Source organism: Cicer arietinum, chromosome 6 (genome assembly GCF_000331145.2).
Source record: "Cicer arietinum cultivar CDC Frontier isolate Library 1 chromosome 6, Cicar.CDCFrontier_v2.0, whole genome shotgun sequence".
In the NCBI taxonomy this organism is placed as follows: Eukaryota; Viridiplantae; Streptophyta; class Magnoliopsida; order Fabales; family Fabaceae; genus Cicer; species Cicer arietinum.
Window position 1 is genome coordinate 29523204 of NC_021165.2, and position 105823 is coordinate 29629026.

At 29.6% G+C, this 105823-nt stretch overlaps 5 protein-coding genes, 1 long non-coding RNA gene and 1 pseudogene across 16 annotated transcripts in view; 4 read left to right on the forward strand and 3 right to left on the reverse strand.

Moving 5' to 3' along the window:
• Positions 1-3415: 3415 nt before the first annotated feature.
• On the forward strand, positions 3416-13312 carry LOC101500993 (pentatricopeptide repeat-containing protein At2g13600-like). Of its 6 annotated transcripts, none has more exons than XM_012717548.3 (5): positions 3416-3556; positions 4093-6935; positions 7013-7111; positions 7699-7770; positions 12834-13312. In XM_012717548.3, the coding sequence occupies exon 2, from the start codon at positions 4122-4124 to the stop codon at positions 6750-6752; it is 2631 nt and encodes an 876-aa protein (XP_012573002.1). In that variant the 5' UTR covers positions 3416-3556; positions 4093-4121; the 3' UTR covers positions 6753-6935; positions 7013-7111; positions 7699-7770; positions 12834-13312. The 6 variants fall into 6 exon arrangements, with proteins under 6 accessions (XP_012573002.1, XP_004506736.1, XP_012573004.1 ...); XM_004506679.4 differs by having other exon boundaries at positions 13079-13312; XM_012717550.3 differs by lacking the exon at positions 12834-13312 and adding an exon at positions 12164-12623.
• Positions 13313-14108: 796 nt separating this feature from the next.
• LOC101511367 (putative pentatricopeptide repeat-containing protein At1g68930) lies at positions 14109-14786 on the reverse strand. Its single transcript, XM_073369488.1, has one exon. It carries the CDS (start codon positions 14784-14786, stop codon positions 14109-14111), a length of 678 nt encoding a protein of 225 aa, XP_073225589.1.
• Positions 14787-23601: 8815 nt separating this feature from the next.
• Positions 23602-24763, forward strand: LOC101500678 (protein SLE3). The gene is made up of 2 exons (XM_004506672.4): positions 23602-23810; positions 24339-24763. Exons 1-2 carry the CDS (start codon positions 23696-23698, stop codon positions 24518-24520), a joined length of 297 nt encoding a protein of 98 aa, XP_004506729.1. The 5' UTR covers positions 23602-23695; the 3' UTR covers positions 24521-24763.
• Positions 24764-25626: 863 nt separating this feature from the next.
• On the reverse strand, positions 25627-39072 carry LOC101500140 (AMP deaminase). 2 transcript variants are annotated; one of them, XM_004506671.4, is made up of 20 exons: positions 38599-39072; positions 37276-37448; positions 36783-36990; positions 36435-36613; positions 36292-36343; positions 36079-36206; positions 35808-35987; positions 35373-35440; positions 35129-35271; positions 31243-31304; positions 30414-30527; positions 29913-30053; positions 29287-29439; positions 28867-28920; positions 28685-28795; positions 28424-28597; positions 28258-28338; positions 26740-26838; positions 26186-26303; positions 25627-25922 (listed from the first exon to the last, which is right to left on the reverse strand). In XM_004506671.4, the coding sequence occupies exons 1-19, from the start codon at positions 38930-38932 to the stop codon at positions 26235-26237; spliced, it is 2523 nt and encodes an 840-aa protein (XP_004506728.1). In that variant the 5' UTR covers positions 38933-39072; the 3' UTR covers positions 25627-25922; positions 26186-26234. The 2 variants fall into 2 exon arrangements, with proteins under 2 accessions (XP_004506728.1, XP_073226180.1); XM_073370079.1 differs by having other exon boundaries at positions 25627-26303; positions 38599-39071.
• Positions 39073-76418: 37346 nt separating this feature from the next.
• On the forward strand, positions 76419-79947 carry LOC101510737 (uncharacterized; annotated as a pseudogene).
• A 2734-nt stretch (positions 79948-82681) lies between these two features.
• Positions 82682-86212, forward strand: LOC101499918 (uncharacterized). 5 transcript variants are annotated; one of them, XR_003473231.2, is made up of 5 exons: positions 82683-83484; positions 83611-83831; positions 83909-85092; positions 85229-85296; positions 85911-86212. It is a non-coding gene; the product is annotated as an uncharacterized lncRNA (long non-coding RNA). The 5 variants fall into 5 exon arrangements; XR_001144226.3 differs by having other exon boundaries at positions 82682-83484; positions 83909-85296; XR_001144227.3 differs by having other exon boundaries at positions 82684-83484; positions 85229-86212.
• A 13845-nt stretch (positions 86213-100057) lies between these two features.
• Positions 100058-105823, reverse strand: part of LOC113787261 (transcription factor RF2a-like) — a 6750-nt gene continuing 984 nt past the window's right edge. Inside the window, exons 3-5 of the mRNA XM_027336259.2 lie at positions 103985-104120; positions 101127-101211; positions 100058-100443 (exon numbers count right to left, since the gene is read on the reverse strand). Coding sequence (XP_027192060.1) covers positions 100238-100443; positions 101127-101211; positions 103985-104120 — 427 coding nt within the window. The 3' untranslated portion in view covers positions 100058-100237. The remainder of the gene's footprint in view (positions 100444-101126; positions 101212-103984; positions 104121-105823) is intronic.

Here is a 105823-nt window from a genome sequence, read left to right on the forward strand (position 1 = left end):
TGTCCAACCACCTCCTGCGATTGTTGATCCTCCTCGTTACCCCTCTCGTCATCATCTTCAGCATAGAATCATTACTCTACCGTTTGTCTCTTCTTCTTTACAGATTGCTGATTTGTTCACAAAGATGCATTCCATTAAACGTTTTCGTTTTTTTTTAGTTGACAAACTCTCGATGCTCCATGTTAATGCATCGTGAGTTTGAGGGGAGATGTTAGATAATATTATTATATATTAGTAGTAAGGGTATTTTAGACAATTCTAGACAATTCTATTCTTTTATATATATACTCATTGTAACCCTATTAACTAGTGGTTTTGGTTCATTATATGATATGAAACCCTAGAGTGGTTGTTTTCTCTTCTTCCTCTTTTCATTGTTAACATAATTCACCTCGGCAAATATACATGACCAAAGTTAAATGAAAGTCACAAAATGGAGAATATAATATTATAGGATGAAATCTAATTTCTTTTTTACATATACTATCATAAGAATTCGCTAATATTACAAAGACTAAAATAAGAATTAACCTTAACCTAAAATCATTAATTATTCAACCGTTAAAAAATTAACGACATAACACAATAGGGATTAAAACAAATTTTTTATATTTTATAGGGTATCCCCATCAACTTAACCTAAAACTTTTATTTTGAAGGGACAAAAATCAAATTTCTTATATTTTATAGTAAATAATTGCATATTTAACTAAAAAAAAATATCACAAACCAACTAGACTTATTTATGTGCTAATTTTTAAATTTAAAGAATTAACCGGTTAAGAGATAGACCTTAATTTTTTCTAATTGGAATCAACAAAGACTCTGCCTTAAAAGAATCAAAATTTGGAAGGTACCAACACAATAACAATCAACAATGATATGTTCAAATTGGAATATTTAAAATATTTGTCATACTTTTATTTCTTCATATTTTCAGCCATTTCACTATGCTTTCATCTCTAGAATGACACATTTTGTTCATCTTGTTATATGGCTCCAAAGATCATTAGATTTAGAGAAATACAAAAATTGTGTTTAGATTAAACGATCTCTACAATTGTTGTACAATTCATCCATCTTTATAGGAATTCCATACAAAAATATATATTAGGAGCTAGAGATGTGATTATAAGTACTATCATTGAAGTTTTTTTAAATATGGAACTCATTTATGTATAATCTTAATTTGAATAGGTAGAGAAATAAGGTTGGCCCATGGTCAAACAGCCAAAGTAGAGTTTTAGTTCAAACAACTATTGTTTTTTCTAAAGATAAAAAACCTCAGATGTAGCCTATTTGATTTTTTTTTTAATGTATCAATTTGGACTCCAAACCTATCTTTTAATTATTTTGATTCTCTCTTATCATTTTTTATTTATTTTGTTTCGTGAGCTTAAACTACAATTTACATTTTTTAGAGTTTGATTTGGTTTAATCCATTTTACTTTTGTATAAACATAATATATTATTTAAACTCTCTTGTCATTCAAACTTTATTTTCTTATCTTCTGTTACAGTTGTTGAATTTAATTGCTTTTTTTTTTCCTTCTAATTTCATAGCCTTTTTATACTCTATTTTATTTGAAATATATATTGGTTGATTTTTCTTGATTTATAGTCTCCTTAGTCTTAAGTTTTGATATTAATTGTTTTCATTGTTGTCTAAGATTAAAAAATGTCTCAACAAATATTAAATGATTTGGCTTTATTATAAAATTAAAAAATAAATATTAAATGGAATTGATTACAATTATTTAGTAAATTATTTTGCATATCAAAATATCAAAGATAAAATTTAAATTAAAAATATATTAGTAATTTTAACAAAATATTATTATTGTTAAATTATAAAAAACCTTGTTTTTGAAACTCGCTTTAGACCTCATTTAGTGATGAGTTCACCTAGAGAAAGACTCTTCTTCATTCAACTTCTTCAACTGTCTTTTGATGTTTCAAATCAATCTTTAACATTAGATATGTATAAGTCAAATTTTATCTAGATTCACCAACTGTGCAACCAAATTAAAAAATTGTATTGATTGTTCACGTTTTCTACAAATGCTTTGAACTTTTTTTTATTTAAGAGGGGAAGACATAACATAATTCACTGCAACATGAATTCCAAAAGGAGAATCATCCATCTTTTAAATATATTTATTCACAATTAGATCTAAAATATGTAGTCACAACAACTTATTATATGAATGTAATATCCCCAAAACCAATTAAGTTGTTCAAACACATATATTAGTCTCTTTTGCAAATTTTATGTATTCCATTATCATTGGACGAGGAACTATCAGCAATCAAACTCAAATGCCACACTTAGACACTAAATGTTCAAGCACAATTCAATCATCTTAATTAGATATAACATTTCATGTGTAGCTTGTGACTTTATACAAAATTTGTTAGACTTTTGGCGGAGATGTAGCAACGACTTAAATAATTAAGAGGAAGATGAAAATGATAATAACCGAGCTTGTGAAATTTTTTTTAAGTATATGTATCACATTAAATCTTAAGTTTGATTTGTATCACAAATATATGATTATTAGTTAATTAGATGTAAATGGAAATGTTGACGACTCTTCTATGTAATATTTTGTAAATTTTGAAGTGAGTGATAGATTTACTTAAAATATATTAATCAATGATAATTTACAAAATAAAATTACTTCAATCACTCTTGTCTACTAAAAAATAAACTAAATAATTTTTGCAACATTTTAGAACATTAATCATCCAAAGTAGTGTCTCCTTTTCTTTCTCAAAATGTCTTTATTTATATAGAAATTTGTGTCACAATATTTTATTATGGCCTAAATGAACAAATATATAAGATTAACGTTCAGAAAGTGACAAAAATAACTTATCTTCGTGATGGCTCATGCTGGTATGTACCCTGTCAACCAAATAATCCATGGAAAATATTTGGTAAACACTTCATATGAGTGTATATACTTTAAAAGAGAAAGAGTTAAAAAAGTGATGTCATAAATATGATAAATTAAAAATATGATACAAATAGAATGAGTATTTGTTTAATAATAAAAGATATACATATATTGTTGTTGATATGTCGTTGCACCAATATGACTATCCAGGGGCGGAGCTTCATAGGGACGGAGCCGCAACCACCCCAAGAAAAAAATAAATAAATTTTTTTATAGGTAAAATGACTAAACTGCCCTTATTAAAACTAAACAATTACAACAATACCTAAATCTAATTCAGTTTTCTCTTTCTTCCTCTCTCTTCCATCCAGCCTTCCTCAGTTCCTCTATCCATCTCTGATCTCTCCCTTTTGCTTACAAGTTACAGCCTTCCTCTCTCCCTCTTCCATAATCAGATTCACGAATCAATCACGACAAATGCGCAACCGCCTCTGCTCGTCTGCCAAGTCACGAATCACGGATCACTCCTCTGCTCGCTGCGGGCCTGCGGCCGCCGCTGCCTGACTGCCTCCGTGGCCGTTCGTCGCTCTCGCCTCTCTGTTCGCCGCAACCTCTCCTCATCTGTCTCCAGACCGCGTTGCTGCTTTGTTCAAAAGGTTCGAATTTCTATTTTATTATTGCTGATTTTTGTTAGTTAGTGCTGATTTTTGTTAGCATGAAATTTAAAGCTTATATTGTTAGTGTTGAGTTTGGAGCTTTGATTTGGAGTTTGGAATTTTGATTTGGAGTTTCAATTAGAAGTTAGTGCTGATTTTTCTTTAGAGTTTTTGTGTTGCACATAAGGTGTTTGATTTTATGTTAATATAAAGTGTTTGAGTATTTTTTCGCACATAGGATGTTTGATTTTATGTCCATATAAAATGTTTGAGTTTTTTATGTTTCTTAAATTGATTGATTTAGATAAGTTTGTGAGAATGAAGAAGAGTAAAAAAATTGATTCTTTTTTTTGAGTCTATTATTGATGATTTCAAGTTAATTAAAGAACGTATAACATAACTTTAAGGTATTTTTAAGTCATGTAGTTAAATTATTTGATACTTCACTTTGTGTTTATTACAACTTAATTTTTTGCTATATAATGTTATTTATATATTTAATTTATATATTATATTTTTATGTCGGCCACCCCAAGCTCTTCAATCAAGCTCTGCCACTGCATAAATGTCTTCTTACATGCAAATTTCTCAGAAATTTTACGATGCTTTCAAGCATTGTGGCTTCTCTCTCAAATCTCCACACATTGCTCGCAAACTTCATGCTCAACTTATTCTCTCCGGTTTAGACACTTCCCTTTTCTTACTCAACAATCTTCTCCACATGTACTCCAACTGTGCCTTATTACACGATGCTTTTCAAGTTTTTCAAGAGACCAATCATCGTAACATATTCACTTGGAATACAATGATACATGCTTTAGTTGATTCTGGTCGAATGAGTCAAGCAGAGAAACTGTTTGATGAAATGCCTGTCAGAGTTAGAGATTCTGTTTCTTGGACTACTATGTTATCTGGTTATGTTCAAAATGGCATTTATGCTCGTAGCGTTGAAACTTTTAGTTTAATGCTTCGCGAATCGAATGATCGAGGTGAGAATTATGACCCGTTTTCGTTTACTAGTGTAATGAAAGCTTGTGGCTCTCTTGGGTATACTCGGTTGGGTGTTCAGTTACATGCCTTGGTTGTTAAGTTAGGTTTTGGAATGCAAACTTGTATACAAAATTCGCTTGTTGGTATGTATGTTAAGTGTGGAGATATCGGTTTGGCCAAGAGTGTTTTCTTTGAAATTGAAAGACCAAGTTTGTTTTGTTGGAATAGTATGATTTATGGTTATTCACAAACGTATGGACCTTATAAAGCTTTTCAGATATTTAGCCGAATGCCTGAACGTGACGAGGTTTCTTGGAACACAATGATCTCAATTTTCTCTCAACATGGTTTTGGGGTTCAATGTCTTGCCATGTTTGTCGAGATGTGTAATCAGGGTTTTAGTCCGAATTTCATGACTTATGGCAGTGTGCTCAGTGCATGTGCCGGAATTTCTGATCTGGAATGGGGTGCCCATTTACATGCTCGGATTATTCGGACAGAACATGGCTTGGATTTGGTTTTGGGAAATGGTCTTATAGATATGTATGCCAAATGTGGATGCTTAGGATTGGCGAAGCGTGTGTTTAACAGTTTAAGGGAACACGATCACGTTTCGTGGAATAGTTTGATCGCTGGGGTGGCAAATTTTGGCCTTGATGAAGATGCTTTGATATTGTTTAACCAAATGAGACAGAGTTCTACGGTGTTGGATGAATTTATTCTTCCCACCGTTCTTGGTGTTTGTTCAGGTCAAAATTATGCTGCTACTGGGGAACTACTTCATGGATATACAATCAAAAGTGGGATGGATTCCTCTGTTCCTGTAGGGAATGCAATCATTACAATGTATGCAAAGTGTGGAGATACCGACAAAGCTAACCTTGTGTTTAGGTCAATGCCACTAAGAAATACCATATCATGGACCGCCATGATCACTGCATTCTCTCGGAGTGGAGACATTGACAAAGCTCAAGAGTATTTTGATACGATGCCTGAGCGGAACACGGTAACTTGGAACTCGATGTTAAGCACATATGTTCAAAATGGTTTCTCTGAAGAAGGTCTCAAACTGTATGTTTCCATGAGGAACTATGGAGTCCAACCGGATTGGATCACTTTCACAACTTCAATTCGGGCCTGCGCTGACTTGGCTATAGTTAAACTTGGGACGCAGGTTGTATCTCATGCTACAAAGTTTGGACTCAGTTCGAATGTTTCAGTTGCAAACAGTATCGTTACTATGTATTCAAGATGTGGACTAATCAAAGAAGCAAAGAATGCTTTCGGCTCAATAGATGCCAAAGATTTGATTTCCTGGAATGCTATGCTTGCAGCATTTGCTCAAAATGGTTTAGGTAGGAAAGTAATTGAAACTTTCGAGGATATGTTGAGGACGAAGTGTAAACCTGATCATATAAGCTATGTTTCTGTTTTATCTGGGTGCAGCCACATGGGGCTTGTCGTCGAAGGGAAACATTACTTTGATTCCATGACTCAAGTTTTCGGCATTTCTCCAACAAATGAACACTTCGCTTGTATGGTAGATCTGCTCGGACGAGCAGGGTTACTAGAACAAGCCAAGAATTTGATAGAAGGAATGCCTTTTAAACCAAATGCGATCGTTTGGGGTTCTCTGCTAGGTGCATGCCGAATCCATCGTGATCTGAGACTAGCAGAAACTGCTGCAAAGAAGTTGATGGAATTAGATGTTGAAGATTCTGGAGGCTATGTCCTTTTAGCAAATATATATGGTGAAACTGGTGAGTTAGAAAATGTTGCTGATATGAGAAAACTTATGAAAGCGAAAGGAATTCGAAAGAGTCCAGGTTGTAGTTGGATAGAGGTTGATAATAGAGTACATGTTTTCACTGTAGATGATACTGATCATCCACAGATAAAAGAAGTTTATATAAAACTTGAGGAGATGATGAAGAAGATAGAAGATACAGGAAAATATATTAGTGTAGACTCTTCTGTTCATAGGAATCAGAAATACCACAGTGAAAAGCTGGCCTTTGCTTTTGGGTTGCTTAATCTGCCACCTTGGATGCCAATACATGTAATGAAGAATCTCCGCGTATGCGATGATTGTCACTTGGTAATAAAGCTGTTTTCTTTAGTCACCTCAAGGGAACTTATAATGAGAGATGGATATAGATTTCATCATTTTAAGGATGGGGTTTGCTCTTGTAAGGACTATTGGTAATATGTGGTGTGCATTCAATCAATATCCATTGCTTTTGCAATCAAGATGTTGGGAAAAAAATTCAAGGGTTATGACTATCCAGAGGGTTCTCAAACACATGAATGGTAGCTCAGTTTTTTCAAGCTTGATTGTTCCAGCTTGATTTGGAAGTTGTAATAACATTTATCGCGGGTTACAACTGAGGTAATGTAATGAATTGTTGCTTATTGAAATGAATGAACATTATGTGTGGATTTTATGGACACATTCTTTTCATGCAGTTCAATCACATAAACAACCTTGATCTTGTTTGTCGAGCACATCAACTTGTACAAGAAGGGCTTAAGTACATGTTCCACGATAAAGAAGGCCTTGTGACTGTAAGTATCTGAATCTCTTAAAAGTTTAAGAAGACTTTGATGTTTCATTTTTTGATTAAACTGGTCTTTTGAGTTGGTTTGGTCGGTCACGTGAAAAGACCTATATAAGCTCTAGTCTAAATTAGTCCAATTAATAGAGGTAACAAGAACCAACAAGCGGTGTTTCAAGAAGCAAGCTTGAGATTAGTGGTTGGCGGGCATCTGCAATGTCCTGGGTTCAAACTTGCACACTGCACTTATTGGGAGCAGCAGTATAAGATTTTCAGTTATTGAGATAGTTGGGGGAGCATTGTAGGGAAGAATCAAGCCACTACAGCTTCTGACTTGCCGAGTATTTTGGAGAAGCCGGAGTTGTGGCCGCTATCCCTCAATCTTATCCCATAATAGTATCCAAGGGTCAATACACCCTTGCTCAATTTACAGACCAAATCATTTGAGATAAGCTTTTTCCCATTATTTAATCCATTTAGCTGACTCCACCTTGTGGGATAACTTGCATTGTAGCTGTTGTTGCCTTTAATTTTATGAAATTATTAATTTCATTTGAAAATATTGAAGTAGAAAAGTAATTCTTTTGAAATTTGCAGGTATGGTCTGCACCTAATTACTGTTACCGTTGTGGAAATGTAGCTTCTATTCTTAGTTTCAATGAAAATATGGTGAGTAACCCAAAGCTTTTTTATTCATTTTAAGTATATTTTCAGGACCATCTTGATTGTTGCATCATTTGTTCTCATGATGTATGTGGTGCCTTTGATTTTCTCATATCACATATGAGAAGAACTTTTTCATTCATGCCGCCTTTCTTTATAGCATCCAATAGTATTTCTTTCTTGTATGGCCTTAAACATTAAAAACATCAAGAGACAGAGGAGAATACATGTCTCTTGACTCCTATAGTTGTTGGAAGTAAGATGCCTTTATTCATAAAATTTGGATGGAGGTTCTATTCAGCAAAAAATGACTTCTTGGGGATAGTTGGTGAGTCCAATACCGTTGGAACTAGGAACACAGATGTATGTATAATATTTCAGTCACATATAGGGTGTCACAGGAAGTACTTTTGAATGACTGTTACCAATACTTATCAAGTACTGGCGACATCAGCAATTTGGATGCTTACCATTATTTCTTCTTGATTCAAAATGATTGCTTTAATGTTAAGAGGATTTTCTCTTGTAATTGAATGGTGAAAGAAAGATCATTAGGGAAGAAAAAAAGAGGGGAATATGGTAACTATGTTTTTCCTTCAAGCTGCTCCTTGCTTACATCAGTCTAAAATATGAATATAGTCATGACGTGGAGGCTGGACAGTGTTTCTCTAACAGGATTCACACTTCTCCTGATTCAGATTGTAGTTTGTTGTGGCTATTTTTAACTTGCATGGCCTTGGGGTTGTGCTTGCACATGGGTTTTTGTGTGGATGGATTAAATAGGAAAGTTAAACATGGCTTTAATCTTTGAACAAACTGAAATCCTAAAACTATTTACGAAGAAACCATATTAAATATCAATAAGTTTACATAGGAAGTTACACATTTTCATGTAGATGTTGAAATTTATGCGATTAGATGGAAAAGGAAAGAAATGAGATGTAGAGGGAATGCATGAACATATATATTTCATACACTAATGAGGCTATGATTAATTGTGAGCCTATGATTGAAGGAGTTAGAGGAGTTAACTAGTGAAGGATAAATACTTACATACTAATATACTAACATTTGTCAATCGAAACCAAATTGTGATATAAATTATAATACATATAAAACATACTATTTTTTATGCTAACTATGACTTTACAGACCTAGTGTATTTGATTTTCCAAACAAAATGAAGGATTGGACTGCATGAGGTGAAAATCATTTCTTTTAGATTAAAAATCATAAAATAGTTGTAACATATGGAACTACGTTTTTTTCCTCACATAAACATGATTCAAAGTAAAAAAGTATCCAATTTTTTCTACTTTTTAATAACTCTTTCCTGATCCTACTCTTTGTTAACCCTTCTTCCTTGTCCTTTCTTCCTCCTTTTCTCCCTGAAACTTCTTCTGTGCATCAATGACCAAAGAGTTGACAGAATGAAAAACTTTTACTGTAACTCCGCTACTTGTACTGAAATGTTTTGCATGTACTGTATCTCAATGTGCATCAAACAGTCCTTAACTCTTTATTTTGGTTGCACTACAAAACACAAACTAAAAACTTTTGTATTTATCAGTGTATTCCCTCAGGCTGAAGTAAGTCGCGCTTATTATTATATATAAACAACTTAACATAAGAAGCATCAAACTTAACAGGAAAATTGGTGAATTAACAAGCTCCACAAATTGTAACTTCATTAAGTTTCACAGATGTGTAGAAACACTGCATGAAAATGGTTAAAATGGCTCACAGATGAAGGATAGGTTGGCTTGAATGATATAGGGCCGACTGCCAAGGAAAGAGAACTGAAAGAACAAACAGCTAGACTAGGAAGTGACTTTGGGAAATTGATCTTGTGGAAAAGAGATTTCAACCAAATACCACTATTGAATGTCAAATCATTATTTTCCTTCCATATAATCTATAAGCATGCTCAGATATGAACTAGAGGCCAAAAAATGTTGAAAAAGGTCTTTAGGACACTAGAAACTATAGTAGGGCAGAAATGGCTCGCTCAGACTGGAAAGTTGCACGATTTGCCACTGGCGTTGCATGGGAAGGTTTTCAGCTATGAGCTTCTGGTTTCTCAGTGATCAAAACTTCCTAATTCTGATGACAGGATCTATTTCACAAGATAATAGTCTGAGATAAGTGGAACAGATATGGTTGTTTTAGTAGGATTTTGGGCAATTGAATGGTACAACACCAACAAGGTTAGTCAACAGAGAGCTTGGAAAGGCTGGTCAAGATAGGGTTGCAGCCTTCTCAAAGCATTGACAGAAATGGGGTATTGTGAGTCTGTGACAATGTTTGAGGCAGCCGGTAGGATAGACCAAAGTTCAATAAGGAATTCATCTGACCTAAAAACATAATGAAAATAGTGGGCAGCTAATGTAGTCCAGATTTTGGAGATTTTGCTGCAGAAATTGAGCCAGAGGTCACATCCCCAATGTGTTAATAATTGAAAGATATATGGAGGGAGTATGAACATATATTTTTCTTGTGAGACTGAATAATTGTGATGCCATACACCGACCTGTGATTCATTTAATACACAAATTTATGACTATGAAAAGACATTCCCTTTATTTTGGTTTGCACAATAAGTAGTGCTTTACTGTTACATTATTTTAATTTGGTTTGCATTTTTGGTATCAAACTCTATAAATACTTCCAAGTTGCAGTTTTAACCTATAGCTACCTTTGTCAAGTCGCACAACTGCTGTTTGAATTTGGCTGTATGTTGGTCCAAGTCAATAATTAAATGAAGCCACTTTATAAAATAGGAAGGGGTCAGAAAATACACTTCCTTAGTTACAGAAGCATGTATTTTTGAACTCATTTGCAAGTTTTGGTGTTAGTGATAGTTAAGCCTACGGCTGCTACAAGCCATGAAGGTCACAATTATCTGGATTTGTCAATTGAATTTTGTCTTTAAATCCAGCATACCCACTATTTATTTGATATGATCTTAAGGTGGTAAATCACATAATTCACTGACAGGCCTAATGAAAATGACTGCATTGTAACATATGCATGTTTGAGTGTTGCAACATTTATTGGTGTTAGTCATGTATCGAAGGTTTTAATGAATTTATTGTAAAATTAATGTTTCACTTGCCAATTTGCTAAATCGCTCCCATTCCTTCAACTTTCGAAGTTCAAACCTGTGTTTCCACTTGTTGAAACGAAGTAGATGAAAATAAATTGGGTTAGTTGTATCTGTAGTTTGTTAAATAGGTGATTTTGGTCTCCAAAAGTTTTGATAATTGATGACTTACTGGTATGAAAAAGCCAAGAATGGGGATGGAAAGAGAATATGACTGGCACTAGTTGGTTTGAGGATGGAGATCAGGATGAATGTATGGCGATTGTAGATCAGTGGTGCTAAACTACATCTGGAATAAAGGGAAGGGGTCACACTCACACCAGGTCTAGGACAAAGGTCAGTATGGGCATATTCTATTTGGGACATAAGTGACATTAGATCACATTTAGGACAAAGGTGTTGAAGAAATCACTGGCATTAGAGGCATTATAGATGCAGCTTGGAAGGTGAATGCTGGCTGGCTTAATGGTGGATACTAACATCCAGAATTAAGCAAAATTTGTTGGAAGGGGGTGGGGTCGATATGCAGAGAGGACAATGAGGTGAGATGCCAGTGGTTGGTGGCTATACACGCCCTTACTCAATGTTAAATAGAAAGACATCTTTACAGGCTTTAGTGTTGTGTTGACACTAGTGGCATTGTATCTTGGATGACCAAAGGTTGCCAAAGATGATGGTTTGGTTTCCCATTTTTTAAGTCTTAGACAATAGAAGATCTAAACAAACAATGGTGCCGAGGAAAGATAAAAGGAAATACACATGAGTGCACTTGGAAGGTTGTCGTTGGTTTGTTCATTTGCTGGAAAGCTTCTTAAATAGTTGTTGCATGATTGTCGATGGTAAAATAGTTGTGAAATAGCACATTTGGGAGCGTAAAGCAAGGACGAGGATGGGGGCAGTGATGTCAAAAAAGCCGCTGACATGAACCAGGAAGTGAGGGTTTCAAAAGGAAAACAAGAGAGATGGTTAATCTGAATGAAGATAATAATCATGGAATTGATGTTGATCTCTTAATTTCAGGGAACTCACAAAGGATGGTACCAATTTGATATTATATTTTATGAATTATATTGCTAATTTTCATCAATTATATTATATATTTACAACTACGACAAATAGATAAAATTATACAATTAAAAAAATAGTTAACTTTAGTGATTATCATGTTCTAAAAGTTCCCAAATATGCTCCACAAAGTATGTTATATATATTTTTTGTAGAAGCCTCTTTCCTCAATAGGTACTCTCTTTGTTCACTCGCCATTGGGGGTAGCTTACACGTTTTACTCCTTAATAGGTAAAGCATTCCCCATTTGGGATGCTCTAAGAGATCAGCTAAAATACACTAAAATGTTCTAAGGTTCAATATAGATTTGTGAGATATTTCCACAATTTGGAAGAAAGTGACAAGACAAACGCTTGGCAGGTTTCTGGTCCGGTGATTTTTTTGCAATCTAATGAATATATTTTATAGATCGAGTCCATATGGTCTTTTATAGTTACAAAAACAATGAAGTCATTTCATGCTAAGGTTGGGTCATCTACATGAATTAGATAATGCCATAATGTCCTGTCGTATGTAATAATCTGTAGTTATGGAGGTTATTTTAATGAAGCCAGAAAGTTATATTGTCTAATACTATTTTATACCTGTAGGAATTGATTATATTATATAATTTACTAAATTTTGCATAAGATGGATGCACCAGAAGTTCTTGTTATGTATTATTTATTGTACATTTTATTATTTGGGTCAATGAGGTGCAAGGGGGACAAATGGAAATATTTTATACATGGATTACTCTGGTAGGAGGATAAGATTTGTTGAAAACTGTATAATAAGGTTTGAATTTGAATTTTGAATTTTAAACAGCCATGCTGGTCAGTTTGAAAATGGTTTAAGATTGTGTTTTTAAGTTCAACTGCCACCTGTGGGTTAATGAACTAATCACATAATTCACTGACAGGCCTAATGAAAATGACTGCATTGTAACATATGCATGATTGAGTGTTGCAACATTTATTGGTGGTGTGATGGAAGTACTCATAAATAATATACACGATATTTTATACATGGATGTTGATGGGTTTGATTGTGGTTACACGTTCCCATGGTTTTCACTAACAATCAGATGAGAGGGCCAATGCTAGGTGTTCCATATTTCTTATAACTTGGCGAAGGTTTTAATGAATTTATTGTAAAATTATGCAGATTGGATGGTGTTAGTCATGTATCGTGGAGATTCAAATGCATTGATTTTTCTTAGGTGAATCCTATTTTTGTTATAATATTTGTGTACTTCCACCAAATATTGAACATTCAAGTTTCGCAATCCTTTGTATAATGTTCAAAACAATATTGATATTATGTAAGTGGCACTTTTCACCTACACTTTTTGTAACCAAGGAAACCTAATCTCAACTTGGGAGCATTCTTTCTTTTCAATGTTACAAGTGGATTTTCATATACTAAATTAATGGATAAAGCGTAGATACATCACCATACATTCTATTGGTACTGTTCCCCAACAAAAAGATGGCACATCTCCTCGTCAATCGATTAATATGAACAACGCCTCTTTTCAACCAGTCACTTCTGATGACTGCTCGCCATGATATTTTACCCTTAGTGGCATTGACCTAAACACATGGTTAGCTTTGTCGGTATCTCCACACTTTGCATACATTGTAATGATTTAATTCCCTACAGGAACAGAGGAATCCATCCCACTTTTGATTGTATATCCATGAAGTAGTTCCCTAGTAGCAACATAATTTTGACCTGAACAAACACCAAGAACGGTGGGAAGAATAAATTCATCCAACACCGCAGAACTCTATCTCATTTAGTTAAACAATATCGAAGCATCTTCATCAAGGCCAAAATTTGCCACCCCAGCAATCAAACTATTCCACGAAACGTGATAGTGTTCCCTTAAACTGTTAAACACACGCTTCGCCAATCCTAAGCATCCACATTTGGCATACATATCTATAAGACCATTTCCCAAAACCAAATCCAAGCCATGTTCTGTCCGAATAATCCGAGCATGTAAATGGGCTCCCCATTCCATATCAGAAATTTCGGCACATGCACTGAGCCCACTGCCATAAGTCATGAAATTCGGACTAAAACCCTGATTACACATCTGTACAAACATGGCAAGACATTAAACCACAAAACCATGTTGAGAGAAAATTGAGATCATCGTGTTCCAAGAAACCTCGTCACGTTCAGGTATTCAGCTATATATCTGAAAAGCTTTATAAGGTCCATACGTTTGTGAATAACCATAAATCATATTATTCCAACAAAACAAACTTGGTCTTTCAATTTCAAAGAAAACACTCTTGGCCAAACCGATATCTCCACACTTAACATACATACCAACAAGCGAAATCTGTATACAAGTTTGCATTCCAAAACCTAACTTAACAACCAAGGCATGTAACTGAACACCCAACCGAGTATACCCAAGAGAGCCACAAGCTTTCATTACACTAGTAAACGAAAACGGGTCATAATTCTCACCTCGATCATTCGATTCGCGAAGCATTAAACTAAAAGTTTGAACGCTACGAGCATAAATGCCATTTTGAACATAACCAGATATCATACTAGTCCAAGAAACAGAATCTCTAACTCTGACAGGCATTTCATCAAACAGTTTCTCTGCTTGACTCATTCGACCAGAATCAACTAAAGCATGTATCATTGTGTTCCAAGTGAATATGTTACGATGATTGGTCTCATGAAAAACTTGAAAAGCATTGCGTAATAAGGCACAATTGGAGTACATGTGGAGAAGATTGTTGAGTAAGAAAAAGGAAGTGTCTAAACCGGAGAGAATAAAGTTGAACATGAAGTTTGCGAGCAATGTGTGGGGATTTGAGAGAGAATCCACAATGCTTGAAAGCATCGTAAAATTTATGAGAAATTTGCATGTAAGAAGACATTTATCATTTATGTATAATGCTTTATGAGATTTTTGCATGTCACAACACATTTCTTAAATATTTGCATGTAAGAAAACATTTATGTAAAATTTCAAAGCCAAATTGTAGTAAGGGCTGGGAATAGTCTCGGCCAGCAAAAACTAGACACGTGCCTTTGTCAAAAAAAAATTCAAGGCGTGTCATCTTTGAATTTGCTATGATTTGTTAGTCTTATTAAAATTCTATTTTATTTTAAATTTTTTGGACAAATAAATTAATATTAAATTATATTTTAATACTTAATCTGATATTTAAAATTTTTTAATTTTATATGATATTCTATTTCAATTCGTCCAAAAAAAATTAATATATTTAAATTATTAAAAGTATAATATCTAAAAAAGAATTAAAATTTAGTATAATAATTATAAATAATGAAAAAAAGATATTATTTATATTAAATTAAATAAATTGTTCTAATAAACTAAAAGATTTTTTATGCAATATGTAATTTAATATTTTTAATTAAATAAATTTTTCTAAAATTTTGAATTTGTCTTAAAAAAATTTTGGTCTGACATGAACTAGATTAAATTAGAAGGTAGATTCATGTTAATCGATTCTGACAAATTCTCGTTCCTAACTGTAGTATTTGTTTAATTGTAAACAATTTTTTTGATTGCTCCAATTATGTTTATTGATGATCGGTTTGTCTAACTCACAAAATCTAAAGCGGGAGGTTGTGTTACTGTTGTCAAATGCCTCTCTAGTTGTCACGTCACTTATTTCAGATGAAAAACTAAAATTGAGGAAATATTAAATTAGAGAAAGAATATAAAAAATTGATGAAACTATAATCTAAAAAGCATTTATATTCCAGCGATCAAAACTGCCTTTTTATCTTCCATATATTATAAAAATATACGAAATAGAATATTAAACATCTACATTTATTAAGAGATTGAACCAGTTTGGATTAAGAGATTGAAGAATTAAAAATTTTGCATTCAAATTTAAGAGAGAAGAAAAATACTAACATAACAATTAATTAATACTTTGTCCATTTAAAAAAAAATTATTTTAAACAAAAAGTTTGAACACATATTAGTAACTTAAATGTAAAAATTTTACTTTAAAATTGGTGTTTTTAATAATTCAAAAATTTATATATTATGTTGATAAAAAATTCTACTTTTAAGTCCTTAAGTTTAAATATTAAATATTTTGTTTTAAATTTAAATTCGAAAAATTTACTATATTTTAAAAAAAAAAAAATAATAATTTACTTTTGAAGAGCAATTATTAACATAGCCATTGTGTTAACTCACTCTTAAACCCTAGAGTTATTATTAGCTTGACCATTATCTTAACTAACTCTTAAACCCTAGAGTTATGTGCTATCACATCAAGTGGAAGAATCTTCACAGGGAATGTCTATAATCTCTTTAGACTTTAGATGGATTTAGAGAGAAAAGAAGGGTTTCCTGCTAACTACCTTAAACAAAAATAAATAAAATTAGTCTCAGTGACAAATGTCAATCAATTAATACGTTTCTATATAATAAAACCAAAAACCAACATCATGTGTGCATAGATGAGAAAGTTTTACAAGAGAATGTGATTTTTTAGATTAAATCAAATTCTTAAAAATTAATAACTTTACTTAGATAATAAATTTAAATAAAAATTAAAATAAAGAGATTTTATAAGGAATGTTGTGAAAATTAAATTAAGGTAATTTTAAATATCACTTTTTTTTACAAATAATTTTAAATATTACTTGAGAAAATTAAGAATTAATTTTTTTTTTATTTACTTTATAAAATATAAATCTTAAAATAGTCTTTATATTTATAAAAAATCACAAAATTAATTTTTTTTATGTTTTAAAATTTGCATGTTAGTCCCTATAATTTTGTAAAATGATTATTAATTTTCAAATTGGTCTATATAATTTTGCAAATTTGTCTCTATAAATGTAATATTTTTAACGCCTAATATATAATGGTCGCTTTTATGATATATTTTACACTAAAATATAATATCAGGTCTCTTTAATGTAATTTTTTAATGATAAATAGAGTTTAAGAAAATGTCAATTTTTTGATAATTATATTGTAATTTATTAAAAGATAAACTAAATTTATTTAGACTTATGTTTTAACTAATAATCAATGATTGAGAAAAAAAACTAAAATCAATTATCAAATTATAAATAAATAGAACCTCGAAGGTAAAATTGTGAACATTGCCTCTATAAATGTAATACTTTTAATGCTTAACATATAATGTTCCCTGTTATGATGTATTTTACACTCAAATATATTTTAAGGTGCCTTTGTTTTAGATTTTTTTATAAAAAAATCTATTATTTTAAATTAAAAATTATTTATTATTTAAACGGTATTGTTTTAGATTTTTGAAACATTATTTTATTAAATAAATTATCTTTTTATTAAAAATGAAAAGTTAAAAATAGCAGTTTGAGTACTTAAAATACATTAATCAATTTTAAAATATGTTTAAGAAATAATAATTAAAAAAATCATATTTTTATGATAATTTTGTAGTTTAAAAAATAATTTTTATAAAATTGTATGTAAATAGATTAAAAAATCATTTTTATGATAATAAATAAACAAAAATCAAAAAATTATTTTTAAATAAATTTTTATGAAATAATCTCTAAATTTTTAAACTAAATATTATTTTTATTTAAGTTCAAACAAACGTACAATATTATTCAAAAAAATAAATAAAAAATTTTCTAGAAATATTGACAGACACAAGTTGTCTCATTCTTAATTATTAGAAAACATGTTATTGGTAGTTTATATGGACGTGACACACTAAGTACAACTAGTATAAAGGATAAGAGACATCGTCTGACTGTCGTAGGAGACATCGCTTGACTGTCGTAGCACCGTTTGGTTCTTTTTGCTTAATAGTAAGTTTTTTTTTGTCTTTGTTGCCTTAATTGTCAAGGACATGCTTTGTTGTATGAATTCTATGAATGAAATAGTTGTGTAAATTTGAAACCAGTTCCTCTGTTTTGGCTCTGGTTCAAATTGTTTGTTTTACATGTTTTACTGATATCAAAATGGTATAATTGAGATTCTGCTAGTGTAAATATAAAAAAAATATATATATTTTTAATTTGTAAGGAACCAAAGAGTTTTCGCCATTTAAAATTTGTGAATTTATTGAAAAAGAGATATGACAACAAATTACAATATCGTTTGATCCAATATCAATGCAAATTTAAATTTTAGTAATTGGGAACTCTTGATGACAACACATTTAAAAACTCACAATGTTTGGAGCTGTGGTTCTTGGATTACAACAAGGAGCCTATGAAACCACTCGAAGAGACCAGTTGACACTTACACAAATACATCAAGGAGTCGAGTATTCAATTGATGGAAAATAGCAAATGCTAAAACTGCTAAAGAAGCGTGAGACATATTGAAACTCTCACATAAAGGAGTAGAGAAAGCCTAGAAATCAAAATTGCAATCTCTACAAAGAGAATATAAAAGGTACGAAATGTCTAGTTTAGAAACCGTTGAACAATATTTCTCTCGTGTTACAAATCTTGAGAATAAGATGAGAGTGTATGGAGAATGGTACATAACCGTATATTCCCTTTGAAAATTCAACATGAAATATTTACTTGCTCGAGTTCTATGATTCCAAATGATGATTGGTTGTGTCATATGAGATTTGGTCACTTTCATTTTTCTGGCTTGAATTACTTGTCATGAAAAGAATATGTTTATGGCTTGCCTATAGTAAATATTCCAAATGTATATGTGAGACTTGTCAAATTGGAAAGAAGCATAAAGAATTTTTCAACTAGAAGATCTTGGAGGGCAAGAAACTACTAGAGATAGTTCATTCAAATTTGTGTTCAGTTGAAATACCAATATCTGGTGGCTGAATATATTTATTTACTTTTGCTAATGATTTTAGCAGAAAGACTTAGATACACTTTTTGAAGCAGAAATAAGAAGCTTGTGATGCCTTCAAGACATTTAAGGCATTTGTAGAGAAACATAGTGGTTGTAGAATCAAAGCACTCTGAACTGACATAGGCCAAGAATGATTATAAAAGAAGATTCATGTTTTTGAAGAAAATATAAAATAAGATTTGATTCTGATTTATATTGAAGACAATCTTTGACCAAGTTGAAAAGAAGATATGATCAAGATTTGATCATGATTTATCACAAGTTATTTATAAGACAATTTGATCAAGATTTATCTACTACAAAATATGAACAATATCAATATGAAGAATTAACAAACTCAATATGAATAACATAATCAATCTAGAAGAACTGTTCAAATTTGATTCCAAAATAAAGAATTGACTAAATGACAGATTTTGAAATGACAGATTTAGGCCTAATGTCATATTTTCTTGGCATTGAGATCACTCAATGGAACGATAGAATTTTTATTTCTCAAAAGAAGTGTACAACTGACATTCTGAAGATGCAGAATTCAAAACCTGTTTCCACGCCAGTTGAAGAAAAGTGGAAGCTGACAAGAGAAAGTGATGCTAAAATGGTAGACTCAATCCTATATAAAAATTTCTCTCGAAAGCCTAAGATATTTGACTACAACTAGACCATATATAATATATGGAATTGGATTGCTTAGCAAATTAGAAGAGGCATGTGATAGTCATTTGCAAGGAGCAAAGAGGATTTTAAGATATATCAAAAGTACTTTGACTAAAGGATTTTTTATGCTAATAATAATGATGTGAAGGTTGTTGGAAATCATCAATAATAGACTCAGAAAAAAGAATCGATTCTTTTACTCTTCTTCATTATCACAAACTTATCTAAATCAATCAATTTAAGAAACATAAAAAGCTCAAACATTTTATATGGACATAAAATCAAACACCTTATGTGAAACAAAAAAAACTCAAACACTTTATATTAACATAAAATCAAACACCTTATGTGCAACACAAAAACTCTAAAGAAAAATCAGCACTAACGTCTAATTGAAACTCCAAATCAAAATTCCAAATCAATGCTCCAAACTCAACACTAACAATATAAGCTTTAAATTTCATGCTAACAAAAATCAAACCTACCAAAAATCAGCAATAACAAAGTAGAACTTCAAACCTTTTGAAGAAAGCAGCAACGCGATCTGGAGACAGATGAGGAAAGGTTGCGGCGAACAGAGAGGCGAGAGCGACGAACGGCCACAGAGGCAGTCAGGCAACGGCGGCCGCAGTCTCGCAGCAAGCAGAGGAGTGATTCGTGATTTGGCAGAGGAGCAGAGGCGGTCGCGCGTTTGTCGTGATTGATTCGTGAATTTGATTATGGAAGAGGGAGAGAGGAAGGCTGTAACTTGTAAGCAAAAGGGAGAGATTAGAGAGAGGAAGAAAGAGAAAACCGAATTAGGTTTAGGAATTCTTGTAATTGTTTAATTTTAATAAGGGCAGTTTAGTCATTTTATCTATAAACAAAGTTTTTATATTTTTTTTCTTGGGGTGGCCGCGACTCCTTGTCCCTATGAAGCTCCGCCCCTGTGATTCTTTCTCACAAATTTAGAACTTATAATTCATGGATGACAAAATTCTAAAACTATGGTAATTGATAATGTACATGACTATTGAGTTTTAATGCATAAATAATATAAGTCGCTTAACAATAGATTAAGACTAAATTTGGAGGTTGTCTTATACTTCAAACCCAAGTAAAGAATTTGAGTTCTCTTGATATAATACAAAACAAACAAAATTTCTATCAATTTTTCTATTTTTCAACATTTTATTATTATCCCCATTCTTATTTTTTATTTATTTCAAAAGTTAGTACAAATACTATGCCCAAAATATTTTATGTAACCATATATAATTTAAGAGTAGAGTTATTTATTAACTATTGTAATGCAAATCTTAATTATGATTGATTTAGTTTAGGTTGGTTATTGAAGAATTAAGAGAGTTAGAACTAGGGTTGTGCAAAAAATCCGGATGAGGCCTAAATCTAAAATCGGATTCAAATCTATTTTAAATATCCGATTAGAATCATATGGTTATAATCCGGTTTATCTATGAACCGGTTGGATAACCATTTATGTTTTATATTTGAATATGATTTTTATCCACTTAACTCCTAAAAATTCTAAATCCCTAAAACTCTAAAACGATTCTGATTCTGATTTTGAGATTCTTTTTTAAATTTATTTTTTTTCAAAAAAGTATCAAAAAAAAATTAAAAAAAATTTTTTATCAGAAAAATTTTAAATTGAACTTCTTCTCAAAAAATTTGGTGAGAAAAATTTTAAAAAAATTTATCGAAAAAATCGATTTTTTTCTCGAATTAAAAAAATTATAAATCATTTTTTATCGAAAAAATTGAAAAATTTTTATCAGAAGATTTTAAGAAAAGATCGAAAAAAAATATAGAAATCAATTTTAAAATTGAATTTTTCGAAACTGGTTGCTTAATTAAAAACATGTTATTTACCCATAACTAATTTTACAATTGATTTTATAACCGGTTTTAAATCAAATAATAAATTTTGTTATAAATGTAAATCTATATATTGATTTTAAAATAGATATGGTTTAGTTTTTTATAGTTTTTTCATAACTTATGTTAGTAAAGAAGAAATAAGGAACACACTTACTTAAATGTTTTCATTTCTCACTATTACTAACACTTATGCTCACTCACTCCACTCCCACATTCCATTTTAGGATACCATTTTATTTATTTATTTTCTCGATCTTGAAATAAACTACATCATCATCCCTTTCTCCTCTTTACTCATTAACATCCCTTTTAATTAACCTTATACTTCACCTAAGCATAATGAGAATGAAAGAAATACAACATAATTCTTCCCCTTCCTTTGTATATGTGATGAGAAAAAGATAAAAGAAGAAATTGAAGGATGAAAAAATGTAGCAAGAAGTGAACTTTGGATGGAGAGAAGGTTAGGGTTTACTATGATGAGGAATTTCTCATCTCCTTCAAAAGTTTCTAAAGTAAGATAGAACCCCAACTAAAATCTTCTATAGAGTGTGTTTAGGGTTTTAGATTGAATATGAAAGAGATTAAATAAATATTTGTCTATTTTCATTCATAAATATTAAGTTGTTAAGCCTTGCATGTAATATGTTTGTTGAATGTTCTACGTTAAATTTTGTTTCATGGAATGCATGTTGTAATGCTTTTGAGGTGTGACTTGTATGTTTTATGTATTGACTTTGATTGTTGTGATGTGGATATGTGTTGACGTGGGTTCCTTGAAATATCTCCTTCATTTTCATGATGATGATTAAAGAGGGTTTGAGAGTTAGAATGGAAAAGAATTATGTTGAAATTCGTAAAATAGAATTTTGCATCATATAAAATTCGCTTAGAAAATTTTAATTGGCTAAGAGAATTTATCAATTTGAGAAGGGGGTTCTTTTCTGTTTTAAATTCGTTTTTTCCTAATCTAGGAGTATATTTTGACATTATGTCTAGCACTTCAATTTGGTACTTAAATAATTATAAATTATTGTTAACTCTTTTATGAATGATCTAAATATTTAATATTGTATTTTTTTTATATATTGGTGTGATATATGTGAATTGAATGAAATATTTTATTTTGTATTTACGCAAATGCATGGATGAATATATATATAATAAGTTGATAAATAAGAGGATTGAGATTAGTCCTATATATTCTGACGGATTTTTTTCTGTAAAAGAGAGATATAATTTTACAGTGAATTGACTTTAATCATTTCCGTAAAAAGAAAATTAGTAAGAGAATAGAAATATTCTTGTGGTCGTGAGTTTTAATCTAGCTTACTATGAATGAATATCTCTTTTATATATATATATATATATATGAGTCATGTTTAAAATAATCCAGTATACTGATTTTTTTTTAAAATCTTGACTATTATCATATAAATTTATCAATTTATATGATTGCTACATATATAATTCATTTTAATAATTAAAATAAAACTTTAATTCCATTATGTTACGGGTGAATTTAAAAGTTACTAATTAGATGACTTTTTCAACTTAGCACACTAAATATAGTTAAGAACATCTTAAAAATATTTTTCTTATTACGTTATTTTACAACTCCCTGCGTTGTTGGGATAATTGATATTTGTTATTTAAATTTTGAATTAAATAAATTATGTTCTTATGTTCTATTTAGCTCACTTTTATTTATACTTAAAATTGAAAGTTATTATATAAATATATTGTTTAAAATATTTGACACCTCTAAAAAAATAAATGAAGTGAATAAATTAATAATTAATATTATAAATATTTATAATTAATTATACAAAAATAATAATTATTCATTTAAAAATTAATAATAGATATTGTTCAATTTATTTTTAAAGGGAATTGTTATCCCATATATAACTTTTTTTACGTATTTATTAGAAGTACCCGTATACAATGTACCATATATGTTAAAAGTTAAATATTAATTTGAATAGTAGTATAATTTCTCTCGACTTCCACACACAAAGTAAAAACTAATTTATCATACAATTTCTTTGTGAGATAACCGGAACAAAGCTCTAGAGCTCGTACGTGTCATTAGAATAGTTCCAAAATCATGCGTGTCTTGTTTCCACCTTCGCCGCGTCTGTTACACATGTCACTTAATAACCACTCTTTTCATTATTTACCCTGTTGTCATATTTTGGTTATTTCTCAAATATTACCACTCACCCTAAAGATAAAGATCAATCCATGCAATATTAAATATTTTTTATACTTTGTTTTCTATATAAACCCCTTCAAACATTTCTTTTAATCACCTAGCTTGAGTACTAATCAAGAAATTGATATTACATAGCATTATCAACCAATCCAAAGTTTTGAGGAAAATGGCATCTCAACAAAACCGACAAGAGCTTGATGAGAAAGCAAGGCAAGGAGAGACTGTTGTTCCTGGTGGTACTGGAGGCAAAAGCCTTGAGGCTCAAGAACATCTTGCTGAAGGTTACATATATTATAATTATGATATGATAAATAAATCCATACATTTACTTCTCACATTCTCTCTATAATATGTTGAGAATGGTTTTTTTTTCAAGTTTAATGTTTCAACTAAAATTAATGCAAAAATTTTAGTATTAAAAATTGTTTCAATTTTATATTGGTATCTTTGTTAAGCAAAATGTTTGTGTTACAAAAAAAAGGACGAGTTTTAACTAATCCAACTTAATATACAAAAAATTAAATAATAAATAGTATTTCAAATTTTATTTGGGTTACATTTGTTAAGCAAAAAATTTGTGTTAAGAGTTATTATTTCTGTTACAAATTATCAAAATGTTTATTTTTAGTTAAGTTGTTTTAGGACAAGTTTTAATTTATTTATATATTATTTTAGTTTTTTATTTTGTGATTGTCATAATTTTTGCTACAATTGCCATTGTTTTAATTATTATTGTGTATTTGGTCTTTGTTTTTTTTTTTTGGATCAATAAGTTGAAATTATTTTTGGTGATTATTGTGTAAATGAAGGGAGGAGCAAGGGAGGGCAGGCAAGGAAAGAACAACTTGGGAAAGAAGGGTATCAGGAGATGGGCCGTAAAGGTGGATTGAGCACTATGGACAAATCAGGTGAAGAGCGTGCTGAAGAGGAAGGTATTGACATTGATGAATCCAAGTTCAAAACTGGTAGTGGTAGGAACCAGAACAAGTGATCTTGCATGTGTGTTAACTCTTATGCTAGCTATACTAAAATGTTTGTCAAAATATGGTTTAGGTTGTGTTTGTTGTGTGTTTTAGTTGTAATAATTAGCTAGCATAGTGACAAGGACAAGTCTAATCATAGGTATCTTTAGGTGAAATGAAGGTATATATGAATCTAGGAGGTTCTTCCTTCATTTTCAAGTAATATGTTTTGTATATGTAATGTCGATGTCTAATGTTAGAATGTTTTTTTATCTTAAAAACGTTACGGTGATATTAGGTGGTTTGAATGAGAATTATAATCTCTAAACAAGGAGGATAAAATAAACAAAATTTATATTACAAAAATTTGTCAAAACTATAATCTCTAAACAAATTAATTACAAATATTTTTCAAAAATAATATAAACATCAACTTATATTTCCTTTTGAAAGAAGGAAAAAAAATTTACCAATAGTTTGTGAGTTATCCACAACCAAAAATACTGTGTTTGAGTTATCCACAACCAAAACCAAGACAGTGTATTTCAATAATGTTTTTTATACAACATTCAATCATTTTGTGCTTTGAGAAAAAGCACAAAGAAATGTTAAAACTTCAATTTCTTTTTTACCAAAAATTTTTTTTTATTATAAAAAAAAAAAAATTCAAGCTTCACCCACACAAGATACATTCTGCTGCACATTCACAATTATTAAAATTTAAATATCAAACAATTTTTTGGATCCTTTATATTGGACTCGTTACTTAGGAGAAAAATGAATCTACTAAGAAATTAAAATAATAATCATAACAAGTTGAATAGCTACTTAAATATAACTATCATTTTTCCCATATAATAAATAGCTTTATTAGAACAAAACTTCACAACCCTTTTTGTTTCAAAGATCATTGGTCGCCTTTAAGCTGTTTTGGGAATTCAACATCTTTGAACGAACAAAATGGTTTGAGACAAATATATTATTCCGTACTAAGCCAATCAATATATTTTGGCATTCTACTTTCAGGGACCGTATTACGTCACCAGTCTAAATAAAATTTGTAATATAGAACAAGTACAATAAAATAAAACTTGTAATATAGGCCCATCAGTTTTCAACTAACAAGCACCGGGAATCAAAATTTTGAGAGAATCTCCCTCTTCAAAAGATCATATTAATTAATATTTCTACCAGCATTATTATTATTTTCAATAATATTTCTAACAGCAACATGCATCAACAGTTGCCATTTAAAATTCTAGCCTAAATTAATAATATATTAACAGAACACTTTCCCAGGGCTATACGTTGATATAATTCAGGGATCTTTAGTTATTATATATCAGGTTCATGTCATCGACCCAGTGTTGTAACATCTTCAATCTCAGGATATCTGAGGTTGAATGGGTTTGAGGAACTCACTTTCTTCCCCTACAAGTGAACACACATTTAGTAAACTCTGGAGCAGGGTCAAGAATCGCCAATTCCAATTACGTAAACCCAATGTTCTAAAAAACAAACCAGACATCCAACTGGTAAGACCTCCAAGCTTTAAACAGATTGAACAAACCGCTCAAATAACCTAACCATAGTGTGTCTGTTCATGGTTTGTCGGGTTCAACTGTCCGTTTACTAAAACATTGTGTAAACCATCAAAGTATATGAAAAGGAACAAGGAAATAAGAAAGTAGAACCTATTCACAATTTCCAGCGCTCATGTATGAAATACAGGCTTTTGCCACACTATTTTTCTATGTCTTCAGGAATGATGGATTTCCCCAAATAAACCTGTTGCATCTCCTCCCTCCAAATCTGCAAAGATAGCACTCCAATGTGTGATTCCCGTTATCAACACATAACAAATCACACTATTTAAGTTTACCATTAAATATTGGTTCATATATTTTTCAGTTATTTAGAATTTAATACTTAATAGTTTTTACTAATCAAAAGTAAATTGTCTTGGTTTTCCAAGGATTGATCCTTTTAGTTTAACATATTATTGCATTGGTGTCTGAAGGACTATTAGAATGATGTTACTCTAATTTACAAAGCATATTTTCTTCAAATAATTTATATAATTTAATAAAATTTTATTTCCAACACCTTAGCAGTTCCGATTTGTTTATATAAGCATATTTTAATCATACATGAAAATTAATCAAACATTAATTATTAAACTCAGTGACACGAGAAATTAACAGCAAAGAAAAAGCTATATGTAGTGTAACCATTAATGAACCCATACCGTGTCACGGAATTCTAATCGAATGTGAGGAACGTTTGTTCTGTGAATGTCATTTCCATTCGGCCCTCTCTTGTAGTATTCCTTACCAATCCAATGTGACTGAAACAAGACACCGATCAGTTGAGAAGAATACAGTTATCTTTGCAACTATATTTTTTTTACGACACTTTACAACTCTATTAAATAGCATAAGATTCACATTTATATAAGGGAAATAATATACCGTAAGAAAGTACAAATAACGAAAACATCCAAATTATAGGAACAGTTTTCTTCCACCTGCACTCTCATGTTTTCCACTAAGTATGAGAATGACTCTTTGACTGACTTCTAATAAATAAACTGACAAGTATCATTCTTGTGTTTCTTTAAAAAATTGCTCATACTAAATAGCCTCATTCATGATATAAGACCTACCTACCATCATAATCATTACACCTTTTAATGTTATACTAACACTCCAAAAGAAGTATATGCATGATTCATGTGGTAACCCAGTATGGATTCAGAAATATTGTTTCATTTCATAACATACAAGTGAAAATTCCAAGTTGACCACTCCAACTTAGGGTTGTGTTTAGGTCCTCAAACTACAAAATAGTGCAATGCAAACCCCAAACTTTCTGAATTGTGCATTTGGACCCTTTAATATTTTTTTTTATCCTTTCATATTAACATCAAACTAATAATGTAAATAGCCATTTTTTAGTTTCTTGAATCTAGAACCTAAGTTCAATGGGGTAAAGTAGTAAATTAAACTTTTCCCATCAAGAATCTTTGTAACCTATGACCTCTTGATGTGGGCGACAAATTTTGTTGTTTTTTAATGTTGAACAGAAAATTCATCTAAACGGCTACAAGGCACACATAGAGATGCAGATAACGGAGAAAGACAAACAAATAAAGACTTTATTTTTATAGTTTGATATAATGTTGAGGATAAAAGACAAAGCACTGCACTTATTTATACTAATACTAGACTCTTAAGAATTGAAATAAAAGAGGGGAATGTAACATTAATATTAAAAAAGATATTTAGAAACTAATCGTATTGGATAATCTAAAATAAAAAGTGGTTCCCAGAGATAATTTAAAATACTCTTGAATGAGACTAAAATTTGAGAAGATATATTTTCCATATCAGGTAACAGCTAAAAAAATTCAGTTTCAAATACTTCGATGTTATCAACACATGGTTCATTGACCCATATTTTGCTCAAGATATAAATAAGTAACTATATGAGGTTGCAGAAAATAATTTTTTTATTCCTTTTTTTTTTTTTTTTGCTACAAATAATTGCTTCACAATTCTGAGAATGAAAATTTCAAAATAAATATTGAACATGAATGGAGTACAATACATTAAGATAATCATATTGAGCATTGATATTGTGCATTAGGTCATGCTCGTCTAAGACAACTCTTTGTGGATTTCGCTGAGAACATGTAAAATAAAACATAAAGAATGTCTTGGTGGCAGAGGATTTCATTCACGGGAGAATCAGATAAAAAGTGTACCTTTAAAGCATGTGAGAAACCTGATTGATAAACTGAATTTCGGGCAATTTCACATAAATCACATGAGCTCAATTTCCACACCTGTAAAGGAAGAACATGTCTAAATGGTAAGCATTGTCAATAGGTAGAACACATGTGCACAGGTAGAGAGAGAAAGAGATCTCACAGAAGCAGCTATACTATACTCTTCAACCAACGGTTCCTTTGTTAAGTGAATTTGGAGTGGATCATCAGTAGAAAGTGATACATTCAAACCCCGCAAGAAAAACACAGGAAAAGGGTTTCGATGGTAGTCTAAAAATAGAGAGTTATTGCTCAGAGGAGACATTGCCAGTCCAATCTGTAAAAAAAAGAGTACCCACCTAAAAATAAGTAGTTGTTGCATTTATCATAACCAAGTAATAATCAGTTAATAATAGAGCCAAACCTGGGCCAAATAATATAAATATTGAAGCACAGGCGATTTTCTCAAGTTGATTCCATGGGCAATGTTATGAGCCGTAAGGAAGGTAGCAGCAAGGTGGTCAATATCACCAGCCTAAAGACAAAATGATGCCATCAGGTTACCACAGCACAATTAATTAACACAAAATATACTCCAATATATACCTCTCCAGAATGAGGACGGAATTTGATTGTAGTCAGTCCCTTTGATTCACGAAGCTGGAAATATTATAATATTAGAACAAGTTAAGTGTCGAAACAAAATCAAAAAGTACAAATATTCATGAAGTTAGAGGCATTTAAAGCTTGAAATACATGTTGAAGGTGGTTTGTGGTCACTACAGAAAGCAAAAACAACGTGCATAGACTATACTGATAGTCAGATCAGAACTGCTAACATAAAAACAATATGATATGGGAGATATGCAAGTGCAGCTTAAGCTATTACGAAGAATACATTACTAACAGAGGTTAAAAGACCATCCCCAGTCAATTCCCCTTTTGTTATTTTTTACACCTTTTTGTGAACTAAGCGCCCAAAACTCCAGCAACAATTTAGAGTCATTCTGGTGAAAAATTACATACCTTGTTTAAGGTGTACAGATTTGCGTAACAGTAATACACATAGTATGAATATGCCGGATTAAATACATTAGTCCATTGAACAGGCGTGGGCATGTGTTTTGTTGGTCGTCTTTCAGGTTTGCTTTCATCATCCACCAAATCCAACCCAACAACCTTAAAAATGAAAACAAATAACAACTACTAAATGATATTATTAAATGACAATGACTGATACTGCATAAACAAACTTGTTTATGCAATGCATAGTTATAGGGCATTTACACTCCTTTAAATGCTTTATTAGTGTATAGGTAATAAAACAGTTCTAAAAGTAGCCATAAAGGCAGAATCCGTACAGTGTAGTATAAAACTAGTAGAGTCACTAATTCAATCCTTAAAAAATAGTGTCATTAGTTTGATCCTTGATTAATAAATATAATAAAATGGTCGTTCATTTTCAATCTGTTGCTTCAATATCAAACTGATCCCCATCAGAGGATTAATTTTATGTCATAAGTGAAAAGATGGGTCATTACAAAATATTTATTATTCAGGGACCAAACTGTCACTTGTATCTTCGGAGAAAAGAAAATGGATGTTTAACTTCAAAATTAAACAATACTATAGAATGGAGATAAAGACCAAACCTGTTTCAAGAAAACATGCAGCTGAGGATGTGAATCAGGGTCAACAGTAACCTCAAAAAGTGGAATGAAGATATTGTCAAGCATGTTCTGGAATGAGGTCACAATTCCCATTTCCTTGTACACATTATACAATCGGGGAAGCTGCAAGACAGATATTTATAAGAACTGGCATCTAATTGACAAAAAAAAAAAAAACAAAATCTCTGAACAAAATAAACCATAAATGGAAAAGTTCCTGAAAAACTACCAGATACTAAGAATCCTAAAAGGAACATCAACAGAATGATTTACAGATTTGGAATAATGTTTAACCTAAAAATCTTAAACTCAATGTGAAGAGACAAGCACCAATTATAAAATGAAACTTAAAACTGTGAAATTGACAACTATAGAGATTACTGATTTATGCAATTGCGGAATTAACAGTTAACAATAAATTTTCATTATACCATTCTAACAAATAAAACTAATCAGTGATTTAAGCAAATGACTAGAGAATACCTGAATCAACCAAACAACATTCTCACTGTACAAATCATTATTCACTATCCAACTGGCTAGTTGGTCCCACTCACTTTGCTTCCTCCCATATATTGATATTCTATATTCAGCCATCTGTGAACGAATTAGGTACAAATATGCATGAGTTAATAACAATATAGGAGGGAAATGGGAAACCATTATAAATAAATAATGGTAAATTATTATTCACAACAACCAAGACTTGTACCATTAGGCAGGGAAATGGAAAACCATTATAAATACAAACATGAACAAACGCCAAATCTATTCCTTATATTTGTAAGAAGGAAAAAAAGCAACAACTGCCTTAACTGGTTACTACTAGTTTTTCAAAGGTTAAAAAGAATGAATAAAAGATTATTACAATTATAAACCTACCAACGATTTGAAATGCTTCCAGAGAATATTGTAACAAGTGTTATGAGCACAAATACTGAGGCTAAAGAAAGGCATCGCCAATAACAATTGGAAAAAGAAAATTTTAGTAGATATCTTTGTAATGCAATTTAACAAAAAGTGTGTTTTAAAATAATTGTACACCCACAAGAAAGTTCTACTACCATCTGCCTTAAACGGAACTTATATAAAGATTACATGTGTATGAGCCAATGTGGCACATTCAAGTTGGAGGCATTAACATGAGTAAAATAGAAATAAACCAGTCCAAGTTTATGGTTAATGATAGAAGCTAAGAAGCCCAGATACAGAAGATCATAATAAAAAAAGAAAAATTATGATCTGTTAGAATTTTATATTTTCTAAAATGGTCAAAGAAATTTTAGATAATGATTCAGTATAACTATAGCACCTGATATTTACTGGCACCAAGATCAGAAAACACTTGCTTTGTGAGCTCACCGAGAAAACGACCTAGTCAATGTGAGCAAAGATGTTAATAAATTAACATAACTAGTGACAATAATCTCCAAAATGAGCATTAATACATTTTTATTATAGCTAGGAACTGTTTTTTCAAGTCTTTCCACTTTTGCTTTCTTCCACTAGTTCATTAACCCACAGGTGGCAGTTGACTTAAAAACACAATCTTAAACCATTTTCAAACTGACCAGCATGGCTGTTTAAAATTCAAAATTCAAATTCAAACCTTATTATACAGTTTTCAACAAATCTTATCCTCCTACCAGAGTAATCCATGTATAAAATATTTCCATTTGTCCCCCTTGCACCTCATTGACCCAAATAATAAAATGTACAATAAATAATACATAACAAGAACTTCTGGTGCATCCATCTTATGCAAAATTTAGTAAATTATATAATATAATCAATTCCTACAGGTATAAAATAGTATCAGATAATATAACTTTCTGGCTTCATTAAAATAACCTCCATAACTACAGATTATTACATACGATAGGACGTTATGGCATTATCTAATTCATGTAGATGACCCAACCTTAGCATGAAATGACTTCATTGTTTTTGTAACTATAAAAGACCATATGGACTCGATCTATAAAATATATTCATTAGATTGCAAAAAAATCACCGGACCAGAAACCTGCCAAGCGTTTCTCTTGTCACTTTCTTCCAAATTGTGGAAATATCTCACAAATCTATATTGAACCTTAGAACATTTTAGTGTATTTTAGCTGATCTCTTAGAGCATCCCAAATGGGGAATGCTTTACCTATTAAGGAGTAAAACGTGTAAGCTACCCCCAATGGCGAGTGAACAAAGAGAGTACCTATTGAGGAAAGAGGCTTCTACAAAAAATATATATAACATACTTTGTGGAGCATATTTGGGAACTTTTAGAACATGATAATCACTAAAGTTAATTATTGTTTTAATTGTATAATTTTATCTATTTGTCGTAGTTGTAAATATATAATATAATTGATGAAAATTAGCAATATAATTCATAAAATATAATATCAAATTGGTACCATCCTTTGTGAGTTCCCTGAAATTAAGAGATCAACATCAATTCCATGATTATTATCTTCATTCAGATTAACCATCTCTCTTGTTTTCCTTTTGAAACCCTCACTTCCTGGTTCATGTCAGCGGCTTTTTTGACATCACTGCCCCCATCCTCGTCCTTGCTTTACGCTCCCAAATGTGCTATTTCACAACTATTTTACCATCGACAATCATGCAACAACTATTTAAGAAGCTTTCCAGCAAATGAACAAACCAACGACAACCTTCCAAGTGCACTCATGTGTATTTCCTTTTATCTTTCCTCGGCACCATTGTTTGTTTAGATCTTCTATTGTCTAAGACTTAAAAAATGGGAAACCAAACCATCATCTTTGGCAACCTTTGGTCATCCAAGATACAATGCCACTAGTGTCAACACAACACTAAAGCCTGTAAAGATGTCTTTCTATTTAACATTGAGTAAGGGCGTGTATAGCCACCAACCACTGGCATCTCACCTCATTGTCCTCTCTGCATATCATAAAATAGTATTAGACAATATAACTTTCTGGCTTCATTAAAATAACCTCCATAACTACAGATTATTACATACGACAGGACATTATGGCATTATCTAATTCATGTAGATGACCCAACCTTAGCATGAAATGACTTCATTGTTTTTGTAACTATAAAAGACCATATGGACTCGATCTATAAAATATATTCATTAGATTGCAAAAAAATCACCGGACCAGAAACCTGCCAAGCGTTTCTCTTGTCACTTTCTTCCAAATTGTGGAAATATCTCACAAATCTATATTGAACCTTAGAACATTTTAGTGTATTTTAGCTGATCTCTTAGAGCATCCCAAATGGGGAATGCTTTACCTATTAAGGAGTAAAACGTGTAAGCTACCCCCAATGGCGAGTGAACAAAGAGAGTACCTATTGAGGAAAGAGGCTTCTACAAAAAATATATATAACATACTTTGTGGAGCATATTTGGGAACTTTTAGAACATGATAATCACTAAAGTTAATTATTGTTTTAATTGTATAATTTTATCTATTTGTCGTAGTTGTAAATATATAATATAATTGATGAAAATTAGCAATATAATTCATAAAATATAATATCAAATTGGTACCATCCTTTGTGAGTTCCCTGAAATTAAGAGATCAACATCAATTCCATGATTATCATCTTCATTCAGATTAACCATCTCTCTTGTTTTCCTTTTGAAACCCTCACTTCCTGGTTCATGTCAGCGGCTTTTTTGACATCACTGCCACCATCCCCGTCCTTGCTTTACGCTCCCAAATGTGCTATTTCACAACTATTTTACCATCGACAATCATGCAACAACTATTTAAGAAGCTTTCCAGCAAATGAACAAACCATCGACAACCTTCCAAGTGCACTCATGTAGACGTATTTCCTTTTATCTTTCCTCGGCACCATTGTTTGTTTAGATCTGCTATTGTCTAAGACTTAAAAATGGGAAACCAAACCATCATCTTTGGCAACCTTTGGTCATCCAAGATACAATGCCACTAGTGTCAACACAACACTAAAGCCTGTAAAGATGTCATTCTATTTAACATTGAGTAAGGGCGTGTATAGCCACCAGCCACTGGCATCTCACCTCATTGTCCTCTCTGCATATCGACCCCACCCCCTTCCAACAAATTTTGCTTAATTCTGGATGTTAGTATCCACCATTAAGCCAGCCAGCATTCACCTTTCAGGCTGCATCTATAATGCCTCTAATGCCAGTGATTTCTTCAACACCTTTGTCTTAAATGTGATCTAATGTCACTTATGTCCCAAATAGAATATGCCCATACTGACCTTTGTCCTAGACCTGGTGTGAGTGTGACCCCTTCCCTTTATTCCAGATGTAGTTTAGCACCACTGATCTACAATCCCCATACATTCATCCTGATCTCCATCCTCAAACCAACTAGTGCCAGTCATATTCTCTTTCCATCCCCATTCTTGGCTTTTTCATACCAGTAAGTCATCAATTATCAAAACTTTTGGAGACCAAAATCACCCATTTAACAAACTACAGATACAACTAACCCAATTTATTTTCATCTACTTCGTTTCAACAAGTGGAAACACAGGTTTGAACTTCGAAAGTTGAAGGAATGGGAGTGATTTAGCAAATTGGCAAGTGAAACATTAACTATTTTTGTTTGCGAGCTTTCAAACTACTTTGTCCATTGTAAGAAATCAAAATAACAGAAAAATTTGCACAGAATCATTGGTGAGTTCAGAGGGTGTTCTTTATTGGTTGGTCTGTACCGACAACCAGTTTTACTAATCCAGTAGATATCATCATTAAACATCATATATCCGATCATGGTGATGGTGATGGTGATGGACTGGTAGTGTTTGTCTATTAAACATTATATCATTCTCTTGAGGAAGAAGGGGTATTTTTGACATTTTGGTTGTTTTGCTCACGAGACAAAAAAGTTGTTCTTTGGTTTAATGAGCAAATATTTTGAATTTTCTCCTTGTACGTCACTTCTTATTTTGTTCTATTTTATGAATATTTTTAAATCAAACATAAACCAGAATTTTGTGCTGCTCAATCTCTTATTTTGAGAAATCAAGCAATCCTGACAAGTCTAGTACAACTATAAATAGCGATCACCGTGTCGTATTTTGTAGCACATCCAACACATCATCGAGTACATATCTGTTTACCTTATTTGTGCCAAATTGGCTATGGTTAAAAGCTAGCACAAAGTTGTGATGACTTCAAATGTGTCATACCAAAAATAAAAAATTACCTTGAATGAGATTATCCTGCTTCAAGAATATCTCCCTGAGCCTACTTTGACCACAAGGATTGTATTTAAGATTGAACTTGTCAAAACGATGAAATGTACTTTTGTCTGCGTGGACATCCAAAAGGTCAACATTGAGATCATATCTGTTAAAATAAGTTCAAAAACAAGATTAATAAATGAAATTTATTTCCAGCAAATTTGAATCATAATAATAGTTACAATTTAAATTATAGAAGTTCATTACCCAGTTAAATCTAGACTCTCAAAAACCTCTTTTAACGTCAGATATGTTCCATCTCGAAATATTACAACCTGAAGAATGTTAAAATATACAATAGTATTCATGTCACTTCCTAAAATATAATTTAAATAATCTTTAATATAAAAATCATAGAGCAATGCATATGATATTTACTTTTGCATTTAATGACAGCATGCAATCATTTTGAGCATCCCTGTAATATTTCCCATTCCATTCATAGGTTGCAGAAATATAATCTTAAGTACATTATTACATTTAATGCTCATTAAAACATGCCAAAACATTTATATTTCAAAAAAGAAGTGAATTTTTTATATTATCTTCTTCCTTAAGTTCAATGTTGACATCCGATAAAAAAAATAAAAAGGTTACTGCAAAGTATGTATATTGCAGGGACAAAGAGTTTCAAACTGTCACCTCATCAGGCTCTTTCCTCAGCTTTGACTTTATGAATCTTAAAAGATGTTTCTGATTCATGCATGCTGAGTGGTGGACATGTGTATCCACTTTTCTAACATTATAGAAGTCTCGGTGTGGAGCACTTTTTTGGGCGAGAAATTCCCTATCCGCATTGAGCATCAAATGAAGATTGAATTTCTGAATACACACACAAATTCTTATCTGTAACTCGAAACAAACATAGGCTGCAGTATATTTTTTATGTTCAGTAATTTTGATATGTATTTACTTGTTCTAGAAGATTAAGCCTGTGATGGCATAAAGATCTGATATTCCCTGCTGCTATAACTCGAAGTATATGATGAAGGTCAGTGAAAAATGTAGTTGCATCGGCAACAGGAAAAAGCTCTTCTTTGGCTGCAAGTAATAGATAAACACGCATAAAAAACCCAGCTACAGGGGTATCATCAAAATTTGCAAACATGCTCCAAATTTAACTTACAGTCTCTATTTGGATATACATGAATAACTCCATCCTCCATTTCAAAGTAATGCTGTGGCACAACAGAGATGACACTCATTTAATCAAAGGAAAAAATGAGGAGATCCAACTTTTCCCAGGTTGAAAATATAAAAATAACTTACATCAGATTTCCCTTCTGGTGTGTAAAAGAATGGCTCTAGGTTAGGTTTTGGAGTACAGGGGTCAGATATAACTTCTTTCTCCCATGGAGCAACTGCTTCTTGAAAAACATATCTTTTCCTCATTTCAAGGCATTCTTGAAGAATCACATAGGATTCAACTTCATCAGATGATGGAGCCTCTGAACAGAAAATATAAAAATTAGTGTTAGCAAAATGATTTTCTAGAATTGCAACTGTTTTCAGCAACAAAAAAATGTTTGAAGGAAGTGGATTGTGCATGCCATGAGAAAACCATCTAGATCAATATGTTTGCATTCAAGAGAATGACCAATATCTCACAGTTCATACCCATAGGAGTAATTTTCAATCGAGCAAAAATTTCTTGCTCTGGCTCTTTCCTCAGAATGTCAGCTGCTATTGGGTCAGGCTGCACACCATGCAGGTCACCAGAAATACTATGAGATCGGATCATATTTGAAGCAGCGATTGTCATCTGCTCTCCATTAGTATTAACATGATTAGGCAAAGTCTCGTATGGATTTTTACCTTCTCCACCCTGCACACAGGTGATTTCAAATTCAAAATCAGAGATAATTCAAATTCAATACTTTAAAGCATATTGAAACTTGCATTATGTGGTGATCAAAGCATGGCGGAATATTAACAGGAAAAATGTTAAAATTGTAAGCCCATGGGAGGAGGAAGGGCAGGGGAGGTATTAAGAAAGAGGGGAGAAAGAAAGATTGGGACAGTTTCTTATCATCTCAAGAGTAAGCTTTCTTTTTATACAGAATATCAAATGTATGGTAAACTTCATTCGACGGGTGCATTAAAGACTTACTACATTTCCATTTGTAAGCAAATATGTAGTATCCAGTTTGGCTCCATCTGTCAAATTTTCTTCATCATCTGATCCCTCTACACTTTCAAAGGCACTGGCACTTGCAACGGGAGACTTGGGAGAAGTCGGTCTTACAATATTTCTTATAAATGAACCTCCGTTCGCAGATTTTCCTGTAAGATAAATATATATCAGTCACAAAAATTATTGAGATTCACATTTTCAGTTAGACAGGTCATGCATTTATGCAGGTGTTGAATCAGAAAGATGTATAGTACAAAGCAAATGCGGCAGTAATCTAACATGAATGCTTTTCCACCCTTTTCCTCCAAAGCCATGTGTTGATGCTACTCTACTACAAAATAATCCTAGCACCTTCACAGTTAAAAACAGGAAAGGATCAGAAGTATACTTTATTTCTACGGATTACGGACACTTGGGCATACTAATAACGATTAAACAAAGCATAAAAATCATAATTCCTTAAAGAAAACAACGATCTCTACAATAGTGGTATAGTTGAATTCCAGCTGTGTTGGCAAAGGAATGTGGTCCAGGAAGATTGACCCACCAAGAGAAATTATTGAGAAAGGGAATAAACTTTATATCATCTAATTATTCCAATGCTTCAGTTTATTCCCTTATACTTTCTTCTCTCTTAGACATCGGTTTTCCTTTTGAAAGTTATATGATTTCTATTTTATCATCCATTGGCTCTCTAGCACCGACACTTCTGATGGAAGACTTGTTTGATGTCTAACAATTTTCAACACCAACACGACACTGGCACATGCAATCGACGTGTGTGTCAGCATCGAGTCTAGTGTCAACTTCGGTGCTTCATGGTCGATCGGAGACTATTCGTAATAAAACGAAAAGTAGAAAAGATGTTTACAAATTACAATTCACCATCGCACTAGCTTCAACAATCCATATGAACTAAGAAACAAATTGAAATCGATAAAATTACTTACTTATATGAATATTTTTTAAATGATTTCAATAATTGATGGAAGTGAAGACATGTAAAGAAAATCATGCCATTAAAATTTAGATTTCTTTACAGCTAAAATTATCTTAATTACATGAATAATTTTTTAAATGATTTCTACAACTTTAGTCTTTCTTTTCTTTACAGCTAAAATTATCTTAATATAATATCAAATAAATGAATGAATTCAAAATAGTGTTTATAATATTTTCCTTCGTCATTCATCGAAAAAAGAAAAAAGAATTCGTTCATCATGTAAACTTTTCAACTCAATAATCAGTAACATAACTCAATTTCATCAAAAAAACTCTCAAATAAGTGAATAACAATACCTTCACGGAGTGTTTGCAACCGAGGTAACCCTGCCGGAATCCCTTCGACGTGCATCGTTCCATTACCGTCGAGTCCACCAGAAATGGCCATAACATCCGGCAACGAAGCCGAGAAGCGCTGATAACTGCCGTTCATCCTCCTCTTAGAACCACCGCGCCGTTTCTTTGAATGCAGCGGAGAATCGCCGCCGTCGGAACCGCCGTCAAGCTCAACCGCCCGTGCGAACTCCATAAGCTGCGCTAACGTCTTGCGGTGCATGTAGTACGCCGATACGGCAACGATGGAAGCTCCGACGAGCGCTGCCATAGCCAAATGCACAGCGTGCGCATCCATTGAATAATGAATTAACTTTCTCTCTCTAAGTTATTTTCTCTATCTATAACTGAAATCGTTTTTCAGGTGTGGAGAAAAGAAAAAGGAGATATAAAGAAAAACCCTACTGAAAAAACAGTGACTAAGTGAAAGTGATGGTGGTGTTATGATTTATACGATATGGTGGGGAATTATGATTTAAGATATGGTAAGGAATAATGATAATGATATTTATTACTAATTAATAATGTTAAGTTATGGGTAGAATATAATACCAACACGTTGTCAAAAAATAATAATACAAACACAAATTATACCAAAAAAGGAATACAAACACAAAGTACGTGCTAGCTCTATGATAAATGGAGGCAAGTGTGGTGTGACTGCTTATCAGGTATTTTATACACCACATCATCATGACGTGTATCCCTCTTTATAATTATTATATTATTTTGTTAATCCATTATTTTATTATTATTAATTAACATAAATTGGTCCTTGTTGCTTAAAAAAAAATTATTTTAGGTTTGCAAATTTTTTTCCTGTTTTCATTTTTTTTTTCGTTTCAATCTTTGTAAAATTAATTTTTATTGAATCAATTTTTACAATATATAATACTTAATTTTAGTCTCTCAATTATTAATGATATAAAAATTTGTAAAGATTTCAATAAAAATTAATTTTATAAGATTCAAAATAAAATAATAAAGACAAAAAAATAAAACAAATATTTAAAAAGATAAATATGAAATAAAAAATTTGATTTTTTATTATTATAAATATTTAAAATAGTGTATATTGTAATAATTAAAAATAGAAGTAGAAAAAAAATAATGTTAAAATCTAAAAAATAAAATTATTTTAAAATTATTTTTTGGTTAAAGGTAAATCATTTTTAAGTATTTCATCATTAATAGATATTATTTATTCGGAGAGAATATACTCACTTTTTCTTGAGATATACCGTGCTCAACTAGCATATACTTTTCCTATTTCTGTTCTGGAATCGAATACTTTTTGTATTTCAATCATAAATAAAAATGCCTAACTTTACAATAATTATTTTTAGATCCTTTCACAAAAAAGTATTTTTAGGATATTCTTTTTTAAACAATTTCAATATACCACACTCGTCCAGAGGCTGACATTGGTGTCTACAGAGGCCACCAGCTTTTTGAAATCTTATTACTACATACTACTAATAATAAAAGCCATAATCTTTTTAGATGAGAGAAATTAGTGTGAAATGATATATATTGCGATTGCAACATATTTGGATATCGCATGTTTTTTATGTCAATTGAGAGCTTGACAACTTTTTTAGAATTTTCTTATGAATAAATAATTTTTTTTTAGTAATAAAAGTATATAAAAAAGGCTATGATTAAGAATAACTATTATTTTCTTGTGAAAGGAATAATTAATTGATATGAAAAGAATAATTAATTGACTAATGCTTAAAAATTCTAAATATTAAAGACGGTGGACGATACTCATAGAAGTATAAGTTAACGATTTTTTTTCACAGTTTAGATAATGACTTAATTGATATTAATTTGATAATATAAAAATAAATTAATATGTCTCTTTAAAACTCAATTTATCTCGAATTAACACTAAACATATTACCGTCTAAAGTATAAAGATGGAAAAATTCGTTAAATTATACTTCTGAAGAGTATTGTTGATTAACCTTAAAGTTTCAAGTAACTTTTAATTGTCTACAATGGACCATCCATCAAAGTGGATAAATCTTTTGGATAAAGTTGGTCACCTCAATTATCTAATGTTAATTCCACTCTTGCACTCATCAATTAAACACTAACTTGTTGATTCCATTTTCTCTTATATTTAGAACCGAAAGGAGTACATGAAATAAAAACTAATCAATAATCATTTCCTTCACGATCTTCCACTTCCTCAGAGTCCTTAATTTGGTGACCAATCTATACCAATCCGCCCACAAATGTAGCAAAATGTAGGGTGATTTTCATATTTTAAAAAAGACATAAAACTCTTTTCTTCGACAAGTAATCACCATGCCTCTTTTAAGAGGTTTCCTCATGTTAATGTTGACTTTAATCTTAATAAATTTCATAAGTTTTTTATTCTCACATAATAATATATTTTTTAATTTTTTTTATTAGATTTCATATTTAGGCATATAATTTTTTTAAAATGAGTACATCAACGTTGACACGGTCAAAATCAACGGCAATCCATCTTTTGCTAAAGAGAATAAAGTTAAGGGACAACATTGTTATTTTTAAATAAGGGGTCAAAATCACATAATTATGAAACTTAGGGGCAATTTTTAGCCTTTTGAATAAAAACCTCATTTATAGAGCAACACAATGGCCTAAATCCAAGAAGATTTGAATTATTAATCCCTATATTTTTCTGAATAAAAAACCTTGTTTATAAACACCACAAGATTTGAATCCAATAGGACTTGGTTTATAATAAGAGAAGAATATGTTGAGACAAAATCTCAATTTAATGTTTTGATGATAACTAAACAAAAGGTTAATTAAGAATTCTAATTATGATTCTAAACGTTTTGGTATTTAACATGTTTATTTGAGTGTATTAAAAAAGATAGGTCTCAAGCAATCCAAAGCAGATCTCATTAAAATCAAGAAAGCAAAAAACAGTGAAACGAAGATCGATCTTGACTTATTGTTGAGAAACGAAGAACGATCTTCGTTTATGGCAGAAACAAGAATAACTAGTTTCCTTGTGAAAGATTGGACCCTAGAAACATTATTCATCTCATATCTTCATCTAGAATAAGCAAGGATCAATCTAAATCATATTTGTTCCAGAATTCGAAGAATCAAAGACATTCTTCATTAAAAGTATAAAACAAGATCATTCTTCAAATGAGGCAAGTGCAAGTACAAAGCTACAAGCTGTAAAGTACACTATTGATTGTACTTTTCTAGCCCTGCACACGTGACTGAAAAGCAAGCACTCAACTTAGACAACTGACATAACCACAAGTACAAGTCAGCTCATCATCAACCAATTCGAAGAACGATCTTAGATGTCAAGAACGTTCTTGGATTCAGCATGAACTCTCTTGTTTTTTGGCTGATCTTATCCATTCACTTACTCATGACAGCTGGCCTACTTTCAATGGTTAAATGAGTTGTCATAAGCTCTCTTGAAGCCTATAAATAAAGCTTCACGATGAAGAACAAATCAGAGCTTCAAGTACTAAGAAATCCATTACTCATTTCAATCATACTTGAATTTCTCTTGCTCACATTCAATGAATCAGTTCTGATTTTTCTCATTCGATTCCTAGAATCATTCTCGTGTTTTTCTTTATCAAAGAATCAGATCTCAAACAAGAGTTGAGACATCTTAGATTCTAACAAAAACAATCTCATCATTATTGTAAAACTCAAACTATAAGAGTTTAGTATAGTTTGGGTAGATTGTAAGAAATCCTATCAAGGTTGATAGGTGACTTGATTGAACTCCTTTATAGGTGAAAATGTTTTAACTTTGTAGCAGATCAAGGTTGATCTAAATTAGGTGTTGTAAAACCAAAAAGGTTCTTTGTTTTAAACACTTAGTGGAAAATCTCACGGTTGTGAGGACTGGACGTAACCCGGGTTGGGTGAACCAGAATATATCCTTGTGTGATATCTCTATCTTTATCTCTATTTACTTTATGTGTGACAATCAGATTTCATATTGATAACATTGATATTGTTGTTTTATACTAACCAATATCAATCTTCGTTATAACCAAGATCAATCTTGAGTTGAATTTTCAATTTTAAGCAGGAATTTTTTAAAAGGGGCAATTATAATTCAAACCCCCCTTCCTTATAATTGGAATTGTTACTTAAATTGGTATCAGAGCTCGGTCTCTAAAGTTGAGCACCTAACAAGTGTTAGGGGAAAAGATTCAGGAAGAAGAAGTAATGTCAAAAGCCAACATGTGCTCAATGGAAAACTTAGAAAATAATGAGGTGATCATTTCTAAACTCTGTCCTATTTGTGAACAAATGAAAAAAGAATTTGATAATCTCTTATGTGATTAAAACATTCTTGTTCAAAAATATGGTTTATTAAAAGAACAACTCAGTAAAGAAAAGGAAGAAAAATAAAAAGCACAAGTTATGAATGACGAACTAACAAAGGTCATTCAAAGCCTGCAACAATCTAATTTAAAAATATTTGAGCAACAAAAGATTCTCAATGAGATACCCATACAAAATCATCTTCAAGAATGTTTTGAAACTAAGGAAGAAAATACCTCTTTAAAAATAGAAGTTCATAAACTAAAAAATGACTCAACCAACTTGATAAATACCACTGAAACTTTTCAAAAGAATATGATATTTGAAGAAGATATATTTGACAAAAATGATTTACGTTTCAAAACTTCTAAAAAAGAAAAGCTTTATGAAAACACTTTTGTGTCACAAAAGAAGGATGAGAAAGGTAATATAAGATGCTCTTACTATAACAAAATTGGACATCTTGATTACATATGTTTTTACAAAAAAGGGATAAAAAATTCAAAGCAAAACGATTTCCAAAAAACGAATAACGTTCCTCGTTTTTTCATTCATGTGAAGAACGTTCTTGTCTCATATCAAAACTTTCTCCAAGAAGAAAAAAGAAGTATTCTTTTTGTTCAAAGAGTGGTCATGTTGAATGAAATTGTTATTATAAGAAAAAATCTTCTAGAAGAAGATATACTAACCATCAAGGACCCAAACAAATATGGGTACCAAAATAATTACTAACTTGTGATGTAGGAACATCATCCAACAATCAAGAAAGAACATTGATACATGGACAAGGCATGTTCAATACATATGAATGGAAAAGTATGGTGCCTCCTCTATTTACAAATATTTGGAAAGTCTATAACCTTTGGAAACATTAACAAATCAAAGGTACATGTATCATCTTATTTCGCTTCCATGTATGCGCTTATTATCATGTTCAAAATTAAAATGTTGTCTCTTGTAAAAGATGACAAAGAGCATAGTGGCATTTTCCTTGTATTATGATTTTTTTATAAAAAAAAGGATATTAATTCTTTAAAATTCAGGGGGAGTTTTCAGAAAATGTTATTTTTCTTAAAACTGGAGTCTACTCATTGTTTTCAGTGTGTAGTATACATTTCCTTTGTATTCCCCAACCTTTTTGTGTTGACAAAGGGGGAGAATTATTTTAGATTTTATGTTTAGATTTTATGTTGGTTCAAAAATCTGAAGCATATTCTGAGGGGGAGCTTTTAAAGCTCTCTATGATTAAAATTAGAACTGGAGTCTACTCATTGTTTTCAGTGTGTAGTATACATTTCCTTTGTATTCCCCAACCTTTTTGTGTTGACAAAGGGGGAGAATTATTTTAGATTTTATGTTTATATTTTATGTTGGTTCAAAAGTATAAAACAAGATCATTCTTCAAATGAGGCAAGTGCAAGTACAAAGCTACAAGTTGTAAATTACACTATTGATTGTACTTTTCTAGACCTGCACATGTGACTGAAAAGCAAGCACTCAACTCAGACAACTGACATAACCACAAGTACAAGTCAGCTCATCATCAACCAATTCGAAGAACGATCTTGGATGTCAAGAACGTTCTTGGATTCAACATGAACTTTCTTTCTTTTTGGCTGATCTTATCCATTCACTTACTCATGATAGTTGGCCTACTTCCAACGGTTAAATGAGCTTTCATAAGCTATCTTGAAGCCTATAAATAAAGCTTCCCGATGAAGAACAAATCAGAGCTTCAAGTACTAAGAAATCCATTACTCATTTCAATCATACTTGAATTTCTCTTACTCACATACAATGAATCAGTTCTGATTTTTCTCATTCGATTCCTAGAATCATTCTCATATTTTTCTCTGTCAAAGAATCAGATCTCAAACAAGAGTTGAGACATCTCAGATTCTAACAAAAACAATCTCATCATTATTGTAAAACTCAAACTATAAGAGTTTAGTATAGTTTGGGTAGATTGTAAGAAATCCTATCAAGGTTGATAGGTGACTTGATTGAACTCCTTTTTGGGTGGAAAGGTTTTAACTTTGTAGTAGATCAAAGTTGATCTAAACTAGGTATTGTAAAACCAAGAAGGTTCTTTGTTTTAAACACTTAGTAGAAAATCTCACAGTTGTGAGGACTGGACGTAACCCGGATTGGGTGAACTATGATATATCCTTGTGTGATACCTCTATCTTTATCTCTATTTACTTTATGTGTGACAATCAGATTTCATATTGATAACATTGATATTGTTGTTTTATACTAACCAAGATCAATCTTCGTTATAACCAAGATCAATCTTGATTTGAATTTTCAGTTTTAAGCAGGAATTTTTTAAAAGGGGCAATTATGATTCATACCCCCTTCCTTATAATTGGAATTATTACTTCAGAATGTTCATAAAACCAATCCTTATTGAGCTTACAATAAGCATTATTTGCTAGAAAGTGAGCAACCCAATTACCTTCCCTATAAATAAAAAAATCGAAAGAAGATACTAAGTTCAGTAAATTTTGAGTACACAATTCTGTGTATTTGCCCCAATACACACAAGGAAACACCTTTCTCCTATCATCCTTCACCAAAATTTCAGAATCTAATTCAAACACAATCTTACTATAACCTTGGGCACGAGAGCAAACACATTGGCTTGAATGAAACCATAGCTTTCATCGTTGTTGCATCTTCAAAACCATTTTGTTGAGACGAAATATCTTTTTGGATTGTTTTGAAGATAACAAAATTACTTGATTAAAATTAAAGATTCTTATTATATTTATTACCTATCTGTGTACTTGATTGTATTTATTTTTATTGTCGAGTTATGAAGTCATTGTCGATTAACCATATTATGAGACAAAGGAATCCTCCAAAGTATATTCATCCTTTGGTTGAAACTGATACTTTATCATGGTCAAGCATCTCAATTATAGTCAATATGCACAAAGAAATATCAGGGAAATCATTTTAGAAACTAAGAGTAAAAAGAATAAAAAAGACATTTACATTAGCATTTGAGGATGGCTAATCCACAAGTGATAATGACCATTCTTTAGTAACCATCCTAACAAATTGACAAAGAGGTCTATGGTACAAAAGGTGATGTACTTTAACGTGAGGATAAAATCTAAAGGTCAGTTTTGCAATTAAAGTTAAGTCTAAATGGAAATCATCAAAGCCTCCAATTGATATAGCTTAATGCCCTATACATTTGAAGCTTTAAGACATCTATAAATAGACAATCATTCTTCTTCAAACATTAAGAGAATCCAATTGCAATCGAGATTTAAGTCGTTCAAAACTTCTTATCCATTTTCTCATACACTTTTTCTTAATCTCAAATAGATTTTAAGGATCATATTTTTTAAAGTATATCTTGCAATAGAGTTGTATTTTTTATCCTACTCAAAACTAAACTCCCTAATTGTATATCCTCGAGTGTATCTTGAGTTATTTTGTAAAAGCTTGTGAAGCTAGTGAAGGAAATGGACTTGTAAGCCTGGTGAGACTAAGAAAATACATAGCAAAAAGTGATACCATCTTATGACGTACCTTAGAGCTCAAGGAAAAAAGCTCAGAATTATGAGGATTGGATGTAGTCCAAGTTAGGTGAACTAGCACAAATATTGTGTGCACTTTCTCTAAACTCTACTCTCTCTTTTTTATCTCTCACACATTTCACATACTTACCTTTACAAACTCTAACACACACTTATTCTATATTAGGTGATAGTTCTTCGTATTAACCAAAAATTCTCATTTCTAAACTTAAGAGGATATCCTTTTAAAACTAAAACTTTAACATTGTCACTGTTCTCACTGTTCAACCCCCTTCTAGTGATAATTTTGCTACTTCACATTATTCTTATAGGTTAATGTTGCCATAAAAACACTAGAAACATCGCAAACAACGATGCCAAAACCCTAAAATCCTGATGTTGACAAGTTTGGATGAAAATTGATTTTGATAAAATCTTTTCGCGAAGGGAACCATTTGCACACTAAATCAACCTATCTTCTATGTTGTTGTGATTTCCATGGAATTGGGGCGAGCACAACAATATTTATACTCTCTCAAAGTGGAAATGGATTTTCCAGTCGAGACTTACACCAATACAACAATCTTGTTAAACAAACTATGATTTCTAGCTAAAAAATTTCCATATATGATTAAGGTTATGATTTCTACTCTATCCTTGCTAGCTATTGTAAGAAATTGAATAAAACAATTGATGAAGGACTCATCCAAATGGTTGAAATTTTTTATATTTTAAGAGGACCTAAACCAAATTTGGGTTACCCAAATACAATCCTTGAAAGTTTGATAAATGGTTTCAAACTGGGTTTCACATCTAGGGTATATTGATGGGTATTTAACCCTTTTATTACAAAGCTAAGTTTTGATATACAATTATGAAGGATTCACCAAAGAAATTAACCTTACTTCAGGGAATGTTGAGATTCCAAACAATTCTACAAATAGAATCAATAGTAGTACTACTTGTAGGATTTTCTCTAGCTGGAAAAACTCAATCTCTGATAACTTTGTAGCCATATGTAATTGAATAAATTTCATCTTAGTTTCACTTAAATAATAAAAATCTGATGCAATAGAAGAAGTGAGAGGAACTTGAATTATCTAAATAGTTTCAAAAAGAAGAAAAATTAAGTTGATGCATTTTTAATTCCAAGTAAAGATATCACTACGCCAAAAATGACATTTTATAGCGCGTCTTTTACAACGCTTATTAAATACAAGCGCTGTTGTAGAATTTTTACAAAATAACGGAGGATACAACAACGCTTTTTTGACAAGCGCTGTAAAAAAAGCGTTGTTGTAGGGTCATATAGGGTCACATAGCGCTTGCACATAATGCTTACAACCCTTTTATAACGTTTTTTTGTAAAAGCAATGTAAATTGAAGAGTTCTCACATAGCTTTTACAACGCTTTTTGAGCGCTTTAAACACAAGCGCTGTAAAATGTAGCGCTCCCACCTTATGTTACATGGCTTTTAAAGCGTTTTTTATAAAAGCGCTGTAAAATACATGCATTTTCATATAATTAAATGACCTATTAGAGTGCTTTTTATACAAGCGTTGTAAAAGGCTTACACTTTAAATAAAAAATCATTCACTTTAAATAAATAAAAATAAATTTAATATGTTGTCCTAACCCTACGAACCCTCACAACCACATGAAATTGATTCAGTTGATGATGGTTTATATCTTAGAGATAATCATGATGAGGGAATTTGGATTAATCTATCGTATCGTATCGTTAATGGACAAACAAATGTGAATCCCATCAGGAAAAGAAGAAGGACATCTTAATGTGTTTAATTGTTTTATATAAGCCATGTAATAGAAACCGAGTTCATGTAATTTTACTGTTTGATCTGCCAGAATTGAGCATTTTAGTATTTGGCTTGAACTGTATTTGATTTTCTGCTTATACTTATTTGATTTGCTACTTATACTTATTTGATTTTCTGCTTATACTTATTTTCTGTTTATATTTAGTATTTTAGTGTTTAATTGTTTTCTGCTTATACTAAGTTCATGTAATTTAAGTGTTTGACCTGCCAGAACTGATTTTATGTTTATATTGAACTTGAAAAAACTTTGTTTGAGTACTGAGAATTTTTCTTGAACTTTAACTGATCATCCCAATATGATCTGATCATGTAGTTTAGCATTGGTATATATATATATATATATAAGTATTTAACTAATTATTTGGAAGAAAAAAAACCAATCCAAATATAGGTATTTTACTAATTATGTATCTAATTATTGGCGATGCTACCTCACAACCTTCTCGCCCCCCTCTTTCCTCCCATTGAAAATCTGACGAGTTTTTACCTTCCGTGGGATTCGAGCCCGATACCTAGGAGATAAGTACTGTCTCCACACAGACCCACTACCAATTGAGTCGCGTCTTTTTTTGTAACACCCCAGCCATTACTGTTATAGGCGGTGCTACCTTACGATCTTCTCGCCCCCCCTAACCACTCCTTTGGAAATAGCGAGTTTTTTCCTTTCGGGGGGTGTGGAGGCGGTACTTATCCCCCAGGTACCGGGCTCGAATCCCACGGAAGGCAAAAACTCGCTATTTCCAACGGAGTGGTTAGGGGGGAGAAGATCGTGAGGTAGCACCGCTGGTAACGATAATGGCTGGGGTGTTACAAATTATTTGTTTTATACTAAGTTAAGAGGTCTTTTAAAGCGCTAGTTGAAAAAGCGTTGTAATAGGCTTTTAAAAAATAAAATAAGGAGGTCTTTTACAACGCTCTTTCAAATAGCGCTGTAATAGGCTTTTAAAAGATAAGTTAATGAAGTCTTTTACAATGCTTTTGTCAATAAGCGCTATAAAAGCCTTTAAAAAATAAGGAGGTCTCAAAGCTTTGTTTTATACTAAGTTAAGAGGTCTTTTAAAGCGCTTGTTGAAAAAGCATTGTAATAGGCTTTTAAAAAATCAGTTAAGGAGGTCTTTTACAGCGCTTTTTCAAAGAGCACTATAATAGGCTTTTAAAAAATAAGTTAATGAGATCTTTTACAGGGCTATTTCAAAGAGCGTTGTAATAGGCTTTTAAAAAATAAGTTAAGGAGGACTTTTACAGCGCTCTTTCAAAGAGCGCTGTAATAGGCTATTAAAAATTAAGTTAAGGAGGTCTTTTACAACCCTCTTTCAAAGAGTGATGTAATAGGCTTTTAAAAACTAAGTTAAGGAGGTCTTTTACGACGCTTTTTCATTGAGCGTTGTAATAGGGTTTTATATATAACAGTAAACCGCTTCAGTTTTCTCTTCATTTCGTAAACTTCATTACGCTTCAGAGTCATCCTCATCTTCATTGTACTTCTCATTGCGAACCCTACTGTCCATACGAACCATATTGCCAACCATCTCCATCTTTGTTACTATCCGTACCAACTCTCACTCAAATACTATCCCTAAACCCTAAACCCTAAACCGCTTTAGTTTCATCTTCATTACATAAACTTCATACGCTTTTTTCCTTTCATTCTCCTTCTCATTGCAAACCCTACGAACAACATTGCCTTGTTACTAACCCTCATTACGTAAACTTCATATGCTTGTTTCGTCTTCATTCTCCTTGTCAAACTAACAACATCGACTGTGGGTACTATATATTGCGATTCATGAAGGAGATTGTTGATATGAATCAAACTATAAACCCAGAAATGGTACAGTATTTTCATTATTTGATTTTCATATATAAACTATGCATATATTTGATTCTAACTTATTTATGTTCAATTTTTATATTGCACAATATTTTGACAATTCCAGTCCAACATACTCTGAAAGAGATCTAATTGAAATAAAGGAAGACTGGTGTCAATATGTGATTGAAATGAAAAATTATTTGATTTGCTGGGAAATGGCATGCTGCAAGGGATAGTTATATGAATATACGGTAGTTATGTTTCGTGTAGTTCTGATAGTTATATGTATATGAATAGGGCACATTTGAAAAGTTGTGAATATGTAGTTATATGAATATGTATATAGTTATGTGTTATTGTCAATATGTGAATATGTATATGAATATGTTGTGAACTGATTGTGTAAATATGTAAAGTTATAAAGTTAAATTATAAAGTTATATAATTATGTTATTGTGTACTGATTGTATGAACTGATTCTGGATGAAAATGATTTTGGAAAAAAAATTAAAAGACAGCACTGTAATAATTGCATAATAATGCATCTATTTAATGCACCTTTTACAGCGCTTTTTCAAAAAAATGTTGTAATAGGTGCATAATAATGAATCTATTGAATGCATCTTTTACAGCGCTTTTTCAAAAAAGTGTTGTAATAGGTGCATAATAATGCATCTATTGAATGCAGCTTTTACAACGTTTTTTTCTTCCAAAAAGCGCTGTAAAACGAGTATAACAAGCGCACAATATATCTAACTATTTTATAGCGTTTGTTTATTTTAAAAAGCACTGTTGTATCTTTTTTACAGCGCTAGATGCTACAACGCTTATTTTTTTGAATAAGCGATGTAAATGACTTAAAAAAAACGCTGTAAGATAGATTTTTCGCATAGTGTATGTTCCTTGATTAAGTCTTTAACCAACTTTACATGAGATTATTTAGACTACCAAATTTAAAATTTAAATATATTTTGAAGTGGGAGCTAGTTGTCCTTTCAAATATTGATAGAGGTTCCATCACCCACATTCCAATAACATGTGCTTTCGAGAATCCAAAAGACTTGTTGAATGTTATGCCAAGTGTAGCTAGAATAATACTCCATTTTACTATGGAAAAAAGAAGAATCAAGATAATATGCGACCTTAAAAATATTAACAAATAAATAATTATGGTTAGTAAGTAATCTTCAACCTTGTATAGCCAACAAAACTTCATTAAAGGCATATATATTATATGAAATCCCATGCCACCATCATTATTAGGTGATAGTGTAGGTTTTTTTAATAGCACATGCTCGCAGTTATACAATATCAATAAAATGTATTATTATATTATATAGTATTTTCAAATATTAAATTTAAATCATAGAAATATTTATAAGACTTTCTACTCATATAAATATTCATATAATAAATATAGAAGATAGATGTAGAGAAAGTAATCCTCATTTGTGTCTTGCCCATTTGAGGGTCATTCCTACCTAGGTGGGTGACACAGGCAAAGATGAAAAAAAGTGGCATAACATGTGGAAAAGGAATTTTAACTGGACTTTGTAAAAAAAAAAAAAATTGCACAATCACGCATTCGAACATCGACGATCGTCTGATCAAGATTAAGTAGCCTGTAAAAATATTTATTTTAATTTTTAGTTTATAATTTAAGATTCAATTTAAATTTTAAACTGTCAAACCTTAATTTAATGACCATCATTGTTTGAATGTGTGATTGAGAGATTTCTTTAACTATAGAGAATCTACATTCGTGAAAAAGACTTTATTTAGAACTTTTTCTGATTTTTATGCCATGAGTTTTTATTCTAAAAAAATTATTTGAAATTCAATTCCTTTTTTATTTACAGAAAAAGGACTTAAGTCCAAATAAGAAAAATAAACTAAGAAATAAAATGAATGATCCTGAGTGTGTATACACCAAATATATGATAAGAGTTTTCTCTAATGTGTTACAATTAAAGTTTCTCAAAAACAGACTATAGTTGGTAAACTAGCTAACACATCTATTAACCTCCCTTTAAGTAGGACAAACTGGGATATGTCGATGCAACGCTAATAAAGCAAAAATGTTTTATTATAAAAATAATGTAAATTTTTTTTTCTTCTATAAATTTACAATCCTATTCAAAAAGTATCAAACATTAAATGAGTACATCTTTTAAAAAGGATTCAAACTCAGATTCATTACATTGTAGTTTTATCTCCTTCTACAAGACTCAATCCTCGTTAGTAATGTAAATTTTTTTTATATATATTTGTATTTAATCAAATCATATTATATTAATTCAAGGAGATCTAATTAATAAAAGACTAATATACAATTTGTGTCCTCTTATTTTATCAAATCTATAATTTTGATTCTTTTATTTTTCTAATAATTTTGATTCCTTGATTTTTAAAATTGTTGATATTCAGTCCATATTGTTAATTTGAATTTTCAATTTGATGATATGACAATCATTTTAGTGATATATATATATATATATATATATGACTTTAAAATTTTTTGAAAATTGAAAAACATCCATTTTTAATAAGATTCTTTTTGTTTTAAAAAATTAAAATTTTAATTAAAAACATATGTTTTTTAAAAATTACTTTTTAAAAAAAATCAAAAAGTCAAAAAATTATTTAATTTAAAAAATATTTATTTTTAAAAAATTATTAAATCGGCACTATTTAATTTAAATTTAAATTATATGTTACTATGATTTTTTAAATAACCATGTACACATTACTAGAATAATTGCCACATTATTAAATTGTAATTTAAACCTAAAAAGATCAAAATCATTAATTTTTAAAATAGATAATCAAAATTAAAAGAAAAAATTAAAAATTTAATAAAACAAGAGATACGAGTATAATTTATTTTAAATAAATTTAATGTCAAATCTATATATTACCAATTAAATCTATAATTCAAATAAAAGTTGAGAGTGGGGGAATATTCTAGTGAAAAACCCCACGAATACAATGCCAAAATAAAAGTGGAATAATTCTTGTATGGAATAAGAATTTAGACAGACAAAAATATTATTTTTTAATAATTTAAAAATATATATCATTTAATTATTTTTTTTATTCTTTTTAAACTGTATGCCAAAAAAAATATTCAAATTTTTGTCACCGTACAAAAATTATTCATAAAGGTGAGTGCTATATTTATTGTAAAAAAAAGTGAGTGCTATATACTATATAGCTCTAGGATGGTGGGTTGATGAGAGTGTCATTTTCATTATCCAATCGAGTAAGTACAAAACATGCCAAAATGACTCGACAATGCACACCACATATATTCAATGTGTTTTTTTCATTAATTAAATTAGTATTATATGGACCCATGCTACTGTAAAGTATTATCACTACCGACGTTGATGGGATGTGAGACACAATATAATCACATCTATATATAAAATAAATAAATTATGATATCTAGAAGATAGACCTAAAATATTTGATGTTTTCGTGTATATTTTGAATTATCACACCCCATCTAATTATAATTATAATATTCAACATATATAAATATACGACAAGACAACAATATCTGTCTTTTTAGTATATATATATTTTTAATTAATCGTGATTCATGATTGATAAATCGGAATTAATTCTTCAAACACAAAATCAGATCAACGAAAAAGAAAAATGTTTCATTGAAATCTATACACTTCATCAACACTTTGCGAAAAAAAAAAATAGATAAAAACGATGTTATAAATAAGAGATGTTAGTGATGTATGTGAAAGAGAATAATGTGTTGAATGTATATTGAAAAATCAAAATAAAGGTCATGCTTTCAAATATAAGAGTTCCATAAAAAATATCATCTTGAACCATGCTTAAATACCAATTTACATGAGAAAAAGAAAGGTATTTTGGAGGAAATAAATCGGAGTAACTATAGGAGAGGGGGCCAATCGGCAAGGGAGTCAAGTTGAAAATTGGTGAGGCTGTTGTTATTTTGAAAGTAGTTTTGTTTTAGACAAATTTTAATATCGATCATAGTAAGCTATAAACAAATATTTTAAAAATATTTAAAATTTAAATGATTAAGACGTCGTATCTTAGAAATAGACGTAAATGGTTGTCTTTATTTTTATGATTGAGATTGTGACTTAAATGATATTAATTCAATAAAAATAAAGGAAAATAAATTTGTATGGTTTAGAACTCTCGCTTTTAATAGGCTTTGATTCAAAGCATGTCAGATCATTTTATGTTTTGTGTTGTGGTTGAGAATTGGGGTCCATGTCCATTTCCTATATTCAAATGTTGGTCACAATTAGAGAGGTATCATAAATTTGTTCATGACAGGTAGATGAGTATGGGAATTGAGGGGGGTGAGGGGGGAGGTTATTTTCTAAAGGAAAATAAAAGGTATCAAATGATTATTGAGAGAGTGATATAAAAAACATAGTAATACTATCGGGGAACAAATTAAGGTATTGAATGAGGGTATGAACACATTGGATTTAAAAGGAGAATTTGGAAGCTTAGATGAAGCATAAATTGTTGAGAAATGCTTTATTTCATCGCAATTGTTCTCAATGCCTAGAATTAATTACATCATTTAGTGGAAAAAATCAATAGTTATTTGATTAAAAGAAGGAGATGCTAACTCAAAATACTTTCATGGAATGGTGGTTGGTAGGCAGAGAAGTAACTCTATAATTAAAATTGATGATAGTGGGGTTAGGATGGATGGAGTAGATGCAGATAGAAATGCCACTTTTCAACATTTTCACTCATATTTTCAATTAAATAGTGTGGGAAGGACAAGAACGGACAAACTTGGGTTTAAAACTATTTCTCACGCCAATGGTATTCAATTGGGTAGATGTTTTGAAGAAGAGGAAGTTAGGCAAGTTGTGTGTTATTGTGATAGTTTCCAGAACTTCGATCTAGATGGGTTAACTTTGGTTTCTTAATAAAATTTTGGGGTGACCGTAAAACATATTTTCTCAAGTTCATGAGTGAATTTCATGTGAATAGTAAAATGGCGAATAGTTCTCATCTCAAAGAAGGATAATCTTCAAACTCTAAATGATTTTGTCCAATATAACTTGTGAGGGTGTATGTATAAGGTGTTGACAAATGTTCTTGCAAATAGATTGAAGTTGATGGAAATTGTAATTTTAAACCGTAAATTTATAGTTCTCATCCCAAAGAAGGATAATTCTCAAACTCTAAATGATTTTGTCCAATATAACTTGTGAGGGTTTATGTATAAGGTGTTGACAAATGTTCTTGTAAATAGATTGAAGGGAGTGATGGAAAGTGTAATTTTAAATAATCAGTCTACTGTTATTTAGGATTGTCAAATTTTAAATGACATTTTGGTAACTAATTAAATTTTTGATAAAACAATAAAGTAGAATAAATAGTTAATTTTGTTTAATATCGACTTTAAAAAGACATATGGTGATTATGTGGAATAGGATTACTGAGACATGGTGATGTCTCCTATGAAGTTTCTTGCAATATAGAAAAGATCGATATTGGCATGCCTGAATGTGGCCACTACTTCAGTATTGGTTAATGGTTCCCCATTGATAAATTCATTATGAGGTGTGGATTACGACAATAGGATCCTTTTTGTTTGTCTTATTTTATTTTATTATTATTAGCATAATGTTTGTTGCGGATTGGAGTTTTGAACCTCTCATTTACAATTTGCGAATGATTCTCTTACTTTGGGTGATAAAAGTTGGGCTAACATAAGGGCTATAAAAGCATATTTGCTTTTGGTTAAGTTAAGTATTCATCTTAAAAGTAAACATCCATATAAGTCTATTAGTGGAATTGAATATTCATAAGTCTTTGCTAGAAGAGGAAACAAGTTTATTAAATTACAAGAAAGATATGACCCCTTTTAAATATTTTGACTTACTTATTGGTGATACTTATTGGTGATAATATACGGAAGCTTGAGTTTTGGAATCTTGTGATTGAGAAAATAAGGATAAGGGTTGTCAGGGTGGATAAATCTTCACTTATCAACGAGAGTTCATCTTGTTCTTTTAAAATATCTGTTAACCGTGTTGCTAGTTTAATTTCTTTCTTTTTCAAGGGTTTGATATGTACAGTTGTTAAACTTAAATACCTTTTTAAATCTTTTTTTTGTGGGGATAGTGAGGTGACTCTCAAAATTCATTGGTTAAAATGAGAGTGTCTATCGGGAGGGTGAAAAAAGTGGGTTAAGTGTGAGAAACTTGCGGATTTTTTAATCACATTATCAGACTCAAGATTTTGGATAGTTAAAATAGATTGTGGATGATTGTGGTTGAATGTATTAGATTGTAAATATAGTTTTTGTCTCGTCAGAGGAGTAGTGGAGCTGATGTTTATTCAACTTTATAGAAGGATGTCTAAAGTTTAAATAAGGGCAATGGGTGGGCTGTGATAGAATAGGGTGTTTGGTAACTTATTTAAAAAAGGTAATGAGGATAAGACAACTTTTCGCTTGATCCTTGGTTAGTTGGAGGGTGGTTGAGTGATTGATTTAGTAGATTATTAGTGTGGTGGTTGATTAAACATACTAGGGACAAATATGTGTAGATTGGGTTGGAAAGTTGGGGGTCGGAATTGGAGTTGATAAAGAAAGTTGTTTCAATGAGAACAAAGTTTAGTTATAGTGTTATTTTTTATTGGTTAATTTTGTCTTGTGTGATAGTGTAGAATCTACAACGGACACGAGACAAATAGCTTAACAGGTGCCCGCAAGTAACATATATTTTGACTACCTGTTAGTTAATGGATACATAGACTGATGTAATGGTATTCATATGCGATAATAAATATTAGTAAAATGAATATGTTGTAATGGTTTTTAGTTATGTACTAATAGTTTTTATGATGAAATTTTACTATGTATTATATTTATTTGTTAATATTTTTTTTTGTCGATAAAATAGGGGAAAAAATAGTTCTACTTAATAATAACAAATTTTTTATATATATATAAATGATTTTTTTTCAAAAGATGATATTCATAAATATCCATTAATATCTACAAATACTTAAAATCCACCAATATATGTTAAACGGATACCTGGATAGATACGAATAAGGTACAAATATCCTTTTTATCAAACGAATATGTAGAGAAATAGTACTATCCGTAATTTTGGATACTCATTGTTATCCCTAAACATATAATATTGGTCAACATATCAAAATAATGGCTACATTATGAGAGATGTATGTAATATGTTGATTCAAAACTCTAAATACATAAGTCAATCAATGTATCGAATAATTTAGAATAAATTATTTTCTTTAAAAGTCTCAAATATGTTGATTCAAAACTCTAAATACATAAGTCAATCAATGTATCGAATAATTTAGAATAAATTATTTTCTTTAAAAGTCTCTTTTATTTGTTTGGTGATTTCTTCTTAACCAATTACCTAAAAAAGATTATCTATTAAAAAAAGGATGAAAACACACAACACCTATTTTTGTAATGTTCATTATTTGGATTAGTGGGAGGGATGTTTTGAAGTGGTGGGATATTCATAGTGTTATTTCAAATAATGCTATTTACCATATCAATTTGATGGTTTAAGAGGGAGGAAATGGCAGCATGTCATGAATTTTATTTAGTTAAGTTTATGTTTGATTGATGTGGAAAATGCATAATCATGTTCTTTTCTGTCAACAAGTTTTTGACGGTGATTAAGTTTTAAACAATATTAAACTTGTATCTCTTAATATATTTTTTACACAAACTTTTAAAGAAAATTAAAATACAATAATTATAGTTTATTTATATACATCATTCAAGGGATAAATGTTTAGCATTGATCTATTAGTTAAAATATGATCTTTCATAAATCAATTAGTTAAAAGAGAAATATGTATTTTATTTGTAGTTGGTCTCTGGAATGTTTTCTAGATAAAAATTGAAAAAAAGTATAATACACTAATTATAATATTTTGTATAAATCATACATAAGATAAATATTTGTCATTAATTAAATAGTTAAAATATATATTTCGTTAGTAGTGTATCTCATGAATGTCTTCTAGATAAAAATTTAATGAAAATTACAGTACATAAATTATAATTTATTGTATAAATTGTATACGAGACAAATAATTGTAACTAAATAATTATTAGAATATGGTATTTCATAAATCAATTAATTATAATAAAAATATCCATTTCATTAGTATTATGTCTCTTCAATATCTATATGATAAAAAGTTGAAGAAAATTATAATATACAAATTATAATTTATTGTATAAATCACAAACATAACAAATGTATGTCATTGCAAAATTAGCTATGAAATAGTCTTTTACGAATCAATTAATAAAAAAATAAATATTAATTTTATTAGTACCGTGTCTATTGAGTATCTTCTAGAGAAAAGTGTGACAAAAATTATAATTTATTAATTATAATATATTGTATAAACCATATACGGAAAAAATATTTTCACTAATGCATAAGTTAGTATTGTGTCTATTGAATAGTTTCAACATGGGAGGCTGAACTTTACTCTTGGACACAATTGAGATATCTCTCAATAAAGTTTGCTCTATTTATAAGCATTTAAAAATAAATTGGGGATGACATCTTATTTATATGACCGATGCCACTTTTTTTATAAAAAAAAATTGGAAAGGGGAAATTTTTGGTGTTTCTTTGTCTTAGTCCAATCACTAGAGGATATAGCTGCTTACGAGAGGATATAACATAAGATCCTAAAAAAAATCACTTGTTCTGAGAACTGCACACTTAATCAAAACATTAGTGCATTAAATTATTTCCACAAACATATTTTATATCATCAAAACAAGTGGGTCATAGTTCTTCAAACCAACTTGGTTGTAACAATGTTCACATGAATTTTTTTGGTCTTGTCGCAACTACTAGTCTTGGTGGAAAACAATATGGTTTTGTTATTGTAAATGATTTCTCCAAATTTACTTTGGTAGTACTTTAAAAAAAACACACAATGATGAATCTTTTTAAATATTTTCTAAGAAAGTTCAAAATGAAAAGGGTTTAGTTATCAAGTCAGTAAGAGTGATCATCAGTTCATATTTTCAATCATTCTTTAAGGATAAAGTAAATACTCTTCAATAAAATAGAGTTGTTGAAAGAAAAAATAAAACATTGTAAGAAATGGCCAAAACCATGTAGATGAATCTAATGTGGTTAAATATTTTTGGGTAGAAGCTATCAACACATTGTGCTACATTATAAATTGAGTTTCAATCATAAAAATATTAAGTTAAACACCTCGTGTACTTAAAAAAAAAAAAAACTAAACATCTCTTATATGAAATCTTTGAACATTACTGTTACATTTTGAATAATAAAGATTATCTAAGAAAGTTTGATTCAAAATCAAACAAAACCAATTTTCTTGGACACACTGCAAATTCAAAAGAATATAACGTGAAGACTTAAACTCTAAAAGTGATAAGGCATGTTATACTTGATAAGTTTGACGATTTTATGTTACGAAAGCATGATGAAGATATACCTCTTTCTCAACAAATCATCACTAATTCAAAAGATGAGAAAGTTTCCACCCACCAAGATCATAATACTCCACGTCAAAGTGTTTAAAATCAAACTGTGCAAACACCAAGAAATTGGAAAATGATTAGGAATCATCCTTAATATCAAATCGTTGGAAGCACAATTAATGGGATAAGAACTAGACTTGCATTTAGAGACAACAACAACAACATGGCCATGTTCTCTTATATAGAGCCAAAATCAAAAAATGAAGCCAATATTGATGAATCTTAGATTGAAGCTATGAAGAAAAAAAAAATTCAATTTGAAATAAACAAAGTCTACAATTTAGTTCCACTTACTCAAGATAAAATTTCATTAGCACAAGATTGTTTTTCATAAATAAATTAGATAAAAATGTGAAGGTCACAAGAAAGAAAGCAAGACTTGTAACACACGGTTACAACCAAAAATAAACATTGAGTTTGATGAAACATTTTTTCTAATTGCAAACATGTTGTGATTTTGATTATGTTGGAGACAAAGTTCAAAGAAACAACACAAGTGGAACATGCCAATTCCTAGGACTAGCTTTTCCTAATTGGCAATATAAAAAGAAAGCACAATTGCTTTATCCACCACTGAGGCTTAATATGTATCAGTGGCAAACTATTGTACTCGAGTCATTTGGATGAAGAATCTATTACAAGATTACTCATTAAGGTACTCAAACATTCTCTTCTTAAGTGATAATTGAAGGTGTTGGAGAACACAATAAATTGGGGTTTGAATTGTGTTTCGCCATTTATGAAGGATATTACAATTACTTAACCAAAGATATGTTATTTATCAAATAATTCAACTTACAATTATACACAGTTTTAAAGACAAATAAGTTGAATCATAGAGAACATAGATAAGAGAAACAAAGAGAGGAGACACATATACTTTCTTACTAGTTTGCAACATAACTGTTGCTACATCTAGTCTACCATTTGCAAAGAGATTTTGCCTTAGTACAAACGAAGGCTCAACCCACTTACATAGAGAAGAAGACATTGAGTATGATGGAACATTTGCTCCAATTGCAAACATATTGTGATTATGTTTGCAACACAAGTGGAGCATGCCAATTCCTACCACAAGCTGACAATGTAAAAAGTGAAGCATAATTTAGAACATCTCATATCTCTCATATAACATACCATGTTCTTTATTCAAAGAAATAAGAACATTCTAATGTTGAAGAATGTCTTTCACTAAAGAACAAAATATGTTATGTTAAAGTAAAAAAAAGGTTTATATAACTTCTCTCCCACTTTCTAACTACCAAATCAGTCATTAAAAGGTGTGCATATCTCAACAAGATGAATTGAAACCAGGTTCGATCATTATGAAGTCATCCAGAACATTATGAAGTTGAGTTTTGCACTAGGAATTCAAAGGAATATTCTCCAACTTAGTTTATGCATTGGGACAAGTTCCTGAAGGTCATAATACTCTTCCTTTATAAGAATGAAGACTTCCAACATATATAAATACAAGAAGCTTAAAGCATTCGAAGATAAGAGACTACAACTGACATACAATACACTTTTTAAGCGCAAATTGTATAAAAGTCTCTTAAGCCATCAAATTCACAAATCACAATCAACATGGAAGGATATGTTGAAGTACAAACTAACAAACCTAACAAACATTCTGAAGTTCACTTAAACTTAGAATGTTCAATGTTTTTTAAGATAAACTTCAATTTTGAATTACCAAGTGTTGGGACACGAGTCCAATGGTAACATGAAGATATACAAGCTTTAATATGAAGCTTTCACTCACCTATATAAGTAGAAGACCTCGTAACTTGAAGAGAATGAGCTTACGTCAAATAAATTTCAAAAACACTTTTCATTTAAGTGTAAAACTTGATTGAAATGCTCAAGAACACTCAGGTTTATTCATATCTATAAAATCAAGTTCTTACGAGGGTATTTGTATCAGACTCACACTCATTTATAAGTTGAGCTAATAGATCCCAAAACAGTCATATCATTCATGTGTAACATTCTCAAGTGTATCTATTTTAAGATAGATTGAGTGAAGATTGTATAAGTCCGAGACTAAGAAAGTACATAGTGTAAGTTTGTTGAGGCTAAGAGAATAATTTATAAAAAGTCCAAAGTGGTAGAAGTGAAAGGTGTAGGAGTTATGAAGGCTTCTTAAGCATCAAAATGAAAAGTATCCCGATTATCATGACTTAACATAGTCCAAGTTAGGTGAACCAAGATAAATGTTGCCTATGATTCTGTTTATTAAAGTTTACATAATACACATATAACTAAATACATTACAAAGTTAATTTTACACTAACACTTCATAACCTTCTGAAGTTAGGTTTCTCTTATCTTTCCAAGTGATAAACTTGAGAACAATTTAACTAAGTGCAAATCCATTTTTAGATCACAATTCAAACACCCTTCATGTGACTATTGTTTCCACCTCAAGGGAAACATTTCAATTATTTAAGAACCAACAAGTACGACAGTAGGAAAACAAGTACGACAGTAGAGGTTAAAATAGAAGAAACATGTATTCATTTCATAATTCATATTACACTTGTAACAAACACATATAACTTTACAACTACAGTACTTATTTCAAAAGAGCTAAAAAGAAAACTTTGTAAAAGAAAAATTCCTAAGATTTTTTTAAAAAGGTTAACTAAACTAGATCAATTAATTTATATTTCGTTTTAGGTTTGTATCACCAATTCCTATTACATAAATAAAATAAGTCTCTTTATTGAAAATTTATTCAGTAAGTGTCTTCATTCTTTGAACTTTTTCATTTGATAATGTGATAAAGAAGTTTATATTCAAGAGCAAACTTTCTGACTCATCAAACGTAACTAAAGAAAAATGAGATGATTTAGTTTGCATTTTTTTTCTCTAATTGTCTTTTACTTGTTTGATGGGTCTTTCGCTTTGGAATTAGAGATGTAATCTTTAAAATATATAAATATTTGATATAATTTTAGGTTTTCTAACCCTTCATCATCATTACTTCTAGACTATTGATCCAATACAAAAGAATCAGACAAAATGAGACACGAACCTTTCAATGCTCGTTTCTCACTACTTCCTTGTACATAATGTCCTTAGTAGTAGAAGAAGATATTGACATCCGGGGTTTGCACCAAGTGAACATTTGAATGTATTTTGTGAATTTTCTTGTATAATTCATATTGTTGATTGTAGTTCATAGGTGTAACAAATTTAAGATTTCTGAAATTTTCAACATTGATGTTGAGTAGTTCATGTTTTAAGAAGATCTTAAAGTCTTTATAAGAGTACAGTGTAAAAAGGTGATTATTTAGCAAGATGAAGACTCAATAATGGATGAGAGATTGAACTGATTTGCTTAAAGACTTTCAGGTTTAAAAACTTTTAGATGAAAAAGAATTTGTAGTGGAAGAGAAAGGTTTTAACAAATATATTTTTATTTAATTAAGTATTTTTTATAATAAATAGAACAAAGTAAATGAAGTTAATTACCATAGTCGATAATTACCAAACTAATATATTAGTTGTACTTACACTTATTAACATGACAACAAATTAATTTATGATGTGGTTGTGGTTGTGAGAGTTAAAATTTCATGAAGATTTATTAGTGATAGTATTGTAAAATATGTTTTACATGTAAAGAAATCTAAAGTAGAAATGTCATCCATACATTATCAATTGTTGTAAGTTTGATTTTGATGTTAAATTAGTAATGTATCATCAATGACTTTTGTAATGTTGAAAGACAACTTCATTTCTTGTACTTTTTTCCGCATCAAGGGTCATAATTTGCACCAAAGCCCTGTAACATAATCTGCGTGTTAATTAATATGATCTTATGATGTAATTTCAATTGTATTTTGATTATTTGATAAAATAACAGAATGTGAGAAATAGAGTTAACAACATACTTTAACTTTTAATGGTTCAACTACATTCTCTATAGTATATTTTTTTCTATAACATGTTCAATGTTAGTTGACGATCCATCTCAGCAAAATAATAATGATCGAAAATTGTCTTTCTATTGCAAAAATCGACAAAAAAAAAATTCAAATTGCTAATTGTATTGTTTACTATAAAACTAAGCATATTTGTTAAATTAGATTTATGTATATTATGGTAAAGCATTAATGTGCAATATCCATGATGGAATACTCAATAGATTAGTCTAAAGTACAATATTGAATTACAAAATAACTGAGCAACAACTTTTAACTAATTGAAAAGTTGATTAACAGAGTGATGATCTAAATTTATAAGTTATGTTGATCATTTAGATGCTTTCAATGTCTATAGTTGTATATTATTTTTAAGTCTGCATATTGAATAATTAAAGAAAATAATATACTTACAAATCAAAGAGATCGAAAAACCTCTTTGTATACAACATTGTTTGTTGTATATGATGTATGCTTATATTTGTCATGTATTAAAATCTTCAAGACATTCTTGCTTTTAACTCTTGAAATAGCTATATATATTCGACCATGACTAAAGACTGGCTTTGGCATGTATCCAACATAGCCCAATGATTGTCCTTGTGATTTGTTTATTGTCATACTATAGGAAACAACTATGGGAAATTGTCTCCTAATTAGCTTGAAAGGCCAAGGTGATTGAAGAGGTGGCATAGACATTCATTGGATATATATCAAGTTCCCAATATATTTTCCTGAAATTATCTTTGCTTCAAGCACATGATTTGCAAGTCTTGTAATATATCCCATCCCAGAAGGAGTAATTTGAATAAGGAAGAATATTAGTCCATTTTCTAGTACATTACAATTGCAAAAAGGGAACATAATAATACTCTTTTGATCTACTCAAATACGGTTTTTATCATGCCATCTCCACATTCCCTGGCACCTTTCGCTCTTTCTTCTCGAATTCTTTCTCAACTATAACCGTTCACGGAAACTGCCGCCGCGTAAATCTTGAAAACACACCGTTCTCTTTCTTTCATGATTTGGATATAGTATACTAAATACTAATATTATATAAATTTTCCAGGTCCAAATAGAAACAACAGTTATTGACATTGAATGAAAGGGAAGTTTAGTTGCAATTATAGGAAACAACACTCATAGAAGGAAGAACTGAAAATTATAATAGATTTGAAGGAGGAAGTTACAAACCTTGACCAGACTTGTATCATAGATTGTGGCAACCCCTTCTTTATGGTGTTCCATTTTACGATTTTCTTCTTCTTGAATCTCTCTGATTTTCTTCTCCGTGAATATGTTTCATTTTCTTCTGTGTAAATCTGTTTGCTTTGCAGAAATGTTGGAGTGTTGCAGTGTGTAAGCCAGAAATATTTCAAAATGACATAAATTTGAAGAAGTTGGGTTATGTGCATAAAGGTAGAGTAATTTACAATTGTGACCATAAATTTTTTGTAAAGGTTAAATTTATGAAGGACAAAATTGTATTTTTGGTATAGTTGAGAATTCTTATAGTGTATTGTAGATTTTCTTCACTGTGACTATGTTTCATTTTCTTCTCTGTAAATTTGTTTGCTTTGCAGAAATGTTGGAGTGTTGCAGTATGTAAACCAAAAATATTTCAAAATGACATAAATTTGAAGAAGTTGGGTTATGTGTAGAGTAATTTACAATTGTGACCATAAATTTTTTGCAAATGTTAAATTTATGAAGGGCAAAATTATATTTTTGGTATAATTGAGAATTCTTATAGTGTATTGTAGATGATGATTTTTGAAAAAATATTGGAGAGAAGAGAAGTTTGAATAAGTAAGGAAAATAAAGAAATCAAAATTTAGGTTTAAGCGAAAATAACCTTAGAACAATTTTCAAAAACAACACATGTGATACAATAAAAAAACAATTGGTTTACTAGAATTGTATTAGAGTGTTGACTTGAAATGTTGACCAGACAGTCAAATGGTTTACTAGAATTGTATTAGAGTGTTGACTTGAAATGTTGACCAGACAGTCAAATGGTTTACTAGAATTTTCAGATGCATAGTCATAAGAATGAACTTGCAATCTTATTCAACTGAGACGCATTGAGAGTATGCTTAACTAAGTCAGACACAATTTCAACAGATTCTTCAAAGTCACCGTGAACTTATTTAGTAGATTATCTTTCTTTGTTCATTAGAGGATCTAACTTGTACTAGAACATTGACTTTATCAAAGACTTCATTTAGAGTTTTATTCTTTTGATATTTGATCTACAAGGGTCTTTAGTTAGAAGCAAATAATCATTGTAGAGTTCTTTTCATTTGTCTTTAGAGGGTTAATCATTGACTTGTATTTTCTTTGCCTTTAACGCTTTCACTCGGACTATAGATTATCGGATGCTTGTTGCATTGCTTCTTATTGCTATATTATGACTTACTCTATTAAACATAATTATTTATTTATTAGGTAAAATATATATTTTTTGTTAAATATACGTAGATTATTATCTTTAATTTACTCATAATTTATGTTACCTTAAAATAGATAGTCATTAATATAATAATTTATCTTCTAACTTAATCTACAACTTAGCAAATACAGTTAATGAATATTGTTCTTTATTTGTTTGTTTTGTTATCATCAAAACATCAACTATATGATTGTAGTTAAACTCACTTTTGCACTAATAATCTCCTCTTTTTTGATGATGACATACTTTCTTTTTATATTCTTCTTGCAAAATGAAGAGTAATGTTACATTCAGTTAAATAATTACTTTTTTTGTCTCTAATATAAGTATTTTTTTGATTAAAAACGTAGTTCCTAAATATAAGAACTATTTAAATTATTAGAAGCATTTATTATTTTCTTTCTTTTTAATATACCGTTTATTAATACTTCTAATTTTTTATTGAAAAATGAAAAGTCCAAGTTTGACAAATTTATATAAAGGGTATATTAGTTAGAAACAACTTTACATAAAATGAGCACATTAAATTCACTACATACATTTCTTAATATATCTGAAAAAGCAAATGATGTTCATAAAAGGGACAGAGGAACTGGGTGTTTTATGGAAATAAGAATGTTTTGAACAACTAAAAATGCTACTCAATTTAAATTATATAAAATTGTAAGTGTTCTATCAAATTGTGGCAAAGAATTGTATTCTAAAATCCCAAATTAATGGATTTTAAGTTTTATATGAAACAATATATAGTGATGAATTATTTGTTCTTTTAAAAATCACATTGAACTTGTGGAGGATAAGCTTTTTCAGTGTGTGGTTAAAAGCAAAATGCTCACAGTATAGACCATATAGAATAAGTTTTATTTTCAACTTCTTGCAACGCTGGTATGTTTTTCTTCATTTTGTTTAACTTTTACCATTTCTTGATGCTTTGATTTTAATTTTTGCTCTTTCTAAAAATTGTAGGTGTTTGTTTGTTACTAATTGTTTTGATTATAAGTTTGGATTTTGACATTACATTAATTGTGGCAACCACGTAGTCTGTTTTTGAGTTATTGGTGAAGGAGGATGAAACTACTTTTTGTAAGAAAGCAAAAAAAAAAAAACTGAAGGAAAAATATACTACAACTAGAACGCAACCACAGGAACCACGAGTGGATAATGGACGAGTTTAGGCCCAAAATGTCAATCCGGCCCAAAAAACGAATGATGTTCATAGGCCCATTTCCACCTATTTCAGGCTAAAGGTAAGTCGGGTTTCGAGTGTCATCGGTCACGGGTGGGTTGTAATGGGTAAAAAGATTTCAAACAACCATAAAAATTTGTAAAACTAAAACAAAAAAAAAATGGATCGTCTTCTTTAGATATATATTAGTTTATCATCAATAATCAACAAAAAACAAAACTTGAAACAAAAACAAGAAAATAGCTAATATTTAAGAAGAAGAAGAGAAGAAGGAAACAAAAAGAGATGCTTATGAAGGAGAAGTGACAAAGACGGAGGGAGAATGCAACATAACAATATAACTTGTTGAAGGGAGAAGATAAAATGAAGTTGTAGAGTTTCAAAGAGAAAAAAGAGTTCCAAAATGAGATGAAATATATTAGTTAAAAAGAAAAGAGAATGTTTCATATTTTAATTTAATTGCTAGGAATCTTATCAAGAGCTATTATTAGTTAAAAGTTGTATATATATTGAAAATTGCACCTATGTGCATCTAGTCTAATAAACAAAGGACTTTACGGATTTATTATCCATCATTGAAACGGAACTGCAATTAGTCTAGTGCTAACTAGTTATTAGGCATTTATAATTAATTAGTCTTACTATGTGTGTATTCTCGAGCGGATGTACGTACTGTTGGGTTGAGAGTTTGGAACCGCATTTGCTGATTTTAAAGTGTATAAAACCGTTTTTGTTTATCCGTCTACCGGTGATCCGACCCAACCCATTCGGTTGCACATTTTTGTGTAGTTTTCTTGGTATTGGGATGGGTTAGATTTGCCCGCCTCTAACTAGAACCACCTCAACCATAAACATAGAAGAGATCAGACAAAAATAACTCAAGATTAAAACCACCAACCTGACAACACCCCCGAGCCAAAACTATAGAGAGAGAGAGACAAATGTAAAATAATTGAGAAAATCAACAAAAATCAGAGAACCAACATAGCCAACACCAACCAATCCAGTCCTAACTACTCCACACCCCCTATATTGGTCCAAACACAAAGCAGGTTCCACCTTTCATAGTAGAAAGTAAAGGAATAGTCAAATGTCTTATCAATGAACCACTTACACGAGGAGAATTTTATCTTGTCCACCAAATTGCTTAACCGTCACCATCTTATTAGAGACAATTGAATCATTATGAGCCTTCGATATGAACCACACAACCAAATAAAGACAAACCTAGCCTAACCCTAGCGCCTCCCTCGAGATTCCCAAAAATTGCAAACAAACGAAACAAGACCAGAAGTATCACTAACTTCCACCCTAACCACCTAACAATCCTATACCACCTATGCATGGAAAACTCGCTAGCGACAAGCGAATGACTAGCTGACTCCAGTGGCACACCACAAAACACAAAAGATGTTGCACTAGTCTCCAAAATTACCCTATACCAATAAAGATTTTGACGGTTTAGAACTCTATCAAGAAGTAACTGTCAGGAGAAGACAATGGCATTAGATGTGGCCTAACTTTTTCAAACCTTAGCCAATGTATAAACATCTTATTAGATTAATTATTTAATTAGTCCGTTATGGATTGATAATAAACAGTTATTGAGAATTATTATTAATTAAATTACGGTTAATTAGTATTAAACCCTGAATTATGTGTTGAACTATTTTTGTTGAATTGGCTGTGATAGATTGAATGATTCTATTAATTAAATCCAACAGAGATTAATATCCTCAACTGTTTAGTTATTTAATCGTTATTCCACTTAATGGTTAACCCCAACTCCAAAATCTTAATACTTAAGCGTTAAACGACAATGATAATTCATCTTTGTTCTCTCCTGCCGAATTATTGATTATCATGTTAAAAAGTTATTTAACAATAGTTCATTTCTAAGAAGACCATAATTGTATTATAGTCTTACGCTATATCACTATAAACTCTAACAACTAGGAAACATGAATTATAGGACAATCCACAGTAATACTATGATTCTTCTGTAAAAATAAGAAATAAATCAGTAACTCCTAAAACCTGAAAATTCAAATAAGTAAAAGCAATCTAAATATTTGCACACTCTTTACTAATAAAAATAATTTCTATTATTAAAATATTTTCTAATGCTAAACATATTTTTTTTCTCCAAAATATAATTTTAGATTGTACCTATTGGATGCAAAAATATTACTAAAGTGATCAATAAAAATGAAGTGTTAGCGTTTTTAAAATTTGTTAAAACTAATTTTCATGATTGTAGTGGAAACTTTTATTGTTCTTGCGGTAAGTGTTCGAAAAATATACCTTTAAAAGTTTATTTCAAAATGTATTTTGTACAAAAAAATATGTAAAAACTGTTTTGCAATAAAAAATTATTTTGAATTATTTTTTATTATTTTAAATATACTTTTAGATTTTTTAAAATTATTATTTTTATCGAAAAGAATACAATATTTTTTATTAAATAAAAAAATAGTTTTTTTATTAGCAAAGTTAACTACTGTTTTTAATTAATTAAAAAACAGTTTTTTTATATTTCTTTTTAGAAACAGTTTTTAGTATTTAAAAATAAATTATTGAATTACTATCAATTTTGAAATAAGGTGGTGGTGCCCTACAATGATTAAGAGTGGTAAATTGTGAGATTCAATGGTTCTTAGTCACAGTCACAGTCACAGTCACCATCGCCGCCGTCTCACTTTAGCCTACAAACATGCAACGAAAATCTGATAAGTTTCATTTGAATTTTTTACCAAATCCTAACTCTCTAATCTCGTAAAATTTATTAAATGTTTATCTTAAAAAGTTGTTTTTTCTTTATTCAATGTTTATCTTGAAAGCTATTATATGCTTTTGTGTTTTGTTTTGGTTTGTTCTTCTCATTGAAGTTACTATTTTGTGTTAGGGTTTGATCTTTTTTCACTAACATTTGTTTTATGATGTTTCCATTATGTTTAGGTATTGATAATATATAGAGGTTGTCCATATCTAATTTCTCTATTGAAACTTTAATGAAAGTTAATTTATTAGGGTTTCTTTCAAGGTTTCTTAATGTATTTTTAAGTTTTTAAGCTTAATCTATGATTTTTTAGTGTTTTATGATTTCTTAGGTACTAATTATACTACTATTGTTCATGTTTTTAAGATAATGATGAAATTTATTGTGATTCATTTTTTCAATCGATAGTGCTTTCATTTGTAGTTTATGTAAATGTAGATTTATTAGTTTAAATTTGTAGTTATTTACAATTTTTTTTTACTTGCTATTTTTGTAGATTGCTGTTTTATAATCTTGTATTTTCTATTTTAAGATTTATGTTCTTGTAATTTCTGAGTTTTGGTTTTTGGTTTGATATGTTTATTCTTTTTAAGTAAGTTTTTGCCTTTTTGAGGTTAATGTATTATAAATTCATAAGGTTGTAAGTTAGGTTTCTTGAGTTAATATTCATGTTTACTCTGTTTATTCTTTTTAGTTTTACTTTTTACTTTCATATTTGACCTGTTTATTCTTTGTAGTTTAACATTCATGTTCATTTTTTTTTTTTAGTTTAACATTCATGTTTGATTTGTTTATATTATTTAGTTTTATATTTATCTTTGATTTGTTTATGATGTTTAGTTTTAGATTCATGTTTATCTCGTTATAATTAAATATTGCTACATTGTAGATTCTGCTCAATACTTACTTAGTGTATTTTGAACTTTTCTGGTTTGGAATAATGAAGCAAGGCCAAGGAGGCAGGAGCATGCAAGGAGCTAGGCTAGAAAATTGTAAGTTAAACGAGATTGTGTATGTTATTTTTAAACTACATGATTTTTTAGAATAATTTAACTTGTCTATTATCAAGTGCATGCTAATAATCTGCTTCATGTGACATGATAATTAAGTCTATTGCTTAAATATGATTACAGTTGGTAATTAAGTCTATGTTAATAATATGGTTTTTTAGACTACATGGTTCCGTTCTGCATTAAAATTGATTCAATATCACAAGCTGATTTTTCTTATCATGCTGAAAATTCACATGTTGATTTTTAAATTTAATTCTACCACATGTTGGATTATAAAATTAGTTCAATTCACATGCTGAATTTTCTTCTCAAGCTGTTTTTGTGGTTCCGAAATGGTTTGGTTCGGTCCAGTTTTCATTTAAAACCAAATCGTGAACATGTCTAATTATGAACTTATATAGTTATATAATTTTATGCTATGCTAAAATAATATGATTATTGGCTGAACTTGTTTGAGTTTGTATGAATTTTATATGATAACAAGTGACTCTATTACTAAACTAACTAACTAGTCAATTAGTTGTTAATCAAATAAAATCGTCAATTAAAAAACAAAATGCGAGTTGCTCAGAATTACTGTGATGGAGCATCATTCGCCTAATCCTTCTATTAACCAACCTAAATGTGAGTTGTTAAATGCCTTAACCATATGAGTTGTTTCATATACAAATTTCACTAATAGATCACACAAAATACTTAGAGTTGGATGATAATTAATTATATAGGAAAACTTTAACAATTAATTAAAAAAACTTCATCGAAGTAAACCTTTGATTAAAAACTGAATTTTTTAAACTTTAACTAGACTTAACCATAACAATCATACATATTTCAGTGATGGAGCAACCTTCGCCTAATCCTTCTCTTAACCAACCTAATGAACAATTTGCTCGAACAACTACTCTTCCTCCAGTTGCGAAGAAGAGAAAAGGCAATGCAGGTGGTTATAGAAAAACTTCTGAGCTTTGGGACCACTTTAATGAAATTCCTAATTGTGAAATAAGAACTGTTGCTTGTAAATACTGCCATCAAAAGTATTATTGTGAAGCTAAGACACATGATACTTCCAATATGAAACATCACATAACAAGATGCACAAAATATCATTTAAATGTAGCAACTGACCCTAGCCAAACTAATTTACAGTTTCCAACAAATGAAAGGTCTAGTTTTGTTGTACCAAGCTCTAGATTTAATGCTCAAGCATGCATAAAAGCTTTGGTTGTTTTTATCATTTTGGATGAGCAACCCTTTAAAGTAGTTAAAGGAGAGGGTTTAAGTCCTTATATAATCAATTGCAGCCCCAATTTACCGTATCATAAAGACGTACTGTAGCAAGAGATTGTTTCAAGTTGTATTTAGATGAAAAAATTAGGTTGAAAGGGTTCTTCAAGTTTGATTGTAGTAGGGTGGTTGTTACTATAGATTGTTTGACTTCTATTCAAAATCTTAATTATTTGACCCTCACGTCCCACTTTATTGATAATGAGTGGAATTATAGAAAAACAAAATCTTTAGCTTTTGTGTGGTTACAAATCATAGAGGTGAGACAGTGGCTATGAAGCTTGAGGAGGTATTGAGGGAATGAGGACTTAAAAATGTGTCTACTGTCACAATTGATAATGCATCATTGAATAATGTCACAATAGGATTATTGAAAAAAAAGGTTAAAAAAAAACATGAATGGGCAATTGTTGAATGAGTTTTTTTTTTTCATATGAGGTGTTGTGCTCACATACTTAACTTGGTGGTGACTAAAGGATTGAAAGACTTTGAATCTTCAATTTCTTCCATTAGAATTGTTGTGAGGTTTGTAAGATCTTCACCATAGAGGATTGCAAAGTTTAAGGAATATATAGAATTTGTTGGAATTGCAAGCAAGAAATTGTCGTGTCTTGATGTTCAAACAAGGTGGAACTCAACATATTTGATGTTGGAAGCGGCTGTAAAATTTAAAACAACATTTGATAAGCTTGAAGATGAAGATGCAAGCTATAGGCAATACTTTGTAGAAGCTTCTCCACCCACTGATAATGATTGGGAAAATGACAAGTGTTTTCTTCAATTTTTGAAGTATTTTTATGATGCAACAAAAGTGTTTTCAACCTCACAACAAATGAGTTTGCATATGGTTTTTCCCCAATTAGCTTTCATCTTTATTGAACTTAAACATTCATCGATGGAGTTTAACACTTGTTTAGCATCAATGGGCAAACAAATGTTGGCAAAGTACACAAAGTATTGGGGCCATGAATCTAACATAAATCAACTCCTTTACTTTGGTGTTATTTTAGATCTCCGATCCAAGTTAAGGTATGTGGAATAGTGCTTCAATGATATGTATGATGATAAACCAATTAAAATTTTTTGTTGACAAGCATAAATGATAATCTTACTAAAGTGTACAAGTGGTATACGCATGCTTATGATACAACACCTAAGACTTCATCTTCTAGTGTTGGTGCAATTGTTTCCCGTTGTGAAACAACCGTTGTTGGTCCCACAAGCGCACACTTACAACGGGAAAATGGTTTTAAAAAACATTTAAAGAAAAAGGATTCAATTGATGTCGAAAATGAACTTGAGAGGTACACTAATGAGAAATGTATAGAGTTTGCAGAAAAGTTTGAGATTTTAATGTGGTGGAAACACAATGCTTGTGAGTATCCAATTTTGTCTAGAATGGTAAGAGATATTATGCCTACACCAATTTCTATTGTGGCTTCAGAGAGTGCTTTCAGCATCGGGGGTAGGGTTTTAGAGGTATATAGAAGCTCCCTAAACACAGAAATGGAGGAGGCTCTAATATGCACCTAAAATTGGTTGAAGCCGTCTTTTTACCATTTTAAGAACTTCATATTTGATGAGGAGTATGAGATTTCAAAGGAAGTACTAGCAGGTGCGCTGCTTTTTTAAAAAGAAAATTGTATTCATTGTTATATATAATATTTATGCGTTTAACATGATAACTCACTCATTTTTAATGTATCATAGATTTAAATGGAAACCCAGCCAGAAGTGGCCCACTACCTTACTCTCAGTCACAACCTTCAGGTTGTGTTTAAATTGTTGAAGGTTCAATTTATGATTATCCTTTCATAATTATGTTTAGTTTTATTGTTTTAATTATGTTCAGTTTTTTTATTTATTATAGGCTGTCTTTTATTTGATTTTATGAAGTCACACAAGACTCGTCATCATTCATAGCAAATCCAAGCAGCCGACTAGTATTTTTTGGGAGATAATTCTAGATTTTAGGACAAGTTGGCCATATCTTTTTGGAACAAGTCGACCATATCTTTTTGGATCAGGAAGGCTTCGTGTGTAAGGAGATTCATTTAGTTTTAATTTATTATAAATGATTTCAATGTTCTTTTGGCTTATTTATGATTTATTTTTACAAGTAATGTTGTTGAATGAGTTGGATAAGATGGAGCAAAAAGCTTTTTGAAGGAGCTTGCTATTGTTTGCACTAATGAGGATTTATTTGTAAGTTTTAATTCAATTTTCATTTTACCGCATAACTTGTCAATATAATAAATTACAAACCATCTGACTCATACTTTTGTGGCATTGAGCCAGTTTACCATATTTTTGCATCAACTTCTAATTTTGTGGCATTTAATCAAAATTGACAAAAAAAAAACCTATGTAAGTTAATCTTTGCAATTTTTGTTACAATTCAATTGTTGGGTATGCAATGTATATGAAAACTTGATTTAGCTATTTGTTTAAAATTTGAAACATAGATGTCATGCTGGAGTCTCACTGCTATGACAACAGAACAAAACTGAAGCAAATTTCTCACTGCTCTTTGGTATTTTTCTACAAATTTTGTTGTTGGATTAGTTTGATTATATATCATGTATTTTACATTTTTTATGGAGTGATGTTAATCTGTTCTACAATTATCACTTATTCTTTCTAATTGGAACATTGATGTTATTTTGTTTTGCAACTATCATTGGTTTTTTTTAATTTGAACATTGATGTTATTATGTTATGCAATTGACATTGGTTCTGTCTAATTTGATCACCGATATTATTATGTTCTACAACTTTTCTTTCCTTCTAATTTGTATTGTATGTGTGCAGAAGAATAAGTATTCATATTGCTGAAATTACTAGTAAATTCCCGTGATGCAACAATATTGCCTTCCTTTGATTAATGTCGAATTTTAATTAAGTTGATCACGATATAATTTATACTTGAGGATGTAATTTGTATTGGTTGTGTTGTCATGTGACTGTGACTTATGTTGCTGATGAATTTGTGATTTAATATTAGCCTTATACGTTATGTGGCTAATTGCAAATGTTATGTCTTTGAGAACAATGATACAACAAAACTTTGATTGATACAATAAAACAAGTGTGATGTATGATTGGCGGGTTGTGCTAGTTTTTTTAATGAGCCTATTTAGAAAATTTGAAGATATAAAATAAGTGTGATGTATGATAAGCAGGTTGAACCAGTTTTTTTAATGGGCCATAGTTGTATTATATACAACAAATTATATAAGACTAGATTTTTTATAAAAAAAAAACAAAAAAGGCCCGATGATTTTTTTTAAAAAAAAAGCAAAAAAACCCAATAAAGTCCAACCTGTTTTTATCCACCGACACCCGACTACCCGAATTAAAAAATGGACAAAATTAGGCTAATATATACCACCCGTGGATTGAGCCTATTTAACACTTTTGGCCCAAAAACGCCCAAAATCTGCCACCCCTCCATCAACGTGAAAATATAATTTTTCCCTTTATAAAACCTTCAATTTTTTTTAATTTCTCATTTTTTTACCCATCTGTCCAACATAATTGAAAGTTTCCAAAGTTTTGAAAATGACAATTTTCAGAATTTTCAAAACTTTCGAACAATTCGAAACATCCGAAATAGAAAATTCTAAAATTTTCGAAACTTTCAAACAATTCAAAACTTTCGAAATAGGAAAATTTTGAAATTTTTCTGATTTGAAAACTTTCTTAACTTTTCAGATTTGAAAACTTTCGAAACTTTTCAAATTTTCGAAATGTAATCCTTATTTCAAAAATTTGAAACTTGCGAAAGTTTCGAAAATTTAAAATTTCTGAAACTATCAATTTTAAAACTTATTACAAATGATTAAAAAGATAAAATTGTAATTTTATATGTCTTGAGATAATAGATTTAAGTGTGAGATGCATAACATAATTCTCATACCACTCATAGATTGAACCGGTTTAACACTTTTGGCCAAAAACTGCCCGATGTTCACCCCTAATTTTTACAGGACATAGGCAGAGTTCCAACGATTTATGGTGTTCTGTACATAAATTATAATATTTAAATTATTATTATTATTTTAAAATAATAAACAATTCAGTTTTTTGTAAAAAAAAAAAAAGCTGTTAAAATCAGGTCGTACCCTTTGTCTCTCTGTTGCCGCCGTTGCAGCCACTCTGTAGCCATCGCAGCCATTCTGACCGTCGCTGGAAACTCTCGCTCCACCGATCACTCTCTGTCTCTCTGCGGTGTAAGTATTTCAAAATCTGAATTTCTCTTCCTTCGCTAACTCCAATTTCTCGCAGCCAAAACCTCACCTACTAACAATGATAACAAAACGCTTCCTTTACCCTTCTATTCGCCCCTTTCATCTTTCTTCTTCTTTTTCAAATTCAACAATAGAATCCCAACCTAACAAACTCGATTCTCCTCATTCCCTTTCCGAATCCCTTTCCCAATTCCACCGTTCCATTGAAGACTATCCTAATTCACTACCCTCCTATTCATTCTGCAACACCCTCATAGACAATCTACGAAAGGCAAAACACTATGACCTTGTTATTTATGTTCATTCTAAGATGGTCAGTGTTTCTGTCTTCCCATGTTTTACTTCCTTGAGTGCTTTGATTGAAAGTTTTGTCAACATCCAGAAGCCAAGTTTTGCTTTTGGAGTCTTGGGGTTGATGATAAAGCGTGGTTATGATGTTAATGTGTATAATATGAACCTTTTGTTAAAGGGTTTTTGTCAAATTGATGGTGATTGTGATAAGGCTTTGGATTTGTTTTCTACTATGAAGAGGAATTGTGTGTTGCCTGATAGCTTTAGTTATAATACAGTTATTAATGGACTTTGTAAAGCTAAGAGATTGGTTGAAGCTAGGCATTTGTTTGAGGATATGAAGGTTGGGGATTGTAAACCGGATTTAGTTACGTTTAGTACTTTGGTCTATGCTCTTTGTAAGAATACGGCAGTCGAAGAGGGCTTTGGTTTTTTGGAAGAGATGGAGAAGATGGGTTTTGAGGCTGATGAGTTTGTGTATACCACTCTGATTAATGGATTTTGTAACAAAGGTGACATTGGGAGGGGAAAACAACTTTTTAATGAGATGTTGAGAAAGAATGTTGCTCCAAATGTTGCTATTTATAGTTGTTTGATGAATGCTCTTTGCAAGAAAAGGAAGTGGGAAGAAGCCTAAAAAATGTTGGATCATATGACGGCTTGTAGGGTCCGTCCTAATGTTGTTACCTATACAGTTTTAGCTGATGGACTTTGCAAGAATGGGAGGGCGTCTGATGCAATTAAAGTGTTTGATTTGATGGTACAAAAGGGGGAAGAGCCGAATAATATAACGTATAATGTCATGATAAACGGACTTTGTAAGGAAGGTCGGGTAGACGATGCGTTCAAGATTCTAGAAACCATGGCGAAGAAGGGGAAAAAACCTGACGTGGTTACTTACAACACATTATTGAAAGGATTATGTGGAGTTGGAAAAGTTGACGAGGCAATGGACCTTTTGAATTTGTTATTAAGCAAGGAATTCCATATGAAGCCTGATGTTTTCGAGTTTAATTTGGTAATTCAGGGACTTTGCAAAGAATTGCGTCTTTGTGATGCCAGGAAGGTCTATTCTACAATGGTTGAAAAAGGGCTCGTAGGTAACATAATAACTTACAACATTTTGATCGACGGTTATCTAAATGCTGGAAAGCTTACCAAGGCATTTGAATTATTTAAGTATGCAGTAGATTTGGGATTTTCCCCCAATTCAATGACATATACTGTCTTGATTAATGGTCTTTGCAAAATGCAAATGCTAAGTATTGCAAGAGGACTTTTTAGTAAAAGAAGAGCTTCTGGGATTAGACCTTCAGTAACGGAATACAGTACACTAATGGCATCCTTGTGCAAAGAAGGTAGTATAGAGCAGGCTAGGAATTTATTTGAAGAAATGAGAAATGCAAATCATGATCCTGATATTGTCTCGTTTAATATAATAATCGACGGAACCCTCAAAGCTGGAGATGTTAAATCTGCCAAGGAATTGCTATTGGAGATGGTTAACTTGGATTTGGTCCCTGACAGCATTACCTTTTCTATATTAATAAACAGGTACTTAAAACTCGGGGAATTGGATGAGGCAAAGTTGCTTTACGAGAGAATGGTCTCTTGTGGTCATGTACCAGATGCTGTGTTGTTTCATTCTTTGCTAAAGGGTTATTGTTTAATGGGAGAGACAAAACAAATTATTTCCGTGCTTCAACAAATGGCTGATAAGGATGTGTTGTTCTCGACTCTAAATTAACTTCTGTCATTTTAGCTTGCATTTGTAATATCTCAAAAGATATTGATATAAACAAGATACTTCCAAAGTTTTCGCGACATACATCTGTAGGATCAAATATTAAATGCAATGAACTTTTGATGAAACTGAATAAGGTTCATCCACAGCTTCAATTATTTATTGCATGATGGTTTTTGTTTGCATGAAGTTACGAACATGATGCCTTGGCTCTCAAGTAAGTTCTGTTTTGTCTCTCATTACTCACGTTCCACGATTTCTATTGTTATTGCTCATGTTTTCTAGTCATAATTGACAAGATGGTTTAGTTTCTTTTCAGATTGCCGCGTGTCTAATGCTAGGCTAGGACAAACTTGTTCAGTCATTGGTTTTTGATTATGTAAAAACGGGTCATGGCATCAACTTGTTCAGACTGTTTTGTTGAATTTCGTGTATGGTGATGCTACAGATTGATAGAATTTTTAAAGATGAAGCAAGTGAAGAGAAAGGAGAGTGGGCAACAATGGTAAGTGCGTTAAGATTTCGCATCACTTTGGAATTTTGTATTAGTAAATATTGCAATGCATTAGGTTAATAACTATAACTAATTGTGTTTTATGATTTGGTTTTGCGTAGGCATCTTTTGTTGGGGCCATGGCTATTGCTGATTTGGTGAAGACTACCTTAGGGCCAAAGGAAATGGTAAATTATCCACTTTGCTACTTAAGTGTGCTGATAAACAATTTTCTTTTTCATATTACCAAGTCCTAACTAATTCACATATTTGGGATGATGCGGCATGATAAAATTTTGCAGTCCACAGGTAGAGGGCATGAAGACTACCTTAGGGCCCAAGGAATTATTTTGGGCAGACCTATTATAAAATGCTGACATCCATAACGTAAACACTAATAAGGGAAAGTGAGAAGGAGAAATGAAAGAAAAGGTGAACAAGATCATAGGTCATGGCATCAATTGCTTTGTTAACAGACAGTTGATTTACAATTTTCCAGAGGAGCTCTTTGCTGATGCGGGAATACTGGCTATTGAGCATATGCTGATTTTGATGGTATTGAGCGTCTGGCTCTGGTAACTGGTGGTGAAATTGCTTCAACCTTTGATTATGTTTTTTAAATAAATCTAATGGTATATAAAAAATTGTTTAAAAGATATATGTTTTCATAATAGTTTCTTAAATGTATATATTTTAAAACAAATATATGTAATTTATTGGATTGTATTAAAAAATAAATGTGATTCATTGGATTTTAAAATAAGATTGGATGGATTGGATCCATCCATATTATTAAATGGATTGGATGAATTTATAGTTGAATAGATTGAGTGAATGATGAATAAATGGATCATATTGCAACCCATATTAGTTAGATATACATGCTGTATCTAATTACTTATGTTAAAAAAATATACATTTGATTTAATGGTTAACATCCCTATTATAATTAACGGGTATAGACCAAATCCTATAGGATTCATATTTTTTTAAAATATTTTTATCTTCTTAAAATTGCTTTCTGACTACAAATTTATTGGGCCAAACTTGTTAGCATTGTGAAGTGAGTCAATGGACTCTCTCTGTATTTATATATGGATTTTGATTGAATAATGTGTAAATTGAGCAAATTAAAAAAATGATATTATAACAAAAAATGATTAGTTACGATGTACCTACAATATATATTATCAAATTTATGAATGATACCTTTTAACACACTTGGGGTTGATTAAGGTGAGTTTTGTGAACTTGTCAATAGATAATGATTTTTTAGAATCAGTGTTGGAGATATCTGAAGTAGATACTGACAGATCAAATATTTTACCTATCCATGGAGTGGCTATGTTGGCGTCCAAATTTGGTGGCTAGATATAAAGATAAGATGACGACAACTTTGATTTCACATTGGAGCTTGCAGAAAGAGGCAGAAAATCATTAGACTTTTCGTTATTCATTCTTAACCAACAACCTCAATCGTATGCTTTTTGCCTAAGAATGTGATCATAATAAGTAAATGATAAAATTAAAATTGGACAATTAGATGAAGATTAGTGATAATTATGAAAGTTAAGAATTATACCTTTCAATATTGAGTTTGAATTGCAATATACTCTAAATATAGAAGAAATTGAAAATTTATACACACAAATGATCCATCAAATACTGAATTAAAAAAAAAACACAAAATGGTAAACATTTACCTATACAAGAGAGGGAGAGAGAAAATATTAGACAAATAAGGCTTCGGGTTGAGAGAATACACTCAATCTATTATCCTCTTATTTCTTTTATCATTTATAAAAATTCATATATTACAAATTTATAAGTAATTATTATTTTTCTTTAAATATTTATTTCAATAACTTAATAAAAATTAATAGATGTATAGAAAAAGGCACGCGAAAGAATAAAAGTAATTAATCATATTTATCCATATTCGAAATTTGTTAACTCATCATTCACATGTTATTCATGAAAAAAATCATACCAATCCATTTGATATACTAACACTAAGTTGTGATAATCTATACGGTGTGACACTTGCATGGTTTCCATGCGGCAATCATGCACCTTTTTTGTTGTTGTAAAATACTGTATTATGTGGTAATCCTACATAGAGTCACCAATTAACGTGTAGACTATACATTATTAAGTTAGTTCCCATAGAATAGTGCACGCAATATCACTGAATACCGAGCATTTGAAAATAAGTGGTTTTGATTTTCAACCTACTAAAACACTTAGAAAGCTATATGAAAATGTTTCCTCAAAGAACGTTTTACAAGTATCTCAAAATGAACTCCAAAAAAAAAAATATATATTTCTTGATTAATGTTGATGGTGAAACATCAAATCTTTAGGAATATTTATGACCTTTCAAAATTGATACCTCGTACAAATATACATAAGGTGTATGGATTTTTATGTCTTGATAGAAATAATTTTATTTTGATGATTGACAATAGAAACCGTAAAATGATAAGGATGCAAAAAGCAGAAAAGAAGATCAAACTCTCAATTATAAAATTAGACACATTATTATTATTATTATTATTATTATTATTATTATTATTATTATTATTATTATTATTATTATTATTATTATTATTATTATTATTATTATTTTATCTCTCAATTTGCATGCTATTATTTGTATCTATGTTTAATTTGTTAAAAGTTCCACCAATTATTTGTTAAATTATATGAATGTGGATGAAGTGATGATATCACTAATGTCCTTTTTATTGTAATCATGATCTGTTAATATTGCTCTTGTTGATTTTCTCGCAAGATATCATATGATTTAACTCGCAAGAGAACATATCACTCTTGTTGAATAATACACTATCATTTTCAATAAGGTTCCAACTTAAGAGAAATACTGAATCTACTATCCTCTAATTCCTTCTATCATTATAAAAAATTGATATATATCATAATCTATATGTAATTGCTATTTTTCTTTAAATAATGTTTATTTTGATAATTTTATGAAATATATAGCAAAAGACTCGTGAAAGAATAGAAGTAATTCATTATATTTTTCAAACAAGATTTTTACAGAAGACTATATCTAATTTTCTAAATTTCAAAAAAACATCTTTTAAAAGTAAAATGAATTGTGAAGTTTAGAAAATTATAAGAGATTAAAACATCAAAATAAGTATCTTTTTAAAACATTTGACGTACAAAAATATTCATTTAGAAGTATCTTAACATAATTAATTAACAAAGTGTATATATATATATATATATACCGAAACAAATAAATGATCATAAAGCGAAATGAATCTTAAACTGTGAGACTCTGATAAATGATTCAGTATCACAACTTCACTCTATGTTAAATAGTTGAAGAACAATACAAATAAACTCTTCAGTTTTTCAATAATAACATCCGGAAACATCACTCTAAAAGTATAATGGGTTATAAAAACTCAATAACATAGAATAAAAAAAAATAGTTTTTAAGATGTTTCCAACCATCACTACAAAAAAAAATATTTATTGTAACACTCGTCTTTTAATATTTTTACTATAATTACTTTTAGCTACACTTTGAGTGTCACTAATTATCACTGAAAAGAATGTGGCATATACCTGCTCTCATTGGCGGTAGATAGAGGATTTAAGAAAATAAATTTACTTCACCCTTGTTTCTTTTTCATTTAACTTCTCATTCTTGTTTCTTTTTCATTTAATTTCTCATTTCTCTCAAATCAAAATCTGTGTGCTTTTTAGTTTTACCCAAATTAAAATCTCTTCTACTTCTACCATTTTTTCATTCCTATCATAGAATCCCAAGCTAATCCCAATCAAACCCTAATTGAGCAATAGAACCCTAGCTATGTCGATTAGAAAATTCCAGTGAGCTTGCATGCGGTAGTATGAATAGTGGAGCTCACGAAGCAGCACTTGATTCATGGATAGTGCAATCACCGGAAGCAGAAGCGAACACATCGGCGTGACGAGGGTTCCAAACGGAGGAATAAACACAGTAAGCGTGTTCTTTGAAAGTGCGAACGGAAGTGGGACGATCAAGAGTTCATAATTTGACGGTGTTGAGCGGCGGCGACGGCTATTCGGTTTTCGTATAATGGATTGAACTTGACGGAGTAACAGTTGAATGGGGTTTTGAAAGCCGACATCATTTTGAGAATCGGAGTTTGGTTAGGTTAAAGAGTGAGTGTTAGGTGTTTGATGTTATGCGCCTGAGGTTGGTTCTCTTTGATTCTTCATATGTTTGTCATAAGGTGTTTAAGGATTGATATATAGTGGCAGCTATGCAATGCAAGATTGAAGATTACCAGTTAGTTCAGATCCTTAGTCATAGAATAATATGTATTGGTTTCTCAAGTATGCTACCCCTTTTATCTTTTTTATAATAACTTTGCTTATTTGAGATATATTGTTTGATGAATGATTTCTATTTGAGATATATTGAGGATTCACTATGATTGTTTATTGACTTGTTTATTGCAGCAAGCTGAATCCTTGAAAAATCACATTGATCTCATAGTCATTTTTACGTTATGACTGGTATTGATATGTTGAGTTTGATGAATATGTTTAGCCACAAGATGCATACGGGCTAGAGAAGCTTGCAACAGAGGAGATATGCAAACACTATAATAAAGCTTTTGGAATTGAGTGTCGTATTGGGAGGTTCCATAACATATATGGTCCTTTTGGGACATGGAAAGGTATGGCTTAACTTAATTGCAAATTTTGGTTGTTTCGTCTTTTCCAAATGAGTAAATTAGTAGGCGTTTTTAATTAGGCTCGTTTCGGGCAGCAGACGGTAAAGAGGGAAAATGGTTAATTCGCGGCAGTAGCAGTCGAGTAAACGTTTCAGGCAAAGAGTTGTTGGTTTTACATTGCAGCTTATTAGAGGTCTGTGGTCATTGTTAGTAGTTGTTTGCAGGTTGTTTATGCATATAACATAATCCTTCATGTTCAATGTATTTATTTCATTTCATCTCACCTTTTTTAAGGCACTTATCGGTGCTTGAGGTGGTTACTGCACTATTTTTTATCATTTGTTTTTTAGTCTCAATCTTTGATTAATAAGCATGCAATTGTTTTCTTCCTTGTGACTTGTGAAGTTCAATGTAATTGCTATTCATGTTATTTCTGAATGTTTAATTATACCTTGTAATTTGTGATGGTCTTGCAAAATGGATCAAGTGCAGCTAGAGCCTTCATACATTTATGCTTTCTATCCGTGAGTAGCACTCTTGAGATACATGACTTGAATTTACTTACATTCATATGATGGAATGAGAGTTTACTGTTTACCTGCATATGTTATCTGGTGAGATAGATTGCAGAACTTCAATTCAGAGGATAATGTATTTGGGCAGCTGCAATGGAAAATTTGGGAAAATCAGGTTATACTTATAGACACATTCATGTACATAAATTTAGGAAAATCAGTTTCATTTTGAAAGAATATGCAGAAAGTTTATCTCTTGATATTGCTTGCTCTATATTGAACTTTTAATGACTAGTGTTTTATTTTTACTTCTTTCCAGTGCTTTTTTCCTCATAATTTTATTAATAGTGTTAGAACTCCACTCTTTCTTCTTAATGCTGCTTATGATTCATGGCAGGTAAATTGTCTAACTTTATCATAAATCATATAATATGATATATAGTAGTATTGATCATTAAATTATTTGTACTAAAACAATCACATTTTCAATTGTAATCAGATCCAATCTAGTTTAGCTCCTCCATCAGCAGATCCCCATGGATATTATTATAGGGAAAAGATAAATAATTTCATCAAAAGTAACAATTTATTGATTTTCTTTGTATGTGTTAATAACCTTAAAACGACAACTAAAATGAAGCGAAGGAAATATAAACTAGTATCTGCAGCTGAGTTCAGAACTTGTTCAACAATTCAAATATTCTAAATACTCAATACAGGAATCTCTGTTATGGCAGTATCAATGCTAGGTAGGTAAATTGCTCTATTTCCTGCTGTGATATTGGTGTTAAGTTTAACTTAATGATCTGCAATGTGCTCACAATTCGCAAGTGGAAGGAAGGTCATGACATTTATCTGGAATTGTTATTATTATTTTTTTGATAGGAAAATGTTATTGTTAGTACATGATGCTCAATTTGTTGTCTTGGTTCAAGGCCTACAACAAACTTCAGGTAACAAAACATTGTTATACCTTAGAATGTTAATTTTTGTACAGATGATATTTATAATGTTTGATGCTTTTTCATTTTTATAATCAATGTGCATTGGTTTAGTATTTTTATTGCAGTGATATAAGAGTCGAAGAACTGATTGACAAAAAAACTAGTTCATATGTAGTGGATATGGTTTTCTTCAAAATCAAGATTCTTCACTGATTAGGTTTTAGACTTTTAGTTGAACTAGTTTTAGAAAGGAATAAAAGAGTCATGTGGCTTCACTTGAGTGGCAAAGAATACAAAATTGATCTAGAGTAGTATTCCACTTTTCATGGGACATAAGTAATATTGCCATCATAAGGATTTAATTTTGGTGGTAGATTCTATGTTTGTGCTAGTGCCTAGGTAACTGTTTCCATTGATTGAGTGATTTTAAACATGGGTGCTATTTTCATCCACACATTTCTAAAAAACCTCGAAATTGAAATTGTTGAAGATGTCTTCGCTGCCATTGACCACATAAATAAACATTGAAGGCGTGTTCGAGTCCTCGAAATTATTTTAATTTTTGTTATCATTATCACTAATTTTATTAAAGGTCTTTGCTGCTTTATTTGATGTTTCTGCAGCGGTCACTGAATGCATTGTCACAGACGATTCTGAAGTGGCTGAGACTTTCATATCTCAAGTTGACAGGTATCCTTTGCTTTCAACAGATAGTGACATAGCATTATGAGATGGAAGGGTAATTCAGATGCTATTCCCAAAGTTTGATACATTATTTTTAATTTTGGGACATAATGTTTTCCTCAATCATGCAAATATTAATAGTTTTTAGTTTGCTTTATTCTCATTTGTATAATCTAAAACTTTGACTAATCCCGTCAATTTATAAAAGTTGAAAAGAATGCTGAACTACTTTGTTTCTGTTTCTGATTATTTTATTCATCTAACTGTTAGACATTTTCCACATTAGGATTAGTTTTCATTTTTTAGAACTCAGCAAACATGAGAATTAAATAACTATTATTACATGATGTTGTTGGTTGTTTAAAATATCAATTTTTGCCTTACGGGTAAACAGTGCTGCTGCATTCCACAATGCAAACGCTTTGGCTTGGGGCAGAGGTTGATTTTATGAGAGTGAAAAATAAGTTGTATGTTTCAATGACATTAGTTAATAAAAATAAATTAGAAATTTAAATTTAATTTACTGGTAATAATAGTTTAGAATTACAATTAGTAGGGAGATAAAATAAATTTAATTAAATAAATAATAATAAGTTTTAGTGACCAACAATACCGTAGGAATAGATTAATATTTTATTTATATTTATTTAGGTTTTAGTGACAGATAATACTGTAGGAATAGATTAATTTTTTATTTATATTTATCTAGTTTTTAGTGACAGTCATTATTGTAGGTAGAAATAAAAAATATGTAGTGACAATCCTCATAACATGTAGTGACAGGCTTCAAAGTGTAGCAGTCTGCCCCTTAAAGTTGACACTAGATTTGAGTGTCACTCAAAGTATTATTGACTTTTACCTACAGTTTTTAACTTTTAGTGAAACATTTTGTGTGTCACGATAGGTCAATTTTTTTGTAGTGCATATTTAATGTGTTAAGTATGGAAAATATTTTTTGTCAATAATCCTTGATGAACTTGATCGTAACACAATAAGTTTAGACTTGTATTTTAAGTTAATAACAAGAATCATACACTTAAAATATATATATTGAAAAATATTTAAAATCCGTATATTTCAAATGTGAGTCACAAAAAATATACTAATCAATAAATAAGGTAAGTCAGACATCATTGACTATAAGAGGCAACCTACTTGTTCTTACTTTACTAATTCTCTTTTACTGAAGGATAGTTCCCCATTATAGGAGGAATTCTATGAACTCTATGTAAAAATATATATTTCTCCTTTACTAAATAAATCCATCAATATATATATATATATATCTAAAATTAAAATCAGTCATGTAAGTTCCTAATTGTAGTACTACACATTGGATAACTATAATCAAACCAAAACAATCAATAATAAAACACCTAAACTACAGTTCCCATATTGGGTAAAACTCGCTCAGCAAAAATCTTGATTCGCTCATTGAATTTGAATTAGAAAGGAACCCATTCCTAGATCAGGAAAATGTGACCAATGAGTTTGCAAGAATATTGAATCTGTTTTATGAGTTTCATTACAATTTCTTCTCATTCTAACTCTCAAAACTTTGATTTATCATTTAGACTAAGAGAATTTAATCCTTTTAATCATTTATATATATATATATATATCCTACAACGCAATATTAGGTTCATTTGTCGGGTTTGATTTAAGAATATTGAAAGTCTAAAACTCTTTTTTTCTATCGTCAACTGTATTGGAACACCGGTAAGCTTGGATTATGCAACAAGTAAGCCTTTTTAGACCATTGCTTTGGTCATTTTGCTAGAATTTTGATTGATATTGATTTGTTTGTAAAAATTCATGATAAATTTGGGTAGAGAGGCAAGAATATGATTGGACTTCTTTTGCTAATTGTAAATATAATTTGGCTACTGTTGAGAAGAAAAAGCCTATTTGTCAAGATGTTAATATACGATATACCTTCGATCGATAACTAAAGATAATGTTGTCGTTACTAACCAAAATCCTATAGTTGATAAGGAAGCTTTGAAAGGTATCAACAATGTTGCAGCATGTGAATTTATTGAAAATAAGGTGCTTATGGGGTTTATTGAAAATACTTATAAATTATATAATATTTAAATTTATTGATATTTAATGCATACATTTTTTCAAATTTAATACATAAATTAATGTACATGTTATATAATAATATATAATTATAATCTATAAAATAATTGTTAGAAATATGATAATATTTATTGAAAAATAAATCAATTACACACAAAATCACTGCGTATATAAAAAATAAAAATATAATTTTCAACATTGATTTTCCTAACTGATTTAAATTTTAAAAAGAACTGACTTAATTCAAGATAATTTGTTTCAAATGTTATGATAATAACATAATAAATATAAGGATACTTATTATTTATATAATTATTTGGTCTAAAAAAAATTAAAATTACAGATGTCAAAGTTTAATTAAATCTTTGTCATAAAACTATTAATTATAATTTAATTTCAATTAATAATTTTATAATTTAAATAAATGTGATCTTTATGCCAAAATAATCAATTTTAAATTCATCATATTAAATATAACTTAATTTCAAATATTAGTAAATTTATATAATATATGTAACTTAATGTTTAATTTTTATTGAATATAATACATCTTAGTACACACAAAATCACCTATATGGCACCTCTAGAAAAATCATTATTCTCTCTCATTCTTTTCTTTTGGCGTCTTATTATTCTCTCTTATTCTATCTCTGTTATTAACAATTAATAATAATATACTAAAATTTAAGTTATAAAAATCTCTCACATTTTCATATTTTTGGGAATATAATTGAATGATGGTAAATCAAATCTAATAATCATTTCTCTGATACTTATTATTTGATAAAATTATTAAACACTAAAATTATTTAATTATCGTACTGATTATTTTGACTATTTCACTATTTATAAAGTAACTCTAATATATTAAAAAAATATAATATATCACAATAGCTTTATTTCCTATATGAATTAAATTATCTACAAAATATATTTTCTGCATACATATTATAGCCCAAATAATGCAAATTAAGTTTGAGTTAGTATTAAGCTTAGATTATGCCTATGTGCCACCTCTAAGAAAACTTTCCATCATCTAGTATTTTATCTAATATATTAGTTTATGTATTTAAAAGTTACCAAAACTCTCGTCTTTTTTATTTTTACTTGTGTTTATAATTGAATGAAAAATATTAAATAATTTATATAAAAATAATAGAGTTTAATATGAAAATGTTGAAGATTAAAATTAATCAATAACCGTCTTCATATAGAGATAATAGTATAAATTAGTCAAAAAAATAATACTATACAGTATAAAAACTAAAATAATTTTTTTAAGGGTATAAACTACGCTGCGCACATGTAATTCAAGAACTTAGGGGGTTTATTGATGTGAAGTCGTGGATAGCTAGGAGGATAATTATCAGTAGAGTTGTCAAAAAAATGCCCAACTCAAAGATCTATTTAATTTTTTGATTAAGCCCCTAATATTAGACCCCTTATCAAAATAATTTTTTTAAAGTTCTGATCCATTATTTTATGGGCCTTAAGGGAGGGGGCTTATAGGCTCCAATATTTTGTTAATTTTGAAATTTTTTTTTTGAAAAAATTTTTGAATTTTTTTTATTCAAAAAAATATTGGGAAAATAAAATTTTAGTGAATAAAAAAAAATTCAAAAAATTGTAAATCATTTTTTATAGAAAAAAAATCAAAAAATTTTTGAAAAAAAAAAGTTGATTCTTTTTTTTTAAAAGTGGGCCAATAGGCCCCACTAAGCCCACAAAATTTTAGGGGGCTTTTAGTGTGGAGGGCTTTGTTTTTTGGGGCCTTTTAAAATATAAATTTTTTTAGCCCCTCCAACATGTAAGCCGGGACCAATAATTAGAGAGCTTGTCAAAACGAAGTGGTTGGATTAAATATTAAAATGATGCCTAGAAATACATAAGAGACTACTACTAAAAAAAAGTAAATGAGTTAGAATTTATTCTTGTGATTTCTAAATAAATAAGAAAAACATGAAGAAGCAAGGCCTAAAGATGTAATTCAAGAAGTCTTTAAAACAAGCTAATCTCATTCAGATAATTACACATGATTATCAAGTGAATATCGTTATTCATAAATATGTATTGTAGATTCTTGAAATAATGTAGTGTAAAAGGAATAATCAAAGTTATCAAATGAATTACGACTAAGAAACAAAAAGTTCATTCAAGCCTCTTATAAAAGTGATGACTAGGACAAGGAAACAAAATGCTGATGGATACGCAACTATATAACAAGAGCAATGATATTTGAACACAATATTAAACACAAACACAAACACAAATACTTGTGGCCCCTACACAATCTCTCTCTTCATTAAATTTCTCCTATTTTGTTACTTTCCCTCTTTTTTTACTTTCCCTTTTTTGTCTCTCTTTTTTCAGTATTTTTTTTTTGTCTTCCTCTACAAAAATAAACACATTCATATTCTATAATTCATCATTTTTCCTTTTATTTACTTATTTTAATCAAATTTTTGATAAAGTAACTTGAACAACTTTATCTCCCCACTTGCAAGGTAGCTTAATACATTGTTTTGCTTAGATATGAATTTTTGTTTTTTTGGATTCATACACTTTTTTTGGGTTCATACATGATTTTTCTGCTTCTGGTTAATAATATAAACAATATTGGTTATTGAATATTGATCATTATTATCAGACAAAATATACATCTGATTAATGGCTTTAAGAAACATGATTAATGTTTTGAACAACTTGGTTAATGAATTCGAACTGAAAACTTGAGCATTCTAATCAAACAAGACATAAATCTAGTTAATGACTTAAAACAATATGGTTAATTCCTTGCACAACTTGGTTAATGAATTTAAACAGAATGGTCATTCTTATCATACAAAATATAAATCTGGTTAATGGCCCTAAGAAACATGGTTAATATTGTGAACAACTTGGTTAATGAATTCGAACTGAAAACTTGGCATTCTAATCAAACAAGATATAAACCTCGTTAATGACTTAAACCAATATAGTCAATTCCTTGCACAACTTGATTAATGGATTTAAACATAATGGTCATTCTTATCATACAAAATATTAATCTGGTTAATGGCTTTAAGAAATATGGTTAATGTTGTGAACAACTTGGTTAATGAATTCGAACTGAAAACTTGGCATTCTAATCAAACAAGATATAAATCTCGTTAATGACTTAAAACAATATGGTTAATGAATTTGAACAGAAAGTTCATAAAAGCAGAAAGAAAGAAACTCAAAATTTCATACATTTTTGTTCATAAAAGAAAGAAAGAAATAAAGTTCATTCATATTTGTTTATAAAAACATAAAGAAGGAAAAATACAAGCAAAAAGTGTAGTTCAAATGCCACCAACTACATCACTATAGAGAACCTCCCACAAACTCAAAATATGCTCATAACACACTTATTTTTTCTTCTCTTATTTTCATCCGGATTCACACACGGACTTTGATCGACTACACTTTTAACTCGCTTCCTTGGTTTATCTTTCATTCTCGTAATTATGTTTGACGTTGCTTTTGCTGAACTGTTCACGTTAGGCTCACATGCAACTTCATCCCCAACATTCTCAAAAGGGGTACTAACTCCCACCTCACCTGTTGACAAATAGTATATTATTAACAAGTCTAATTGCATATCATAAATATTTGATTGACAAAAAAATTCAATATTCATACCATCAAATTCATGATCAGATTTATGCATTGAATAAGCAAAATTTGTAACCCTAAAAATAAAAAATCCTAAACGAAGAAGCAAAAATAGAAACTCTAAATCAATAACTAAAAATAGAAACGAAGAGGTCAAAAATAGAAATCCTAAATGAAGAAGTAAAAATAGAAACCTTAAATCAATAACTAAAAATGGAAACGAAGAAATAAAAAATAGAAACCCTAAAAATAAAAAATCCTAAACGAAGAAGCAAAAATAGAAATCTTAAATCAATAACTAAAAACCCTAATGATATAGAGAAGTAAACTTACAATGAAAATACCCAACAAGCGACAATGAGAGCAACGACAACAAGCGAACCAACGAATGCAGCGAGCGAACCAACGAATGCAGCGAGCTAACCAACGAATGCAGCAAGCGAGCGAACAACAAAAATCCGATGCAACATCTCGCTCGCGACAACGAGGAAGATGGAGAAACGATGAGAAGAAGATGGAGAAGAAGAGAATAACATGGAGAAGCTTTCAGGCTCTCGGTGGAGAAGAATATGGAGAAAGAAGAGAGAAGATGGAGAACAAAATGAAAGGGTTTATGAGGAATGAGATTTTTTTTAATTAAAATGACTAAAATGTCCCTTAAGTATCTATATGTTCTTAAGTATGTATACATATACAATATATGTTTGTATTTGTGTTTAAAATTGTGTTTAAATAACATTTCTGATACAACAACCACTCAAGGAGTAACAAACCTGATTAATTTGGGATTTTCTTGTTTTTGTTTTCTTTTTATGTGTTTGGTTTGTAACATCTTAAAATTGAAGAATTTGAATAACGAGAATTTCAAAATTTAAAATACTATAATATATAGATTAATATTAATATTAATATTAATATTAATAATATTATTATTAATATTAATATTATTATTATTATTATATTTGTTGTTGGTGTGTTTATAATTTTGTTATAAAGACAAATTATTGTAATTTTTAAGAGTGTTAGTGTTAATAATTTAATATAAATAATAATTTAAAAAATAAAATATCTATATAAATTAAGGGTGTATAAAACTTGATTTGTTCCACGAATTCGTCTTGGTCCGTAAACAAGGGGATGGGTCTGACCTTGTCCCACAAAAACTAAAGATATAAATATAAGGACAAGACAAGAATAAGGTAGAAAAAGAATCGAGTTCGAGTTACACATCGAGTTACCTATCCCATTCTAAATTACTTTAGTGACAAATGATCATTTTTTGTTATTATTTTATATGATTATTGATTTCGTCTCTCTAAAAAAATAACCAATCGGATCACTAACTTAGTAATTTATAGTTTATAAAACAATATTATGAGTTTCTACTCTTGAATGAATTCACTAGTGGTAACCATACGCGACTTATTATAAGTTCTTTATGTTTAATTTATTTTTCTAAAAGAAAATTTAAGTATTACTATTTGGCGTCTCGTCTAGGTATCAATCTGATATTGTCTTTATTTCGGTCCATCCTTAATGATTCAACAACTCATCGGATTTGACTAGGTTAAAGGACGAATTAGAGTCTAAAATTTAACCCGATCAAATATTAAAACAGGGACACACTAAACTTGACATAAATTGTCATTTATACTTCCCTAATAAATTATGATGGGATAGTAAATAGCACTATGATCCTGAAGTTGATTGTGTAAGATATACATATATAATCACATTATTGTTTATAAAACAAATGTTCTAAATGATTAGGTTCATGATGGATGACATTACTAGGAACAATTGATACTCCAATTTGAAACGACACATTCTGATAAGAAACAAAGTGCCCATTTTATTTGGAACCGCCAACGGACTATGGACAATTATAGAATTCATAGTCCAATTATCTTAAATATAAATAAAAATTGATATAAAAAAAATAATGCTGAATTAAAAATTCAAAAGGTAGAAGCATATTAATACTAGATATAAATAGAGAGTAGTTAAAGTATTTATCAGTTGTGATAGTGATTAATACTGAGTAACATGTAGAGAGTTTTTTATTTATTAAAGAATTTCAAGAGGTGAGAAGTCATAACCTCTAATCATTATATTATATGGTATATTTACTTTGAAAATTTGAGATGGGAAAATAGTTAAATATTTTGAATAATAATTTTTATAAAAATATATTTTATTGAAAGACTAACTATTAAAATCAGAATTTTATAACATACAATCTTAGATTATGAAATTCATTTATCTACTATTTTGTTTGTTGAAAGAAGATTATGAAATTGATTTATTTACTAATTTCTTTGTTAAATTGTCGTTTTTATAATCGTTTGAATATGTATTTTTTGAAAGGCTATTTTATTATATGTTCTTGAATGATTGTTGAAATATGATTTTATCAAGATAATTGTTAAAAACTAATCATTTTTATTGTATATGTTTGACATGAGCTTATGCTCCATATGGATGAGTCTTGTACGGTTGTATCCCACAATTATTTATTTAAATGAGCTATGTGTTTCATATAGATGGATTTTATTATCCCACATTTGATGATGAATCTTGTAGCCCACATTAGATGAGATAGTGCTTCATACTCACTTTGTAAAAGTAGTACATGCTCATATAACAATCCGACGCATTAAAAATATTTTGTTATTATAGAAAAGTTATTTATTTTGTAAAGAATATTTTTGGAAGAACGTGGGTATCATGTTCGATTTTTTCGATTACCGCGCTGGAGAACAATACTTATTTTAAAAGTGTTGTTTTCAGAGATTGAGACTATTGAGGATGTCGAGAGCTGATAAGTCATGCCTTCTTCGAGAAGTGTGATTTCAGTAGATTAAGTTAGTAAATAAAAAATGAGTAGACATAATGCATGTATTTTATTTCAAAATAATTTATTAAATGTGCAGTTTTGAATATTTTGATTATTATAGAATTTTTAGTTGTAAAAATTTATATGAATATTTTATTGTATTATTTCTTTTAGACAATTAGTTATTTATTTTTAGTATTTTATTCTCTTATATAAATATAATTTTTTTATTTTATTTTATCATTATCTCGATTTTTAAACCTACGTAACTAGCCATTATAAATTTACCACTCAGTTTTCTGTTTTTCTTTTTTCCTTTTTCTTAATGAACTTTTATATTTGGCCTAAAATTATTATTTATAAAATATATAATATTTAAATTTGTTAATATTTAATGCATGAATTTTATTTTGAATTTAGTACATAAATTAATGTACATGTTACATAATAATATGTAATTATATAATTGATATAATAATAGTTATAATTATAATAATATTTATTGAAATATAAATCAATTAGGCGCAACATCAATATAAATATATATATATATATATATATATATATATATATAAAGTTTGATCTCTGTTAACAAAAATTAAAATATAGTTTTCACCTTTGATTTACATAATATATTCCGCTAACAATATATTAAAGATGAGTATACTTAATCTTTATATAACTTTTTTTCTTTACTATATCTTGTCCTAAAAATATTAATTAAAATATTAACTTTTTTTCTTTACTATATCTTTACTAAAATTTAATTTTACTTATATCTTGTCCTAAAAATATTAATTAAATATAAAATTTAATTCCAATCAATAATTTTTTATTTAAATAATTTTTTTATCTTTATTCCAAGATAATCAATTTCAAATTCATTATAATAAATATAACTTAATTTGGAATTTTATTTAATTTATATATTATATCTTACTTTATATTGAATTTCTATTGAATATAATTAAATACATTTTGCCAAGAACATGTAATTAAGGGAGATTTTTTTTTTTATCCTTTTTCCTAGACCGGTGCATCAATCTCATTAATTTTTTTTAAAAAAAATAATAATCTGAAACATATATTATGAATATTTATTTGTATGAACTATATTCATCAAACTACATTTTAGTTTAAATTTCTTATTATAAATTTCATTTAAGACCAATTCAAATAAATATACATAATAATATTCAACAAACTAATTAATATGTTCTCATAGAATATTGTCTTAGGGAGTGTTTCGTTAGAGGTAGATGAAAGAAAATATTTATAAAGTTTTGTTTTTGGCTTCAATTTTCAAAAGGGGAATGGAGAGAGAGCCAAAATAACTCTTAGAGTTTATTTTGCTTACTATTTATTTTGAAGGATTTGGAGAGAATAAGTTCAATATAATCAAAAACTTATATTCTTATATTTTAAAACTTTATTTATTTTTTTATTTCAATTAATTTGATTTATAGATTGAGTAAATATTATTTGAGTTCTAATAAAAGTCACCCGTACTTAAAAAAGTACTTCAATTTTATTTTTGTTTTGAGAGACTATGACGTTGAACCCGTTTATTTAAAAAAATTTAAAAATAATTTTAACTTTATATTTTTAAAAATGATTTTTATGAAAGTTTACTGGAAAATAGTAGAAGTGTTTTAAGCTCATTTGTTACAGACTAAAAAAAGTAACTTTAATATTTTATAAATTAGATATTCATTATTAGAGATTTTAATATTATAAAAACTATATATTTTTTTTTATTTTAAAAAAAAGATATCTTTCAAAAATATTTTTTATGAAGAGCTTCTCAAAATAACTTTTTATTTTATTTATATTTTAAAATTTCATCATCGAAAAGATTTATAACAAATAAATGAAATACTTCAAATGATATTTTTTAAGATAAACTATTTAAATTAGTTTTTTTATATAAAAATTTATTTTTAAATTATTTTTAAAAATATTATAACAAAAAGATTAAATACTATAAAAATCATTTTAAAGAAAATCTGAAAAAACAAGTTCAAATTACTTTACTTGATAACCAATTAATTTCACGCTTTCTTTTTTTTATTCTTCTTTCAAAATGATGAGATTATAAAGTTACATTCAATTTCTCTTTTCGTCCTTATTATAAGTATATTTTAAGAAAATAACAATTCCCTAATATAAGCTTTATTTTCATTATTAGATGCATTTATTTTGTTTTTCCAATATAGTGTTTATTAATACTATTAATTTTTATTGAAAAATAAAAAGTATAAGTTTGACAAATCTATATAGAATGGACAAATTAATCATTGAAATAATATACATAAGTCAAATTGTTCATTGAATTTTATAAATTGACAAATATATCATTCAAATTGTAAAATATCCATGAAAATAGTCTCTTTGTAAACTTGTGTTGTATATTTTGAGATAACACTGTAAATGAATATATCTCTTATACATAATCTTTGATGATAAAAACTTAAATATAAACTATTTTAATTAATATTTACAATTTCAGAACCAATCTTAACCACCTAAAAATTCTATACCACACCCACATAGAAAACTTGCAAGTGACAAACAAATGGTTAGATGAATCCAATAGCACACCACATAACACATAACACACAAGATGTTGCCCTAGACTCCAAAATTACCATAAGCGGAAAATGATTTTGATAGGTGAAAGCCTTATCTAGAAGTAACTATTAGAAGCAATTGAATATACCTTAGACGGAACCCAACTTTTCCAAACCTTAAACCAAGGTATGAACATCCTCTTCTCACAATCTAATTCCCCAACTTGAGAAGCAATAAATAGTAAAGAATAAGCCGATGAAATGAGTATATCCCTTGATTAGATATGTTATTTAACAACACCTCATTTCTAAGAATACTATAATTGTAGGCAATATCAATATATAAATTCTAACAACTACGAAGCATGAATTATTGGACAATCAACAATAATTTTACATTTCTTTCGTGAAAATAAGAAATAAAACAATAAATCCTACAAGCTGAAAATTTCAGATAAGTAAAAGCAATATGAATATTGCACATTTTTATTATTAAAAAATAATTTCTATTATTAAATTATTTTCAAATGCTAGACATATTTTTTTTCTCCTAAGTTCAGTTTAGTCGGATTTGGATGCAAAAATATTACTAATCAGATCAATAAAAATGGAGTATTATTATTTCTAAAATTTGCTAAGATTGTTCATGTGGTAAGTGTTCGGAAAGGATACCTCTAAAAGTTGACTTCTAAAGGAACACCTAGGAGTTTTTGGAATTTGCAAAACTTATATATATATATATATACGAGCTGGACATGACTTGGTGAAGGGATGGACATAACTTGGTAAAGTGTTAGTGTGATACTCTAATCCCCAATAATAATAATAATAATAATAATAATAATAATAAAAACAAAGCACACTAATCTTTAAGCAAAATTAACAACAATTTCAAATAAAGTATCAAAATTTATTTCCAAATAAAGACTTATAACACCATATTTACACTTACACAAAAACACTTGCATAAAAATCATCACTTAAAAATATATTAGAATCAAAGGAACCAAGATTTATCATTCATGTACATTAGATCATTAAAAAAACTTAGGGATGATTGATTTTCATCTTAAAAATAATAAAAATAAATTACAAAATAGAATATCAACTTAAGACTTTGTAAAATACAATAAAAGACTCCCACACGATATAACCTATTAGAGCATAGATCACCAGCTTACAACATGCAATAATTATGTTTTCGCAAATGCTCGCACACAAACAACAAATGCGATGAGCATCAAAAACATATAATAGTATAAAAGAAGTGAAAAGAAAACGTGGAAACTCAAGTAAATATTATATCAATTACAACACAATAATTAGAATCATCAAGAGAGAATATCACAATAGTTCAAATCATCAAAATGAGACAATCATAAATTAATATAATGTTATGTCTTCTCTTATATTCTAAACTTCTTCATTTTCTTTGATACCATTCTAACTTTGAAGTACATGGTTACAAGACTTGATACTATGCCACCAAACATGTGGACAAACAATTCAAATTGACCATGTCTTTTTAGATTCCATCAGCTCAATCCGATACACATATATGCGATGACCGAGGTGCACGTAAAGTTGCATGGTGGCTCCCGACATTTGGTGGACTACCCTAAGTCACATATGAATTTCCCACCATAATACCTCCAAGATCTAACAATCTTGTAGTAAGGCTCGATAACATACCTCCATAATTAGATTTATTTAGTTGTACTTCCCCAACATCACTAGACTTGTCAGACCCTACCATTATGATGACAAAATAATATTCACGTCAAATACCCCTAATATCCAATTCCTCATATGTTGTCCTAGACTACTCACTTCATTAAGACCACCATCTTTAGCACGAACATGAACTACCACTAATTCATCGTATAAAGGGTAACATCGATATATAAATATATATGGTTTCAATTTTTGTTGGTGTTGATTGTGGTGGCTGGAATCTTGATCTAAAGTTGAGAGTTGGATTTATGACGAAGAGAAATATAGTATTTCAATTTGTCAATATTTGGGTTGAGAATGAAAGAGGCATGTACATGGCAGGGTATTGACTCTTTGTTGGAAGGAAGAAGAGAGTTGTTTTCTTTTGAAAAAAACAAAGCATAAGGGTGTAAATAGCATATTAGAGAATGCATAAGTATAGTAAGAGGCCAAAATATCATTTTTGTATCACTGTATGTTCAAAAAACAACTACAAATTATATATTTAATTTATTTCCACCAAAATCTTATTCTCAAAAATACTCACACTAAAATATTATTTTTATTTTAAAAAATAAATAAAATATTTATAATTTATATTAATCACTAAATAAAAAAAATTATCACACCATAACAAACACATAAAAATAAAATTAATTGAAATGTTATAATATATATTAAGAGAAAATTTGGAGTGTCACGGTTAGAGACACCAAATATCTCAAAAGAGAGGAATTTAAATATAAAAGCTATTTTTTTTTAAATATAAAAAGAAAGGTAAACTCAATAAAATTCAAAATTATGGAAGTTGTCACCAATGAATTTGTTGACACTATCAAGATATACCAAAAATTATTGTTACCAAAATATTTATTAATTATAAAAAAAAGCACAAGTTGTCACCACCGAATTTGTATGTAAAGTTAATTTTCAACATCAAAAGGAACACCTAAATATTTAAGATATAACCATTGCAGTTGTTTCATTGATTGATCAATAAGTTGGTGGTGAAATGCATTTTTTTTTATAAAATAAAAGAAATTGAAGGAAAACTTAATAAGGATAGTAACAAATGTACAAAAACATCTTACTTTATCTAGATAAAATGCATTTTTTCCAATCCACCATAATTAAGTCCCATCAATGTAAGGTTCTGTATTTGAACAAAAATAAGACGTTCAACTTAACAATATTAGCATTTGTTGGTCGAAATAAAACTTAAAAAAATAAAATAAAATGCATAATCTCTAACAAAGAGTATTTAATGTTCACGAGTAAAAGATAAAACATAAGAAAGACCAAAATAAATTTTGGAAACCTGACAGATAAAAATTCAAGGTGAAGTATTATTTATAAGTCTTTTTTTTTATTTTTTTTTTATTTCAATGTTTCCCTTTTGTTGATACCACTTTTTCTCTTATTCTTCCTATTCATCATCATCATCATCATCTTCCTCCTTATCCTCATCCTCATCCTCATCCTCTTTCTCTTTCTCTTCTTTCTCCTCCTCCTCCTCATCATCATTATCATCATCGTCGTCATCCTCCTCAATGACTCGATTGTTGTCATAGTCTAGTTGCAAAATGTCCCCTATCAATTGTTGCATTTCCTCTTCTAAAGCAGCGATCATTGCTAAAAATCAGGAAAAAAATGATTAAATTTTATAAAAAGGCTAACTAATTACAAAGAATGCTTGATACACATACAATTTTGTATCTAATGGATTCATACAATATATATAACCATTATTAAAAATGTTAGAAATCATTTTCCATGTAAAAGGCATGTTACAAATGAACTTAAGAAACACAAATTAACCAACAAAATGTTGCAGCTAATAGTGCACTAATGTGCATAGTATATATTAAAATTCAAATGCATGGACTTGAAGGGTGGTACCTATTATTTTATAAACCAATGTTTCATCACATGCATCTAGGTGCAAGCAAAAGGCTACACATTATTTTATTTACTTAAATAAAATTTAATTTTCAAGTATATATTAACATATGAACATATAAAAAATATTTATTTTAATTTTCCTGTTCTCAAATCAAATGATTTTTTTTAATAATTTAAGTACATATTTAATACCATTATGCATGCTATGAATATTTCACTCCACATCCCTCCAACAAACTAAAGTACTTAATCTAGCCTTTTGCTAGTTATAAATCAAGCTAAATTAAACTATATATAAACAAAAGTCACAACTCATAACTAATATAAACATATTTATTTGTAAATGATTTTGTAAATTGCAAAATTAAAAAAGATAAGAATACTAGTCTCAAACATTTTTGACATGAGCTTACCCATTTGCGAGTACATGTACTGCATCCTGATTTCCACATCCAACTTTATTAAATTGTTCTCAGCAGCGATTCTTTCAACATTGCTCTACCATTAAGAGTAAAATACAATTGTTATAGTACTTGCCATTTTCTTTTGAGAAATCAATCAATTTATTTGTTAAAGTATCACTCTTTCTCTAATGATCTCTAAATTAAAGTGTTGATGCTATCAAATTAATTGATGATGACAAGAAAATAAATATATTAGTTGTTAAGTTTTCATTTGCTATAGGCTCATGAGAATACTTTAAAGGCACTTTATGAAATGAAAAATAAGGCAATAATTGTTCCAAAAATCTATTATGTCATTAAATTTATACAAAGTCTAACCATTAACTAATTAATTAATTATTTTTTTTTTTTTTATGTTATAGCTTCTACGGGCATTACTCGGTCTTATTTTGCTTTTAAAAGTTAAGCATTTGTTGGTTTTTAAAGATTACTTTTGATGATGAGGTAAAATTATCTAAGAGTTTTTTGTTACTAATTGTAACTTTAAAAATACAACAAAATAATATAATGCATAACTTTTTTCATATATTTGAGAATACCAATTTAAGAGTTGCATGTTCATAAATTTTTCGGTCAAAAAAATGTTCATATATAATTTAATGTTTTGGATCTTTATTGTAATATGTACTAAATCAGGGATCTTTTTTATGTTTTGGGTTAGTAGAATATTTTGTTATTATTTTATAATTCAAATTTAAAAATATTTAAACAAATTTTTAATTGAAGCACAATTATAACCATGATATTTTTATTTTATTTATTTATTTAGTTAAATCGTGGATAGCAAATACAAGGACTTATATACCCAATGTAGATATGGTATTGAAATTGTCACATACTTGAATATATGAGAACAAATATTGTTTCAAATTTAAGGTACGAAGACAGAGTACTACATCACATTCTTAATCATCGATCCCTAATAATAAATCATTCAATTGAATACAATAGCAATGCAAATATTTTTATGTGATGTGATTTATGATGGCAATGGTAGTCAATAAAGATACTAGCTACTTTTCCAAGTTCTTTTTATAGAAAATCTATCAATTCATGATCAGTTGGATAGATACACAAAAAAAAATAATTTAGTAGTGAAATAATACATAAGGAGGATTGTATTCGTAAAAAATGTGTATTTTGTACTACGGGATGAGTTTGTTGCCGAGGTCCCTGCACCTCTATTTCAAAACCTAGTGTGATATCATTTTGAAGATCATTTCAGTGAAAATTGTTTCTAAATAGGTTGTCTACAAAAGATAATTTATTCTATCGAGTACTCATTTCTTTTGAAGATCCACAATGTGTAGCAGGTTGCGGGGAAGTGGAAATAGTTTGTCGTTTGTTCTTTGTGTGCTCTCTTTTTGGATTCGTGTGGTATGGTGTTTTGAATTGGTTTGGATTATCGAATGTGTTTCATATAGATGCAATCAATCACAGTAACCAATTTGATAACATTTTTTCATGCAACCGTGTTGTGCGTCAAAGAATTAATTTAGTTTAGTTTGTAGTGACGTTGATAATTTTGAAATCAAGAAATGAGACAATTTCTCGTTCACAAATTTTGAATGCAAATCTTATTATTGAGTATATTAAACTTTTAGTATGAGTGAATCAAATTACATGTAAAATGATTTGGTTATGGTTATAATCAATGATACTATCAACCCTCGGCATAGCTTGTGATTAATTGTTTTGCTTCTTGTTTGAGTAGTTTAATTTGTGTTTCTAATTTGTTTTGATCACAATGTATAAATTTTTTATAAATTTTCTTTTATTCTTGTTTTAAATACTTCTTGTAACTAGATTTTTTTTAATATATTTATTTTTAGCTTATAAAAAAAACATAGTAATGAAATTTACTATCGTTAACTTAAAAAATAATTTGATAATGCAATTAATTGTTCCTCTATAAGCATATACCCATTTTTAAGGACCCTGGCTTTGAACAATTGTTGGGCCATTCATTAATACTTCAACAGAAGTAAATGTTCACAAAACTTAAATGATTTTCTACTATCATAAAACTTAATAATTTTCTACTAAGGAAGTTGTTTTTCTGTTGGTGTTGTTTTTGTAAAAACCAGGTAAGTTGATTTGACGAGAGGTGTATGCATTTTTTTTTTTTATAATGGAAATTTAGGAGGAGGGGATTGTGCCTTTATTTTAAAGAGATAGGATTTATATTTTACTTAACATTGACAAATACAAATGAATTTACATTTGCATCTCTTCAACGACACTCATTGTTGGAATCAAACCTACAATCTATAGATTTAATATCTATCTTTTTATCAATAGACTAAACCGTTGAAATTTTAAAAGATGTAATATTTATTTGTTGAATAACTTAATATGTAATATTTTTAAGTATATGAAATATACCATCGTAGTACATGCTATTAAAATTTTAGGAATCGAAATGACGGTTTTTATATATTTTATGAATTAAAATGACAAATTTTATATATTTTAAGAATTAGTTAATTTTTTTTTTTGTATATACTTTTAAGAGAGAGGAAAATTTAGCGAGTAAATTAATAGTCATTTTTTTATAAACCACAAGTTGAAATAGTAATTAACAATACATATATTTTTTTATATATTAAAAATTTATGGTAAATAAATAGAATTCCAATACATAATAAGAAATATGCAACATACGAACTAAAACATGCCATTTTACCACTAGATTAAATCATTCACCGAAAATCACACATACATACAAATACAAATAAGACTCACAAGTTGAGAAAAGTTTATAATGTAACAATAAATTATATGAGAGGAGGTGATTTAGGACATACTTGTAACATAGACGTTTTTGCAGATATGTATGCTTCTATTGTTTGCAATGCTTGTACCCTTTTCTTAAGCTTGTAAATGTAATTATTAATCTTTCTTTCTCTCAATCTTGCGAAGAATTTTCTTTTTGTCAAGATCCTATTATACACAAAAGGAAAACAGTATTAGCCAAATTGTTTAATAATAGAATGATGAAAAGTGTTATCATAATACACAATCTATATTCAAATAATGCATAGAATGAATACTTTATGTAAGCACATAGTCTAGATCATGTGGGTTAGCAAAAAAAAAAAAATTACCTTAAATAATTGATGTTAAGAGTCAGACATTTTATTGATTGAAAGTTAGTTATGTAGATTTTATGGTAATTTACAATTATTTTATGGGTTAAAATCTTGTAAAAAAAAGATTTTTCAGTAATCATATTTTATTTTAATTTTAGTGTATTTTATAAACTCATTTGCAGATAATTTTATAAAAATAAATTTCTTATGACATTGAAGAGGTTATAAAGTATTTTTTCAAATGAAGAGAAATGATATTGAAGGGGTTCAAAAACCTAATATCCTTATTTTCTAACTTCAACTTCAATTTCTAATGCTACCTCTCAATAACTGAATTTAAAATCTTTGCTAGAATTCAGCAAAATGTATATTTTAATTAAATATAAAGGGACCTTAATCATTAAGCCAAATGTAAATTTTTTAAAGTTTAATTGTAATTTTAGTCCCTTTATTTTTACTGATTTACGAAATTGGTTCCCCTATTTTAAAAGTATACAGTTTTGGTCACTTTTTTTTTTCTTCTGATTTTTTAACTAAAAAACAACGACATGAGATGTTTTAAATAACATGACATATGATACGATAATGTAAAAAGATTAACACATATGAAATTGGAATAAAACACAATAAAAACTTAGTTTTCAACTTTGGAAATATTTTATATTTTTAATTTAATTAATGCATCTAGATTGTTCTATATCTTAAAATTGTATGTCATGTTATTAAAAATATGTCAATGCTGTATTTTTTGGTTCAAAAATTTGAAGGAGGGACCAAAACTGTCGATTTTTAAAATATGAGGACCATTTCTATTAATTAATAATAATAATAATAATAATAATAAAAGGACTAAAACTGCAGTTATACCATTTTTTAACGTATGTTATTAGATTCATCATCTATATATCTAATAGAGGTGGCAATATAATCTATTTGTCTATCATTCAACCAATCCATCCAATTATAAATCCATCCACCATACAGTAAAATTATTAATTGATTCCATCTAATCCATTGAACCTTATTTTAAAATCTAATGAAAGACATTTGTTTTTTAAATGCAATCCAATAAATTACATATATTTTTTTAAAATATATTCACTTAAGAAACTATTATTCTAAAATTATATATTTTATTTAATGAAATATATCCTTAAATTTTTTTTTCTTTTTATAGAAACATATATATTAATTGATGATTTAAAAAAAATAAGTTTTGTTATATTATTTTAAAAACTGTTTTTATAATATTCTAAAATAATTAATTCTTAAATTAATTTTACTCATTATTAATTAAGAACTGATTTTATTATTTTTAAAAACTGTTTTTAAAAAGTCACTTTTTTTGGGTACAAAAACAATGTTTTTAAAACTGATTTTATTAGAACACCGATTTTTTTTATATAAAAAAACTGAATTGTTTATTATTTTAAAATAAAAATAATAATTTAGATATTATATTTTATATAGAAATAATTTTTTACCAAATAAAAATAATAATTTAATTATTATAATTATTATAATTAATTAATTAATTATTAATAATAAGAGTTG

Bases quoted from the DNA above. Each gene is read 5' to 3' on its own strand.
- LOC101500993 (XM_012717548.3), top strand. From the start codon at position 4,122: ATGTCTTCTTACATGCAAATTTCTCAGAAATTTTACGATGCTTTCAAG.
- LOC101511367 (XM_073369488.1), bottom strand. From the start codon at position 14,786: ATGCTTTCAAGCATTGTGGATTCTCTCTCAAATCCCCACACATTGCTC.
- LOC101500678 (XM_004506672.4), top strand. From the start codon at position 23,696: ATGGCATCTCAACAAAACCGACAAGAGCTTGATGAGAAAGCAAGGCAA. The intron at 23,811-24,338 runs GTTACATATATT...GTGTAAATGAAG, and splicing joins TCAAGAACATCTTGCTGAAG to GGAGGAGCAAGGGAGGGCAG.
- LOC101500140 (XM_004506671.4), bottom strand. From the start codon at position 38,932: ATGGATGCGCACGCTGTGCATTTGGCTATGGCAGCGCTCGTCGGAGCT. The intron at 28,921-29,286 runs GTATGTAATTTT...TAATATTTCCAG, and splicing joins ATCTGTACACCTTAAACAAG to CTTCGTGAATCAAAGGGACT. The intron at 26,304-26,739 runs GTATGGGTTCAT...CTATCTTTGCAG, and splicing joins GATTAGAATTCCGTGACACG to ATTTGGAGGGAGGAGATGCA.